We start from the raw sequence: 129,629 nt of genomic DNA, 5'->3' as shown, positions 1-129,629 counted from the left end.
TTGACTTTACGCCATTTTTTAAATTTCAAATCAAACTAGATGTACTTTGATTCTTCAAAGGGAATCACATTAAAAAAAGGTCTAATGTACAAATTTAAAACTTAAATAACATTATATAGATCAATGGCCTTTCAAAAACTGAAAACATTTCTAAGGCTGACTGTGTCACCATCACCAATAACACTGTTCAACGTTACGGATAAACCTTGGGACAACACATATTTAAAATAGTGCTGTCGTTCAGAGTTGTAACGATGATAAGACAGTAAAAATATGGCTTATTGTGACCTGAGTGTTACACAAACAACACAATGGTGTGTCAGTCCCAGATAAAAAAAAAACAATGAGTTACAAACTGTGACCAACGGGTAGTAGAGTAAGGACAACTTCCTCTTTCTGATCCTTACAGAAGCAAGACAGCTAAAGTCCAATAGTGGGTTTTATTTGGAAAAGCTTGTTTTCACATTGCCCACTCCAAGTCGATTGCCAACTGGTACAGAGCCGAGCCTTAAATAAAGGACCATAGTCCATGTATGGAACAGGTGAAGCAGTTATAGTGCCAGAACAGGCAGATTTGGCTGTGGTGTCGGGGAGCCCGTTCCTGCAAATATTAACCTCACCTGGTATTCAGAAAAAGTGGATAGAAGTAGATGTTAAAGTATAATGGGCCAGTCAGTTTTGAATATCAGCAAGAACAGGGTGAGAACTAATGTCAAACGATTCCAGGGCCACTAGAGAACTAAGCGAGTCAATATAAATAGTGTAATTTGAGTACTGCCTAGCTTCTATGTGATACAGTGCAAAAAAAATGGCATACAGTTCAGCAGTGGGCATAGAAACTGTAGAGGGGATTCTGCATGCAACCAATAAACTACAACAAACCATGGCAGAGCCCACAGAATCACCTGATTTCGAACCATCCGTATAAATAGGAATGGAAGGATGATTCAAAAGATGTTCAGCATAAAACAGACAGTATTTCCAATTGAGAGTATCTGCTTTTCTCAGATGACTTAGTCACATTTGGGGACTGTAATAAGCCATGGTGGGATGGCTGACCAGTGGATATGGCAATGTTATCCAAGGACAGACCCAATTCATCCAATTATGCCTGGATATGAAAGCCAAAAGAAGCAATAGCAAAAAGCATGGCCCACCAAGAAAGAAAAACACAACCCCAGGTGGGATGCTGCAGTAAGGATCAAAGTTTCAAAGCATACAGTAAAGACAGTTGCAAACAGCAGAGGTCTATGAGACTGTGTATAAGCTCTGAACTGGGGAAGTATGGAAAGCTCCAGTGAAGTCCCTGATGATGAATGGGGTCCAGCATCTTCAAGGCCAAGTTCCTGGCAGAGCCATGGACCAGTGATCCATAGTTTTCAGTTTCAATTGAATAATAGCAGAATAATCTTTAGCATCTAACATCAATCTGCTTCCCAAAAGGTGGAAGAGAAGGCATGAAGGATGTTCAGTGCTCTTGTACATTTGACCCATAGCTACTTGATGTGTGGGATAAAGGTCAGCTTATGGTCAAAGATAAGCCCCAAGAACTTGGTCTCAGGGACCACAGGTAGCACAACTTCACTGATACAGAGTTCAAGGTCATGGTGAATACCCCGTTGGCAGCAAAAGTGCATGCAAATATTTTAGAGAGAGAAGTTAAAAACTGTTTGCTGTGGTCCACCTTTAGTAAATGACTGAGGGCAGTCTGTAGTTGCTGCTCAATATATCTCATGTTTAAAGACTGACATGAGACGTGATGGTCGTCAACATAGAGACTGTTTGCAACAGTAAAAGCGAGAGTTTCTCAGTGATGGCATTAATCTTTATACTGAAAAGGGTGACACACAAAACATAGCCCTGAAGGACTCCAAGTTCCTGAAGAAAAGAACAGGAGTGTCGAACCCACACAAACTTGGAATTGCCTTTCAATTAAAAAATTTTTAATAGAAATGAGCAAATACCCATGTAACCCATATAAATGGAAATCTCGCAAAAATGTTGTATCATAAGCCTTCTCAATCTCAAAAAAATTCTGATACAAGATGTCATTTGAGAAAGGCTTCTCTGATTGATGATTCAAGTCAAATCAGGTGGTCCATGGAAGAGCGCTGTCATTGGAACCCACACTGGGTGGGCGATAGCAGGTTGTTTGATTCGAGAAACCAAACAAAATGAACATTAACCATACTCTATGAGGTCTTACAGAGACAGCTTGTCAAAGCAATTGGGTGGTAGATTGAAGGAATCTTGGGATCCTTCCCAGGCTTAGAGAAAAGTAGGACAATAGCCCAGCACTAGGCATCAGTAAAAATATTCTCCTGCCAGATCTGGTCAAAAACAATCAGAAGAATAGCAAGAAAAGCAGGAGATTGATTATGCAGCATTTTGTAGTGTATATTATCAGACCCGACCGATGTAGTGCCAGAATGATGAATGGCCAGTTTGAGTTCCAACAGTGTAAAGGGACGATCATAGTCAGCTTAAAAGGAAAGAGGTGATCACTCTACCTGAGTCTTGAAGGTTAAGAAGGTAGAGGATGAAGCAGAAGTGCTGGTTGTGAACTTAATCCAAGAGTCCTTCTGGCTTTGATGTCTTACCCACCAAGCCTGTGCACAGGCCTGCTGGAAAGCGATGCAGTTCAAGAGTGTAGGATACCTGTGAAAAGCTTCCCATGCCTGTTTTTGAGCCTTCTGTGCCATGTGACAGGCAGGATTCCACCACATACAAGGATATCATGTCGAGGGTTTAGGAATACACTGAGCAGCTACCTGTATAATACAGTCATCTACTGATAGTTTACACACAATGGTAAGATCAAGTTCTGTGAGAGCAGTGAAAGAGGACCAATCTGCTTGACCCAGCTTCCATTAGGGCACGCAGGTCAGGTGGCACTAACCATGGCCAGTCTCTCACAAAATTATAGGAAAATTATAACTGTCTTATGGGTTACTGTCAATCCTCCATGAAAACTTGGAGAATAGTGAAGGGGAGCAAATTGAATGATCAATAGCAGTAAAGGACTGACTAAATGCATGGAAATAAGTAGAAGAACCAGTGTTGAAAAAAGAAAGGTTATGATCAGAGAGCATACACTCTACAGAGCAACCCCTCCTATCAATATCAGCACTTCCCCAGAGGGGATGATGTCCATTAAAATCCCCAGGATTAAAAAGGGAGATGACAACTGTTCAACGAGAGCATCAAGGTCTGATTAATCATATGTCTCTCCAGGCAACAGGTAGAGAGAACAAACAGTGATGGTATGACCCAAGGAAACACGTATGGCTATGGCATCCAAGGGTGTTTCGAGTGGCAAAGACAGGGTGGGCACATGCTGATCAACCAACAGTGTCACCCCTCCATGTACTCATCCATCACAAAGCCCGTCATTCTTGTATGAAGAAAACTGCTGAAAGGTGACTGTATCAGCAGGTTTCAGAAATGTTTCCTGAGAGGAAAGACATACAGGATGGTAGGAAGCAATTAGATTAGAACATAAACCTTGACAGTTCCACTGTATCAAGGTGGCCATTTTTATTGATGTTTAGGCGAATTGGATGGAAAGGCCTTCTGTTTATAACCACATCTTTTTCCTTTATTGTCTTTATTCGAGGAAGGTCTGTCAACCTCCATGGATCCTGCCCTGGGTTGATTAGGCAGATCTTTGTTGTTAGAAGAGGATTCCAGCAACTGAGGATGTGAACAAATGATCATTTTGCATCTTAAAAGGGGAGGAGGAGGAGAAGATGCACTTGAGGAAATGCATAGGTGTATAGGCATCGTGCCACAGCAATGGGCACACGTCAAGGAACCATGATATGATGTCTTCGAGAGACCGAACCACTGACACTGGAAACATCTGAGAGGGTTTGGAATGTATAGCTGTACCTTGCAATTAAGATAACCTTCCTTTATGGTGGCTAGTGGACACGGTGATGTAAATTGTAAAATGAGGACATTGATCAGCATCATAATTCCCTCTTTGTGAGTGGAAATACGCCTCACCACAGAAACTCTTTGGATGGAGAAACCAGCTAGAATTTCTGACTTGGGGATGTTCTTCAAATCCTTCTCAACAGTAACTCCTCATGACAAACTTAAAGTAGCATTAGGTGTAACCTCAACAGGTATATCCCAAATCGCCTTTGAATGTTAGAGTTCACTGTGTTGAGATCTGGATGTTTCTACCAATATGACACTAGAGTGAAGCTTTCTGACCGACTTTGGAGAGCCAGCAAGACCCTCTAGTTCCTTCTGAATGAAAAAGGGAGACATTTGCCCTAAAGGTTTGTATGAAAGAGAATATAGTACAAGAAAATCAGGTACAGGTTTTACAAGTGGTAAAGACTGCTGCTCAGAATCTTCAAGATATGGTCGTTTACCTATGAACTGTTTTTTCATTATATAAGTTTTTATTTGGAGAATCCATAATAAAAAAAGAATGTTTTGGTGCCCACTGACCCCACCCACCGTGGAGCTCTATGACGGGACACACTACAATGCCAAACAAGGACACTGCAACAACACAAGGGTTTCGTGAATACTATACCCAAACACTAGCATCAGATACAATGTCCACAACACCTGTTGAGAACATCCAACACTGGTACTTGGTTAACCATAGCCCGAGTGGGTCAGCTGACTAATCCTAGGTTGGCCACCTGAAGGCCACTTTGCTAGAGCAATTTGAGGCCAAGGTGGTGTGTTAGGGTTGGACCTCTCAACCACGAGGATCCTATCTTCCCTTTCACAGGCCACCACACATGACAAACACGTGAGTGGATGTTTATATCCCAGAGGAGGTAAACTGAAAGAACAGAACCTTTCCTGGGAGGTCGCCTCACCACGTACAGGAATCCATACTGAGCAGTGTTCACTATGCGTTTACAGTTTTGAACTAATGTTAAATTACAATTTTTTACATCATTTATAATTATCTATACCTATAAAACAAATATCAAATATTTGAGCCAAACATTTTATTCAAAGTATCATGTTTTATCAAGCTCTGAAAACAATCATAAAATTCACCATCAATAAGAATAAATAAAATAAACACATTGGGTACAATGTTGCTTCTTTATAATACTTATTATTACTCACGAGGCAAATATAACGTGAATAGATCATGTTATACCTTACTGAACATGATAGCATGAGCAAACCATTTGCATAGTGATTCACAATTTAAAATCTGTAATATATATGGTGGGATTATTAGTTAGGTAAGTTCCAAACTACAATAACAAATTGGATAGAAACTTAAGCTGCAATCATTTCTGAAATAGAAAAAAAGAGGAATTTAAATTTGTTTCACACTTTTTATGACGGTTACAAGATTGGTCAAATCCATATTGAGAGAATAAAATGGATGAAATGCAAAGATTCAGCAGAGAAAATGACTGAATTCCTTGAAAGTATTTTATAGGTTAAACAAATGAAATCTAAAAATTTTCTAATGAATAAAAGTATCTTTTAATCACCTTCAACTTGGACTATTCAACACTAGAAGTACATATATTCACTGTCAAATGTTTTAGAGAAAATATTACAAACTGCTATTTCCTGTGCACAAAAACCTTGTAATGTTTAATTAAAGCCTAACAAATTTTGTACAAATACACATACCATATTAAAAGTCACAGGATGGAATTAATGAATCTGTTGTATAAGAGTACAGGAAATATAGTTTTAAAAAGTTAAATTAAAATTTAATTATCAATATACATCAAGAAACACAGCATCAAAACATAGTTCATCAATAGAATTCTAATACTATACAAGTATTAATTCCCTAATTTCAGTCCTCAGTGGGTCAGCAATACATTTATGAAGTTCAAGTACTAAACTCCAGGGTTTGATTCTGCATGGACAAAGTGCAAATAGCCTATAGTGTAATTTTGCACTAAGTAAACAAATGAAAATTCTTAATTTCAAAAAGGAATATTAAAATAAATTATAAATCTTCAGACGACTATTACGTGACACTTTGTTTGCTACAAATTACACACTTCCTACTTTCTAACTACCCTGTATGATGTCCTAAGTTGAAATTAAACTAAACTTTTACAGTATTACTATAGTACAGCTTAAGTACTAGAGACCATGTATTATTTATATTTATTGTTACATATGTACGTAAATGTTAAAAATTTGAAACTTAGCTTAACGAAGTAAATATTAAATGAAAAACTATAACAAAAAATTAAAATACTTCTCCACGAGGCTTGCATGAAAATTGCTCGTGAATTTATTTCATTGATTTTATATCTTCCTGAAACGTATATCCTTTCAACCAAGTCAACATTAAACAGACTGTCATCTTATCTAAGCTGGTTTAATATTGTCAGTCCAAGTACATGCTTACCTCACACAGATGTTATTGATAACAAACTGATGGATGGGATCTCTTAGCTTAGACCCGTATTAGAAATCGTAAATTTACGATAATAACGTATCTTTCCCTGTGTTGATTTAATGAAGGATGACACGATCTTGTACAGCTTCAAATATAAGTAAATAATGATTAAAAAAAAAAACATTGCTAAGATTTTAGGGGAAGGAGGAACCCAGGCTCTCCTAGATAGGCTCCTGTCTGGATCCAGACCAATGTCTCACCAGACAAAGTCTCACTTCCATTATCACTGACTCTCACCTTAAACTAACTTTTGATGTTGCATTTCTATTCATAAATACAAAGTTTTGCAAAAATTTGGCATTACTTTGATAAAGCATAAAATGCCTACTTTGTGAAACATTACAAGTCTTGAATGAGGTAATCAAATTAAGTCAACCACCAAAATTTCTCTTAATTTATTTATAACTATTCAATTTTTTTTAATGATGTTTAAATTGTGGAAAATTGCTCTACGTTTCTCTTTAAATGAATTGAATCATCATATTTATTTTGTTCAGTGGTCAGACAAAATTGTTTTTTTTTTGCATGTCTTTTGTGTTTTCCAATCATTTTTTGAAAATTTTAAGTTTTTATATTTGACTGAAAAGTGTGCTTGACAATTTATTTCATTGAGATAGAACCATTTATTTCTAATGAGATACCAATTTTGCATAACAAAGCACCAAATCTTTTGCAACAATGTGTAATTTCTCATCTTGAAAAATACAAGCTATAATTCCAAATTTTCTACCTTAATTAAATTCTCACTTTGAAACAAACAAACTTAAGATATCTTCCAAAATGTTGTAGTAAAGCAATAAATAAATGGTAGTCTATATAAAAATATTACAGGTGAAACATTGTCCTTTTTTTACAACAGCTGGCGAGACATGGTCTGTATCTGCTACTGCACATGATACATCTAATAAATAGAATATTAATAATAAAAATGATATTATCAACATGAATAACCATACTTGTAAGTAATGCTATCATATAACACAAACATAAATAACATATGTAATGTCATCAACATAATTAATCGCACTTCTAGCTAACGTTATCACATAAAATAAATTTACAAATACCAAAGACTTCTGTAATATCACTATTGACAAGAACAAACACACTTCTATAATGCTATCATACATTACCAGTTCAAAACAAAGTTATAAATATCAGAGTGCTGTACAATCATCACATATTTATAAAGAATATATGAAATTAACTCCAGTGTGCAACAATTAGAAAAAATTATGTAGGTTCTCTAGTTATAAAAGACATTGTAACTTTTTGAGAAAATGTCACAATTATAAACCTAAATGAACATGCTTCAGAAAAATAAGACACCCACACATTCATTTCTGCAGAAAATTTATTTTTATCTAGTCTCTGTCATAAATTCTTTACATTATTTTGTATACATAACCTTTTCATTTTACTTCATTATACAACATTTATTTTCCCTTGTTATGCAATGAATAATCATTGTATAAAAATATATTTTGGTTAAATTAATGAGTCAAAAGTAATTCATTTATGGCAAGTCGTATTGGCAAAATCAACGTTTTCACTGTCCATTACAAATGCTTCCACACTCAACACTTTCTTCCTCCACTACAGACACTTACTTCTATGCCCAACGTATCTCGGATTGCTTTTACCCACTTAGCATTCCTTCCTTTGTCATAAAAAGGAACAATAAACATAACACAACTGAAGATGAAAGAAGCAGGAATCCAAACAGGAAGGATCCCACTAGAAAAGCTTCTGACCACAATGTTGCTACCTTTATCTAATTCGCAGGTTATTTTCATTTCGACAACATCCACCCATCGCATTCGAGTAAAGCACAGAATCCTTACAAATGCAGAATTGTTATCAACTTTCACTCTGTTAATTTGGTAGTACTTTCCTTTATTATCTTGTTGGTTTATGTTGGATACTGCCTCAACCACTGCTTGAGAACATACGGTTGGGTTAGCAGCTACATGCCAAGTCTCTTGGTACTGATGAGGGAACCTCACTCCTGGAAGCCACACGCCAGGCCGTAGAACAGCTTGTATATTTGCTTGACCTTCACAGAGACAAGAAGGTCCAGGGATAGCATTCTCAGGCATTGCTAGAGAAAATTAATGATTCAGGGAAGTTAACCACATGAAAAATTGTACAATTTTTATGAACCAAAAATTACTTTATGAATAAAAATTACAATTAATGTTTTAGAATTAAACATTTCTCCAAAGTAAGCTTCATACAAAATAGAAATGATTTTTGCTGCAGCATTTCAAATTGGTTTCTTTAACACTAAAATGCACTACTGCTACTTCCTACTATTAAGCAGCATAGGAAACTTCTACAACTAAAGCTCTGATTCACTCACTACAGCAGAAACCTAAAATTCCTAATTGTACATAGAATAAAGTATCATCTATAGCAATTGGTCTCTCTCAATTTTTTTTTTTTTCATTCTTAGCCAATCACGAGGGAATCTCTGAACAAAGTTGCCACTTCATTTTCATGAACCATCCTGACTGCTGACCCATGGCTGTCAGTAACTTCACAAACATAAATAACAGACTTCTGGAAGAATGTTTAAATCTAACTTTGAAGATATTTCAAAATTACTGTACATTAACATTGCTACCTCTTCAGTATTAAAAAACTCTATACACTAAAAGGAGAGCATTTTTACTGAAGCAAAAAACATTATTTTCACTTTCGTAACATTGTTTCTGAAATAACTTCCATTGTCTTAAAAATATTTTCTATCTTGTGTCTTGATACTAAAATTAACCATATAGAAGTGTGCACATAAAAATTTGTACAATGTATGCACAGGAAATTTAAGCACAGGATAAAAATAGGTGCAATGATACTCATTTACACTACTGGACTTATTAATAGCCTGACTATTCACCATGTGACCTACAGTAACACACATCCAACAGTACTAACAAAATATCAAGATTTAAAGACATTATAAGAATAAAAACATTAAACTGTCACTCTATACATTGTTCAAATAGAAGTCTACATCAGTGAAAAGTTTTATCAAGGTGAATATAAACATCATTTTCTGGTATTTTGACTTTTCGTCACTGCATGTGTACAAAAGGTTTACATGTGCAGGCATATTGTTACGTGTGCTTCAGGATACATTCACTGACAACTACCACGAAAAATCATGCTCTCCATGATACACCTATACGTGTGCCCACACAACTATTTCTCATCAGTGGACAATAAAGATAATAATAATTCCTATAACATCCACAACGCCCTATGAATTGTCACCGACCTTAACAGCTTCAAACTGCCTAACTTCTTTATTCACCAATACCATCACTTACCATTCCTGGAATGATGAGACACTTATACTTAAAATTCATCCTTTTGGTCTCATTCATACATGCTGCAGATCAGACAGTTATTGTGCTGAAACTTGTCTCTCACTCTTAGCTGTAGTGACTTACAGGTATCTGTTGTCCTTCCAGTTGAGTAAATAACCAGGGAAGGTTCAGCATCTTTCTTTCCTTCTTCTAATACCAACACATTGTCATCTTTCTTTCCTTCCTTTAATGCCAACACATTGTCATCTTTCTTTCCTTCTTCTAATGCCAACACATTGTCATCTTTCTTTCCTTCCTCTAATGCCAACACATTGTCATCTTTCTTTCCTTCCTCTAATGCCAACACATTGTCATCTTTCTTTCCTTCTTCTAATGCCAACACATTGTCATCTTTCTTTCCTTCTTCTAATGCCAACACATTGTCATTTGTAGCCTCGAATACTTTGCTCTTTGTTTTCTTGTCAAAATAGTTGTTAGAGGCCCTTCACTTACACATAGTGTCAGTTTATCAAGCAGACTCTACACCATATGGTTCCACCTGGTCATTAAACCTTCTAGATGCACTGAACCACTCATGTAGAAGTTCCAGTGAAACCAGGTCTAAGGGATTTACACAATGCTAATATGAACCAGAAACAAATCTAAACTCCTTGCTCAGGTTAACCTTATGTTATAATGACTATCTTCTACTTCTTGGTCCCCTGGATTGTAGAGATTTAACTTTAATTTAACCTGCTTGTTTCTAGAGTGGAACAACATTTTATCTTCAGAACTGAGGTCTTTTCAGGTCAAAGGGATTGAAAACTTTTGATAATGGTAATACTAAAACAGCATCCAGGATCAGGATACAGACAATGTCTCACCCATATAATTTGTATACAGTCTGCCTTTATTTTTTATTCCTTTTTAAAGACATCTTGAATACTTGCTTGTTTAAAATTTTAGGTTTGTTTGTTTCAAAGTAAGAACTTAATTATGTCAGGAAAATTACATCAAGTGTGTTTGTTTCCAAGTGAGAATCTAATTAGATAGGTAATTTGGTAATTATAGCTTGTATTTTTCAAGATCAGAAACTACATATTGTTGCAAAAAATCTGGCACTTTGTTGCATAAAATTGGCATTTCATTAGAAAGAAATAGTTTTATTTTAATAAAATAATTGTCAAACACATTTTTAAGTTGAGTACAAGAGAATAAAAATTTTCAAAAATGATTGGAAAACACAAGACAGAAAAAACACAATTTTGTATAAACACAAAAAAAAATATGATGATTCGATTCATGTAAAGAAAAATTTAGAACAAATTCCAACTTTTTGAATATTTATAAAAATTAGAAAAATTTTGGTGGTTGACTTCCTTTGATTACTGTATTAAAGTCTCATGGTTATAATTTTTCACAAAGTATGCATTTTATGCTTTATAAAAGTAATGCCAAATTTTTTGCAACAAAGTACACATTTTACACAAAACTGTATTTATGAATAGGAATGCAACATCAAACGTTAGTTTTAAAGCAAGAGTCAGTGGTCATGGAGGTGAAACACTGTCCTGGATCTCCCCCCAGGATCAACACTGTAAATGTTAAAAGAGTTCTTCTTTAACATAAATAAATCTACCCCAAAATAAAAAATCTGCTCTCACAATCTACTTTCTTTCTGCTCCGTATGATAGTCAAAATATTCCATAAACCAGTTCAAATAGTTCTTTCGACAAGGTCTGCTACAAGCTGGATTATGAAAACTTCATAATTTTTGTAAGTGTGAAGGAAATAGTACAGAAAAGATGACACATGGTTATCACATGGTTACCACAGCTCTAGTTAGAAAGGATCTGTTCAGCAGTAAAAATATGGAGAAGTAAAACCTGTCATGCTTGAGCCCAACATTGAGGAAGGAAGTAATGCAATTTGGGCAGATTGATTGTCCAATCCTGATTGGTAGAATACTTGAGGGAGAGCTTTTCATCCCTCTCAGCTTGTGATTGGATGAAAAAAAAAAAGACAACTGTTCCTCCTTAAGGTGATTAAAATTAATGACAAATGAATGATGTAATCATCCATATTAACAGAAAAAGAACCAAAAGTAATGTCATAAAATTGAAACATGAAAAAAAAGGAACTGATGAAACTAAAGATGAAAAATAAGCATTAACCACATCCCTCAATCTTTACTCAAAATAGAAAGAAAACATTAAAATCACATATAATTAGAACATCCAAAACCAGACTCCAATCCCATGTATATTTTAAACAAGTAAAGAAAACTGGGAAAAATTCTGCACCTACATCCACAACTTTAACTTCTGACACCTGTGAGAAGAAAAGAAAGGAATACATCCATTGAAAGAAAAATCAAGAATAGAAGTAAGAAGTGGAAGAATCTCTCAACGAGACAAACATCTTTAAGGATTGGTTTCAGTCACTGGGACACAGTTTTGCAATTTTCTCTCTACCAAACCTATGACTGGAGAAGCCATAATCTATGTAGAGTTTAAACTCAAATTCTCACAGTTGGAAGATTGTAAAGTCATATTCCTGGATGAATATCTGCTAAGCCTACAATGATAAAATAACTCACCAAATGACACACACATGAAATACAGAAACAAGATAACTTCATTTTTTTCACTTTGCTCTTAATTTGTCTATTGTGTAAAACATTTATGATGAATGCATAAAAAAAAACCAAAAAACAGCAGCAGTTAATTTATTTTAATACTATTTTAGTTTACCAATATTTCTGACTATTGGCATTTATACCATAAGTACATAAAATGATAGAATCAATCAAATGCCTTCAAAAAATATTTAACTGCAGTACAATATGCAGAGAATAAAAATAAAAAGTAAGGTAGACTACACATACGCACTGCTGACCTAACAGATTCTTGAAGGCATAAACTGTCTCCAATAACACTCTCCCACAGACTAAAAAAGGAAAAAAGAAATCCTCTAAAAATCTGAGAAGTTCAGATAATAGCTCATTATCTGTACCTCAGTAAATGTAGTGATAAAAATACCACCCACCTTCATAACTAGCCACTTCTAAAAAGCAGAAGAGATAGCCTTGAGAAGACTCAGAACACTTAACACAGAGAAGAAACAATCACCAAGTGAACAAGATAAAAGATTCTAAGAAAATACTTAATATGTGAAACTAACATTCCAGTAACTTGAGAATTATTAAATTTACAAATTGAGTAGAATTAATAGTTAATGGATTTAATAAAGAAACTTTAACTAAAATTACTAAACTATTCTGTAACAAATATAAGAATTTATCAAATAAATATAAAGAAATAAAAATTAGAGAAATTTTATTAAAACAAAAAGTTCAATAACACTAGTTTACAAAGAAATTGAGGCAAGCACAAAAATAGCTGTTTTAACCTAATTTGAGGGTGCTGAATTCAGATTTTAAATCTGTTTTTACTCATCACCTCTAGTTTTTTAGATATGCATACTGTACATTTTGTACACATACTGTACATAAAGGCATATATGCATTCAGGGTTAATTTCTAATATTGTGTGACTTATGTCTTCTTTTTTAGTTATTATGGAATAAATGTAAGTGATAGCATTACATTATATATATATATATATATATATATAGCTATATATCAAGACGGATTTTGGCAGTTAAGCGTAGCCAACACGTCTCAATCAACAGCCAGTAGTGCACTGGCAGTCAGCGCAGGAGGTTGGTGTCCCTCGACAATTGTGTTACACAATCTTTTGGGTATATATTTGTATTACAATTTCCAACGGCGCATTATAATTATTATTGCCTTACATATGATTTAATTTTACAAAGTACTGTTGCTTTCTCTGTCTCTGGGATAGTCGAGCTGTATCCCAGCATTACAAGCAGAAAGACTGGGGGTCTAGAAGCACTTTCGTTCTTGGCAAACACAGCGTCAAAGAGAATCCTCTGGTTGACATGAAGAAGGTGCTTCTTCCTCCTCTTCACATCAAGCTTGGTTTGATGAAGAATTTCGTGAAGGCCATGGACAAAAATGGTGCTGCCTTCCAACACTTGTCTACTATGTTCCCAGGTCTCAGTGCTGCTAAGCTCAAAGAGGGCATCTTTGTCGGACCTCAAATCCGAGAAGTGATGAAGGATACTGATTTTGAGGAGCTTCTTACCTTAAAGGAACTGAGAGCATGGAAAGCATTTAAGTCAGTCTGTAGTGGCTTCCTTGGTAACACACGCGTACCAAATTACCAAGCCTGTATTGAGAAGTTGCTAAAGACTTATGAGGATATGGGATGCTGAATGTCACTCAAAATTCATTTTCTCTATTCCCACCTCAACTTCTTCCCTCCAAACCTTGGAGCAGTGAGTGATGAGCACGGAGAAAGATTCCACCAAGACATTACGAAGATGGAGAGCAACTACCAAGGCAAGTGGAACCCCAGCATGATGGGAGACTTCTGCTGGATGCTCTTGCGTGACATCCCGGAGGCAAAATACACCAGATCATCTAAGAAAACACACTTCTAACTGTCTGCGGTACTATGAATTGTGTACATTGTGTCATCCAAGTATATTTATTCCGTCAATGTTCTTTATCTATCCTGTTTTATCTGTAATAAGCTGCTGCAACTGTTGAAATAAGCATGTACATACTCTGTATATACTAAAATGAGACTATTTAAAAGCCAGAAAACTAGAGGTGATAGAGCAAAACTGTTTATAAATTTGAATTCAGCACACCCAAATTAGTAAAAAACACCTATTCACATTCTTGCCTCAGATAAAAAATATTTTTTTATAAACCAGTGTAATTAAACCACACACACAAAGTAATAAATATTAAAATGAATAAATTACTTTAACTAATTTTTGTACTTTCTAGAAATATTCCTTTCTCACACACAAATATTACACTGTTCCTAACAAAATTTCCTATAGTTTTCAATGCTCTACTGACTGACCCACCACAATGAAACTTTTGTTTAACCAACTCAATCTTAACTCTAATTTTGTCTAAAGATGAGGTAACGTGTGTAACTTAGGTTCACACTTGAGATTGTTTACTCCTTTCCTATAACTGGAATGATTTACCAGAATATATGGCATTCCTTTTATATGGCTAAATGACTTACTAAAGTAGGTAGCATTACATCATACCAATTATTAAATGGCTTACTAGAGTAGGTAGCATTACTTCATTCCTATTATTAAATGGCTTACTAGAGTAGGTAGCATTACATCATACCAATTATTAAATGACTTACTAGAGTAGGTAGCATTACTTCATTCCTATTATTAAATGGCTTACTAGAGTAGGTAGCATTACATCATACCAATTATTAAATGACTTACTAGAGTAGGTAGCATTACATCATACCAATTATTAAATGACTTACTAGAGTAGGTAGCATTACTTCCTATTATTAAATGGCTTACTAAAGTATGTAGCATTACTTCATTCGTATTATTAAATGACTTACTAGAGTAGGTAGCATTACTTTCTATTATTAAATGGCTTACTAAAGTATGTAGCATTACTTCATTCCTATTATTAAATGACTTACTAGAGTAGGTAGCATTACTTCATTCCTATTAATACATGACTTACTAAAGTAGGTAACATTACTTCATTCCTATTATTAAATGACTTACTAGAGTATGTAGCATTACATCATACCAATTATTAAATGACTTACTAGAGTAGGTAGCATTACATCCTATTATTAAATGGCTTACTAGAGTAGGTAGCATTACTTCCTTATTATTAAATGACTTACTAAAGTATGTAGCATTACTTCATTCGTATTATTAAATGACTTACTAGAGTAGGTAGCATTACTTCATTCGTATTATTAAATGACTTACTAGAGTAGGTAGCATTACTTCATTCCCATTATTAAATGACTTACTAAAGTAGGTAGCATTACTTCCTATTATTAAATGGCTTACTAAAGTATGTAGCATTACTTCATTCGTATTATTAAATGACTTACTAAAATACGTAGCATTACTTCATTCGTATTATTAAATGACTTACTAAAGTAGGTAGCATTACTTCATTCGTATTATTAAATGACTTACTAGAGTAGGTAGCATTACTTCATTCCTATTATTACATGATTTACTAGAGTAGGTAGCATTACTTCATTCCTATTATTACATGACTTACTAGAGTAGGTAGCATTACTTCATTCCTATTAATACATGACTTACTAAAGTAGGTAACATTACTTCATTCCTATTATTACATGACTTACTAAAGTAGGTAGCATTACTTCATTCCTATTATTAAATTATTTACTAGAGTAGGTAGCATTACTTCATTCCTATTATTAAATGACTTACTAAAGTAGGTAGGATTTCTTCTTTCCTACAATTGATCGAGTTACCACAGTAAGTGGCATTACTTCTTTCAAACTACTGACCTGTTTAATGATTCACCAGGGAAGTTGGAAAGTGTTTTTAAGATAAATTTATTCAAAGCTTTCAAAACTAAGTTTATAAATGGAGAACAGCTTGAGTACTCTGAGCCACAGAGCCATTTTTACATATATATAAGAAATAAGCTGAAAATTATTATCTATTGCACATTTTCCCTTATTTATAGAAGCTCTACTTTTCAACCTTTCACTTCTAAAAACTAAAATGGTTTTGGTGTTCTACAGCTATTACAAGTTTTGTATACCTCTTTTAACTGGAAGTTATAACTGAAGTTATTAATAGCACAGTGTCTAAACATTGTAACTAATAACAATGTAACAAATCCTCTCTCTTGTGATTTATCTCATGTAAATATTTACATACCACTTGTCCACTTTATAGAATTAAACACAAATTATTTCTTAAATTATTTTTTTATCTATGACCTTGGTTTGCTTTGTAAATCACAACATTTTTAACTCAATCATATCTGTCTCTACTATACAGGGTGGCCCGTAAGTCCCTACCCATCCACATGTTACTATGTTACGTTCAATTACGCATGTATTATAATTTTTTTTCTTTTTTGTCAGAGAAATATGGCTGTTTTAAGCCCATTTACACTTGAAAATGTCTCACAGAACATGGCGTTGCATAATATTATGCAGTAAGAATGAGGGACAGCACACAGATACACTGGATACATATGATATATGGATGGGTAGGGACTTATGGGCCGCCCTGTATATCTATTTTGAAGATTATAATTTACAGGAATTATGAACATGTCTTCAACCAGCATTTAGTTACAATTAGTGTAACAATTACTCCAGCCCACTGAGAAAGAGAGAAATAATCTAAAGAGTAAATAAAAGTTTGGAGACAATCCTGACGTGCCTGAAGATAACAGCAAAATGTTAAACAAGTTTTCTTCATTACCCAAGGAAACTGACTTTAAACCTTTTTCTAAAAAAGAAGTTTCTTGTTCATCATACCTTACAGTAAACATAATTCCTATAATTATATTTCTATTTTCATAATGTAGTCTAATAAGAAATAAGTTAAAAAAATTATCTTTAAGCTTCAGATAATTTAAAAAAAAATTTATTCCATCCCTCCCATTTCATTGATTGTCTGTCTATCACAAAAAGTGAGAGCAAGTTATTAAATGATTGTCTGTCTATCACAAAAACTGAGAGCAAGTTATTAAACGATTGTCTGTCTATCACAAAAACTGAGAGCAAGTTATTAAACAATTGTCTGTCTATCACAAAAACTGAGAGCAAGTTATTAAACGATTTCTGTATCACAAAAACTGAGAGCAAGTTATTAAACGATTTCTGTATCACAAAAACTGAGAGCAAGTTATTAAACGATTTCTGTATCACAAAAACTGAGAGCAAGTTATTAAATGATTTCTGTATCACAAAAACTGAGAGCAAGTTATTAAACGATTTCTGTATCACAAAAACTGAGAGCAAGTTATTAAATGATTGTCTGTCCATCACAAAAACTGAGAGCAAGTTATTAAGTGATTGTCTGTCTATCACAAAAACTGAGAGCAAGTTATTAAACGATTACTGTCTATCACAAAAACTGAGAGCAAGTTATTAAGTGATTGTCTGTCTATCACAAAAACTGAGCAAGTTATTAAATGACTGTCTGTCTATCACAAAAACTGAGAGCAAGTTATTGATGTTTTTATTCAGTTTCTTAATGTGCTTTTAACAATGTTTAGAACACTATTTGTAGATGGAAGAAACATTAACTGATTTTAGGCAAACTAGATTAATGTTACAAGAGGGGTGCTTCAGAGCTCAGTTATTCTTTATTATTACTTAAGGCTGTAGAGGAAGGAATACTTTATGGATTATCCAAATCTGCTTATGACATTAAAGTTTTAGGTGCTGCTGGCTGTGAGAAGAGGGTGCTACTGCCCTGTAAAAGGATTTGAATTATTTACTGGGTTAATAAATGGCATATGGCTTTTAGAAGTAATAAATACAAGTTAATGGATGTGGTATATCAACTTCATTGATTTGTCTCTTAAGTCACCCGACCAACATGCTGTTAGAAGTAGTCGTAGCATGACAAACAGAATTTTAAGAAATATTGAATATAAGTCTAAAAAGGTTATAATATCATTTCACAAGTCATTCACTTGGCCATACTTGAAGTACTCTGTTCAGTCTTGGGCTTCTTAGCTCAGAAAGGACATTGAATTATTGGAAGGGTTTAGAGGATGGTTACTAAGTTGATTCCTTTGATGTAAGTATTATCATATGAAGACAAGTTAGTATCTCTGAATTTTTTGTTTTTCTTTAAAAAAGATTTACAGAGAATGTGATTGAGGTGTTTAAGATTGTAAAGGGAAATGACAGTGTTAGTGTATCATTTTTTTAAAGTATTTAATGATGTTAATGTTAAGACTAGGAGGGAAACAAATTTTGGATGAGAAGAAGTAATCTTTAGCTAAGGGCAGATTTATTTTTCTGAAACAGGGTGGTTGGCTTATGGATTAGACTATCTTTGAAACAGGTGGATACAGTTAATAAGGAAAAGTTTGATGAATACTTGAATAATAAGGGCTTGTATTACGTTTTTGTTGTTGTTTTTAAGGGTTTTGTTTAACTTAGTAGATAGCATACCTTAAATAGATGGATCAAACATATGTTACATTTGTTAGGATGTTATTTTTATACTACATACCTACAATCCTATCTCAGGTCTGTAGGAGTACATCTTACATTAGAAGGCACCAATCCAGTTCTTTACATTAAATTTTTTTTGGTCTTTTATGTCAAAGCATCATTGATTATACTAATAATACCATATTTAAATACAACCTACAAGATAACACACATGGATTATACTTCACCTACTGGCAAAAAATAACACATTTAAGCAATTATTATTTTACATAAGTAATAATAATAGATACACACTCGCATATAATTATATATTACACAGCATGATTCTATCTAAAATTTATTGCGGTGACCCTCCCCCAGTTTCTACGCTCAGGTTTTATTATTATACTAACAATTTAAATATATCACTTATGTCAAACATACATCCAAACACTACCTGATATACTGCAACCAAAATCAGAACGTATCGTACATAATTGAATACTTATTGTCTTTGCATCGTTCAAGTAAATCACCTAGTTAAAATTATATACTACGCGTATTTACTATCAGTAATCTTACACTAACTTCCGAAAACTGAAAAACAACGGTTGTGAAAGTGCATATATAGTTTTTTTAAGAAGTGGACCATCCCGAAAATTTGTCTTTATTATGAACGTTTAATCTTCCAAAACTAAAACACTAGATATATGAGCGACAGACAAACTATAATTTATTAAACCATATTAAGTCAAGAAATGTTATAAAAGAATAGCGAACAAAGAAAAACAAAAAAAAATGTTATTTCGTTATATAGATTTCTAGATATACCATTTTTTAGATTTTTTTAATTTATAAATAGAAAGATTACAAATTTTTGTGGCTAAATGTTTTTATCTTTACTTTTTGTCTATCCGATGAAACGGCGGTAAGTCTACGGATTTCCATCGCTAAAATTCAAGACATGATACCCCGCGATGATTTAGTTTGTTTTGAATTTCGCGCAAAGCTACCCGAGGGCTATCTGCACTAGCCTTTCCTAATTTTGTAGTGTAAGACTAGAGGGAAAGCAGCTAGTCGTTACCACCCATCGCCAACTCTTGGGATACTCTTTTATCAACGAATAGTGGGATTGACCGTTAAATTTAAAAGGCCCCACGGTTTAAAGGGTGAGCATGTTTAGAGTTCATTTTCATACAGATACTAAAGACAGCCATGTGTCTCAGACCAGCGTTGTACTTGTCCTGAGTCATTCATCTTCTCCTGAAAATTAATACAATGTACATTTTGGTTTTTCTTCATTGATAGAGAAAAGCTTTGCTCAGCTGTATAAAAAAGATCAGACACTTGGCAAACTTGGTCGAATCGTCTTTACATAGATGTTGTTTGATCTAACAGTTTTATAAAAAGGCCCACTTTAAAATATTTCCGATTGCTATTTTTCTCGTTGTAGATGCGTTCATAAAGTTTCTTAAGTACAGTAATGTATTTTGCTAAAAGTTTAAAGTTACCATTAGAACGCGAACCAAGGACATCTTCAGAACCTCGAAAAATTATATTTGTTTCAGACCTGTGCATTTGTGTCCAATATAGTGAAACTCGCCCAGTTTGTACGGAAAGAAAGTTGTGCGGTTTATTTTTTTTTTCTTGATAATGAGAAACCCATTTAAAATAAAAACGTATCTCAGAACGGCTGGTCACCTGAAGATGACCTAGGAAGGTCGAAAGTTGTTCTCTGCTTATCAGTAAAAGTTTTAATACCCATACCAGCCGTTCTGAGATAAATTTTTATTTATTTTTTCTACAAAATGTTTCTCTTTACTTTTCTAGTTTTCTTTAGATATTATAAACAAATGTTTCATTATTTATATTTGGTCCAACGAAAATTAAAGAACAGCTACTGCGTTAGATATCTACCAGAAACTGCTCAGAGGTCACTCAGATGAGTTGTGAAGAATAACGGAATATTTATTATTAAAGCATTTTTCCATTTTAATGTTAGCTAAAATTCCATATTGAAATATTTAAGATGGAGCAAAGTCAGTTTAGAAGAACACACATTTCAATGTAGAAACTTAAACCCGTAAATAATATTTACCAGAAATGACACAAGTGAATATTCTACTACGTGATAATGAACCTGTTTGCAATACCAACATAAAACTAAACTTCTAGTCAAACTTTTATGCATACGTTATTCAGATATAGTTAAGGCTTTGCATATTCAATATATAACAAGATTTTCCTAGAAAAACTCTGGATGAGTGAATCGTCTTGTTATACTTAGTTGTGTTTAATTAACTTTAAATGTGCAGAACATACAGTTCTGTCAATGTTAAAGTAGTTCATGTTATGTTTCGTTAAGGTAGGTTTATTTTCTTGCTTATAGTTTCTTCCTCTTCGATACATGAATCAAATATAACATATGAAAAACTATTCTGTTTTATAAACACCTCACTAAAGTAAGCCAATACAGCATATACCTGTGATCGGAATCCCATGAGAAAACGTTTTTGAGTTATATTTATTTTTTTCTCTCTGTGTGATTCAGTGGGGCTCTTTGTTGGTGCTTCCCCATGGTTTTGAGAGGCCCTAACGAAAGCTTTGCAAGCGAAAATATATTTACAAAATACGTTACATAAAATTTCATGCCACATGCATGAATAAATAGTAAAAAGCACAAGACACCACAATGAAATTTTTAGTTCCTATGACGACCTGATACACGGGATTTGTCGATGCCTGTTCTAATTGTATTGTGATTATTGAAGTGTTAAAGAATGATTCGAATCAACTGGTAAATTGGACATATATTTATAAAATAACCTTTAACTATAGTAAATTTAAAGAGATCCATCTGAGTTACCATAATTTATATCACAAGGTTAATGTAATCTAAGCAAACTGTATAGAGTGACTGAAGAAAAGGATCCAGGCTTAATGGTGGATAACTCCGATCCAATACAATGTCTCACCTCCATGACTCTCGCTTTAAAACAATCTAATGTTTGATGTTGCATTCCTATTCATAAATATATAATTCTGTAAAAAAATGGTGTTACTTTGATAAAGCAAAAAATTCATACTTTGTGAAAAATTGGTTTGTTTTGAATTTCGTGCAAAGCTACACAAGGACTATCTGCCCTAATTTAGCAGTGTAAAACTTAGAGAGAAGACAGCTAGTCATCACCACCCACTGTCAACTCTTGAGCTACTCTTTTACCAACAAATAGTGGAATTGACCATAATTTTATAACACCTCCACGGCTGAAAGGGTGAGCATATTTGGTGTGGCGGGTGAAAAATTGTAAGACTTGAATGTGGTAATCAATCACAAATATTACTCTAATTATAAATATTTAAGAAGTTTTTGAGAAATGTGTCAATTGTAGGAATTTGTTCTAAATTTTTCTTTACATGAATCGAATCATCATATTTTTTTTGTGTTTATACAAAATTGTGTTTTTTCTATGTCTTTTGTTCTCCAACCATTATTGAAAATTTTTATTCTCTTGTACTCAACTTAAAAATGTGTTTGAGAGTTGTTTTATTAAAACAAAACTATTTCTTTCTAATGAAACGCCAATTTTATGCAACAAAGTGCCAGATTTTTGCAATAATTAGGAATTTCCGATATTGAAAAATACAAGCTATAATTACCAAACGACCTAGCTAATTTGATTCTCATTTGGAAACAAACACTCTTTTGAAGTAATTTTGCTGACATAATTAAGTTCTCACTTTGAAACAATCAAACTTTCAAGATGTCTTCAAAAAGTAATAAAAAAATAAATAAAAAGGTAGACTGTATAAAATATATTTGGGTGAGACATTGTCCGTATCTTGGATAAGTCACCCAAGTAATCAGATAATGCTCTGTTAATAATGTGGTATATTGCAATCACACTGATTTTGCTTGATAATGATTGGATAGATCTTCAGAATAATAGGAGATCCAATCAGGTTATTTATTATAGAATAACACCCTACTTCCAAATATGAATTCAACAATATTTATTTAGACTTGTTTTTGATACTCAATTTCACTTTTATGAGTTTTTTAAAAGATTACTTCTTTTTTAAAGTTGCGTATCAGACTGTATAAAGTTCTGTACATTGTAAGAGACAATATACTTATCCAGATTGATTCCACTGTCACCTTATTTGTTCAATCCCATTCAACTACAGAAAAGGCTGTACCTTTGAAACATCACTTGTTCTAACCTTGAAGGAAATTACTGTTGACATTTTTGTATGACTAGCACAATTACAGTAAGATCATATACAGGAAAAACAAGTATTAATCCTTAAAGACCAACAAGATAAACAGTGGTGGTTAGATTGAGATGAACTTAACAGCTATCTCTACCCTATGTTATTCAAACCCTGTACAAAACAAAGAACAAAGGATAAGTTCAAAATAAAAACTACTGTAATACAAGAAGACAGCAATGAGTAACATATTTATATATTAGACTAGTAGTAAAGTTAACAGAATTTCGGGTGTATTTGTGGAACGTACTGATTACAAGTCAAAAGAGGTAATTATTTTTTTATACAATTCACTAATTATGCTTCAATTACAATCCTATATACAGTTTTGTCTCCCCATCTAAGAAAGGATAGTGACTGATTGGAAAAGGTTAAGAGGATGGTTATTACATGATGATAAGGTTGTCTTGTAAGAGTGGGTTACAGTTTCATAACTTACCTTCTTCTGAGGTTTGTTCTGAATTTTCCACAAAGCTACACAAGGGCTGTCTTCACTAACCATCCCTAATTTAGTAATTAAAGTCCAGAGGGTAGGCAGCTAGTCATCAACACCCACCACCAACTCTTGGGTTATTCTTATACCAACACATAGTGGGATTGACCATCACATTATAATGACAGAGTGAGCATGTTTGGCAGGATAGGAATTCATATCTGCAATCCTCAGATTGCAAATCAAGCACCCTTTATACAATATTCTGAAAATAGTTGGATTACAGGACACAAGATGAAAATTTAGAAAAGACAGAGAATGTTCAAATTTGGAGAATTTTATTTTTGTAACAAATCAATGGCTTATGGAATAAAATGCCATTATAAGTAGTGGAAGCCAGTACTTTACAGAAGTTTAAGGGTGGGTTATTATTTTTTACTTTTCCAAGAGTGGGTGTGGAAGGATGTTCTTTAAGGATCAAATACTGAGATATGTTATAGTTGGCAAAAAGACAAAGCAAAATATTTTCTACACTGATGTTTGTAAAACTTGAATACAGGGTTTGATATTTTACTGAACTTTGTTTAAACATGTTTTTTATACTAATGACACAGATTACAGACATTTCCATTGTGTTCTCAATCAGAAACTTTTAATTAAATAGATATATTCTATATAAAATATCAACAATTATGTTTTAAGGTTCATATATTGTGAACTTAAGCTTCATTAAATGGTCAAAGTTTATCACAATAACAGAAATTCTTGTCCTTGTTTTCTAAAATAAATATTATTTTTGAAACTGTGTATGTCCTGTCAATACATTTACAAGTTTTTACAATAATGCAATCTATTATCACATTTAACCTGTATAAATGTTATGTTTTTAATTTTTTTTTACTAATTAATAAAATGGTTAATTACAGGTCATGTTCCTTTTACAATTTTACATCAGTTTCACTGCAGCTGTTGGTTTACAATATTCTTTTTCAGAAAGTTAGGGGTTGCATTAATTTATACTAAAAACATGTTGTTTGCAATACTTTCATCACTTTATTAAAAATATTATTTTGCAAGTGAATCTGAGTTTATTATAATTTCTTGTAATAGTGTCCACTAGTTTAATACAACTGGTGGTGTAAAAATAAAAAGTTTTTTAAACTGGAAATGAGTTTGTTTGATTGTTTTGGAATTTCGCACAAAGCTACTCGAGGGCTATCTGTGCTAGCTGTCCCTAATTTAGCAGTGTAAGACTAGAGGAAGGGCAGCTAGTCATCACCACCCACTGCCAACTCTTGAGCTACTCTTTTACCAACAAATAGTGGGATTGACCATCACATTATAACACCCCCACGGCTGGGAGGGCGAGCATGTTTGGCGCGACCGGGATGTGAACCCGCGACCCTCAGATTACGAGTCGCATGCCTTAACACGCTTGGCCACGCCGGGCCTTGGAAATGAGTTAGTGTTTTTAATATTTGGTATTTTTAACTTGTTGTGTCACATACGAGTAAAATTATTAAAAACAATACTTTTATATTTTCTAACTAATAATTTATTTACTGACAAAACACAGTACTTTGAAAACCCTTCTCTTTACATAGTTTCATGGACCTCTTCCAACGTTTAGCAATTATGCCAAGGTAAATACGCATAAGAAGCAATTTAAATATATGTTGGTTCATCATTTGAACCATACATTTAATTTATACATAACTAACATTTCTTCAATCTTAATATATAATAGATCAAAGAAGAAGACAAAAACTGTCTTAAAGTAACATGAATACAGAAATTTCACAAGTTCTACTTTGTAGTTTTCTTTTATTTTCTTTACAACATCAAATAGTTTATTTTTTCCCATAATTAAACTTCACTCTTTATCTTTAGAGAATTCTAAGCTACTTTTGATATTTAGAATGAAGTACAAAAATTTGGTAAGTAAGCAAAATTCACAACACTTGAAATAAGGTGGTCAAGTGTTGGTTCAAGTACAAAATGTAATAAACCAAAAATGGCAAAATAAACCAGCCACAAAAACAAGGTCTATTAATTACATCTTTAAATATATATATATTAAATAAAATTTGATATGAAATTTCAGGCATATAAAAACATACATGTCCACCATAGGGAACTAAACCACAGATTTTGGCATTCTGAGACTGTAAACTTACTTTTGACCCACTGGGGGCCTACATACACTCAAATATGCATAAAACATTAAACAAGTATCTTAGCAAAATATATGGAAATGAACCATTTACATCAATTGGGTAAAAACTTACAAATGTATATAATTAAAATTCTGTCAAAGAAACAACTTAAACCCAGTAGAAGCATGTCCACAGTTTTAGTTAATGCAAAGTCATATACATTAATTCTACAAATTGAACATTAGTGATAATTTAAATCTATGTACAAAATGTTCACAATATCTGAAAGAAGTATTTGTAAGCACATTTTATATGCAACACTATATTCACTTTATCTAAGAAATAAATATTAGAGATAAAGATACAGCTGAGAGTAAATCACAATGATAAATTTAACTTAAGCATGATGACTGTAGAGTGAGGTTTCCACTTCATCAGCCATGGGCTACTTGCCAAACAATTAGGTGACTTCTGTCCTCCTTTGATTGGCTATGATGTGTTTTCTTTTCCCCTGAAGATTTGAGCACTCCACTACTTTTGTCATCATCAGCTCCATCACCTATAATAAATGAAATTCCTTACATCACATTTCTTTTAACCTTTACTCAAGAAACAGTTACTTTTAACCATTCAGATGCTACAGTCAGATTTATCTAACTTGACACTTATAGCCCTTTGGATGCTACAGTCAGATTTATCTAACTTGACACTTATAGCCCTTTGGATGCTACAGTTGGATTTATCTAACTTGACACTTATAGCCCTTTGGATGCTACAGTTGGATTTATCTAACTTGACACTTATAGCCCTTTGGATGCTACAGTCAGATTTATCTAACTTGACACTTATAGCCCTTTGGATGCTACAGTCAGATTTATCTAACTTGACACTTATAGCCCTTTGGATGCTACAGTCAGATTTATCTAACTTGACACTTATAGCCCTTTGGATGCTACAGTTGGATTTATCTAACTTGACACTTATAGCCCTTTGGATGCTACAGTTGGATTTATCTAACTTGACACTTATAGCCCTTTGGATGCTACAGTCAGATTTATCTAACTTGACACTTATAGCCCTTTGGATGCTACAGTCAGATTTATCTAACTTGACACTTATAGCCCTTTGGATGCTACAGTCAGATTTATCTAACTTGACACTTATAGCCCTTTGGATGCTACAGTCAGATTTATCTAACTTGACACTTATAGCCCTTTGGATGCTACAGTTGGATTTATCTAACTTGACACTTATAGCCCTTTGGATGCTACAGTTGGATTTATCTAACTTGACACTTATAGCCCTTTGGATGCTACAGTCAGATTTATCTAACTTGACACTTATAGCCCTTTGGATGCTACAGTCAGATTTATCTAACTTGACACTTATAGCCCTTTGGATGCTACAGTCAGATTTATCTAACTTGACACTTATAGCCCTTTGGATGCTACAGTTGGATTTACTGCACATTTCCTCGTAGTGTGACAGTTGGAATACTCACACATCCTCAAAGTTTCTGCCTTGGTATCGTGCGTGAAAAAACAACTAGTAGATCATGATACTGTACTAAGAAAGGTCAAATTCTACATTTCATTTTTTAGTGGATAATTTACACTTCAAGATCCCACCTAAAATATAATTACACACTAAAAAGGTTAAGTTAACTGCTAATAAAGCATCTGAGATTTGTTAAACTTCTTTGAGTTATCTTATATACTGGTTTAATATGTGCTTGTCATGAGTTTTGTATTTACAGTAAAGCTAAGAAGGCTAGAATTACTGATAAAAGATAAGATAGCCAGTCACCAGAACCCTACTATCCATACTATTATGCATTAAAACTGTATCCAAATCATAAACTTAGAATCCAGCACCCTATTACAGAAATATATTCATACAAATCTAGAATATCCTGTATGTTCAAGTATAATATCATGTGCAGGTTTTAAACAATCATTCAATACTGAAACTGATTTTCTTCATAATACATGTCTGATATTGTATGTTAGCTTTCAACTGTGCTTTCCAGTTATGATTATTTTTCTGACTGCTGGATTACACTTGTTTTAAGTTTTTCTACTTTATATACATTACAAAAGATATGATGTTAATTGGCTGCAAGTACAGAAGTAAACCAGCATGCAGTATTGCCTTCTTCCATAACAGATGTTACTACTATATGACACAGATAAGTTGAAGTAAGTAGCACTCCAAACTTATTCAATACTTTACAATATTTGTTTATTTTTTCCCACTGTTATTATTAATAAAACTAGTTTATCAACCAGATTTGTATAGCAAAGGTCTGACAATTTACAAGGATTACGTTTTCATTGATGATTTATATACAATAAAAAGATTAAATGTAAATGATAATTTTTCTCTTTATTTTTAAAATTTTGGAGACTTCAATCTATTTAAATGTAAGTAGTTATTAAAACTGTTAAGCCTAAACAAATCAACTACACATTCCTTATCATATTTAAGAGAAACTGTAGATTAAAGAGTTCAAACAAGAAGTGTAAATACACTGTATCAGTGATACAGGGATGAAATACACACAAGGATTGACAAGCTTATCAGTAAAATACAGCAGGTGGTTCTTACGATTATACAAATACAGTAAAACATAAAATAGCAGTACCAAGTAGCATATCTATTATATAGAGACTTGAATATATATCAATAAAATTTTGTAATATACTTTAACATTACAAGAGGTGTAACAATATCATAAGCTTATTCCATTTTATCCACAAATAAACTATGCAGAATCACTTTTTGTAGTGGAATTCTTGAAATAGGAGAATATGTCCAAAAACACCTTAATTTATTTACTATCATATTAACTCTTAGAAATGACCACCATGTTTTGTTAATGCTCAACAACAACTTCACAGATGAAACATTTAGCCGAGAATAGGATATTTCACATACAGCTATTACTGTAATGCACATTTATGATTTATACAGTTAAAGTAATGGTTTCAAAGTTCTGTGTCCACACATTAAAACAATAAGGTTGTAGAAGTATGCATAGTTGTTAGCTCATTACTGTATTATAAGATGTAAACACATACACATGAACCTTCAAAGTAATTTCATGCCAGATCATTAAGAAATAATTAATATATATATTTAAAAGGCATAATCACTCACTGTATATTTAGATTTTATTTTTATCCAGAATGTATGTGAGAATACCATTTTATAATCAGGAAATTATATATCTCCTAAAAGGAGAAAATTAATAAACTTACCAATGCGAAAGTCAATATAACCTTCTCCTCCTGAGATGACTAACATATATCTAGATTTTAAACTGTCAGAATTTCCTTCAGAGTTTGTGGTACTGTCACCAGCATTACTAAGTGTTGTAGTTGTATTCATTACACCTTGACCTTTAAAATAAGATCAGCACTTCATATCATGGACACTTTTTTCATACAAGTAAGATTAAAATAATAGAAATTTTTGAAAAGTTAAGTTAAAACATGTTCATCAAAGGATCAATCCACTTCTAAAGTTAGGTGATAATCATTATTGTTCACCATAAACATTTAATTTATAACTATTTTCAAACTTGAATTTTCATGAAAAGCATTCCACTGGCAGATTGGTGACACAGTTTTGCTAATCAACATAGTTAGGTAGGGACATTACCAAAAAACAAAATCTAAGTGAACATTCTATATTCACTTACTGTACACTCCAACAATACTGAAAACAAAGTGACTGTTCTCTGGACAACTTACTGTACACTCCAACAATACTGAAAACAAAATGACTGTTTCTGGACAACTTACTGTACACTCCAACAATACTAAAAACAAAATGACTGTTCTCTAGATAACTTACTGTACACTCCAACAATACTGAAAACAAAATGACTGTTCCCTAGATAACTTACTGTACACTCCAACAATACTGAAAACAAAATGACTGTTCTCTAGATAACTTACTGTACACTCCAACAATACTGAAAACAAAATGACTGTTCTCTAGATAACTTACTGTACATTCCAACAATACTGAAAACAAAATGACTGTTCTCTAGATAACTTACTGTACACTCCAACAATACTGAAAACAAAGTGACTGTTTTCTAGATAACTTACTGTACACTCCAACAATACTGAAAACAAAATGACTGTTCTCTGGACAACTTACTGTACACTCCAACAATACTGAAAATAAAATGACTGTTCTCTAGATAACTTACTGTACACTCCAACAATACTGAAAACAAAGTGACTGTTCTCTAGATAACTTACTGTAGATTCCAACAATACTGAAAACAAAATAACTGTTCTCTAGATAACTTACTGTACACTCCAACAATATTGAAAACAAAGCTACTGTTCTCTAGAACTTGTTTGATCATTTTATAGACTAATTGAAATAAGAAGATCTAAGAAACTACAGCAGGTGTACAACACCTTTTACGAGAACATGTAACTAAAATCATGAAAAATCCAGGTATTTATGAAAGCCAGTGTTACAATTAGAATATTAGATTATATATGAACAGATCTCATCAGATGCACTCTAAAAACATATAGTTTTATGTATTATTCTGTTATCTAATAAAAGTTATAATAAATTAACATTTTCTTAAAAGGCCCACTTTTCTTTTTGTCCACCTCCTGTATGTACATATTACAAGATTCGCTCAAGCTTCCCATAGTGGTGACATATTATTGTTGTGAAAAGTTATGTATATTTATGGTAATAGCTAGACACATGAGATGTAACATGATTGTTTAACTACCGAATACATAAAGTCTTCCTTCTTTCTCAGAATTGAGTTACTTTTTGAGATGCAGTTAGAAATATTTCTAATTATATCTGAATATTTATCTTGATATTAAAAAGTGGTTTAATTTTGAAACATTGTGTTATTACCTGGCTAATTAGGTTTTTAATTCTTCTGGTTCTTTTCCTAATTCTTTTGATATTTATATAAATTAATTATTCATGTTTTATTGTTTATTAATGTTTATACCTAGTCCTGGCTAGGCATGTGTTTACTAAGTATTTGTTTTTCTGTAAGTGTTAAAATTCGAATTGTAGTTGTTTTAAAGATTTTTGTTTGGATTTCTGTTGTTATATTTAATAAACTGTTTCGTTTGGCTCTGGTTGTAGCTGTCTCTTCATCAGTCAGTTACAAATATTTTCTGTATCACTAACTGCACACCACAACAACTGATAAGAGTGTATTTCCTAGATAACTTACCATGCACCCTCAGTTATAAAGAAAATGATGACTGTTTTTTGGATCACTCATTGAACACACCAATAATATCAATATTGAAAATAAAGTGAATGTTTTCTACTCTAAGATAACTTTATGTACTCCCCAACAATACTGTTATTCATGTTGTAAACGTGACTTGATAAAGTGGTTCTAGTAAAAAAATGTGTTTCTCCAACACTAAGAAAACTACATCAAGATGTCAAAATATGGTGAGTATTGTTTATGAAGTGCCATGTTGTAAAGGTAATATTCTTAATATAGTAGTTTTAGTAAAAAAAATATTTCTCCAAGAACAATAAAAACTAGCTGAATATGCTAAAACATGGCAAGTATTGTAAAGGTAATATTCTTAATAAAATAGTTCTGTTAAATAAAAAGGTTTTATTGTGTAGTGTAAGAAGCATGGGAAACATTCAGCTGACAATAGATATTGTTTGTACAACCTCTAAATAAAAATAAATATTTTATATTGATATATGTGTTCAGTTTCTCCAAAACTGTATAAAATAACACCAACTGTACCACTTACACATTTTTAAAGGTCATATACAACTAAACTGTTGTTCAAAATTGAAATAATTAAGTACCTGGTACCGCTACAAAAAATTTAACAGAATCTCGATGACCATGGAAAGACAGCTGAGCTTGAGTCATAGAACAGTATGGGATAAAGCTATCCGGAGTAACATTTTCATTGCTATCACCAAAAACTCTCATCATCCCACCTGGTGTTTTCACTTCAGTCTCAGCTGCTGGTTGCTTGTATGCTACATGGTCAAACAGAACAAATAACACAAGTATACTATCGTTAATCTGTTATAAAATCTTATTTAAGCATTTTTATATTTTAAATTTTTAAAATAAGATAAATTTAAACAGCTATATCCATTATCGAATTAGTACTTCAGTTGAATGACTGGCATTATATTTCAAGAGTCTTCCTTACCCATCATCCCATTAAACATGAATAATAAACCACAAAAACCAAGATCAAATTATTGTATGAATACTTGTAATAAATATAATATTTTGCAAGTGGATCTTTAGAAATTAAAAATATTTAACAACCTGAGCACATGAATTAGCTTTTTTGTGAAATACTATACCTGATAAAACAACAACTTTCAAACACTTTAATGTTACCACATTTTAGATATGATATAACCTACATGAAAAACTAAATAGATTTTCTATATTTAATAAACATGAATAACTACAATTCATTTTGCTATACCCACTGCAGTATATCCTTTAAAGCACACATACTGTATTATTTTCACTCCCACTCAACTATCCACATTGTATCATTTTTCAATCCTACTTATGTATAATTCTGAAGTATCTATATTACATTATTTTTTCTGTGTGTGTGTGTGTGTGTTTAAAATACAATTGAGGTTTTATTTCACTGTGTGTGCACTTAAAATACATCTCAGACTTTATTTCACCATGTGTGTGTTTTAAAATACATCTCACGTTTTATTTCACCATGTGCATGTTTAAAATACATCTCACGTTTTATTTCACCATGTGAGTATTTAAAATACATCTCACGTATTATTTCACCATGTGAGTATTTAAAATACATCTCAGACTTTATTTCACCATGTGTGTGTGTTTAAAATACATCTCACGTTTTATTTCACCATGTGCATATTTAAAATACATCTCACGTATTATTTCACCATGTGAGTATTTAAAATACATCTCACGTTTTATTTCACCATGTGCATATTTAAAATACATCTCACGTTTTATTTCACCATGTGCGTATTTAAAATACATCTCACGTTTTATTTCACCATGTGAGTATTTAAAATACATCTCGCGTGTTATTTCACCATGTGAGTATTTAAAATACATCTCCGCGTTTTATTACACCATGTGAGTATTTAAAATACATCTCACGTTTTATTTCACCATGTGCGTATTTAAAATACATCTCACGTTTTATTTCACCATGTGTGTATTTAAAATACATCTCACGTATTATTTCACCATGTGAGTATTTAAAATACATCTCACGTTTTATTACACCATGTGAGTATTTAAAATACATCTCACGTTTTATTTCACCATGTGCGTATTTAAAATACATCTCACGTATTATTTCACCATGTGAGTATTTAAAATACATCTCACGTTTTATTACACCATGTGAGTATTTAAAATACATCTCACGTATTATTTCACCATGTGCGTATTTAAAATACATCTCACGTTTTATTACACTGTGTGTGTGTTTAAAATACATCTCATGTATTGTTGCCTGGCCAGGCAACAACCCAGATCTCAATCATACTGAAAACTACTGGTAGGTAATAGATTATAGAGTATAAGAGCAAAAACTGAGAAGCACCTTGGAACTATAGGAAGCCATAATCAGCATATACATCATGAAATGAGCCTTCCTTACATTCAGTCCCTTGTGTACTCTATGCCCTGGCAATGTTGAGCAGTTATCAAGGCCAGAGAAGGCACAATCAAAGAAACAGAATCTGTTACCACTTCCTGTCAGTTATATTAGAGGTGTTACCTTTAAACTTAGGTTTTCTTACTGAGAGAACATTTTAGTATTTGTTGATCATCTGCTGTAAGTCACAGCTGATTTATTAATGGAGATGCATATATGTAATTGGAAAACTTAAACAAGAGTCAGCTTACACCACAAAACGTCCATAAACATTTTACACTGGTTCTGACACTCCCACAATGGACAATCTTATAAAAAAATTACGAGCCAAAAAAGTGTGATGCAATACTTTTTTCTAGCACTGTAAAATATTTTTCTGAAGTTTTACACCTAGTATTTTGTACGATTAAAAACAAAATTTAATTTGAGTGAGAAGAACTGCTTATCCATTTTTGTTCCATCTTTCAGTCATGATACTTTAACCTCAAAAAGGTTAAACTTAAATAGAGTATTACTTAATAAGAAGTAAAAAATTATACATCTTTTTAAAAACCATTTTTTCATTTATTTTAAAAAACAATTAAATAAATGTCATTACATGAGAACACAGATAAATTATTACATTTATATCTTAAACACATTTTTACCTTCGGAAAGAGGTACAGATATTGTAACCCCATTGCCTGTTCCCATCCAGAGGCGATTACATGAAACTAAAAGGGCTGTAATACGAATAAAAGAAAATCCTAGCTTGCCAGTACCTATAAAACAACAATTAGCATTACAAAATACATTTTGTGACCTGTAAAACAATAATTAGCATTACAAAATACATTTTGTGACCTGTAAAACAACAATTAGCATTACAAAATACATTTTGTGACCTGTAAAACAACAATTAGCATTACAAAATACATTTTGTGACCTGTAAAACAACAATTAGCATTACAAAATACATTTTGTGACCTGTAAAACAACAATTAGCATTACAAAATACATTTTGTGACCTGTAAAACAACAATTAGCATTACAAAATACATTTTGTGACCTGTAAAACAACAATTAGCATTACAAAATACATTTTGTGACCTGTAAAACAACAATTAGCATTACAAAATACATTTTGTGACCTGTAAAACAATAATTAGCATTACAAAATACATTTTGTGACCTGTAAAACAATAATTAGCATTACAAAATACATTTTGTAACCTGTAAAACAACAATTAGCATTACAAAATACATTTTGTGACCTGTAAAACAACAATTAGCATTACAAAATACATTTTGTGACCTGTAAAACAACAATTAGCATTACAAAATACATTTTGTGACTTATGAAACAACACTGAGCATTACAAAATACATTTTGTGAGAAAACATGTGAAGCAAAAGAAAAAAAAAACAACACTTAGTAAAATAGAACTAACAATTTCTAAATATGTTGGCTTTTAAAGTTACTACTAATCCCACAGGTATAAATAAATTAAGAGAATACAGATGATTTAACATATGTAAGAAAATTTACAAATATATCTTCATGAAGTTTTTCACATGAGAAATATTCTTTACAAAACATTCTAAGCTCTTGAGTCACAAAAACACTACTCAGCTGTAAGTGAAGCATTTTAAATCTTATTGTACTTGTCTTGGAAACAATAGATATTCTTAATAAAGCATCTTGAATCTCACAGAAACTACACAGTCTAAGTGAAGCATTTTAAATATAATAATATATCCTGACAACAAGAAATACTCTGAATAAAACATCTTGACAGAAAGAAAAGACTACTCAGTCTTAAATAAAGCATATTAAATCTTACTAAAACAGTCCTGGCAACAAGATGTATTATTAATAAAAACTCACAAAAACACTATTCAGTTGGCAGATAATAAAATGTTTAATTTCAGAGTGATGGATTCTTGCCCTATGCAAGGAACTTGGTGAACAGAGTGAGTTCTATACATTAGAGTATATAAATCCTAAACCTTTTTCTGTAATAATCTCAATTATTAAAAATCTTGTCTCACTAAATCTCAAATAATAGAATACTAAAATTATGTTGTAAACAGGATGATATTAACAATGAGTTATTATTAAAGTACATAACTGCATAAAGATTTTAATTCTGATGTTGTTGACAGAACTGTCAAAAATCTAAAAAATAGAGGTAAAAATACTAAGTAAAAACCATTTGCCGAAAAGTGGTGTATATCAGACTTACCTTGTCAAAAAAAATACACATTTTTAAAATCAAATATTTTTCCAATGTATAAACTGATAAACAAAGTTAGCTAGATTTTTAATACAGTTAAAGATAAGATTAATTTAATGGGAAAATTTGATGTATATATAAAGTATCATGTGAATGTCAAATAGCTTACATAGAACAAAATAGAAGAAATATAAAATGTTACAAACAATACTACTCACACCTTCAGCAGAATACATCAGTGAAACTAAACACACAGTTTAATGGGAAAAAAACTTATTTTAGCACAACTTGGATGTTTAACTAATACGAACATACATGAATTTATTGAAATAAATAAATATAAAAAGTAAATTTACATTATTAAATAAGGATGATGGATCAGATGGAAATGTTGTCAGCAGGTGGCAGGAAATTTTTTACTATGCAGATTGGTCAACTGATAATTGTATAAATAAAGGTTATGTTTGTGAAATATTATACTTCTGAGGATAACATACTGATATACAAGGAAACATGTAGGCTGTATGAGATGACCTTCCAGTCTCATTGCAGTTTATAATTAATTTTAATCTTGTATAGTAAGATATTAATCAGTGATGATGAGAAAACCCACTTGTAGAAAAAAATATATATGTAAAAACAGCTGGTATGGGTAGAGAAAATTCTATGTAGAGGAGCAGACAATGTTTCGACCTTCTTCAGTCATCGTCAGGTTCACAAAAGTAAGATATTGTTATTTTATTGTACTTTTGAGATTGGAAACTGCCTCATTTTTAGAACTGTGTATAACATAATTGTTGTTTTTAAAATTACTGAAATTTTTAATATCAGCTCCTGTTATAACACAGATTTTATTTTTAAAATACTTTACTGTTTATTAAGACACACATAACATACGTAATATTTCATGCAATATTTAAGATATAATATATAATATTAATGTGAAATATTTTAATAAATAACACAACATGTGAATTAAAAAGACAAGAAATGGAAAATTTTCCTCAGATCATTGAATTACGAATGGTAGAACCTTTAGAAAATTGTTGGAGAGACTGAAGCCTGTGCTTTAACTAATTCAGTTATCATATTGTAGTTTTGGAACATAGTTTGTCTTTATCTTGTACACTACATACATGTGTTTAGTTATAGGCATAGTACAGTGCTAAATCATAATGTTAGTTACTATTAATTTAATTCTAAGTTCAAGTACAAAAGTATCACTAATTTTATGATCAGCTTAGTTTAGACTTAGCTGTAAAATTAAATATTCTACACACGTGAACATCTGCACATGACAGAAGCCAATAGTTGCAGGATTTAATGTGTTATGTGTGCAACTACATCACAGTATTTTGGGTTACTAAGTTTTAAATACATTTCTATGCTAACAAACATCAACTGGAAAAACATTTGTTAACTATTAAAACTGGTATTTCTTTCAGTGAACATTACATTTGATTTTCTTACACTAGCATCTCAAGGAGTGTTTCATGCTTTATCTAAAAATCTCTTCCTTTCATTACACAGACTTGTAGTGTTTACTTTTTATATAAATTTTCTTTTGTTTTATAGTGAAGCACAAAGGTACACAATGAGCTATCTCTGCTGTGTCCACCTTGAGTATCAAAACTGATTTATTTTACATCATCTACAATGTTTTGTTTTTCTGACAATATGATTGTTAAATGAAAGTCCTGATGTTATAAAACCTATTACAGATATCTTATATTTTGTTTATCTCAACCAGTGCAAAATATAAATCATATTTCTGATGTTATGTTGTCAAATTACTTCAATTACTATATACACTGTGTGTATGTGTACAGTTTATCTATACCTTTCTTTATATATTTATATTTGTACTTTTAAAAAAGAATTATGATGATTTTCAGGTAATCCTAAAAATTTTGTGGTTCCACAAACAAATCTAATTATATACATTTAGGTACTTGTATAAAAGAGATATGTATGTAATATAATTCATTAGGATCACCTAACTCACAAAATCTTCATTGTTAGGTTTTACAAAATTATTTAAAAATCCTATAACTACTAAAAACAAAATAAACAAACTATTTTTTCATTTTTCTGTTGCTTTGACAAGTATTAATAACCATTCTTGTTATAAAAATGGATACTGTCAAAACATTTTAAGAACATATATTCTGTGGCTGATACCAGTTTCAACAACATAACTGTTCTGTGGATGATCCCAGTTTCTACAACTTAAATGTTCTGTGGATGACCTCAATTTATAAATTTAAATGTTCTGTGGGTGATCTGTTTCTACAACTTAAATGTTCTGTACTGATCTTAGCTTCTATAACTTAAATGTTCTGTGGCTGATCTCAGCTTCTACAACTTAAATGTTCTGTAGATGATTGCAGTTTCTACAAATTAAATGTTCTGTGGATGATCTCAGTTTATACAACTTAAATGTTCTTTGGTTGATCCTACTTTCTACAACTTAAGGGCAGACCAACTATGAAAGCTAAAGAACAGTAACCAGGAACAATAAAAATACAAATTGTTAAGAATCAGTTTTCTACTAGTGTGTCATCTATCCTTACTGCTCAGTGTTTCTCAAGTTTTCTCTTTTTCATCCTTTCCTGAAATAATTAGTCAAGGTTTATGAAAAATTGAAACCAAATGTACCTTTGATACTTTTATAGAGAGAAAGTTTTGCATCTCAGTTTAATGAACAAGTGTAGAAGACAAAGATATTAGCTCCTGTACATGATTCAACTTACCTTGAACCATTAATAAAACATTGCTCAATTCTACTGCAAACAAAATACGAATTTTGGAAAAATGTTTCTTAGAATCTAGAAAAGGAATTGTTTGAATTTTGATTTTACTACCCTATACCTCTAATAACACGTCTTACCCAACATTTTGCTAACATAAGGCTCTACGTCAACATCTTGCAGATGCTGGTAGGTGTGGGCATGGTACAGCCGTAAAGTGCTGTCGAGTCTGATTGACACCCACACCCCTTCACCAACATGCGCCATCTGTCGCACTTGGCTTTCCTTCCTTGGATGTGCATCAAATGATTTCTGAAAGAATAAAACACAGATCTTATTTTATGGTAATTGGTCTCTAATTTTCTAAGAAACAAACAAAAAAGAAAATCATATTCTTGAGATTCCACTATATAGATATTGCCAAAATAGACAAAATAGCTATTTTGTTACCTATCATTTCAAGGTAATATCAATAACTGCATAACACAAAGTTCAACTCACCACAATTTTCAAAGATTTTGGATTTACAATGTGTATCCTGTTACGATAGCCACACCACACTTTACTGAACACTACTGCCATACATCGAACTGAATGATGAGGCTGACCTAGGTCTAATAAGTGATAGTTGGACAAGTCCCACTGCCCATCTGAAAACAAGAATTATATGTATACTATCTTCAAGTCTCAGATCTCACAACATGCTTAAATTAGTCTAAGATTTTCCATAATAACAACAACAATAAAAACCAAAAACCTTCATAGTTTTTAATATCAAAAGTTTCTGTTTAACAACAAAGAAAAATCACTGAACATTTAAACTGTTTATTAAGGACTTGAATACCCTTAAAACCTGTTTTTCTTCTTGATATATGTTCTATTAGCTCAACAGTACTGTAGTAATGTCTTATTTATATGAAAATGATTTTATTAAAGGTGCTTCTATATTTTAAAATATTGATTATGTATTTAATAATAAATTCTTTCTCATGCACACAAACTAATCTTACTAACTAGCAGTTGGTGTAATAAAACAAAACAATACCTTTAACTCTATGAAAAACAGCAACTGTTCCATCTGCTAAAGCAGCAAAAACTCTACCTCTGATGTGACTGTTAAAAAAGAAGAAATATTTACATAAATACATGTCAAAGATTAACAATGTGATATCCAAGTATAAAAATGTGTATTTTTCGTACCAGTTTTCACACTATCAATTTTTTGTGCAGAAGTAAGGCAGTAAATGTTTCCTTGAAATTTAATGACAAGGAAAACCAGGCACAAGACTAAGCAAGGAAAACAAAAGGTAGAAAATTCTAGGTGTGTGGGAGGGTATGGCCCCAGCCATGTCCAGACAGGAGACTACAGGTAGAAAATTCTAGGTGTGTGGGGAGGGTAGGGCCCCAGCCATGTCCAGACAGGAGACTAAAGGTAGAAAATTCTAGGTGTGTGGGGAGGGTAGGGCCCCAGCCATGTCCAGACAGGAGGATAGTTGGGTTGAGTAAAGGCTGAAATACCTTTTTTTATAGTTAAGTCTATTTCTTGTTTACACCTTTGTCAATTTCTTATGCTCCAGCTTCATCATTTCTTTGAAAATAATGCAAATATCCACTACATTTCTAAAAATATTATTGACTAGATATCACCACATGGTACACCAAATCAAATTTTACATTATTAACACTCAACTACCTTATCCTTAGCTCATTTGGTATTGACTGAATATTCTGACATCCTATTTCCTGGTCAGTAGGTCAAAGATCTTCATTAATATGCTTCACCCCTTCTTATTTTTCCATAAATATCACATGAATGATGACACCTTCTTGGTGGGTGGGTGTATTTGTAGTCTCATGTATGTGTTTGCTGTGCAACAAAATGTTGCACATGTTCAGGAAAGCAAACCTAATGCTTCAATTAGTATCATGTGTTCTGTAGTTTTAAATTTTGCAAAGATAAAAAAAAAGTAGTTTAAACTGAGGCATGACTGATAACAACTGGAAATTTTATAATCTTATTATACGAGCATTGTTTCTGCAAATGTGACCGAAATGCATTTTTTGTTGCTTTACGTGGAATCGACATTAACAGCAACAACATTCTACATCTTAAACTATAAATATTATTGTTTAAAATTGTTTAATAGTTCTTGTTTATACAATGCATACTTTCATGACGTACATAAAAATTTAGTAAAATAAAATACTTATAAATCTATTGGGATTCTGTCTGTATTGAAGCTACTATTATATATCATAGAGTTGTTTTCTCTGTCTATCCACAGCAATACATAGATCATTATCTTATTCTATATTGCAAAAAATGAATTTAAGTAATGGTACTTACACAATACTCAACACGGAATCTTTCAGATGTACTGAATGAATACACGTTTTCCACTGAGCCATAGTAGAATGAACAAAAATACTGAAGAAATAAACATGGTAAACATTTATAATGTTCTCCCTAACAAGTAATTACAGTAATCTCTATGCTGTATAATCTTCTTCAAAAATACAAGATATAAAATTTTAAACTATCAAATCTCAGTTAAATAATGTGCATCTCTTAGCAAGTTGGAGATAAAAATTTGTTCTAGAAATACAGCAAGTCTTATTAATAAAGTAGATAGAATAAAACCAATTTTTGAGAGGAAACATAACTACTTTTCATTCAGCCAATTGGTGAAAAAAACCGAAACTTCCAGCCCTTTGCAGCAAGTTTAACTGGTCGTCACGTGAAACATTATGTTTATTTTATTGTTACTTTCTATAGTCCTTTCAATTAATTGTGCTATTGCATTATCTCCTGTATTTAATTAGTTTATTTTGCTTTTTCTTGTCAAATACACAGATTTTGTTTTTATTATTATTATTATTCTAATAATTAAATATTGTAATTTTAAAATTTATCTCACTTTTTAATTCAACACTAGTGTTGATTCTCTTCAAATTAAACTTGAAAATTTCCTAACACTGAATGTTATAATGTTTGCTGTGGTCATTTAATTCTGTTAACAATACCTGCCATTCTGTGATCCTAACCACATTGTTGGCAATACACTTGACATTCTCCCACTTTGATCATAATCTATCCAGTTTTGTTGGGGTAATGTTGGCACACAATCTTTGGCAAGGTTTGGCTGTGAACTCTGTTTTGGCTGGCCAAGTTCTTTTTTACCATCTGCTTGCAGAGTGGCATCTAAGAAGTGTTCTTCTCTGGTAACACCTATCTGAGAAGGTACAGCTACGGAATTTTCTTTGTCCTCCTCTCTATGTGCTGTGTAAGAACTAAATATCAAAGCTGCTATATCTCTCACATCTAGCTACATAATGGAAAACTTCCTAGTTGTTAAATACATTAGTTAAGATCAATGTATGATATTAAATTTTCCATGTTATGTCCGACTCAACACAGCTATGTCTCGCATGCAGTTAGGTCATGGATTACTTTCCAGTTATTAGAAAGGTATAATCAATATATAATAAAGTTTCAAGTAGGTTCCTACTCAAAATTACTACATTTCTTATACTTACTTAAATTTTTCCAGAGAAGACCCTTAGTGATAAAGTATTATATTAATCATTCATTCTTTCTATGTTCACCATTTCACCCCTCCCAACAAATGAACACAAGCACAGAAATATAGGTACGGGTATACATTTTCAACATCTCTGATACCTACATAGCTACCTCAAAATAGTGTTCATATCTCATTCTATTATAAATTTCATATAATTTACATTAAGTTATTTCTATTTTGCTTTCAAAGAAAAGGAACTTCTCATAAATCTTATTATTCTAAAAAAAGATTAAACAGAGAAATTCTGTAAGCATGTTATACAGGTTATAAAAATATAACAGATAACACTAACAGTATAAGTTAGTAGGAGAATAAAAGGTTAATCATCTTTTTGTTACTATTAGTGAGCACATCCTGGAGTGCATTAGATTTATGGCATATGTAGTCAACTGTACTGACAATTAAACTACAGTTGAAAAAACACACAAAGTGGCTTTCAATTCCTAAATGTTTACACTTTTTTCCCAATAAATAACTTTTAATCCCAGGTAAAACAATAGCTTATTTTATTTATTTCCCAGGACATATACTTCCCATCTTTAATTAAAGCTGAGGTGAATTTATAGTTACAAGCCATTAACTGTAGCTTACACTAAGATGTAACCAAGTTGTTAGAAAAGAAAACTAAAAAACTAAAAGAAACCTTTTTCATGCATCTAAGGCTTGAAGTAATTTCTTTGCAAAGTGTTGAAAATAAAATAAGAAAGTACCTCAATCTGAACTATGTTACTATACAGAGAACATAGTAAACTGAACAGTACCAGCTGATGTTGAATTTGTCAGGTTTTCAAATAATCATTCATGACTTTATTACTGGTTATATAAAGAATTTTAAGGCATTAAGCTAAGAAAGAGAATTTTATTAAATACAGCCTGCATTAGCAGCCACTTTGATAATACTGTAATATTTTCAACAAAGTTGCAAAAAAGCTTACAATTAACTCGACTTAGAATGTGTAAGCAACAAGATAGCATAACACAGATGTCAACATTACTTAATGACTATTCAGTTTGTTTTGAGCTTTATGTAGACACAATTTAGGTAAGAACTTTAAAATGTAACAGTATATAACGTATTGTATATGTATACTTTCACTGAACATAAATATATTTATAAAAGCTGTAGAGTCATTCCCACCAACTACAGTTTCTCATTACTACTAACCAAAAAAAGTTGTACAACCACTCTTACCAACTGATAAAAGCTGTCCAACCACTCTTACCAACTGACAAAAGCTGTACAACCACTCTTACCAGCTGACAAAAACTGTACAATCACTCTTACCAGCTGACAAAAGCTGTCCAATCACTCTTACCAACTGACAAAAGCTGTCCAATCACTCTTACCAACTGATAAAAGCTGTCCAACCACTCTTACCAGCTGACAAAAGCTGTCCAATCACTCTTACCAGCTGATAAAGCTGTCCAACCACTCTTACCAGTGACAAAGTTGTACAACCACTCTTACCAGCTGACAAAAGTTGTACAACCACTCTTACCAGCTGACAAAACTGTCCAATCACTCTTACCAGCTGACAAAGCTGTCCAACCACTCTTACCAGCTGACAAAGCTGTCCAACCACTCTTACCAGCTGACAAAGCTGTCCAACCACTCTTACCAGCTGACAAAGCTGTACAACCACTCTTACCAGCTGACAAAAGTTATACAACCACTCTTACCAGCTGACAAAAGCTGTCCAATCACTCTTACCAGCTGACAAAAGCTGTCCAATCACTCTTACCAGCTGACAAAAGCTGTACAACCACTCTTACCAGCTGACAAAGCTGTCCAATCACTCTTACCAGCTGACAAAGCTGTCACTCTCTACCAGCTGACAAAAGCTGTCCAATCACTCTTACCAGCTGACAAAGCTGTACAACCACTCTTACCAGCTGACAAAGCTGTCCAATCACTCTTACCAGCTGACAAAGCTGTCCAATCACTCTTACCAGCTGACAAAAGCTGTACAATCACTCTTACCAGCTGATAAAAACTGTCAACCACTCTTACCAGCTGATAAAACTGTCCAACCACTCTTACCAGCTGACAAAAGCTGTCCAATCACTCTTACCAGCTGATAAAAGCTGTCCAACCACTCTTACCAGCTGACAAAAGCTGTCCAACCACTCTTACCAGCTGACAAAAGCTGTACAACCACTCTTACCAGCTGACAAAAACTGTACAACCACTCTTACCAGCTGACAAAAACTGTACAACCACTCTTACCAGCTGACAAAAACTGTACAATCACTCTTACCAGCTGACAAAAACTGTCCAATCACTCTTACCAGCTGACAAAAGCTGTCCAATCACTCTTACCAGCTGACAAAAGCTGTCCAATCACTCTTACCAGCTGACAAAAGCTGTCCAATCACTCTTACCAGCTGACAAAAGCTGTACAACCACTCTTACCAGCTGACAAAAGCTGTCCAATCACTCTTACCAGCTGACAAAAACTGTACAACCACTCTTACCAGCTGACAAAAGCTGTCCAATCACTCTTACCAGCTGACAAAAGCTGTACAACCACTCTTACCAGCTGACAAAAGCTGTACAACCACTCTTACCAGCTGACAAAAGCTGTCCAATCACTCTTACCAGCTGACAAAAACTGTACAACCACTCTTACCAGCTGACAAAAGCTGTCCAATCACTCTTACCAGCTGACAAAAGCTGTACAACCACTCTTACCAGCTGACAAAAGCTGTACAACCACTCTTACCAGCTGACAAAAGCTGTACAACCACTCTTACCAGCTCTGACAGAAGTTGTACAACCACAACCTTAATTGAGAAAGGCTGCATGGTCACTTTCAGTGACCTGAAACTACAAGCTACTCAAACCATTATAAACAATGTGACACACATTGACTATAAGCCATCTAAACTGTTATAAACAATATGGAAAATATTAATTAATGTCACACATTTACTCCCTCAGTCTGACAGAAGCTACACCACCCATGATATAGCTGCAAATCCTCCTAAGGAACCCACATGATATTAAAGGTGGAATGAAACAGCACATCCAATCCTTCTGACAGAATAACTGAAGCTAAGGTGAAGACATACCCAACAATCTGAAGTCTGTCATGTTTCTGTTAAACAGGAGGAAATTACTACTGAAAACAAATCAAGACTTACTCTACTATCACAGAAAGATATATCACAACAGTACCTCGTGGAGATGACTCTGTGGGTTGACTTCCGTTGGGGGTTATTCCTGTTACACAACTAATAAATGTGACATTGCCAATTTTATTAGGGCTAATATTGATTTCTCCTTTCTTCTCATTCCGAGCTATACAAGAAACTTTTCCCTTTACTTTCACAACATTTTTGTTCTGAGGTAGATTGTTCAATGTTTCATCTACCTGATAGTCAGTTTCCTTGGCCCCTGTATAATAATAATAAAAGACAAAGTGTCATATATCTCTTCACTCTTGTAAATGTGCAGATATTCAACACAACATTTTTTCCTCCTTTCTTACTCAAAAATACTTAACATGTTAAATAATGCCTACATTTCTGTATAAACTACATTTTAAAAACAACATATTTACTTATAAAAATACCTTTATATTTATTTGCAACTTAATGAAATTGGTTGGTTGGTTGATTTAGTGTTTCATGGCACAAAGCAGCTAGGCTATCTGTGCCAAATGTCCAGTAAAAAGGTAAAAATAAATTAAATGTAGTAAAATACATAAAAGGAAATGAAGGTAAAACAAAACAGCATTGAAAAACAGAAAAAGCATAAAACCAATGTTAGCACCTAGTCTACAATGTTAAGAGAGAAAGCAGAGTAAGAGAAGTTGCAAAGGACTTTCTCTAGCATAATGGTAATGATCATAACCTGCCAAGAAGACTAACAGGTAAGTACAAGAACCACCATCAGTCACCTGAAGTTGACCTTTCCAGTCCTGGTTCCTGGTTATGTGTCATAACAGCCATTATGAAAAGGTAAAGTAATAAAAGTTTTATAATGAAACTGAGTCTAAAAAAATGAATGTTAATACTTTATCTAAACCATAAATACAATTTTTTTTTGTAATCACACACTGGCATAATTTTATATCAAAGCCAAACAAACATTTTCAGTTTCTACAATCACAGCTTATGGTATAAATATAGTTTACATTTTCAAGAAACAGAGAAGAATTAAAGACAAAAGTAAATATGCTAAGCTAACATTTAATGGTTTATTTCTTAAATTGAAAAAAACAGCTTAGTTTATCAAGTAATTCCTTTTGTATGTTGCAGATGTTTATTATAAATGTTCAGTCATTTTCCAAAATATTGGTTCTTGGTTTTTTTCCTCTCTTGTTCTATCAAAGAATAATAAAAGCTATATTGTTTTCTACAACATTTATATTTGATGATATAATAATGTTGATTTTACACCAACGTCCATGTCTCATGATACAATCACATTTATTTCACACCAACCACTGTATTTATATTCATATAATTTAGAACATTAATTTGTTAAAAAGTGAAAGGATGTCTTTTTCTCACTTCAAAAAGTAACTTATATATTCAGTTGTATTTAACACAAGTTATTTAAAACAGCATATTACATGTAATAATATTTTCTTACATTAATTACTAACTAATTCAATAAAGGCTTAAACTCAGTGCAATATTTTTTTTTATAAAATATAATAATATAACATGTAAAACAATTATAAGTTTGTTCACATGTTAATATTATAAATAAGCACTGGGATAAAAATGTTTTTTGAAATACCATTTGCTACCTTTCATATCATATTGTACACAACCTGACCATATTTACAAGTTTCAGAAAATCTAAAACATTTTACAGAATTCCTTATGGTAATGTTTATATTCAAGTAATTAGTCTTCACTAAACATACCTTGAAACGAACCTAAATTTCCTCTCTTTCTCCTCCTTTATCACTACATGTTCTTAGGACATTTCAAAGTTATAATTTTCCTAAATGAAAATCTATTTCTGATAGGTGCTTCTCTCTGTTCACAAGATTAGCTTTTCTTGTTTTGTGCTGCCCCCTATTTGTGAACTTTTTGAATGCATACAACAAGTCTTCAACCCTCCCTCTGTTAGGTTCTAAAGTTCCAACATGTCTCATGAAAATTATTATGCAACACCTCTATGTACCACCAGCAAACTGGGTAGTGTGAGTGGAGGGAATTACCTATCAGAAATACATTTTCATTCAGGAAATTTATAACTTCTGATATGGTACTCTCCTTACACTCACAAGATTAGCTTGAATTAAACATTAAATTAGAGGAGGGACTGGTGCTAGGGAAGCACAAACATCTCCTCCTAAAGCATTAAAAGGATATCCTTTAATTGAAAGGAACAGATCAGTATCTCTTTGCCATGAAAATTGATAAGGGCAAGGGGACCAGATATGACAGAACAATAAGAGAGCACATCCACATGGGAGAGGATGGTGCAACAAAGAGACATAAAAGAAGTAGATTCACTTAATCAGTGATGTACCCAAGGTGTGGAGTGGCTAGAATGCGACAAAACACACTCGACAAGTCAACTACATCCATAAAGTTCAATCTTTGGGTACCCACTTCGATGAGATAGTAGTATGAGAGCCCATGCCATCTTCATCTCAAGTCCTAGATTCAAGAAGAAATCTATCAGAACACTTCAGGAACACACAGAGTGGCCTAATGTCAAAGACTTGGGAATGTGTTATCTGAAATTCAGAGGAAGTCCATCACATGCACTCAATCCCCACAATCATGAACAAGCTAGAAATGACCCAGGCTGTCAACAACCACATACCAAGGGAAAACCCAGTTCAGAAGCAGAAACATGCCATGAATAGCTTCTGCAACCCACTACACAGGTGGGCAATCATCAAGATGGGAAGATGGAAAACACAAACCCTGTGTGAGGACTAAAGTGACTGACTCACTTGATCTTCAAAACCTCACTTACTGGGTACTGACATCTATGTGAAAGTAGAAGGAGGGCACCTAATTGAGGAGTGAATTGCATTTGGGTGTCTCAACTACAGGAAAATCAGCCATCTGGAGGATCTAGTAATTCCCTCTACACAAGCAGAACACCAACACCCTAATCTGAATTGAATAGTTTCAGCCATCTTTCTAGAACCCATTCAGCAGGTTACCTCCATAGTATACAACTCCAGCAGCTTGTAACTTGTAAGTGGTAAAGACTTCTGTACACCTATGGAAAAAAAAATGAGTGGGGGAATAGTGTGTTGGAGAGTCTGGAGGGACTGTAACACAAGAGACAGTGCAATGGATGATTACAAAACCCTCTTTGTGAAAGCAGACCACACTGATTTATTTAATAGAAGCATGGCAGGGATGGGCAGCAATCCCCTTCTGCTTTACTGATGCTATCTATGGAGAGATCAAAATATAGTCAACATTTGCCTGTAAAAGGTTAAAAAAGTACAGGAAGAATAAGTGCACAAACAAGGTACAGCATATAGTGTTTCATCTCCCTGTAAACAAAGATCAGAAAATCCCTTAATGGGTTGTGAGCACCTGTGACTGAAAGTGTGGGAACAGAGGAGTGTTATGCACCTGAAGTGGTAATAGTGACTTTGAAAGTCATGCATGATATGAACTCAGTAAAAAATGGGTAAATAAAATGCTGTCAAAGAAAACTGAAATGAAATGAAGTTAGTCTGAACCAGGTTAATGTGAGTGAAATTAAGAAAAGTTAAACTATTTTTAGGGTACTAACTGTTCTAAAGAAAGACATCTGAACTTAAGCACTGCCAAAATTCAATATAACAGTTCAGTGGTGACACAATGAGGGATTCACATGCATCACATGACACTGGTGTCTTCCTGTTGGTGGAGAAATGACACATAGTGATGTACATGAGAGATGAGTTGGAACTTTGGATTCCAACAGAGGGAGGGTTGACGGCTTGTGGCATGCATTCAAAAAAAATGTTGCAAATATAGGACACCACAAAATGAGAAAAACTAATCTTGTGAGCAAAGAGAGAGTATTTTATTTGAAACAACAATAATTGGAGGTAAATTATTAGATGAATTCAAACTCACATTATGAAAATGATATTTTTCAATGAACTTATACTTTAGTGGCTGTCAAATCATTTTAGAAAGTGTTTAATGATGAGTGATAAAAATTCACGATCTGCTAAATCATTAACCACAGAAAATATCTGCCAATTAGTAGAGATGAAAACAATTTAATTGTACTATTTAAATGTATCGTATCACATATAATATATTCACATAACACACAAGATAAAGAAAAATGTATGTGTATGTAGAAAAACTATGAACTCTAAGCTTTAAAAACTTTTAATTCACAAAATTTATTATACACAAGAAGATATTTCAATATTAATTTATTTTGTAGCATACAAAAATATCTTAAATTTAAATAACCATGACAAAAACTTCAAAGTTACCTTTAAAATAATGTTAGCTGGGTCATTAATCACCTACAGAATAACTGTTATGATAATCATACACAACTTACCAGGAACACTTGTTATACACAGGAGGTGAGAGGAACATACATGGAAAGACTCTAGGATATCAGCTGGGTTATTAGCATCAATCACTGTCACTTTACTACTGGAGTGGGTTGATGTACAGATCCATACCAGAGATGAAAGATTATCTTCACTTTTATGATACTCTTTTTCATATTCCTGAGAAAATTCAGATTTGAAATCTTTAAATAAAAACAAAGGTTTACATTTTCTTACACTGAAAATGTATTTCTGATAGCTACTCATCTACTCTCACACAGCTGTGTCTGTCTTCCTTCTGCCCTCTAAGCATTGCTAAAAATATTTTTACACTCAGTGCACCAGTCTATTCACCCCACCTATTTTACACCACTGCTGGACGTTTGTATCATGTGACTACTCTCCACCAATAGTATTGCATCACTAGTATCTAAAAGACTAACACTGGCAGTGGGGAAAAAGGGTGGTAACGATATGAAGAGAGATAAATACAGTTTTAGTGTAAGCAAATGTTAACTTCCAAAATAGTCCTACCTCCCCTTACACAAAGCTAGAATCCCACATTACAAACTTCGAGGGAATGGTGTAGGCATACAACATTGAAACCAAATGAAAAGTAAACACCCAAAATGAAAGGACGTGCTTCAAGAGAAATCAAAGCATATGAGGAGTACCACATTACTTCTGGAAAGGGTATGCCTTTTGCCCTGCAAGAAGAAAATAAATCTGATACAACCATAAAAAAAGTATGTTTACACACACAGCTTGTTCTGAGATGTGCAATCCATTGTAAAAAACAACCCATCTTAGCTGGTTGGTTGGTTGATTTGGTGTTTTATGACACAAAGCAGCTAGGCTATCTGCACTAAACATCCAGTAAAAAGTTAAAATTAAAGTAAATTTAGTAAAATTCATAAAAGGAAATTATGGTAAAACAAAACAATATTTAAAAAAAAAAAAATCATAAATAGCATAAAACCAATGTTTACATCTAGTCTACAGCGTGAAGAGAAAAACTACAGTAATCCAAGTTGTAGAAAACTTTCTGTAGCAAAACTGTAATTATCATAACTTGTCAGGAAGACTAACAGGTAAGCACGAAAACCATTGTCAGTCACCTGAAGTTGGTCTTTCCAGTCCTGGTTCCAAGTTATTTGACATTATGGCCATTTTCTAATTTCAAATTGAACTAGATGTACTTTGATTCTTAAAAGGGAATCATATTTAAAAAGGTCTAATGTACAAATTCAAAAACTTAAATAGCATTAAAACAATTAATGGCCTTTAAAAAACTAAGAACATTTTTAAGGTGGACAGAGTCACCATCACCAATATCACTGTCTGACCTTACGAATAACCACTGGGACAGAATATGATTAAAATGTTGCCATCATTGAGAGTCATAACAACGGCATGAAAGTAAAATGTGGCTTATTATGACATGAGTTTTACACAGACAACACACTGGTGCATCAGTTCCAGATAAAAGAAGATGATGAGTTAAAAAACTGTGACCAATGTGTAGTCTAGTTAGAACAACTTCCTCCTTCCAACCTTACGGAAGCAAAATGGCCAAAGTCCAATATAGGGTTTTATTTGGAAAAGCTTGTTTTCATGTTGCTCTCTCCAGATCAACTACCAGTTGGAACAGAGTCTAGCCTGGAACACATGACCATAGTCCATGTATGGAACAAGCACAGCAGTGATAATGCCAGAACAGATATATTTAGCTGTGGTGTCGGCAAGCTTGTTCTCACAAATACCAACGTGGCCCGGTATCCATAAAAACTGGATAGAAGTAGACGTTAAAGAGAAATGGACCAGTGAGTTCTGAATATTGGCAAGAACAGGGTGAGAACTAACATTAAGCAATTCCAGGGACAGAAGAGAACTAAGTGAGTCTGTATAAATAGTGCAGTTTGAGTACTGCTTAGCTTCTATGTGATCTAGAGCAAGAGAAATAGTGTACAGTTTAGCAGTGAACACAGAAGTTGTAGAGGGGATTCTGCACACAACCACCGAACCACAACAAACTATGGCAGAGCCCACACAGTCATCTAATTTTGAACCATCTGTATAAATATGAATGGAAGGATGGTCCGAAAGATGTTCAGCAAATAACAGACAGTATTTCCAATCCCAAGTGTCTGCTTTTCTCAGATGACTTAAAGATAGGTCTCATTTGGGAACTGTAAAAAGCCATGGTGAGATGAGCTGACTAGTGAATACAGCAATGTTAGAGTATCGGCAATGCTCCGAGCATCAGCTACTTCTGGGTCATCAGAGAACAAGATTGAGAGGGGGATAGAATTATATTGGCCACTGACCTTTTGAATCTTGTCCCATATGACTTTGAAACTGGTGGTAGAAGATATGCTGGCTGTGAACTTGATTCAAAATTCCTTCTGGCTTTGACATCTTACCCACCGAGCATGTGCATGGGCCTACTGAAAAGCAATGTTGTATGAGAGTGTGGGATACTTACGAAAAGTATCCCAGGCCTGTTTTTGAGCCTTCCGTGTGATATAGCAGGCAGGATTCCTCCACGGATGAGGATACAGTGGAAAACGTGTTGAAGTTTTAGGAATACATTGAGTGGAGAACCCTTCTGTTTATGACCACATCTTTTTTCTTTACTGTCTTTATTTGAGGGGAATCTATTGACCTCCATGGATCCTGCCCTGGGTTGATTGGGCAGGTCTTTGCTGTTGGAAGAGAATTCCAGAGACTGAGGACGTGAACAAATGATTGTTTTGCATCTTGATGTGAGAGAAGATGTATCTGAGGAAATGCTCATACCCAGAACCAAAGGTTGTGGATCTTGGGGTTTGGTGAAATGTATATAAGGGACAGAGATAGGTGTTGAAGTTGATTCATCAACTTTCATAACAATGGAGGTCAAAAGACTTTTCATTTGTTTGGAGAATGATTCTTTAGGAGGCACAGAGAAATCTTTCTGCACTCCCACTGTAGTAGTGGAACGAAGTGCAGCAGCATACATCTGAGATGAAGTGGTGGAGAGCAACTTTTGAGCCTCAGGATAAGTAATGTTATGAATCATTTTCAAATGCTGCACCTCTTTTTCTTCCAACCATTTAGAGCAAGAACGAGAGTAGGATAGGTGAGAGCCATTGCAATTGATGCAATGAAGGTCCATTTCACATTTATAGGCATCGTGGTCCTTGCCACCACAACAAGCACATGCCAAGGAACCATGATGTGGCATCTTCGAGTGACCGAACCATTGACACTGGAAACATTTGAGAGGGTTTGGAATGTTTGGCCATATCCTGCAATTGAGATAACCTGCCTTTATGGTGGCAGATGGACACTGTGATGTAAAAGTATGAATGAGGACATTGGTTGGCATCGTAATTCCATCTTTGCGAGCGAAAATACACCAAACTGCAAAAACTTCTTGGCTGGAAAAATCAGCAAGAATCTCTGACTCTGGAACATTCTTCAAATCCCTCTAACAATAACTCTTTGTGATGAATTCAAAGTAGCATGAGGTGCAACCTCAATAGGCATATCCCCAATTGCCTTTGAATGCAAGAGTTCACTGTGTTTAGGAGAGGATGTTTCCATCAATATGTCATCAGATTGAAGCTTCTTTAATGACTTTGGAGAGCTAGCAAGCCCCTCTAGTCCATTCTGAATGAAAAATAGGTGACATTTGCCCTAAAGTTTTATCTGAAAGAGAATGTAGTATAAGAGAATGAGGTACAGGTGTTACAGATGTTGAAGATTGCTGCTCAGAATCTTCAAGATGTGGTCATTTACCTGTGAAATATGTTTCCCAAATTACTTACATATATGTCCAACTTTCAACAGACAAACAAGGTTTCACAGTTTAGTTTTTGGCCTTAGCAGGTTGAGGATCAAGTGGACAAAAACGAATATATGGTAACACAACCACTGTGACTAGAGCTTGTGAACTGTTTTACAAAAACACAAGAACCCCAACCATTAATAGGGTGTTGTACAGGGTGTTCAGAAAGTCACTGTGCAGTTTTGTCCGTTAATAAATATATAAGTGCACAGTGACTTTCCGAACACCCTGTACATCAAGCAACTAGAAGTATGAAGAGGACGCATGGATGTGGAAAAAAACAGACAAACTCCAAAAACCCTTGCAGAAGTAAAGTGTACAAAAAACTAAACTTAGCATTACGGGTTATGGCGTTGCCTCAACTCAACCATAATAACAGGGCAATATCTTAACTCATCCCACTGTAAATGCAGGGAAGAGACATCATGCATCAAGAATTATGAGGATGATATAGAACATTTGCTCAACTGTAGGAACAATGTACATACATCCTTTTGCTAGTATTACAAAGAAGATTAGGTCCTCCAAACTCAACTGTAGGAACAAGGAAGGAACTTCTGCAATCAGAGTTAATAAGAAGGGAAGAGTTCTACTGCACACGACCATAGTAATGAGGAAGTTCATCTAGAACCTGGTATTACAAGGAGGATCCTGTGTAGGTTGGTCCTGATCCAACCAACAACTATCCACATGAAAATAAGTGTCACTGAGTAACTATATTGTAAGTTAAAGGTCTACCTTGCAATCAGGAGGAAGCCTCTATAGTTCATCTCTAAAGCAATTGAAAACTGGGAAGTGGTAAGGACTCCCTTGCTCCACTCATAGGAAAAACAACAACCAAAAGCAGTGAGGAGTATGGAGGAATGTTACCCTGGAGAAAGTGCAATAGGTGTCTACAACTCCATATTTTGAAAAGCAGACCATTTCCAATCCAATCAATTAAAAGGTCAGCAAGGAGACAGAAATATCCTTCTGCTTTATTTGCAAAAATCCATGAATGATGGTACAGGATGGAGTGAAACACATACACCACTGTGGTCTTGCAGAACACCCCATCTCTACAGTTAGCATTATCACAAATAGAAAATAGTGGTTTGAAACAAAACATATCTCACTAGACAACACCTACCAAAAAGTAGGATCCCATTAGCAGTGGTAATAAAAAAAATCTTTGAAAAGAAAACATAATGAAATGATGTGATAACACATACCACAGTCCAAGGCAAACACATCTGTATAGAATTACTATGGGTGGGAGATGATATTCTTCTAAAGAAGATACAGCTAGATAATGTAGATAAAGAATGACAGAGGTATTGAGAGTAGTCCACATTCTGGCTTGAATGATCTCTTCAAACGAATCGCAAAAACAAGCAGTCAAGGACATGATGATATGAAGAATTTATTGAGAAGAAATGTTGTTGATATGGCAACCTTACGTGGATAATTCAGAATTGACGAACTCAACCAGTTAGTGTGGTTGGAGATAAATCACTGAAAACAGTTGGATTTCAGGGAAGAAAAAGTTGGGAATCTGAAGTACTAAAGAAGGCAGCATGTGTCACATAACACCATAAGGAGTGAACCACACAAGAAAGCCAATCTAGATCAGAATGCGATGTACAGGTGGCAGATGGAAGGTAAGAAAATGGGTGTCAAAATCAAACAGCCTTCATGGGCAGCACAGGTCTTAGGAAAGAAGGGCTGGTCTGGATATAGAATGACATAAGGGGAATGGCAGAGGATTCTGGTAACATTAATAGTATAAACACCTGATTAACAACACCTGCAAGTGAGGAGAAGGAGAAGGAAACAGGTCTTGAGGGAGAGAGTGTATATGGAACATGTTGACAAAGGTTCAAATGGAGGATGGGAAGGGGCATAAAAAGATCCTAATCAAGAAACTCAAAGAAATGTGGAGGACGTATGACCTGAATGAAGTGGAAAAGGAAGAAAATTACATAAGAAGACAAAATTTTACACAAATTTGAAAAATGAAAAGTGTTTGACATAACTACTAGATACAGTTAAAATGGTTAAACCTTTGTTACTAGATACAGTTAAAATGGTTAAACCTTTGTTACTAGATACAGTTAAAATGGTTAAACCTTTGTCAAACAATGAGATGAACAAGTGGAAAAGATAAGGAATAAAAGGGTAAAAGAACCCACATCAAAGAGACTAAAGACAAATGACAGACCATCATCTCTGGGAAATGGATATGTAAGATATTATGGATCTGAATTATTTAGGTGCAACACATGGAGTCACTCACTGGGCTGAAGCAATGGACTTAACAAAAGCCATGTGTGAAAACTGAGTATGAAGATATATGGATGAACAATACCCAACTGAAGTTGATGGAGTAGAGACTGAGACAGAGATGAGGGTAGGGAAGTTTGTATAAGTAAAGGTCAGAGAAGTGACAACCATGGTTGAACCAGCAAATATGAAGCTACCTGGAAGACTAGACATGGAGTAGTTTGGATTAGAGACAGAAAGAACTCTGGGGAGGAACTAAATAGCAGAGAACCATAGATGTGATGAACCATTCAATCTTAGCTAAATGTGTCTGCTCCCCAAGCTAGCAAGTGTCAAACAGGTGATGAAAAAGAAGGAAGTACAGTGATCCAATGAGTGGCAACAGCATTGTTATGTGGTGTTTCCAGCTGAGAACACGCCCTTCAAAAGACCTGTGATTGATGGACCACATTGTGAGTGGAATCTTGTTGGTTGAGATAATCTTCAACAAGATTCAGGGCACCAAGAACATAGCAAGCTAAGACCACCATGTGGTGACTTTGGGCCCAGAAAAGGAAACCCATGATCTGAAAGTACAAATACCTGGATTTTGTACTCCCTTACTTGTTAATACAAGTTATCACTCTGGAGTTATTAAAGTGCACCATAGCCACCCTCCCTCAAAGGAGAGGAAGGAAGTGAGACAAACTACTCTATGTTCAAGAATACTGATATTGTGAAAAGACTCCTTAACTGACTATAGACTGGAAATTTCCCAAGAGTCAAGGTTAGCACCCAAACTCTCTAAAGGTGCATCTGTGAAAAGAGACCAGGTGGAGAAAGTAGAACCCCTCCTTTGGTCTGGTCCCTACCAAGTCAATGAAGCCAGGATGGCCCTGACTGGGTAAGGGTAGGTAGAAGGGTGGGCCAAGGATTCAAGCAGAAATTACATTGAAGGGAAAACATAAGAACTCAATCCATGGGAATTGGAGAAGCCCACATTTCAAAAGAGATAGAACCTCTAAAGCTGTGAGAAAATGTGAGGTGAAGACCTCCTTGACCGTTGGCTCCATATTCCAAATACAAAGAAGAAAAGGCTGTGCCTAGCTGAGATTGGCATTGAGGAAAGTCCCTCAAATGAATAAGGTATTGAGAGGAGATAAAAGCAGATGTTTCCATCTTTATCAGGAATCCCATCCATGCTACTTTTTGTAGGAGCAGATGAATGTGGTCTCTAACTGTGAACTGGCAGAAGTGAGCAGGAGCCAGTCATACAAGTAAAGATGAGTGAGAAGTCCTATTTAGTGAAATGTCAGTAAAAGCTCTTACCACCCAACAAAACCCATAAAGAGCTAATGTTAGTCCAAAAGGTATGGCCCAAAACTGGAATACTTGACTTCTACCTATAAATAACTATTTACAATGTGAGTATTGTGGGAATGACACCTGAATTGTGGAGGATAAGGAGAAAAATTGGTTTCTAATATAAAGAACACAGAAAATGGAGCCCATGCAATACTCAGCCCTATGAACAAGAAAAAAACAAAGATGTGAGTGATGTAGAAATGCAAAGAATTAAGTCCTACACTGAAGAAAATTAGGATTACAAGACATATATTTAACAATTATGAAAACATTATTCACATAGAACAAGAATTAGATTATACATCATTCCTACCAATAACAAGTCTAAACTATCTAAACATACCTAATTAAAAAAAAGTAATATTAATATGGAACTGAGAAACCATGAAAATTCACCTAGTATAAAAAGCAAGTAACAATATTAGCAAACGTGTAAATTCACTAAAATTACAAAGAAGACAAAGTAATAATCAATATTTAACTTACAATAAATATAAATTAGCTAACCTGACAAAGAACATATAAATATCTAACTAACCAAAGTCTGAACTCTGATGACATGAAATATTTAATGTGCTCATTTATAAAAAAGGACAAAGTCATAAAGAGGGCACCTGAGCCATGCCTACACAATGGGTATCACTAGCAGGTTTGAGATGTACATGTTGAAAAACTTACAACTGATCCACTAGATCTGGAAGCAATAGAAAGAAAGGAGAAGAACAAACATCCACCAAAGTGAACACACAGGCATGGCAACAGGTACAGTAAAAACTACTGAAATTCCCTGGAGAAGTGTATAGCGTGACAGACCAAAACAAGAAAATGTCACAGAAAGAAAGTTCAAACTGTTTTCTTGTCAAGTTGAAAAGAAGAAAAATTTGCCAGTCAAACATATGAATCTAGCTTCTTGCAAATCAAGCCTGTACCCTCTCCTGTTGATAAAGCCAAACCCAATTCCTAAGAAGCCACACCAGTAGAACTGTCAAATGTAATACCAATTACTGTAGTTGATAACTGGGACTGTGATTTCATATGAAGTTCTTATATTATTTAGTAACATGAATCACAAGCAAGAAGTAAAATATCACTGAAACAACTGATTGTAAACACAGTAAAAGATAACTATTGAAAAAAACATTTGCAATGGTAAAGAAGCACTATCATACATAGTAGTCACATCCAAAAAACACCTAAATGAAGCTGTGCCAATCGAGCAAGTGATGACTGAGCTGGAATAGCAGTGGAAGCTGGTTGTGACAATACAGGTAGCACGATACTACTGGTGGAGAGTAACCACATGATATGTATATGCTCAATAGTGGTACAAAATTGGTGGGATAGAAAGACTGTTGTATTGAGTGTGAAAAGTTTTAGCGATGGTTAGAGGGCAGAAAAAAGGCTTGAGATAGCTTTGTGTGATAACAGGTAAGAATGCATCAGACTTTCATAGATGACCACCAATTTAAGAAATATTTAAAGAATTCTGATACCTGAAATTTGTAAAAAAACTAAAATTTCACATAATACTCCTCTTAATAGAAATTTATTATACAACTGATACCACTGAAAGTAATTTTACTTTAAACAACACTTTTTACTTGTGTTTATTCTCTTACAGTACTGTGTACAAATATTAATGAATAGCCTATCTTAGTGGCAAACAAGCATAATCAGAAATTAATGCCCCAAAAACTACTTTTTATATGGTATTGTGTTAATATCATAAATGCCTGTGTAATGTATAGCTGATCTTAGTAGCTACCATAATCGGAAGTTAACAAGATAACAAGCAGTTTTTACATTGTATTGTGTTAATAACAGAAACACCAATGCAATGTAAAGCTCATCCCAGTGGCTACCATAACACTATGTAACACAAATTTTGTTCTTGGATAGTATGTGTTACTTTTTAATTGCTTATGTTGTAAAAGTACAGAAAATGGCAATTATTCCCTTCACTCTTTACTTTTGTGACCTGGATAATGAAATTTAGAAACTAACCTATCTGCTGTGTAAAAACAGGCAAATTTGCACATTTTCATTTACATAAGGTCTGAATAAAACAACATATGAATCAAGATTTACATGTATTTGTACTAAACTTATACAAAAATTAACAAAAATGTTTAGAAGTGAGTAGTTTTACGAGATTTGTGACTGTAATGTAAATCACTTTCACGTATCAGCCCCAAATATAGTCTTACATCATGTTTTCGTTTTACGCTTCCAGGTCACAAAAGCAAAGTTTGAAGAGAAAAATAGGTCTTTTCCATTTACTTTAGGCATAGGTAATTTGGAAATAACACTTTCTGTCTAGGAACAAGAAAAAGTAAAACTTGTGTTACATAGTGTAATCAGAAGTTTCCTTCTAAACACTACTTTTTATAAGACCCTGTGTTAACAATATAATTTATGACTATAAAGCTTATTTTTGTGGCTAATAGTCTCCTCAACAAATTAACAACACTAATCCAGAATCTTGTATTTAACTGTTTAAAAGCATAATGACCAGATAAATTTACTGCTAAACCTCAAGTTTAGGTCAAATGGGCAGAAATATTCACCAGAAAAATCTGAAATCCTTTAAAAATTAAATAGGTGCACTTCTGCCAATATATAGAATATGCCATTTATAGACATGGTGTACAAGGTGTTAGATTTCAACAGGATATGCATAGTCAAATAAAAGGGTGTAGCTCTACCAAAATATTACATGACAAAAGGTTTGTCACGTTTTTTCACAGCTACTTGAGTGTTTTCTGCACGAGAGGTAATGCAGCTACTATTCACCATTTGCTGTTAACTCTTGATTTACTACTAACCAATGAGTAGTGGGATTAACCATAATGTTATAATGTCCCCATGAATGAGAAAGTGAGTATAGTTGGTAAAGGGTTTTGATCCCATAACCCACAAATTACAAATCAAGTGCCCTAATCACCATATCATGCTAGGTCCAAGGAGAAGTAGCAGATATTCTCAAGTTGAACAGGATAACACTGTATAGATAGTAAATTAAAAGTGTCTAGTTTTACCAAAACAGAATATGTCATTACTGGACCAGACATATGTGCTCTCTGCTGAATAGAATAATATTGTATACAATAAATTAAAAGTGTCTAGTTTTGCCAAAACAAATATGCCATTACTGGACCAAAAATTTGTGTTCTCAATTTAGAAGTATTAGAGACACTACAGGTATCCAAACATTGTGAAACCTAAAATTCTAAGGTTGATTATTATATCATATTCAAACATTATTTCATGATTATGTGAAATATTACTAAAGTTAAAACACCTTAATGAATTTAATGAAGATTCACTGACAAAACTTGAGGAAAAAAACAACAGGAAAACACACAATATTTTAAGACACATAAAACTCATTATGGTGTTACATTATACAGCATGTAATATTTATAAAAATCTTAGAATATTAACTCAAGTTCCAATCTCCTTATTGCTTTACCTTTAACTCAGCAGTAAGTTTGTCTCTTACAGAAGTAGCCTCTCTACTTGAAAGAGTTGACTTTTCACTTTGAGAAGAATAAAATATGTTGGCTCCATTGACAGTACCTCCTCCTGGTGTGTTGGCTCCATTGACAGGACCTCCTCCCGGTGTTTCGCTACCTGCGATATTAACCCCTGAGGCACACCAAATCTGATGGGGGGAAAAAAGGAAATTTCTAAGTTGCTTATAATTTATGTAAGATTATTTTAAAAATAATGTGAAATGAAACTTTTAAGCACCAAAAATTTATGTTTTTTATCATTATGATACTTTTTCATCTATTTGTCAAAGTAACTCAATTTGGAGTTCTGTAACACTCACTGTTACACATGAGCCCAGTACAATCATCATTGTTCATGTATGTAAATTAACCTTATAATTTATTTCATATAAAAACTTGTTTTGTGTTATAAAGCATTAAATCAAGATTAAAACATTTCGTGTCAAGTATTTACTACTTTAAAAATCATACCAATCAGTTTGTAAGGCTACTTTTTTGCAACATCTAAAGTTCAAGTCTTCTTTACCCAAACATTTATTTCAGATAGCTACTTCTATGCAGTACAATGAACTATTAGCTCATTCACAGCTGCAGTGTAATTTCATGTACCTGCACAAACACTGACCAAACTCCCATCCCTGAATGAGACTACATGTATTGCACCAACCTATAATTCAATCATCATAATGCTGTAACAACACAACCTCCAGATACAGTAAGATCAGTGTGCACTAGCACATGAACTTGGACTCATTCTTGATAAAGCAAATATAATACACTGAAAGTGAGGAGGAAAGATATGGGGTGGTGTGGAAAGATAAGTGCCTATCTGAAATACATTCTAAGGTGAGAGTAATTTCAGAAACCTTACTTACCTCTCAGCACCACTATGTGCTATAACCCCACATAGTAAAGATGGAGGAAAGGCCAGTGCAAACCAATTATATAAAAGAGCTTGTTTCTGAAATAGGAGCACAAAGGGAAAGGGTGTAACATCTTTGAGAACAGAGGCCACCTGGTGGAGCAGCACTTTCAAGCAGAGAATACTCCTTATCTGACTATTTGTTATTATTCATTCATACAGTACATTTACATCATAAAGAGATTTACAGTAAAGGATATTGAGTAAATCCAGTGCTAGTGGAAATGTGTTGCAAAGACATATGGAACAAGAGAAAATATAGTGTGGACGGTTGTTAATGCCATTCAATCTTGGTGAAATACTTACATGAGATAGATATTGTAATGACAGGGGAAGGAACTTACACCTGTGCAACTCCAGGTCCCATGTGGTTGTAGTATTATGTACTGGGAGCTGTATAGGAAATATTGTAATGGTGTGTTTTATACTAAACTTTCAGGAAACTACCTAACCCTACATCTCAAATAAGTGGCAGATCCAAATGGTTTCTTTCCAAGGAGAGGAAAAGCACCAATTAGAGAGGAAACTTTCCATACTAACATCCCTAAAGTATTTGGATAGAGAAAGTAAGGGTTGTTGCTTGCTTCACAGATTATGCTTGGGCTATTATCATCACACACATTCATCTGGAATTAGGTCTACATCAAGAGACAGTGCAATGGGTTACTGTGATTAAAGACAGCAAGTCTGAGCCAAGAGTAATGGGAGGAATACACTTGGTGCTGTTTATTTTTTGTAAAAAATGTAGAAATGACAATTTTAAATAAGAAGATATAATGCCAAAGCAGGTTTACACAAACATCAATTTCAACAGTAGGCACTGAGAAGAGGTAAATGGGTTTATTACTCTTTGTTTTCCCTCTGTCAATGTGAGGCCTGTTCAGAATGTACTTCTTATCAAATTCAAATGTTAAGCTCTGTTATTCTGACATTGAATGAAAATATTATGGGAAGACAAAATATAGATCATGAATAGTATTTTTTTTACACCTCTCCAATTTTCAGCTGTAATAGACAAGTTAAAAGAAATATTAAAAAAATAACCATCTGCAGTTAACTTGTTTTTATAACAAAAGTTAACTTTGTTTTGATGGTAAGCCCAGCAAATTCTTTACAAGCACTTTAGAGGTTTCTGGAAACTGTACCTATAACGTCTCTGAACATAAGAAGCCTCTTTTACTGAAAAGATGTATTATCAATGTCTCTTTCAACAAAAAATACAAGAAGCCTATAAGATATGTTTCTCAAATCACATAAGTACAAGTACATGCTTTAAGTCATTGATTCAAGCAACTATTAGGAAATATTTTCCAGGATGGCACTGAAGGAGTAACAGGTTGAGAAATATTAAAAACCTCAAAACTGAAATCATTTTTTTTTTCTTTTAAATGTCACATGGGTTTGTATCATCAGAAAATATCTATGTATCCAGTATTTTCAACACATATTTAGGTTTAAGAATTTTAACAGAATGTATATTTTACTACAAAAACAAGGGGTAGCATGTAAAATACTGATGGGCATACACAATACTTATTGTTTTTTTTACCATCTTCTGTCGATGTCATCCAGTTAGTCTTTACCTTGACTACTGTTTTACAACTTCAACATCATCATCACTGAAGCAACAAAATATCTTTTCTTTATGTTCTTCCTTCAAAATAATGTATATTCTGTATTCACAAGTACAGTAATTCTTGAAAATTTTAATGTACTTCAGACATATCATAAATAAGCCCTCATTCTATTTCAATATGAATTTGTCCAATCAGTCTGAAAACATCAATAATTCTTACTTGTGGAACATATTTCTCAACTTTTTTTCCAGCAATCCTGAAAATTATACATCAATAATGGTTATTCCTGTAACAGATTTCTTGACTTGTTTTCCAACCAGTCTGAAAATATCAATAATTCTGACTTGTGATTTTCCATGACAAACTTTGGAATGATATTCTTATCTATCAGAATTAAGAATCCTGAGTATGACCATTGCTACTAATACTTTTCCATTCGTTTTTCTAAATACCTTTAAATCATACAGTTACTATAGCATCTTTTGTGGTAGTTTTCAATCTTCTGTAGAAAACTACTTTGAGAAGCTACCCATATTTTCCAATTCATAATGATTAGACCTCTTTGTAACTCTTTCTTGTCTTTCTCTGAATGTTTATGTTTTCACCGTTTCTTCTCTGGAAAATCATATACCATCAAAAGCCATATATATTTCTAGAGAAACTTTCTTATAAAAACTATGAAGTCCATCATGTTTTAAAAGTAAAAGAAAAGAATCACTGTTACATACGAGAATGAGGGGGAGTATGCTTCAAGGCAGTTGTAAACATCTAAGATAAAAAGGGAACACTTTAAAGATGCTTAGAGTATATTTGTATAGGTACAATGTTGTGGATTATGTGACTTTACACCTCACACTACACTTCAACAAGGGTGTGGGGTGTCATGAAAATAAAACTGTAATAAAGTTTGACTCTTCCCCCATCCATGATTCCTTAGAAAAATCTATTTTGTCACACATGCACAAAAAGTACAACATTGTACTGCATTTCTTATACAGGGTTTTGGAAAGTCACTGTGCAGTTTTGAAAGCAGTGATAACATTCAGTGTATTTCAAGCCAGCAACTGATAGCAGTGTTTAGAAACAAAATAAGAAGGATCTAGGCCTGTATTGATGCCAAAGGGAGTCACTTTCAACATTGTTTATAATTGTCATTCATATTTACCTCCTGTATTCTATATTGAAACATGTCTGTTAATAAGTATATAAGTGCACAGTGACTTTCCGAACACCCTGTACAAGTCAAGTCAAATCCATCCTATGCCTGACAGATATAGGCTACTGCTGATTTCCAGCTTCATTTCAAAGGCAGTCAGATGAGGATAGTAACACAATCCCCCTGGAAAAGATGCCAGTTCATTTCAGGTTAACTCCCAACTTCCTGCTGGTGCCCATTACACAGCAGAGTAGACTGAAACAGCTGGAATAATGTGTTTTGTTAAAGGAAAAATAACACGCTATAAGCAAGTTCTAAACTTACAATATAGCAGCTAAATTAAAAATAATGAACACTATAATATGTAACAAAAAATTCAATTGTTCTTTCTTGAAATAAAGTATTTTGATATAACCAAGGTTTACTTTACTTATGTTAAGTTGTGCTTGTCTTTTTTACAACTTTATTAGTGTCTTGTCATGTTACAAACCTTCATTCCAGGATCTTTCTCCAGGAGAGGACGACAATATATTGGCACAGGAACTGGGACATGAGAAGAATTGGACTTGGAAGTATCACTACTGCTACTGCCTATTTGATTTTTAGACCCAGGAACAATAGTTTTGGTAGGTAAGCTCCATCCATATGCTTGCATTCTTCCATCATCTTTCTGTACATGTGCTCTTACTTGCTTGTACTGTTCTCTCCTTTCTTTTGCTCGCTGCTGTTGTAGCTTCTCACATCTTCTAATATTGGTTGAATTTAATAGAAAACATACAAAAATAATATAACCATAATAGTACTAAACATAAGTATTTAGTTTAATTTTACAGTTACAGAACAGTTGTGTCTGACGTAAGCTTAATACTGAAATATAATTCATTAAACAAACAAAGATAATATGGGCATCAAATGCCTAACTGAAAGTAACTCTTGGAGAGAAAAAGTATTGAAGAGCTTATCTACAGATGCAGCTCACATAGTAAGACCATGTTTCGAGCACCTACTGTCTTTTATCATCAGGTCAAACCTATTTCAATTCATCATGAATATTTTGTCTAAGTCATCCATAAAAGTACACACATTAAAAATGTGTTTTTAAGAATGAAAGAAAGTATTTGTCTCTTCTAAAAGATTTTTCTTAACAAAATAAAAACATTACAATGAATGAGTTAAGATACAAGAAGTTTAAAATATCATTTAAATTTTCATAAAAATTTACAAACATCAATGTAATCATATTAGCTAAACAAATAGCAATTGTTTTAATTTACTAAATACAGTATGATGCTAAAACACACACACTAACTAAACTACTATATATATTATAATATTGAAGTTACAAGCTAATTAACTTGACAACACACCACATATTCTACTGAATATACTATGACACTAAAACCACATACTATTTAAACCTACTGTAACTCACCTAATCTACTGGATACATGCAAGAATTGAGGAGTTACACACACACAAGTATGAAATTTGATATACCTGTAGACCATTGCCAGAGAATATTTTCTGAAATAGAGCCCTCAGTGAAAATGACTTATGTTACCCTTGTTGGCAATTTTAAGAAATGGCTGCCAAAATTCCTTATATTGAAATATTTGCATTATTTACAGCTAAATTCAGTTACATGTTACCATACACAGATATATCAGTTACATGTTACCATACACAGATATATCAGTTACATGTTACCATACACAGATATATCAGTTACATGTTACCATACACAAATATATCAGTTACATGTTACCATACACAGATATATCAGTTACATGTTACCATACACAGATATATCAGTTACATGTTACCATACACAGATATATCAGTTACATGTTACCATACACAGATATATCATTTTAAAATATGATATTCTTTCACTTAAAATAAACACAATATATATATATATATATATCCAAAATGTTGATAAAATGTGCTGAGTCAGCAAAACATGAAATTGTAAGTTAACATAAACACAGCCATTAACTATGATGTTGTGCAATTTACAGTCACAATCTTGTCTGCCACAAAGATGACACAATGCAGTGCATTTTAAATGCTACTTTCTTGTAGTTGCAGTGACCTCTGCAACCTTTCTTGCAACTGTAGCGATTAACTCTCTTAATGCAGTGTTGATTTCAGGCAAAATGATCCACTTACAGGAGGTGGACTAATATGCATGAGACATGAGATGAATAACACTAGTACTACACTATTAGTACAAAAAACAATACATTGTGTAAATAGATTTACACAACTCAAGTACAAGCAAATCATCAGAAGGTTGACAGAAAACAATACATTTTTTAATTTGTGCTGATAAGACCAACATTATTCAAGTTTTAGGTTTACAGACACATCATGTCCAATTTCTATACAAAGTACATTAAATATAAAGTTTTATTTTATTTTCCCACTGCACATGGGAATTATTTGTGAAATTCATTTGTTGGTCAGAAAAAAAATTACATATTTTCGACCTGTACTTCAGTATGTAGGTTGACTGATTTCAGTGTTCAAACATGACATATTGTGCACAACATACTGTTATTATATTGGTGTAACATAAATATTTCGAACAGTACTAGTTACAACTATTCACCGTACTGTCGTGGATACATCACATGAGATACACAAAAACTTCATTTCATCATTCGATAATCACTATTTTTAAAATTCCTTATACATTTTATTAATATTTATAGCTGTTACTTTTTCCCTCTTCTAATACAACTTTTAAATATTTTCCCTAAAAATAACAATATGTTAGCCTAACCAAACATAAATCAATGGAAGTTAAAGTGAATTGTATAGTATAATGTATATTTTGGTGACTCACCGTTTGTTTTATCAAAGTTTTAAATATATTTTGTTTCATGTTTCTATGCTAATTACAAGAATACCATGTTTTTGAATAACATGTTTATGTATAACAACATTTAACTGAAACATTTTCATTGTCATCATGACTTTTTGTTAGCCATTTTTTTAAAATGGCCACCAAAAGTAACATAGGCATTTTTCATTGATAGTTCCATCTCTAAAAATATTCCCTAGGCCATGGTCTACATTTATGCCAAATTTCATGCTTGTACATATAAACCAACAATTTTTAACTGTGTTCTACATATCTGCCCAAGTGATGCTAAACTCAGAGTCTAACTAACCCAACAGCAACTCACTTACACTAATAGTTAAAACACAATATTAAAAACATGTACAAACTATACCAATATCAACTCACCTACACTAATAATTACAAGATGATGCTAAACTATACTGACAACAACTTACCTACACCAACAGTTACAACACATTACCTAAACCACATACTAACTGTACCAACAGCAACCCACTCACATTAATAGTTATAGTATGATACTAAAATCACATACTAACTATACTGACAGTAATCCACCTACACTAATAGTTACAGTACAATACTAAAATCAGATAATTACTACACCAACAATAACCCACCTATACTACTAGAGACAGTATATTAGAATCACACATAACAATTTGCTTTTAGCAAGAGTTTTGTTTTTTGTTTTTTTCAATAAATTTACAAATGTAAATGTTTCCAAAATGAACACTAAATTAGCAGTTTAAAATATTCTATTTGTGTTAACATTTTATTTTCTGAGCTGTTAGATATTCCCTGAATATACTTGTCTTTACAGTTTTGCTGATAATATGACCAACACAACAGGTTATTTAAGACTTCCAGCTGAAGTTTCATCTTTTTTTAACACATTTATGTCAATAGTAAATATATAAGAATACAATTTCACAAATGAACTCTTTAGTTCAGACTCCCAACCCTACCCTAGAGTTAAATGTCTAAACTAAATGTTAAGATTATGACATCTTAATATGAGTGAAAAGGAAACCCATTTCAGCCTTCTCCATCAAAACAGTATTGATGAAGAAGGTTAACAAATTTTTATTGTGCACAATGTCTCTCTGACATAGATGGTTTACTTTGTGTTCCATTCAATAATTTGATTTATAGTCATGTTGATGTACTGATTAAGAAAGTCCTACTAATATGTTTTTTTGGGAAATTATACTGTAGAAGACATATATATATATAAATCTACAAGTAAGTGACAAGTAATTTCTCTGTTAACAGTTGTTCAAAACTGTGTGGATTATAGACAGATAATAAATGACAAATCCATTGACAAAGTTATTCATAAAATTTATGATAACAAATGAAATCATAAAAGAAACATTTGTGTGAAAATTTACATCACTGACTTGCAAGAAACCAAACTTATTCAAAATACATACAAATCACTCTCCAGGAAATCCAGACCCTTGTGACGGTCACCCAATCTTTTTTTCCTCATAGCATCAAGTGCTGGAGTCGCATGAGAAGTGGGGGCATTATAACGAACATTTACGTAAGGGTTATGTTTTCTTTGAGGCTTCTCTGATGCATTGAACAAATTACCAAATCTGTAAAATTCCATATTAACAGCTATCAAACAATATCGAGCAAAAATGGTAATCTTAAAAATTTTGTAAATGGAGTAAGATGAGAGGAATGTTTGCTTATAAACAGCTACATAATAATAAACTGAATAAAGTTTTAAATATGTCCTACAAATTTAACCAACAAATTACACATAACATATGGAAATATATTATTTAACAATGATGTACTACATTTTTGTTACAAGTATGAAATATCAGCTGTTCAGGCAAAAGATAACTGTGAAAAGTTAATACAATTAGAGAGGTCAAAAACGAGGTAGGTCAAACACAAAAGAAACCCATGTAAATATAAAACTATCAATTCTTACATGACAGAAATGTCTTGACAAGAAGAAGGAGGAAATAAGTTGTAGTAAGAATACTTCTGAGTTTCCCGACTCTTGCTGGAGAGTAAGGGTGTAGCAACATTTGGGGAAAAAAAAGAAAACATTAAAACATGGAATTAATGGATAGATGGTTCTCTACCCAGATCATGAGGTGAGTTTGCTGTGGTCATTAGTAACAGCTATACTAAAACTAGAACCAGTCAGTTAAGGTTAGAGAAAGGGAAAACTGCATTGAGTAACATGACAAAAAGCAGTGCAAAAGAGGATAAAAGAGATAATTGACACAATTATATAAAACTCCTTGAATTCTATCAATTAATAATGTCAAAAGCAACAAACCTTTAAAAATCAATCTACCACCAGATGCAGAATTAGTATGGTTAAAATATCACCACTAAAAACTAACACTTTCTCTATTTTCACAATTAAAACTTATTTTAGTAAAAATGCTTGATTGTAATTCTCACAACTTCCAAATAGAAGACTTGTTTTTTCTGTTGCTCTCAGCTGGTTCACTCCGTGATGCCCTGATCATTTCTGTCCACCTAACAGCCTCTTGTAGTTCCATCAGTCTCTCCTTGTATTGGTTGCGTTCCATGAGTACTCTAGCCATCTCGACTCGGGTGAAACGCTTCCTTTGTGCCAAAGGCACATCGTCCTAAAATTAAATGTAAAAACTTAATATCAATACTGTTTCTGTTTAGTAATTTAAAATGCAAACATTATTTGATGCTATTTTAAAATTAAAACTTTCGAGATATAAAAATACCAATTTGTTTCTCCCTCATGTCAATCTGATGGTTTTTGCCAAAGATTCCATAAAACTCAAGAAACATTACAAGATAAAACCTTGTGAACAATAAGTTTCACTTATGTTGAAATAAAAGGCAACTTTTCTGTGTGCATTTATAACTTCAATAATAACTATTAACTGATTAACTTCACAATTAAAGCAATAAAAATAATACCTTTTCTCCATGTGTATATGTTATAACAATAAAACTCAACTTATAACAAAAGTTAATCACAAGTTCAAGGCTGTACATGTACAATATGAGGTTTCTGATTAGCTTACATAAACCATTAACCAAATACTGCAATTATTTCTACACACAATGATACTATATGAAGAATAACGCTACACTTTTTACTACATCTCTTCCAAGCATAAGTATATCAAAATGTTCAATACAACTGAAACTAACAAATTGAAAGTGTATATTTTATAGTTCAGAAGCATATGAATTACACACTTTTGTTTAAAAGATGAATAATGTTGAATTTCATAACATTTATGATTTTCAGAATTTTATTGAAAAACAACAAAATTATGGAACTTTTTCTTTAAACTGTATAACCACCTACAATAAACCAAAACAAGGCAGATGAACATGACTCGCTATAAAGTTAACATTTTCCTTTTATCTTCTCTGCTCATCCACCAAAGAATGTGATCAAAATGAAGAGAATGAGAGGAACCTTGAACAAGAAATAAACACCAAAGAAATGAAGAATAACCACAAGAGTAGCCTAAAACTTTCCAAGGAGGAAACTGCAAATCATATAAATAAAGAGATATAAAAGTATAGGCATGGTCCACATACCAGCTTGTACAATCTCCTTCAACAGGCAATGCAACCAGAGCTGTCAAGGACATTGAAAAATGGCAAAACTAATGAGATGAGACACAAAGAAGTCTCCATTCTTCCAGTGAAAACTCAGAGTATGCAACACACACCAACTGATGAACCTAAATGGTCAAAATGGCCAGGGATAAGTCATATGACACCTTAAGGTTTCAATAAATAAATAAACAGCAGTGTGAACCCATAAAACCCTTCAGTGTGCACAACATAACATTTAAGAGCCAAAGTCTGGCACTAAAGACAGTGCAGATCCAAGAATTCATAAGAATAAGAGAGAAAGCCTTATCCCCTTCAGAAGCTCCTGATCTTTTGGGAAAAAAGGACCTATCAGAATACAATAGAACATAAGTAGAATGGCAAAGGATCTTGTGAGCATGAATCACAAATACATACAAACATTGATGTTTGCTAGCAACAACAGAAGAAAATAAGTCTTAATCAAAAGGTGATATAAAAAACATGACCCACAGGTGCTAAGGGTGCACTAGACAAGGACAGAGAACTACTGAGATACTTCAATTAGGAATCTGGAGAGAACAATGAGGACAGATAACCCAGAAAAGAATTTAGAAGCAATGGCAAAACTGGAGACTCAAAAACCCTGTCTTCCAAAAAAACAAAAAGCAGCAGCTAAAGCCACATTATACAACAAAATGGATGAAGATGCCAAACCTCTATTGAACAATTGTATCAGCAATCAAGACACAGGCAACACAATAGGACAAGAAGGATTCAAACCATCTTTGAGAGATAATTTACGATAAGTAAACCATTGCCATTGATAAACATTCAATGAAGAATACGAAATGGACCATGTTAATGAAGATGCCACCTGAGAGGGTCAATCTGTGATGTTGTGCATTAGATCACATAAAAGCCAGGTGTAAAGCCAGAGAATGGTGATTTCAGGATAAATAATGCCCGACCAAAACTGAGTTAAGAGAGGTAATCAGAGAGGAAGCAGAAGACATTGAAGAAATGGACATCAAATCCTACCTGACCAATATGCCCCCACCAGAAGAACTCAACAGGAGGAGGAACAAATCAGTGTAAGAACACTGGACAAGAGACGAATCAGGCAAAATACATGAAGATCTGCCCAATTCTGGCTGAGAATATCTATACTCAGACCCAGAGGATGAAAAACATAAAACAAGATGAATGAGAGTTGGGTATTCCAGCTACATGATGAATATGGTTCAGTCCAAATTATAGTAAACCTGATGTGAGCTCTCTACCTGATGAACGTGGTTTAGTCTCAACTACAGTTAACTAAAATAAGCTCTCTACATGATAATAATAGCTAGGCAAACAATGATTCATGATCAAAATAAGGAAAAGTTTTATTGATAGTTGAACACACCATGTTTTGACAGAACACTGGTCTGTCTTCTTCAGGTATGATGAGAACCACGCCATTCAAAGTTTATATATCATTATAAAGACAGTAGAGATTAAATGTGATGGAAGTGGTGACAGAATATAGATAGAGGTCAGTTCTCATGAAGTGTATGAAAGGTAAACAGACCTTGCCTGATAGAGCTGATGTTGTTGGAGCCATTATCACAATTTAGTGTTTCATTTTTTCTTCTTAGTTTTAGGTTAGTGTAGAAGAAAGCATTTTGTGACCTGTTTCATATTAATGATATGTTAAGGTAGATAACTAGAAATCACCTCTACATACGTGACCTTAGTGTTCTTTACATCTTATTGCTAAGGGATTTGATGTTTCTCCTAAACAAGTCTTTCCATATTCACATGAGATACTGTATATGCCTGTTTTTGTTTTTTTAACATGGATTTTCTTGGGTTAAGTAGTAAGATGTTAAATTTTATGTGAGCCTTCAATGCTCAATTTAATAAAAAGACTAGTAATTTCATCAGCAATTTCTGGCACAAAAGGGAATGAAACAAACTTGTTGCATTTTATTTTGTTGACAGGTGAAAGGTTAGAATTACCATAATATTTTTCACTGGTTTAAAGTTTAATACAAGCTCTATCTATGATATTGGGGTTGAAACTTCCAGGTAGTGTTATGTTCTTTAGGTAGTTCACTTCAATATACAAGTCTTCTTTGCAGGTAAAGTAAGAGGATAATTTTTGTAATAGATGGTGGTTAGATCTTATATATGGTGGTATGGTGATGGAATGTGATTTTTTGTACACACTGGTGATAACTTTATTTATTTCTTTTCACATTTAGATCTAAAAAAGAAAGGCAACTATTACTTTATACCTCAGGTGTGAAAATTATGACATTGAGTCTTAATGTACTTAACAAGTCAATAAAATTGAGCAGTGTATATTTCCCATGTGGTCATATGCCAAAGATATTATTTATGTATATTAAACAGATTTCTTGGTGTGTATGAATTTGTTTCCAAACAATTCTTCTTCTAGTATGGACATGTAGAGGTCACTACATATAAGGGAAGATATAGATCCCATCCTTAACCCATTATTTTGTTTGTAAAACTAGTCTCTGTATGTGAAAATAGTTTTATCTTAGCAATATTTTTTCTGGGTGATAAAGTGTTATGTTACAGGACTGTCTTCTAGTTTTTCCTTTAGACAGTGTAAAAGACTGTTCAGCAAGTATTGAAGTAAATAAAGATTTTATTTTTTAAATGATACTAATATAACTTGGTTTAGTTTGATCCTATAGACAAAGTATAAATACTTTTATTTTTGTAAGAGTAATGGTTGGTTTCAAGTCATTATTTTGTAGCAGAGCCTGTGTACAGACAAAACTGTCACAGGGGGGTATAAAGTTGTGAGTCTCTCATTACCATGTCCTTTGTTCAAAAGTATTATCCCACAAAGTGTAACTGGGATTGGCTCAGTGACCTAGTAGTTAGATAATGAGCAAACAGACAGACACACATATTTTTGTGTTTTATATATAAATATAGATTAGCACAATAAATCTTACCACAAAACTGAAAGCAAATCACAGTATATTCATTAGTAGCATACTTCTTCAGATACCAACTAAAACCTTTGTCAGAATGTGAATATAAATATTCCAATATTCAAAACTATCAGACTCAATGAACATCCTTCACACATTTGGGAAAACTAAAACAAACCCTACAATAACTATTGGTTAGTATAATTCCAGAGTACTGTGCCCAATGCAAGAAGTATATCTTATAAATTTCTCTAGTGTCAGTATAAGGTTTTGATCAAATCTTCCAATTTAGTTGAATTACTGAAGATACTATTAACTTCATTTAAATATAACATTTTATCTATAATAACTAAACTATGTCCTTTATCAGTAACAACTATACTGTTATTTTACTGAGCTATTTCAGTGCTAACAAATCTTCCTTAATAACATTAAAAATTGGTAATTTAGCAAGACAAATACCAAGAGGAATTAAAGCTGTTCCACTAACATTAACTGCAATATTACTAAAAGTGTATTCCACTAACATTAACCCTAATATTACAAAAAAGTGTATTCCACTAACATTAACCCTAATATTACTAAAAGTTTATTCCACTAACATTAGCCCTAATATTACTAAAATATTCTCCAGATTTATATCAAACTGGCTGTTTAGACAGTAAGTTGTAAACACTAATCCAAGTGTACCAAATAATCTTCAAATATTAATTTATTTGGCATAATGAATATCAATACAAGGGCAATTTTTTTTTCAACTTTACTCAAGACAATCAAAGTAACTAAAAACTATGGTTTTGAATATTGTTAAACTTAAGGATATACATCACCAGCTTTTACCTTGTACTTAGACAACACATATTTTTACCTCATACTTCAACAACACAATAACTCACTTTAAAGTAATGCAAATTTTTAACTCATGATTAGGCAACATAAATGTATTACCTCATAACTAAAATAATGCAAGTTTTTATCTCACATTCAGATAATAATTGGTGTAACCTCATATTAAGACAATACAAGTTTTTACCTCATCATCAGATTTGTTCTTCTCAACTTCTTCCTTAGCTTTCTTTAATTCCTCTTCTAATTCAGTGATCCTCTGCATGAGTCTTTCTTTTACGGAATCAAGGGATTTCACCTCCTCTTTCAGAATTTCTTGTTCTCTATTATTTGATAGCATTTGCTGATTAAGTTTTATGCTGTATTCCCAGCAAGTGCCATAAACAGCCACTGTATGTCAAATCAGTAAACCTTAAAATTTCAATGCTTGTTTAAACAAACCTTTTCACAAATAGGTAGATGTAAGTTGAGTGTTTTCTGAAGAAGCACATTACTACTTCCTTCAGCTTGAAGATGGTGAGAAAATTCTTGTGATTTAACACATCACTGTTATTTTGTAAATACTACTACTGTGCCATTTTAATACATATGTATGTACACTTTTGATTATCTTTGTTTCAAAATTAGCCCACAAATGATTGGTATATAGTTACACAAGCATGGATTAAGTCAAGGGTTTTCAGTTACAAACCAGGTTGATCTAAACAATAGTGTTAGACTACATAAGCAAGTTTATTTCAGAATTCATGTCAGATTTAAATACAAGAAGTGCTTAGCAGACATTAAATATTTGTGAAAATTTACCATTTCTTTCAATTATGAATAATATCATGTATTCATTTCCTTTTAAATTACACTGAGACAAAAACCAAGCCTCATTTGGATTTGAATTTTTTAATTTGCTAAAAGTGTGCTGAGCTATTAAGTTATTTATATTCTTTTAATCAGTCAGTAATTCTCAGAGATGTCTGATATTCCAAGAGTTTGAAATTACAAACACTAAAATTAATAGAGAAAATACTCTTTCACGCCATTTACAAGACTTTAAATATATTAACATATAAAACAATAACCCTAATATAATTTACTTAATAAAATATTATAATGTCACTAAATGATGAATTAAAATTATTAAAATATTTAGACTGTAGCTTTACTTACCCGGTCAATTCATCGACTTTTGCAATGAGGTCATCCTTCACAATGTTCAAAGCATTTCTATGAGGCAAAAATAAAAAAAGTTTATTTTCCACAGAATATAAGAAAACATCATTATCCCAAGTATAATTTTAAGAAATTAGATATTTCAATCTTTATCAGGAATGTTCACTACTTACTCTCACATTTCTACCAGTTAAATATTTTTGAAGTAAATTTAGTTATAGCACCAGAAGGTGAACTTCCATGTCATTTTGTACTTGTAAAACAAGATCATTCCTGTCAAGTGAAGTAACTTTCAGTGTGTTTTGTAATGCACAGATGATTCTGACTGCAACCAACACAATGCAGGCCCAATGAAAAATTTTTTCTTCAAAAAATTCAAAACAAACAGTGTTAGGGAAAAAAAATTAATATATAATAAAAGGACATATCAGTTTCCAAATAAGGTATCATTAAAAATGTCCTGTGTATAATGTCAAATGTGAAAGTACAGCTGCAGTAAATTTAAGCCAGGAATAATTACCTTAATGGAATTCAATGTGTTTTGTTATAGCAAAGCCGCAAGTTATTTTTTGTGTCCACAGAGGAAAATCACACCCCTGATTTTAGCATTGTAGATCCAAAGACCTATTGCTGTCCCACCGGTGTCTAATGGAGTTCAGATAACTAAATAAATTACCACACGTGTCTACAACAACTTATTTTTTGTGATGTTTCATACAGATGCACTTTACCAGAAAGTATAGACCATGATGGAGAAAAGTTAGTGCACGAAAGAGCCACTGAGGAGTTATAATGTCATGTAAGTTTTAATTACATGTATTTTTATACTGCAAAAGCAATTTTAAGTTAGCATTTTGAAAAGAATATGACTTTTCATCAATGAAATATTTAGAATTATAAAGTTTTTAAGCAACTGGAATCTGATTACCCCAAATAGTTCAATATACACTTAATGAAATTCAACAACACATCCACAAGAGTTTGACCCTGGTTTCACAGTTTTATGTTATCATTATTCAAAGCAAGTTACTAATTGATTACAATCTTGTCTCCGGTAACGTTCATCAGGTAATTTCTGATTTCATGCTCTGTATTTCATTTTTTCTTCAGTTTAAGAATGGAGTCCACTTTTTAACTCTTTTCATTGTTGTTTCAAACTGCATGATTGGCATTCGTTGTTTGCAATATATGAAAAATGTTTCATTAGAAACATTTCTTGTCTCTAAATGTTTGATATGTTACAGTGCTTTAATTATTCAACTTTATCTTCAGTTACATAACATTATGTTCTTATACATATACCAAAAGTATTAAGGCCCATAATAATGAAAGATTAAAAAAAATGATGCTGATGTATAAGATAGAAAATTTATGTTTTTAAACTTTTATGTACATTGAAATAATCCATTAAAAACAACTTTCTGTGATGTATGTTCCACATTATTCATTGTTAAAGAACAAGTTGTAAAAATCTGTATGTAATGTTCATATCATGTTGGCTCAGCTAAATTTAATATTACAACTGATAATTTTTAATACAAAAATTAAAGCCATAAAACTAAACTGAATGTTTAAAGAGTCTTCTTACTTTGTAGCTAATAATTCATTGTTTTCCATGATCAGGTTTTCCACTTCTTTTCCCATACCTGAAGATGATTTCAAGAACATTTTAATAAAACTCGATGAAAAAACCCCATACACAAAACAGCACAAAAATACAGAAGCAAAAATATGTGAATTAAAAGACATATGACACTTCACAAGGAAAAATACTAAGCTCTGTAGAAAAATGTTTCATGGTTGTTTTATATATGGTAAGTAACAATTAATATAATGTTTACTAAAACAGCTGCTTTATCAGATAGAAAGTAAATCAGTATAGTTAATTAAATATACTTTTCTTAGTATGTACTTAGAGATAAGAATAGATTATTTCATGAGCTTGGTACTCTCTCTCGGTGTTAATGATATCTTCATGTTAAGTTTATTCTCTATTGGTCAATCCTGGAGCTTGAGATACTGGATACTTTTGTGTTGGAAATCACTAAATCTAACAGTTTGAGTCAGTGAATACCACAGTTTGAATCAGTGAATACCATACTTTGAGTTATTTTACATTCTGATGATGTGAACAAAGATTTTTGGATGTGCTCAATCTGTAAAGTTGATAAGCTCTGACCATCAAGTAAGGACATTTTCCAAGACCACAATGGGAAAGAGAGGATGAGGTGAAACATGATCAGAGAATGCACCAAGGACTAGGAGGAACCTTCTCTTGGACAAAAGAGCTTTCACTAGCCAACGATGACTAAAAGATGGCTTGAAAAAACACTATCTGTTGAAGTTACACTTCTAATGGTGTTGTTTCTTGCTGCACACAGGAGACAGATGATGATGGCTTTCTTGATGGAATGCATTAACCACATGTTAGTTAGCAAGGGCAACAAACAGTGGTGAGATAAATTGATGGATAAATTGGCTATAAAAAGTCACAATGCTAATGGAAGGAGCAGTCAGAGTCTCACTGTCATTCTAGAGATATTTATGGCAATTAAAAGTCTTCTCCATTGGTAAGGCAGACAGATGACATACTGAAACAGCATTCACTGGCTGAGGTTACTACAGAAGAGAAGACATTTCCTTATACATTGTAGCATTCTCCTCCTGACTTGTATAGGACATAAGCTTCCCGTAAACACTCAGAACACCTGAGGTTGAGAAGGTGGTAGTATTACTTGTCTGCAAGTTAAGGTAGTGAAGGGAAATAATCAAATCTGAAGAGGATTAAGAAGACAAGATTCCTAATCATAGAGATGCTTTCCCATGACTGTATTGCTTAGGAATGTCACACCACCTCATATCAAACACTCAAAAGTTCTACCCTCACCAAATATCATTTTGGAGGAGTTAGAAAGCAAGATAGTGAGAATAACACAGTCAAAACAAGGCTGCAGAGTAGCCTAAGTTGTGGTTCATTGGTAATTCCTAGATCAATGATGCAGAAAAAGATCTGGTGGCCAATAACAATGTGGAACAGGAGCATGATGAGGCTAGAGATATCTCAAAAAATTCTACACAGAAGAATTTCAATAGTTTTCTGCCACCTCTCTAAATAAACAATGCAGATAGTGATGCCTTTTACATGCACTTCTGTACCTTTTGTTATTAAGTACTCAAACTTTCTTTTATGTAGCGTAATTCTGTTCTACATTGAGAATTTATTAACTTAAGGTTTCTTTATACACTTTCATCTGGATTTATGAATAAGTGTTATTCTGCAAGATGTGAAAAGGAAAACTTGAATAAATGATAATAAATAATAAATTGACACGTTTAAATTAATGATTATTTATAGCTTAATTATACTTTAACATGGTCTTTTCTGCTTGATAAAGGGTGTTTATTAAAACACCATACAAAAGAAATTAGTAAAAGTTTTCATTTAGATGTGTCAACTGGTTTTATATTTAGTTTCATTTACTTTGAGATTTCAAGTTTTGTGGTGTATTAAGTTTATATTTAATTCTAATTCTCTATACAATTTCCTTTAAAAATCATGATTTTATTCCATTTATGTTGTAATTCTTCAGTTACTGTATAATAAATCTATATTTTCAGATTTCAAGTGAATAATGTTTTAAATTTTTGTATGTGGTTTTATCAGTCTTTAAGTTTTTATTATTTATCCATTTTTATTTCTATACTGTTTTTTTCCTTTCAACATTTTATTTATTGTTGTATGAAAACATGTACTTCTGTGTTTTATTGTTGTATGAAAACACGTACTTCTGTGTTTTATTGTTGTATGAAAACACGTACCTGTGTTTTATTGTTGTATGAAAACACGTACCTCTGTGTTTTATTGTTGTATGAAAACACGTACTCGTGTTTAATTGTTGTACGAAAAAACGTACCTCTGTGTTTTATTGTTGTACGAAAAAACGTACCCATGTTTTATTGTTGTATAAAAACACGTACCCGTGTTTAATTGTTGTATGAAAACATGTACCCGTGTTTAATTGTTGTACGAAAACACGTACATCTGTGTTTAATTGTTGTACGAAAACATGTACATCTGTTTTATTGTTGTACGAAAACACGTACCTCTGTGCTTTATTGTTGTATGAAAACACGTACACGTGTTTAATTGTTGTATGAAAACACATACCTGTGTTTAATTGTTGTAAGAAAACATGTACCCGTGTTTAATTGTTGTATGAAAACACGTACTCTGTGTTTAATTGTTGTATGAAAACACGTACCTCTGCATTTTATTGTTATATGAAAACACGTACCTCTGTGTTTTATTTTACTTGAATCATTTTGAACTGTAATTTTATTCAAGTTGATAGTCCAGATGTTTCTGAGCTTCATGTATTTCATTTGATTCTGGAAACTATTTAATGTCTTCGTGTTGAATTTGTACACTTTCTTAATTATTGCTTATAATATTTAATACAATTTGGTTTGGTTCACTTAAATCAGATATTTTGAACTAGCTGTTGAAGGATTTATACCTCAATAAAGTATTATGTCCTTTTACAGCAAGGTCACACTTATTTCAAGGGGTGGTACAAAATCTTGTATACATTACAATTAGGTTTCATATCCTTCTAAAAGGAATGTTAGAATGAGGTGGGGTTTATATCCCTTTAAAATATATAATGAAATGAGTATTTATCAGAGACTGTATGACTCGACATTAGAAGCTTTAAATTAATGTATCTGCATTACTCTTCTTGATGTTCATCTTCTATACACGTTATTCCAACATGAAATCGACAGTGGACACTAAAGTGTGTGTAATGCTACAAGAGTACTTTGTCTCTGCATTGATAAACATTTAGTTATATTTTTATATATATTTTTCCTTTCTGATTGATATTTCCTGACCTTGCAAAGTATTACTGTATACTTATGTTCCAAAATTTGCCTTTCTTTATACAGTTTAAAATTTCTGATGCTTATATAATACATATAAAAAGTTGTCTCACATATCAAGGATGTTTTTATGTTGCTTACACAAGAAGAATGGAAAACATGTTGGAAAATCTGTATTTTCTGCACAATTTCTCTAAGGTTTGCAATTTTCAGATAAATTCAAGCAAGTGAAATTACTTTATACTATAAATACTAATAAACTTGTTTTAATGTCCATTTGACATGAATTCAGTCCATATCATCTTCTCATCACGTAGTAGCCATATGAAGTGCTTACAAGTATAAACATGCAATATTCAAACTAGTAGAATAATTCCATTACACATGACACTTATAAAAAATTAGATATTTAGGATAACAATAACCTAAAACAGAACCTCTAGAGCTGAAAGAAAACAAGAACTACCTGAAAAACAAAACTACATTATTGGGAAACATAACATAGCATTGAACCTATTTTAAAGCAAGTTTAAAAACTACATTATCAGGAACAGAGCATAACATTGAACTTATTTTAAACAAGTAATTCCATTACACATGACACTTATAAAAAATTAGATATTTAGGATAACAACAACCTAAAACAGAACCTCTAGAGCTGAAAGAAAACAAGAACGACCTGAAAAACAAAACCACATTATTGGGAAACATAACATAGCATTGAACCTATTTTAAAGCAGGTTTAAAAACTACATTATCAGGAACATAACATAACATTGAACTTATTTTAAAGCAGGTTTATAAACTACTTTATTAGGAGCATAACAAAATATCAACCCTATTCTGAAGTAGGTTTAAAAACTACTTTATCAGAAACATAATATAACATTGAACCTATTTTAAAGCAGGTTCAAAGTTTATCATTTTTTTAAATATTTTGTGTTCAACAAAACTTCTATGAATGAAAAGTGTACAGCATCTTTCCTATTTTAAGGATTTTTTTTTCAACATTCATGAATAAGAAAAATATAAACAATAAAAATAATTTACTACAATCATATAAAAATAATTTCATAAATCTAACTAACTGTATCACTAGGATTAAAACATTTTTGTTTTTTTTTTAAATAGGCTTAACAATTAACATTGTAATTTTGTTTTAACTGTAATTGTCAAACTTGTTATCAACAGAACATGACTTTTAGTAGCTGAGAGATATTTTGGAGTTAATAGTGTTTACTATTTAAAAGCTAAAGAAGCATGCTTACCAAAGAAGTTGTCAGTAACTACTGCAGGTGAAGAAGAAAAGGGAAAAATGTGTTAACTTGTATTCTACAAGCAACATAAAATACAAGCAAACTGAGCAGAAATATACATTGAAAATATTAAACCAAGATACAATGAATCATAATTAAAACAAATCCAACAACAACTTTCAGCCTGAATGTTAACAGAACTCTAAAGAGTAAGAGAAAGAACAATGTTAAATATAATTTAAAAGTTTTTTTTATTTTTGGACAAACACAGTATAATATTCATGGTTACATCATTGTTGCATCTGATGATGCCATGTAAACCTGTTGAAATGTTGTAACCATAAATATTATAATCTTTTTATCCAACAATAAACAAATTCTAAGTTTAACAGTACTCTCTCTATAACAATATCACCCATATTGTAAAATGTACCTCACTTAAATAGAAGTTTTAAAAATACACAATTACTGTGTGTTTACCAACAAAAAATGGTATAACAGAAATGAGATAACAAGCTTCTGACATCACCACTGTTGTTAGTATTTACAGAAACACAAAGTTACATTACCAAATTAAAGCTACCTGTATTATCTTCTAGTGATTAAACTGGAAAATTGGTTGAAATCAAACATTGTAACCTTTACTTAATTTGAACTTGTAATAATTAGTTGTTTTAAATAGTAAAAATTACATTTTGTTTTATTTGAACATGTCACTACCTAGGCAATGTGATGTACAGTGTTGTTTAAAAAGAGATGAAAGCAAATATCTTAAAACAGTATTAATAGCTTATAATACAATAAGTAAAATATTTAGATTCAAATTTTTCTCCAAAATATTTACACAAGTTTTGTTAGTATTATTAAAACAACAGAATTGAATCAGATTGAAATACTTTATACAAAGGAAGATATAAAACAAGCAGTATTAGAGAGCAGAACCAACAGTTCTAAAGTGGAATGTTATATAAATACTGTTGAAAATAACTGTAAACATATAAAAAAAATGCTGAAAAAATTTTTGTAGTTATACATTACATAACATAAGGAATTAAGTCTTGGTCAAAGTTGGAAAGCATATATCAATGTCAGTCCATTAAAGTTCCAACAATCATTAGCTTACTTTAGCACAATCTTACACTAAGTTCTTCAATTCAGTGCTCACAGGACATTACGTACTAAATAAAGGCCTAACCAACTATTTCTGAAAGATACCCTTTAACTCTTATTCTTTATAAAATTCTACACTATCCCAATATAAAAATATGTTAGCATTTTGAGCAATTTTCTACATTCTAATACAACTGTATATTCTAAGAGAAAGGTTACATGAATATCTACTTTTTTAAAAAATTTCCTTTAACTTAAAAGCTGGTATTTACTTCTTAAGCCTATTGAAAGATTAGACAAATAAAAATACACTAAATATTTGTTTCTTTGAGATAAATGTATGCTTCTCACCCTTCTTTGATTGTTCATTCTCTGTTTCACTGTCACTGTCTACAAACAATGTGGAAGTGCCGGGAAAAAAACAACATGCACATCAGAAAGTTACACCATCAATCAGAAAAAGAAAAATATATCAGCATCATAAAAACCAAACAAAATTCCATGCTAGGTGGTCGACTAGCTTTGTGATTTACTAAGAAAACATTTTCAAAGAAATTATCAGCTCTAAGAAGTTCCACTCTACTACATAAAAACTACACTTTATAAATAATTAAAACAGTCAAACAATTAATGTTTTAGTTACACAGTTTAAAACTTCATTCTGAGACCATCAATGATGTCAAAATAAATACTATACATGTTTCCACCTACAATCACATCATATTCAGGAGAGTAAAATCAAAATTAGTGAAAACAATACATATTAAAACCATTATTCATGCCATTTCTGTACTTTCTGACTTACCAACCCTTCAACCTTAAGATAATTATTTTTGTGTATTTCATTATTCTTACAGATTCTCTGATATTTCTATCCATCCTACAATTCAACTGGACCAAATGATATGATTCAATTAATTGCAATGTTCAATTAATGCATTTTTGTTATTTTTGTAATTTCTCTTATGCTAATTTATTTTAATTCTTTTAATATGACTAAAGTATATACATTCACATTCAATTTGATAAACACTTGTTTTATCCATTAGATTAATTACATCTTTAGTTTTCTTTAATATTTGACTAATTTTATTCAAAAGTTCATTAATCAGAAAAATGTTTTCATTTTGCATTTCATATTTCTAGCCACAAATCTTGCTTGTGAAGATTCTTGGAACTAGTACAACATTACAATTCATACTGCACACACTGTTCCTCAATTTGGCAAAAGATACAAATCTTTATGATGACTCTTGATAGTGGTGAGAGCTTTCTTTTTATTGAGTAATGATAAATCACTTGTAGAATTACATCTGTCAAAGCACAAACTACCAATAAATAACTATAGAATTCTGTGCTTGTCCTGGAGAGCAGATTAAAGGTTTCCTAAACTGAAAATGTATTTCCAGTAACACTTACCTCCATTGACAACATAGAAATTTCTTGATCTCCAGGGTTTCTATTCTTTGCCCATTTAAGCATTGAAAATGCTTGCTTCAGTTTTCTATGCCCCACTCAGAAAGCCTCAAGCAAATTCTAATTTGCAAACTTCTTCCCAACTTCAATGTGCTCTCTATCTAAGTTTGTTTGTTTAGAATTAAGCACAAAGCTACACAATGGGCTATCTGTGCTCTGCCCACCATGGGTATCGAAACCCAGTTTTTAGGGTGTAAGTCCACAGACATACAACTGTGCCACTGGGAGGCCTCTATCTAATAAGCACCTTATTCAGATAATGCAATTACTTTTTCTTGACAAAGCATTTGGCACAGGTTTCTGTCAACAGGAGTGCTGTGTTTATTCATTACTTACAAAATGATTTTCAATATGGTTGATGTTTCCATGGTTACTTTTTCATTTTTATTTACAAATAACTAAATAAAAACAAACAAGCTTACAGATGGATTATGAATTCCTGAGTTAATGTTTTTACTATAGAAGTCAGCCAGATCTATTCTCTTACATCTCTGCTATCTGGTGTTTGACAACAGCCAGGGAAGGGGTCATTTTCAGTAGAAGCAGTCCATGACATGATCCTTTGTGAGATAGAGAATTATATGCAGATTAAGGGTTTCCCTCAGGGAAGGGGGTGTCTGAGGCAGCTTTTGCATACAACTCAGGAACAACCGGTAAGAAGTTACCCATTTTTTTCTAGCTCCTTTTACAAAACTGGCCTCAGAGAATCATTTTGATTAGCCACCTCAAGCCCCTTTTCTTAAGTTGGTTATTTGGGTTTGTAAGGTTTTGGGGTCTCTTCTATTGTATTTTACTCTACTCCTTCCTTATTAGCAGAAAGGATGGCAACTGACTACTTCATTTTCCTCCTTTTCCTGATACTGCTGTCAATGCTGAGTTTGCTGCTCAGTTACATGATGAGGTAGCTATGCCTTGTCATTCACACTTTTTGGATCAGTATACTTTGGCTTATCCTTGTTAGAAGAAGGCCTATTTAGATTCTTAATGGATGGACCCTCCTTTTGGACCTGTGGGGGTCTAGATTTGAACCTGTGATAACTTTAAACAGATTAGTTTTTTTTTTTTCTCTAACTCTCACAACTGTTCTAAGGTATTTTTCTTCAGACAAAAGTTTAATTAATTCTCAAATTGATGAATTGGAGATTTTACTGACATCTATTTAAGTCACATTGTCTTCTGTGGAGCTTCATATTTTTGCCATAAGAAAGTTGGTAGTGATAAAGGCAATAGAGAGGGTTGATCCTATTCTTACAACATTTTATTCATATTTATTCATTGTATCCAAGAAAACAGGAGACTGGCATCCAATCATCACTTTGTATCAATTCAACCAATTTTTAGATCCTCCGTGATTTACAACAGAATCTTTTCTCAACCTGTGACAGCACCTTGCAACAGGGATCTGGATGATCAAGTTCAATGTTACCAACTCTTATCTCCATATTCCCCCATAGCTGAATCTTCCTGAAAGTTTGTGCACAAGGGGCAGATGATGTAGTTCCAGGATCTTCCTTTTTGGTCTTGCATCAACACCTTATGTTTTCTGCAGAGTTGTTCAAGCTTTTCCTCATCACCTGAATTCCTTGGGCCTGTGCACACACTGTTGTATAGTTGACTGGCTCCTTATGGCTCCATCCCATTAATTAGAAGAACAATACTTTGAGATTCTCCTTTCAGAAGCCACAGACATGGGCTTCCTTATCAGGCTGAAAAAAATCTATTTTGTCACCAACATAATATCTGTTCTCTTTGGGTGTGTTTTACAATTCTCACTTAAGTTGTGCTCAACCAGCCCCTATCAGGCTTCAAACCATGGAAATAGCCATAAGGCTTTTACTTCTGACTCCATCTCCTATTGCAATGATGGTTTTCTTTCTCTTTTGTGAATGTAAGCATCCCTTGAACCTCTCATTCTTTTGGGACAAGCACATTAGGTTCATTCAATGGTCACTGTGTGACCAAAAGATCATACATTCCAATCTTTTGAATCATCCTGTTTCAATGCTCATGAGCAACATCATCAGTTGCAAACAGTGGTTGGATTGGAACAACACAATTATTGAGGTACCTATTCCAAAACCTCATCCACAAACATATCTCTTCAGGGATGGGGATTTTATCTCCAAGGTTGGGAATTTCAGGATACGTGGATGGAAGATGAGTCTACCCTCCATATCAAAATTTTCAAACTCCTTGCAGTAGATCAGGCAATGGTTCAAGGTCTGTCTCCCTTAAAGGAAAACTACTTCTTGCTACACTCCAACAATTTCATGCTTGTATTTCAGATTTCTCATAAAGGAGACACATGTTCTCGAGACCTCTGTTTTCATACATTGAATTTTGTCTACTGGGCTCATTCCCATTGTATCAGTCATTTAGCATGTTGTTTTCTAGGAGTGATTAATTTAATTACAGATCACTTGTCTCAACCCAACCAGATTCATGGGTGCTACATCATGAGGTTTTTCAGTGGATTTGCTCCCAGTTTGGGTTTCTAATGATTGATGTCTTTGCAACTCATTATAATTCTTGATTACAGTTGTTTTGGTCTCTGATACCTCATCATCAAGCATTTGCAGTAGATGTGTTCAGTAAGAACTGGAGAAGTTCACATCTGTGTTCCTTTCCCCTAGTTCAGCTGTTACACTGAGTTCTGAGTATGGTTTGTTGTACTCCTTGTTGAGTTCTCTTGGTTGTGCCATGTTAGACAGCCAAAGCATGGTTTATGCTTATTCAGTATCTGCAAGAATGTCCACATCTACCTCATCTGAAATAGCAGTCACTATTGAGATTACCTTCATCAGACATTCTCCACCCAGACATTTGAAAACTCAATCTTCATGATAGGAAGTTTTACACTTCTTTGCCTGACTTGAGGGTTTACCTACTAAGGTTTCTCTGTATTTAACAAAATCTCTTTGTAGGACAACCATGATTGTTTATCAATGAAACTGGAATATCTATTGTTGGTAGTATATTAACCCTTTTGCAATGAGCACAGTATAATATGCATAATTTTATCTGCCCTTTTTGTACACTTAACATATATACATTATAGCTTTCGATACAGCATGTGTATCTTAACAAAATTCAACACTTTCATTAAAGGTCACGAGCTTTTTGTATACAAAATATCAGATTTTTTAATTAAATGTTTTTATTAAAGATTCGTTTAGGAAAATACAGTCTGTTTCATAACTAGTCTGAGTGCAAAGTGATTCATGCTATGATTAAAAATAAGACTATTCTTTTGGTTTGGGTTCAGAAAATTTTTTTCTGTAAAGGAGTGAACAACATTTTGACCTGACGATGACTAAAGAAGGTAGAAAAAAAGTGTTCGCTTCTCTACATAAAAAATTTTCTCAACCCAAACCAGCCATTTTTACATATATATTTTTCTATACAAGTGGGTTTTCTCGCTATCACTGAAAACTATTCTTCGTTCCAAAAATCTCAAACATTTTTTGTGTAATCTATAAAACCTCCTAAATACATTTCAAAAGTTTGTTTTCAGTAAGACTTTATATTTTATGTTATTTTCTATACTCTAACTGTGTAGAGTTTATCATTTAACAAAACTTGTAACCATCATAAAAAATTAGGAAATAAATATAAAATACACTTTTTCATGTTAGAATGACTACATGTTATAATATGAAAATACAAATGTACAGTCTAAGTAGCTAAGTACGAACATACATATTTATTATTTTTTATTATATTGACCTTCCAATCATGCCTACCTAACATTACATAACTTGCATTAATGTGGTGCATGTGCATTCATGTTACATATCCAATAATACAACACTGACCTTTGGTTTTTCCTGTCTTGGTTGCATTTAAGTGGACTAGTATTTTGTAATATACAATCATATTTCAATTATTATACAGATTATTACTATTTTGAAATAAATTATTAAACTTAATTTTCTTAAATAAAATATCAAACAATAAATCAAGAAAAAAGTCAACAATAATCTCTTCTCACTATAACCTTTGTACTTGGTTGCTACTGAACTTAAGTCGCTAAGCATTTTAAAATTTTAGACATAAAGGATATCAAAAATTTTTAAGGTTTTATATATTCAGCTGAATAGTCAAAAATCATAAATAACTACACTGATACTATTGAATTTTACTATAGTTTATTAAGTTTAATAACTAAGATGTATTTAGATTAAAAAATATGAAACTTTAACCAAATTCAAGACACAACCTACCTCCTTCAAATTTTGGATTGAAAGATAGTAGCCTTTTCACAGATTAAGATGGCTGAGAAAACCATTCTAGGGGCATTCTAAGCTGCTGACTGGTCACATTATGTAACAAACTTTATACTTTTTCTTGTTCCTGGGCAGAAAGTGTTATTGCCCAATTGCTTATGCCTAAAGTAAATGGAAAAGACCTATTTTTCTCTTCAAACTTTGCTTTTGTGACCTGGGTAATTAAATTTTTAAATTTACCCATTTTCCAGAACATTCCAAGTAGATTCAGTGCTGAGGCAATTGAAATTGTCTGTAACCTGAACAAGTGGTGCCTCTTCATTGATAGCTGATCCAGAAGCCTCAAAGCTGTGCTGCTCCATTACAGGAATAAGTATCCATCTCTTCCCCTGGCTCATTCGGTGCACCTCAAAGAGAAATACAGCATCAAGACCTTGCTAGAAGCCTTGAAGTACGAAGAATATGGCTGGGAGGTTATTGGAGACTTCAAAATGGTGGCATTTCTGATGGGTCTCCAAGGAGGCTTTACCAAGTTTCCCTATTATCTTTGCCAGGACAACAGGAACAATGCAGCACACTACAACAGGAAGCATTGGTCACAGTGGACCAAGTTCTCTATGGAGAGGCATAATGTCAAGTCTTAGCCACTAGTGGACCTCCAGAAGGTGTTGTTCCAACCATTACACATAAAACTGGGTCTTATGAAACAATTTGTCACAGCTCTTGATAAGGAGTCTACAACTTTCAAGTACCTTCAAGACTTCTTCCCTAAGCTGTCTGAGGCAAAAGTCAAAGCTGGTGTCTTTGTTGGACCACAAATAAAGAAGATCCTGGAGTGCACAGAATTCCCCAAGAAGCTCAGTAGAAAGGAAAAAACAGCTTGGGGCACCTTTGTCACAGTGGTTTGGAGCTTCTTGGGCAATGACAAGGCCGAAAATTGTGTGGAACCGGTTGAGGCTCTGGTGAACAACTACGACAAAATGGGCTGCAGGATGTCCCTGAAAATCCATATCCTTGACGCTCATCTTGATAAATTCAAGAACATGGGAGCCTACTTAGAGGAGCAAGATAAGCACTTCCACCAAGACGTACTGGTCTTTGAACACCACTACCAAGGAGCGTATAACAAAAACATGATGAGAGACTATATTTCGGGGGCTGATACGTGAAAGTGATTTACATTACAGTCGCAAATTTAGAAAAACTACTCACTTCTAAACAATTTTGTTCCTTTTTGTATATCTTTAATGTAAATACATGTAAATCTTGATTCATATATTGTTTTATTCAGACCTTATGTAAACAAAAATGTGCAAATTTGCCCATTTTTACATAAAATATAGGTTAATTTCTAAATTTCATTATCTAGGTCACAAAAGCAAAGATTGAAGGGAATAATGGCCATTTTCTGTACTTTTACAACATAAGCAATTAAGAAATAACACATACTATCCAGGAACAAAATTTGCATTACATAATGTTATTCATGTCATATATTGCAGTAAGCGTACATAAGGCACTGTTTTCACAAATGGAAAGAGTTGGATGGGGCCACTGTGTTTGATTTAGTACACAAGCCATATCTCAGCAAAATAAAAATATATGAAATTCCTATTTTATATTATAGCTTGATAATATCAGTAATTTGAGTTTTTAATTTGTAAGAAACTATAAACGTAGTATTTTCACATCACACACATCTAATTTTAAACAGTGTTGCATTCAACATACTACATGACTCACTAAATCTATATGCAGATATGTTCTTTTAATATTTACTTTTAAATCTAAAACTTAACTCACATATAATATTAAAGTTTGAATTATAATCTGCAATTTGATTTCATAAAATAATAGTTCAATAAACTTTTTGAATGCATGTCAATAGATGTGATGTTGTGGCCTTTGACCCGACCTATTGCTAAAGGGTTAAAAGGTATTTAAACCCTCTTCATACAACAGTATCTACTATATCCCATTTTATAACTTGGGTGTTTGAGAAGAGTTTTGCTTCATCTACAGTAACTTTATATAAGTCATCTTTATCTACAATTTTTAGATATTCCAAATAATGGATAGTTTTTGTATGTCCAGTTCTATCAGATCTACAAAAATCCTTTTGTATTCTTCAGCCCAAACAACCTTTTCAATTACTGAATTGAAGTTTTACATGTGTTGTCTCATCATTTAATTTTTGTTGTTGGCTTGTGATCATTATTTGCAATCTATGTGCATAGGACTAGCTATCATTCCACATTTGTCCTGTTTGTTAGGTATTACAATTTAAAATAGCCTCAAACTGATTTAAATTTTAATATAAATTTAGACATTAATTAAATGTTAAATATATTAAATTTATGACATTAGCCAGCATGATTGATACATACAGTTTAATTTCTGAATACTATAACAGATTTAATATTATATATTTATTTTGGTCGCAAATTTTGCAAAATTTAATTTGCATAAGACTGGAGCAAATGTTTTCAATACTTAATTGGGTAAAGAATGAAAACCCTGAAGTTCAACAAATAGCTATATTATCAGCAGATGATACGTTTTGGAACATGCCTTCTTTTGTCCAAGATCTGGTATGAAAGGATAATTTATCACTAGCATTATAGTAATTATAACATAACATTGCCATGTTAGTATCAGGAGAACAGATAACTATAACACAATCACTGGCTTTGAAGAACATCCAGTGTAAGTTAATGCTTTTATCAGTCTTCTTGTGATAGAGAAAATAAAACATAAAATATAATATTTTAATAAAGGAAAACAATATCCTTATCTCAAAATGTATTTCTGATGTTCACCTCTTCACACAGAATAACTTGATTCCTTTGTGTATCTGCCTGTGAGAATTGCCTGCTGCTAAACCAGACAAAAATTGTGTTTACCATAAACTCCACAGTAAATAATGTTATCATTATGTAACAATAGTTCTATGCCAATAAGAATATGATATTCTTTCCTTTCACAGTAGTTCTGTCCTAAGTACTTGAGTTCAAGTTCTTCATTCTTAGGTGAAACAAAAAGAATGTGTACTTGAAATGAAGATGATGGATGAGATGTGCTGGGTTGTCTATCAGAATTACATTTTCAATTAAGTAAAATGTTAACTTCTCGGATGGTACCTCATCTCCTCAACCAAAGTAGCTATGATTTCACACTGAACTAACAGAGTGGCTGAAGCAAAGAATAAGCTTAGAGGACCTGCTTTGAGAAAGTGCTTAAAGTGAGACCTCATGGAATGTGACACCTAATGTCAGAATATCTATAGGGACACATCCATGAGAGGCTGCATTTTGTCTGAACCAGAGTATACTCTCTGCATGGAAGGAAAGGCAAAAGGACACAAGTGTTGCAGGGATGAGCCAAATCTTAGCATAACCAGCCATGTACACAAAGAGTCAATGAGCCAAGAAATGTAGTGTGATTAGGGTGCAATCAGACAGTACAGTGTGTATCTGACTGGAGTAAAGAAAACTGCTATGTCACAGGAGGAGGGTACACTGACTGTTTAAAGAGTGACCCATATACACAGACAGTGCCAACACGACTACCATTCTTCCCAACAAATTTTGCTAAGTCAACCACCAACAACTGGGAAAAGTAAGTTCCAAGGACCTCCTATGCTCCATGTGAAAAAGGAAGGATGAATTTGCATTGTAAAGGCACAGAAAAGTGCCCAGATCTTCACCAGACACCTGCTGAAAAGATTAATTACTTGATGAAATGCAACTGTTGACTGCATAGCCCTATTTTTAAAAGCTGGCAAGCCTGAGTCAAAGAAGTGGGCAGATACCTGGTGGGATTCTATAAAAGGGAAGACATTGTATTCATCTTTCTCGAATATGGTGCATGGATTAAAGAACAGGGACTCAAGAGAGTCTAAATCCACCAAGATACAAAACAACCAGATGATGGAAAAAATAGGAGACAAAAGTGTGTGGAGTCATTCACATGTCTTGTTCAATGGTGGACTAGAGTGAGGAACCAGAAAGTGAAATAACAAAATCTGTAACAGCCTGCAAGCACTGATATCTGAAGAAGAATACATTAAGTGGAGGACCTGGCAAACCTAACCTCTAATGGTAGAAGATAGATAACAGGCACTTCAACAAAAATGAGTCTCAGTAATGAAACATAAATGCCAGGTAACACTTAACACAAATGACAATCCAGTTCTGAATGAGCATAGAGGTGAGAAACTGAAAGTAAAGAGGAAAACAGTCTTCTTCCTAAGCAGTCAACACCTTAGAGGAAAAAAAGCCCTGATAAGAATAGAGAAGTAGTTATAAAGAAAGAGACTGCAAAAAGCATCAGACATATACATCAAAATGATGATGACCACAAGTGAGAAGAAAGAAATATGCTTTCATGAAAAGATTATGCAAGAAGATGAAGTCAATATCTTGGACACTGATAAAACTAAATTAAGGTCCCAATCAAGCATGTAGTAGGATAAAGGTTTTGGTGAGAAAGGAAAAAATATGAACAAAGTGAAGAGGACAGTGGAAGAAAATACATGGTAGTAACTGGAAAGGTAAAATGTTGTTGATAAAACTGTTTCATAATCAGCAATGGAGGAAGTTAGCGGTCTATGGTTGAACAACCACATGAAAAAGGATAAAAAACAACATAGTTCATAGTCAGATGGACTGAAGAATGGGAGTGACAGATGGGTCATAATGAAAAAAACCTGTCACTTATGTTCATAAATAGGCAAAGTTGAAGGACAACAGAAATGGGAGAACTATGCAATCAAAGAGATCAATTTTATAGGCAGTGAGCAAGACATGTCACATATTTAAAGATGAAGGGACAACACTAAGTGAGAGAGAGGCATGTGTGATTGGAGCAAGAAAGAGTGGGAATTGGAACAAAGTAAAAGAGAGACAAGATATTAATTGATGAACTGTTGGAAATGAGTTTTGCCAACCAAAGATAAACCACCAACAGAATATGAGAAAGCAATGACATGAGAAGGAACATGAAGGAGTACACAGGTGTAGAGAAAAAAGTGAGAATAATTTTGGTTAAGGGATGAAGAACTGAGCCAAAAAAGAGGAATTTTGGTGTTGATAGGAGTGCCCAACCATGAGCAAACCCAATGAAAATTTGAAAGTGAAGAAACTATTCTGTTGGTAGAATCTTGTCTGGCTGAGAGAGGTGATTAGAAGTGCAAAAAAGGAGACTGAAATGTTGACTCTGGGGCATTCAGAGATCAAGTGAAAAGAACCACTGGAGAGAAAAGAGTGCACCATATGGAACTGAAGGATGACAAGAAATCAGTGGTAACCACACACTAGTTCTTGATCTTCTTAGGGACCACAAAGAAACAAAAGTAATAACTTGGAGTAGGGGTAAATACTCAATAGATGACAATCTTGACGAAAAGATTTGAAATTGCATTCTTGATACTAAAGATAAATGAGATGAGAGGAAGGAGAAAAGGAAACTGAAAAAGGGTGAAAAGAGAAGAAGTCAGCCATGAGTGAGAATCTGAAGAAGGACTAAGTGGTGGCAGAAAATGGATACCAAAGGCTAGCAAAGAGAGAGAGAGAGTATAGCTTCCATAAGGCCAAACTCAACAGGATACTCACCAATAAGATGAGTGATGACCCCGATAATCAAACTGGGAAGAAGGAACATCAGCTGAATAGATAAAAGGAGGAGCCTCAGTATGCATGAAGAAACCTACATGTCAGAGTAGCAGGTAATAACCAAATTTCTTTTTCTTAAGTGAAATAAAAGAAACCATGCTGGTTGTGTGAAACACAAACACTAAATAAGATAATTGTGAAACAAAAATTAAAACACTCATACACTATCATAAATCTCAAATAAATAAGTAACAATTTTGGAATATGTCTGTTCAAGAAAATGCAGAGGAAAAGAATGAAATTAATCTGAGCACAAGTGCTTTGGAAGAGTTGCTGTGCAAGAATGTTGTATCATTCCTTCACTGGTGGAGAGCTATTAGTGCAAAAGGATGACATTATGTACTTAGAGCATTTCATGTTAAACGTGTTTCATAGGCGAGATTTAGCTCAAGGTTCTTCACATGTTAATCTCATCAGTAGATGCACAAAGAATTAAGCTATTTTGTACATTAAGATGAGGTATCATCTCAAATAAATTTTTGATATTTATTTTAGGAGGTTCTGGGGGTTATGCAAATGAAATATTAAAATTATAAGATGAAAGTATATTTTTAATCTTAACATGAAAATTAATTACACTCAGCCAAGTCAAATTCAAAGTCAGACTCTGACTACATAAATTTGCAAACAAATCTCTGGTACAAATATATTAAAAGTTATAATTTTCCTATAATAAAATGTGCCTCTTATAGGTACTTACCTCCTTTCACATAAATAGTTATTCTCATTCAGTGCTGACCTCTCTATATGCACAATTTTTTTGTGCATACCACAAGCCTTGATGCTCCCATCCTTCTGGAATTGACTGATTCCAACGTGTCTTACACAAAAATCATGATGCAACAACCTTCCATTTGTAGGAGTGTGATGTGCTCTCTGGACGCATATGACTTTGCTATTCAATTCTATCACACTATCACTTTGAGTTTTGGCAGGAAAAAGAAGTACCAGTTTTCAATGGGGAGGAAGGGTGGCAAATGTGAGAGAAGTTAAGTACCCATTGGAAATAAATTTTCAATACACAAAAATTACATTTTGTGAGAGAGTACATTACCTTTTATCACATAAATAGTTAGAATCTCACATTGAACAGGTGAAGTGATTAACAAAATCGAAAAAAGAAGCATCATTCAGAAGTATCTGAATGACACTCCCAAAGAGATCTTTAGAGTTGCAAGTCATATGTGGGAGACCACAACACTTCTGTACCAAATATACTCTTCACCTAGTAGGAAAAAGTGTCATAGATATAAGTCAAAACAGAGAGTAGCAAATTCAATAGGAAGTATACTTTGGTCAGGTAGTAGTCTGAAACACACTGCAGATGAGTCTCAATTCCATAATATAAAAATGTGTGCAAGAGTAAAAGAATGTGCCTCAAGGTGCAGAATGATTGGAGCATGACAGACCATGCATGGTAAGTCAATTACATCCAAAATCCAGACCACAGGGAACTGCTTGGACAGCATGAGGATCATATCACTGGTAAGTCAACTACAATCCAAAGTCTGGCTACTGGTAACTGACATCCATGTGAGGGTAGAAAAGAGGATCATACTGCTGACAAGTCAACTAAAATCCAAAACCCTGGCCACCAGGAACTAACATTCATCATACCATCTTCACCTTAAGTTCATGAGACCATAGAGAATCTCATACCCTCCCTGACCTATGATAGAACACATAATAACAGTGTTAGAAATCAATTAACCAATCCAGGAATCTGACATCAAAAAGACATCTGTGTTATATAAACCAATCTACTCAAAAACAAAATGGCACAAACCACTCTAAGTGCAGTAACATCCTCAGAATAATAAGAACACTGAGGGATAACAAAAAGAGAAAAACTACAGTAACCAATGAGTATCTCCATTATCAAAACAAGGATAGTGTAACAAGTGTATAAATAAGTGAAAGAATAGAAACAGCCATAATAAATGTGTGTGAGAACTTATGTTGGTTGATTCAGCTCTAAATTCAAAACCCAGCCACTGGGAATTGACATTCACATGGAAGTAGGATGAACAATCCCAGTCAGAGGGGTGATCTGCAGTTATCATGGTTCACTCCAATGTTATGCAGTGGAGGACATCTTGTCATCTACTCTAGCAGAACACCACCATCCTGCTATTAACTGAATGGTTTTATCATCATTTATGTAAATTGGGTGTGTTTGTATATATTTAAATTTATTTTTCTTTAACACATTCAGAAGGATGACTCTATACTCTATCACAGCAGCAGCTTGGACTTGGAAAATGTAAGAACTTTCAAACTCACTAGATGAAAAAGGGGAAAAAGTATAGTGGTGAGTCCAAAGGAAACAACAACACGTGAGACAGTGCAATGGGTAATCATGAAATCAAAATTTGAAAAGCAGACCCAATTTACTCAATAGAAGGCATGACAGGGATTGGCATATACCCTCCTTCTGCTTTACCCATGAATTCCATGGGTATGTTACAGGACGGACATATTAATGAAGTAAATATATTATGAGAATAAACCTACAAGGAATCTTGTGGAATACACCATCTCAACATATATGTTTCGTGTCAATGGAATTATGATCGTCAAGTCATTGTGGCCTTACAGTGCAGCTTTTACTGGACAGGCACCACTCATTGCAGAGTGGGACCCATAAAGAGAAAAAGAGGGACATGCCCATGAAAAATAAGAAACACATATACTAAAAGGAAACTTGCACAGTCAGTGTCACAAAAGAGTGACAGGATGGCAAAGGGTGGATGATGATACCTCAATAAGGATGAAACAGTTATGCAAAGTAGAGAATGGGAGATGAATATATAGGAGGTGTGGTTCCAGGGCTCAACAGATGACAGGTTTGACATACAGTGAAAAAAAAAGATATGTAATTAGGATGAAGACACCAGGAACTGATGACAGGAAGAAGGGTTTAAGGAATAAAAAGACTATCAAATTGGAGCTGTAATCGTATGGGTCAGGGTGGAAGGGGAAAAAATATCACAGACAAAGCAATGGAATAAGGGAGGGAAAAATAGTGGGAAACGGATTTGAAGGATAAAAACCCTTGAAAACAATAAAGCAATGTCAAAGAAGAAAAGTAAATTGTGAAACATGTCTAAAACAAAAACTGAGATAGGCCTAGCAGATTCTGCAGTAGAGGACTAGAATGTAATCCACGATATAATAGAGGAAAAACTGACAAAATCTGGGCAATCTGAAACGTGTTCAGTTGTTATAGAAGGAAGGCAAGTGACAGTGGGAGCAAGTAGGATGGACCCCAGCTCCCAGGGGCCCACATGAACAAAATTTATTGTAAGAGGAATATATTATAAATTAAACAAAATTAACAGTAAGAAAGTTGGTAATGAAAGAAACATACTTAATATGTTATGTATTGAAGAACAACAAAATAGTTAACTGAACTAATGATTAATCCAGAAGTAAAACCACAAGTAAACCAAAATTAAAAGACACTTGTTAAGCCTAAGCTAAAAAGATATTTAACTTAATTAGCAATTAAGTTGCAAGTAGAACTACAGCTAAACTGAAAATAACACTCATGTTAAGCCTAATAGAACAGTGCAGGACAAAAAATATCACTAAGCTCTAAAATAAAATTCTTAATCCAACAATAATTATAATAATAACAAAATGAAATAAACATTTACTTATAAAATGAAACATGTATTAACAATAATGTATGTATTAGATGTGGCATATGTGAACCTGACGATGACCGAAGAAGGTTGAAATGTTGTTCACTCCTCTACATAAAAAATTTTCTCAACCCAAACAAGCCGTTTTTACATATACATTTCTCTACAAGTGGGTTTTCTCGACATCACTGAAATAAAGTTTTTGTATGAAGTAATAAGTTCCATAACTGAGTAGATATAGAAAATAATTCTACTTTGGAGTAACTCAACAAGTTATAAATATCACTATTGTATAGAAAAAAAAAAAGAGTAAACTTTTTGAGAGAAATTAATAAAAAGATGAATAAAAAATTAAAAGAGCAATAATTACACATTACAACATAAATACAGCTAAATGAGAAGTAATAGTCCAATATAAACAACATGAGTACAGCTAAATGAGAAGTAATAGTCCAATATAAACAACATGAGTACAGCTAAATGAGAAGTAATAGTCCAATATAAACAACATGAGTCCAGCTAAATGAGAAGTAATAGTCCAATATAAACAACATGTGTACAGCCAAATGAGAAGTAATAGTCCAATATAAACACGTGTACAGCTAAATGATAAGTAATAGTCCAATATAAACAACATGTGTACAGCCAAATGAGAAGTAATAGTCCAATATAAACAACATGTGTACAGCCAAATGAGAAGTAATAGTCCAATATAAACAACATGAGTCCAGCTAGATGAGAAGTAATAGTCCAATATAAACAACATGTGTACAGCTAAATGAGAAGTAATAGTCCAATATAAACAACATGAGTCCAGCTAAATGAGAAGTAATAGTCCAATATAAACAACATGAGTACAGCCAAATGAGAAGTAATAGTCCAATATAAACAACATGTGTACAGCTAAATGAGAAGTAATAGTCCAATATAAACAACATGAGTCCAGCTAAATGAGAAGTAATAGTCCAATATAAACAACATGTGTACAGCCAAATGAGAAGTAATAGTCCAATATAAACACGTGTACAGCTAAATGAGAAGTAATAGTCCAATATAAACAACATGAGTCCAGCTAAATGAGAAGTAATAGTCCAATATAAACAACATGTGTACAGCCAAATGAGAAGTAATAGTCCAATATAAACACGCGTACAGCTAAATGAGAAGTAATAGTCCAATATAAACAACATGAGTCCAGCTAAATGAGAAGTAATAGTCCAATATAAACAACATGTGTACAGCCAAATGAGAAGTAATAGTCCAATATAAACAACATGTGTACAGCCAAATGAGAAGTAATAGTCCAATATAAACAACATGTGTACAGCTAAATGAGAAGTAATAGTCCAATATAAACAACATGTGTACAGCCAAATGAGAAGTAATAGTCCAACATAAACAACATGAGTACAGCTAAATGAGAAGTAATAGTACAATATAAACAACATGTGTACAGCCAAATGAGAAGTAATAGTCCAATATAAACAACATGTGTACAGCCAAATTAGAAGTAATAGTCCAATATAAACAACATGTGTACAGCCAAATTAGAAGTAATAGTCCAATATAAGCAACATGTTTACAGCCAAATGAGAAGTAATAGTACAATATAAACAACATGTGTACAGCCAAATGATAAGTAATAGTCCACTATAAACAACATGTGTACAGCCAAATGAGAAGTAATAGTCCAATATAAACAACATGAGTACAGCCAAATGAGAAGTAATAGTCCAATATAAACAACATGAGTACAGCCAAATGAGAAGTAATAGTCCAATATAAACAACATGAGTCCAGCTAAATAAGTAATAGTCCACTATAAACAACATGTGTACAGCCAAATGAGAAGTAATAGTCCAATATAAGCAACATGTGTACAGCCAAATGAGAAGTAATAGTCCAATATAAACAACATGAGTACAGCCAAATGAGAAGTAATAGTCCAATATAAACAACATGAGTCCAGCTAAATGAGAAGTAATAGTCCAATATAAACAACATGTGTACAGCCAAATGAGAAGTAATAGTCCAATATAAACAACATGAGTACAGCCAAATGAGAAGTAATAGTCCACTATAAACAACATGTGTACAGCCAAATGAGAAGTAATAGTCCAATATAAACAACATGAGTACAGCCAAATGAGAAGTAATAGTCCAATATAAACAACATGTGTACAGCCAAATGATAAGTAATAGTCCAATATAAACAACATGTGTACAGCCAAATGAGAAGTAATAGTCCAATATAAACAACATGAGTACAGCTAAATGAGAAGTAATAGTCCAATATAAACAACATGTGTACAGCCAAATGATAAGTAATAGTCCAATATAAACAACATGTGTACAGCCAAATGAGAAGTAATAGTCCAATATAAACAACATGAGTACAGCCAAATGAGAAGTAATAGTACAATATAAACAACATGAGTCCAGCTAAATGAGAAGTAATAGTACAATATAAACAACATGAGTACAGCCAAATGAGAAGTAATAGTCCAATATAAACAACATGTGTACAGCCAAATGAGAAGTAATAGTCCAATATAAACACGTGTACAGCTAAATGATAAGTAATAGTACAATATAAACAACATGAGTACAGCCAAATGAGAAGTAATAGTCCACTATAAACAACATGTGTACAGCCAAATGAGAAGTAATAGTCCAATATAAACAACATGTGTACAGCCAAATGATAAGTAATAGTCCAATATAAACAACATGTGTACAGCCAAATGAGAAGTAATAGTCCAATATAAACAACATGAGTACAGCCAAATGAGAAGTAATAGTACAATATAAACAACATGAGTCCAGCTAAATGAGAAGTAATAGTACAATATAAACAACATGAGTACAGCCAAATGAGAAGTAATAGTCCAATATAAACAACATGTGTACAGCCAAATGAGAAGTAATAGTCCAATATAAACACGTGTACAGCTAAATGATAAGTAATAGTACAATATAAACAACATGAGTACAGCCAAATGAGAAGTAATAGTCCACTATAAACAACATGTGTACAGCCAAATGAGAAGTAATAGTCCAATATAAACAACATGAGTACAGCCAAATGAGAAGTAATAGTCCAATATAAACAACATGAGTACAGCCAAATGAGAAGTAATAGTACAATATAAACAACATGAGTCCAGCTAAATGAGAAGTAATAGTACAATATAAACAACATGAGTACAGCCAAATGAGAAGTAATAGTCCAATATAAACAACATGTGTACAGCCAAATGAGAAGTAATAGTCCACTATAAACAACATGTGTACAGCCAAATGAGAAGTAATAGTCCAATATAATTGAACAGATGGAATCAGAAGCATTAAGAGAGTATGTTGCACTCTTATTGGTGGAGGCTTGCTGCATGATGATTTGCATGCAAGATGCATTGGAATCAGTCAATTGTGGGTGAGTGGGAGTGTTAAGCCTTGCGACATGCACAAATATTTTTTTCTGCATAAAGAAATCAACATTAAATTAGTATAGCTATTTATGTGAGTGCAGGTAATATATCATATCAGAAAATCTGATTCTCTACGAACAAATAACTTTTAATGTTTATGGAAAAGCTCACCAAATTTTGTGAAGACAAAACATAGAATATTCAGTTATAGTTTATACAGTTTCATGGTAACATGATGATTACAAGGTTAGTCATTTTGATTGAACTTTTATACACACACACAAAGGTAAAAAGACCTATTATTTTTTGTGATATTCAAGGTCATTGTTTTCAAGAATAGCTGACTCTTTTTATAGACTGGTTTTGAATTCAGTGCAAAACTACACAAAGGCTATACATGCTAACCATCCCTAATTTAGCAGTGTAAGACCAGTGGGAAAAAAGCTAGTCATCACCACCCCATTGCCAACTCCTGGGCTACTCTTTTACCAATGAATAGTGGGATTGACCATCACATTGTAATGCCCCCACAGCTGAAAGGGCAAGCATGTTTGGTGTAAAGGGGATTCAAACCCGAAACCCTTGGATTACGAGTCAAGTGCCTTAACAACCTGGCCATGCTGGGTCCATTTTTATAAAAAATAAAAATCAGTAAACATTTAACAAACAGCTGATAACTTAAGGTCAAATTTCACAAATAATTTCTGCTGACATTGTTATCACATACTTGTAGAAGTCACATGAAACCAATGCCTTATAAATATCCATTTTTTACCTTTCTATAAAAAAAACTGATTAAAACCTTTCAATTTAAATTTCTTCCTTTAATCTACATTTAGAGAACAGATACATTTAAAAGTCACAAAAGCCATAGGGAGGACCTTTATAAGCATGTCTTTATATTTCATTCCTTATAAAACCAACTCAATTATACAAATTTCACGCTACCCAAAGGTGTAACTCTGTAGATTTTATGGAATTTCATCATTAGAACTAAACACAAAATGATTTTCATGGCATGGTTCCCTGACTATACCATGTGTAATTGAATCTGGAAAGAAGTTTAGTTCACCAAATATGCCTACAATATTTTTAATAATTTCAAGTATTTAAATACTAATTTTCACTGAAGTTAGCTTTACATTAAGCTAGTAGACCTTCATGCATCAATATAAAATAAACAAACATGTTAAGTGACAACAGAAAAAGAAGCATAAAACAATTTAATCAAGATTTTCAGTTTATAGCAAGAAACATATCAAACATGCTTTAACAGTTTCCATGCACACTTTGTCATTATGGTCGCTAAAACACAGTATTTAAATCATTAGACTATTTCAACTTAAACTACAAATCAAGTGAAAAAAATTAAAGTAGAAACATTGATAGTGAGATAAACGTTTTAAACAACCATTTTAATACAGATACTGAATGAATAATAACTGGTGACTATGTTAGCAACTTGATTAAATTGATGTTAAAAACAATTTAAAACAACAATCCCAGTTGATAAAAAAGCAATATGAATTATAATTATCACTAATAATAATTTTAGAGTAAAATAAACGATTAATTTTAAATTCCAAATGAAATAATGAAACACACTAATTAATGTTGTTAGCCCAGAAAAGCCAAGAGCTGTTGGGTTGATTATAAATAAATTATCACTATTGTTACTCCTAATTGTAAAAGGTTAATGTTTTACTACATTTATTTCAGTTTTATTAGCTAAATAAAAATAAACAAACTGAGCAAATAGCAATAACCAATTTGGGCACACATTCAATATACTACATTACTCCAACTAAAACACACTTAAGTAGTGAAAATTAAGAAGTGTTCCCTTTCTCAGAAAGCTAAAGTCGCCTTAACTTAAAATCTATTGAATCTGAAGGAAAAGTTTGAACACTTGTCTCAGTCTCTTCACTGGTTTCAGAAAAAATAAAAAGGACATCTTATGTAGGACATGGTACTGATTTGACTAAAGAGGCAACACTTCATGTATTAGCTTATCACATGAATAAGCATTTGCAAGTTATACAAATGTAGACTATTAAATGTCAGGAATAGGTGGATATAACAAAAACAATCAGTGTCTATATTTTGTTAATTAGTCAAGAAAATAACAACTATCATATTTCAAACTCAACTAACCAGCAGATGCAAACTCCCCTGGATGAACATATCCACCTCAGATTGCGTGAAAATCAAAGTAAAAAATATATAAATATCTCAAATTAAACAATTATTTTTACTTTTAACACACGTCATCTAAATCCTAATGTTCCTTTATATGTTCATATATATTTGTGTTCTTAAACAAACTTGTTTTTATTACATGCGGGGATATTACTAAAATGCTAGATAAATTATTATCCTAAAAAAGAAATTAAAGATACATACTTGATGGACATGCATATTTTGTATCCATCTTACTTAAATTTAACTTACAGAACTTTAATTTGTCAGCTTTACTAAAGTCTTATCTAAAAGGACAATATACATCTAAGAATTTAGTGTTGTCATTTAGTTAAAGATTAGTAAATGCTATACTTTATGAAAATATGTTTAAGAAATATTTCAAAAAACTGATTTTTCATATAAAATACATAATTGAAAACTGTAAGATTAATATCTGTATTAATAAAACAATTAAAATAATTTTAATAACGTATATTGATTTCTTCACGTAATATTTCTCTGCTTAAGTTTGAATTTTTCATTGTACGTTTTAACACCTCTAATGATCAAGGAATTACATAATATTTTCTCACTTCAAGTTTAGTTAGCATATCTGCATGACTGAAACTTCACACAATCAGCATGTGACTCGATAATTATGATTGAATAGGAATAACAAATAGGTGAAATAAAAACAAAATACAATTTTGTACATACCTGAAATATCACTTCCATCATCTACTTCTTCCAGAGCATCTGTGTCATGAAACCGGAGTTCCTGATACAACGTGTTAGGTCTTCTTTGTTCCCTATGACAATAACCATACTTTTATTTCTTGTTTCTGTTTTTAGAAACTTTTCATGTTGTTGTCTTTCTAATAAAGAACCAGGAATACTTTATGTCATTTCCATTAAGAGGTTGCACTGTTCCACATTATTAACAGATGTCAAAATACTCACCTTTTTATCAGTATTTGTTCTTTTCCTATATTCACATCTTCAGTCATATCTTTAATGTCCTCCAATTCTGGAGTGGTATAGATGGCATATGATAAATCATTATCAAACCCATCAATCCAACCACCTTCTATATATTGCAAAGAAGGAGAAGAAACAAAAAGCAGATATCAAAACTGTTACCAGAAAACTAGAACTCTTTCTGGCATCATAGTTTAATGGCATACCCTTCATTAGTACTTAAAAACGTACTTTTTTTTAAAATAATAATCAAACTACTTATTTCATAAGTCAACATTTATGTGTAAACTAATTAAGTTGTTAGTTTTCTAGTGAAAAATGTAAGATTGATTACATAAAGTATAGTAAAAAGAGAGAGAGAGAAAAAAGTACATTATATGTATGGTGGGATTGCTCTATACTTAATGTCTTTAAAATATGGGTAACACAAATATTATTTCTCCACAGAAAACTTGCTATTTTTACAATAAGAAGCTTCTGATACTTAAAAATGCAGTAAAGTGTTTTGTCCTCTGATCAATAATTGTCAGTGTGTATCATTTAGCTTTCTGATCACATTGTCTAAACTATTTATGCAACAAATTGCACAAACATACAAGCCCCCCCCTACTAGTACAGCGGTAAGTCTACGAATTTACAATGCTAAAATAAGGGGTTCGATTCCCCTCGGTGGAATCAGCAGAAAGACTGATGTGGGTTTTGCAATAAGAAAACACAAACACACACAATGAACATACAAATTAAAGATTTGGGCTAATTAACCTAGGCAGAGTTTCCACTGGCTTTACATTTTTATTACCAAATGAGGTTTGTTTGTTTTTTGGTACATTCAATTCCTAAGTGAATTCTACACATTCACATATTATCCTGATTCAGTATGTAATGGAGTGAATATGTATACATCACTGTAATTAAATAAAACTCAATTAACTTTCATTTATTAGTTCCGTAGCAAACACGTTATGATACTCTTAAAACTTATCCATTTTTATATCAGAAACCTACGATAACCAAGAATAACAAGGAAACGAAATAGATGGGAAAACAAAACTGACAAGAACAGTAGTTACGTAAGAAAACAAATTACAGTATTAAAAACTCCAAAAGAGAACATTATAAACAAAGTATACATATATATATATTGTTATATTTTCCTACTTGTAGCTGTGCCTCTATCACTTTGCTGGATTTTCTCAGTCAGTTGACTTTTGTCCAACATTTCTTTATTTGTGGAAAGTGAACTATTTTCTTCAGTTCCTCTTGCACAGTACGTTGTTAAGGTAGACTGAATATTGCAAGAGAATCATATTTTAATGACAAAAATATGGAATTTTTTCATAGAATTCATTTTAAAGGTGAAACTTTTAACTCGCGGATATATCTAGAAATACTAACTGAGAAAAGTTAATGCTAAGTTATTAGAAACAAAATTTTTTTTCTTTATTATAATATATCTAAGCCTTTATGTTTGGTTATTTATAAAAACTTTAACACAATGACACCATGCCTTAAGATATTTAAAGTAAAATAAGAACCAAAACTATTAAATAACTTATTAGCTAACTTGTTAGAATACAAAATATTAAGATACCTCAATTTAAAACATTAGTTCAATATCTTGAGAAGAAATATTGCTTCTTTTGATGAGCAGTTAACAAGACAGTTAAATATATTTAGCATAAAACAATTATAAAAGATCAAGAGTTGTATCAACAAACTATGTAAATGGAACTATTTTATGAACATTAAACAAATAATTTGTTGTTACTTCACCTTAAGAAAGAATTAATGACATTCTTTTCAAGGTTAATCAGAATTTTGTTTAGAAATATTTTTAGTTAAAACCTAAGATTACTGTAATATACCCCACAATCATTACTCGAGTATGGTTATCCAAAGGAAGGTTTTATCCCATGTTCAAGGTGACTTACAGTTTTCAATTTCTTAATTTATATATTAATCACTTGCAATTAATCTTTTTAAAATTAATTTATACTGGAGCAAAAAGTGAAAAGATAAATATATAAAGACACATCCACTTAAATAAATGAATAAAGATTTACTCAAGAATGTTTTACACATTAATAGCCTTTTCCAATGTAAATTAGGTTAAGTGCTGTATATTTAAAATTTGAAAAACTGTGTAACACATTTAAACCTTTTTAACAAAAGGAAATGAGTTCTATTCTTCAGTGTTCATAAATACTTGATATATATACTAATTCTGGATCACTTATCATGAAATTTAAATACTAATTGGACTAAAATATTTTGTTTATGTTTATTTTCAAGAATTTTGGAGAGAAAAGAAACAGAGAGTTAATAACACAAGGAATTTTTATAATATTTAGTTCTTACAATAAGGCCTCTATTAAAACTTGGAAACATTGAAAATCAGGAAAAATTCAAAGATTCAAAATGAGAATGTTTGCTCAGAAAAGGAAACTAACCTGCAGTTCACTTGTAAGATTATTATGTGAATTTAAACTTCTGTTGGGAGAAATCACATTTGAAAAATCTAAAGGGTTGTGAATTGTTTTTATAGAGTCACTTTCCAAGTTCATATTGAAAAAAGCTTGTCCACACTTGACATGAGACAGATGAAAACCAAGTCTGGAAAAGGAAACTCATTAAAATAATGATAAACTTTAAGAAATATTTATATCATGAAACATTTTAAGCAGTTTAGCTCTATTACATAAAGTTTTTGAATAAACTAAAATGAGATAAAAATATTGACCATCTATTAATTTCTGAGAAGTCAGAAATTATACCACTTAATTTCATGGATTACTTCACATGGCTCATTAATCTAATTAATGTAACAAAATACACTATAAAGCCAATAGAATACTATTTAAATTTCATTGTAAATAACAAATGAGTACATTAAAACAAATGCACATGTTCTACAATACATATATATATGCACACCTTTTTTTCTCAAAATGCACCATGTGCAATTGCAACCTACATTTGACAAAAATATTTAAGTACAGGTTTACGGGTTCTTTTGTAGTGAAACTGAAAACATCAAATATATAGTTATTACCCTTGTTTGTTTGACACATTTTCCAATCTATCACCTCCAAAAAGAATTTTGGTCCTTTCCAAGTAGTCCATGTGAGTTTTAAAAAGCTGAAAAATCAAAATAGTTGTTCTTGCTACACAGAATATTTTATTTTTTGAAATTAATATATATAACACTTGTCTCAACCTTTAATTAATGCAGAGTTTTAATCAGTCAATCTTGACAGTTCGATAAATGTCTATGAAAGATTTAAGTTGTGATATCTATTTTTACCAAAAACATTAAAAAAAGTATTAAGATTTTTTCATATCTAAATATATAGTTTGATATATGTAAATTAAAAATTATCTTATGTTTCAGATTCAATAACTTCAACCTATATTTTAAAAGTATTTATGGGTAACATTACAAAATATATCTTTTATAACTTACACGTTTTAAAATAAGGTTTTACTCATAAAGCCATGTATGCGATATATTCGGTAAACAGCATTGTAAAAAATAAAACCTGCTATATCTATACAAATATCTTATGTAATTTTGAGTGTTCTTTCTTAATTTACATTTATTTTCTAAGCTGACATAACTTTTCCTTACCTCTGTATTATTTCTCATGTAATCTTATTTTTTTTTTCACTGATATTTATCTTCTAACCTAAATTTTCCTTACCTCTGTATATCTCTCATGTAATCTTAGATATTTTTTTCACTGATATTTATCTTTTAACCTAACTTTTCTTACCTCTGTATATCTCTCATGTAATCTTAGATATTTTTTCCACTGATATTTATCTTCTAACCAACTTTTCCTTACCTCTGTATATCTCTCATGTAATCTTATATATTTTTTCATTGATATTTATCTTCTAACCTAAATTTTCCTTACCTCTGTATATCTTTCAATTAATCTTATATATGTTTTTCATTGATATTTATCTTCTAACCTAACTTTTCCTTACCTCTGTATATCTTTCATGTAATCTTATATATGTTTCTCATTGATATTTATCTTCTAACCTAAATTTTCCTTACCTCTGTAGATCTTTCATGTAATCTTATATATGTTTCTCATTGATATTTATCTTCTAACCTAAATTTTCCTTACCTCTGTATATCTTTCATGTAATCTTGTATATGTTTTTCATTGATATTTATCTTCTAATCTAACTTTTCCTTACCTCTGTATATCTCTCATGTAATCTTATATATTTTTCATTGATATTTATCTTCTAACCAAATTTTCCTTACCTCTGTATATCTCTCATGTAATCTTATATATTTTTTCATTGATATTTATCTTCTAACCAAATTTTCCTTACCTCTGTATATCTCTCATGTAATCTTATATATTTTTTCATTGATATTTATCTTCTAACCAAATTTTCCTTACCTCTGTATATCTCTCATGTAATCTTATATATTTTTCACTGATATTTATCTTCTAACCAAATTTTCCTTACCTCTGTATATCTCTCATGCAACTTTGAGTATTCTTTTTTCATTTCCTTTACTTTATCTTCTAACCTAACAGCTAAAAAAATAATTTTTAGTACAAATATTCTCTCATTTTTAATCAAAAGATTCTACACTCAACCACATTTAGAAGTTATTTCTTTATAATAGTTCTATACAAGGCACACACAAACAACTTCCTATAATTTATGGAACAGAAACATATATTTAATGTCACTTTTGACTGCTCCTGTGCATAATCTCACACAAAATGCTTCAATTTCACATGTACGAACAAAGTGTGTAATCATTTTGATGTTAATTATGCTAAAACTTTTAATATAAAAAAAGCCAATAAGTGAAAAGATACTCTGGGAGTTGAGTTTTAGCTCAGGACATCTGACAAACAGTGTCACTGCTCCAACACTTAGCTATCCAAGAGTTCAAGCTATCTGAATCTCTTTTCACCCATCTAAAACCTTGAGTGTAGTGCAGCAATTATTCAACAAATGCATATATCTGGACATATATCTGGACATATATCTGGACACATATCAGGACACTTTATTCAGCTTGTAACAGACAATACTGACTTCGAGTGCACTTCAGTAGTCACTCAATGAACAAATGTACCTGTATACATAAAGATGCTATTTAGCATGTATTAGATAACATTAATTACAATGCAAAAAGTTTAGATGGAATGAGCACTTCATTATTTGGGTATAATTGCAAATGAAATATAGATTTATTAACCTGTACCAAAGATACTGGTGATAGCAGAAAACTATTCTGTAGTGGGTTGTATTACATTTATTTTTACAAATCACAACTTGAGATCATGAATACCTTCACTTACATAAAGAATCTCTTACAACAAAAAAGGCCAGGTGTGCAGTATTGACCTTTCTTTTTAGAAAACGTCATGACTATTGCACCACAAGATGCCTTCATAGAATGAAATGATGCAAATAGTTTACTAAGGGTCTTACGTATATTAGTCATCATTATATTTTCTTCTAATGATTATTAGGAGTTCTAGAAATGATAGCTTTATTTACTACAGATTTGTATTTGTCTTTACTGGTCAAACATTATGATATGAAGTTTGTTATTATAAATGTTCTGACGATACAGCTAAGGCAAGCAGCAGCCAGTGATGAGATATGCTTTATTGAGTACATTGGACATTACACAGCAGAGCCTGGATTCTTAGAACGTCTTCAGATCATCTTTAATAACAAAGCAATGATAAACACGTTCGGTAATAATGAAAATGTTACTTGATGACGGGGTGATACACATTCTAAGCAGTAAAGTAAAAGTAACCTATCTTAACAATGATAATAAACATGCTAAGTAGTAAAGCAAAGGTTATCTATGTTTATTATGCAGTAATACACATGCAAAGTAATTAAATAAAGGTTAGCTGTGTTGATGATGCTGTAATACACATAACTAATGATAAAGTGAAGGTTACCTATGTTAACAGTGCAATAATAAATACAGTGAATGGTAAAACAAAAGTCACCTATGCTGATAATGCAGTGATAAGTGACACATGTTTACTAATACAGTAATTGTGAGAGCTGTACTAGGTGCATGTTTTGTGAATTTAGTAGTAAACATAATGAAAATTTCAAAAGTATTTGATATCCTTCATCCACAAAAACAGAGTGACATATAATAAAGAAAAGATTATAGTGGCTAGTTGGAATTAGAAAGATGTCATTACACATGTTCTTTGGATACTGCAGAAAGTAAAAAAATTAATAGGCCAGTGTATATGCAAGAGATGAAGTGTTCTATTGAGGATCAAATAAGAGTAGGTGATGGAAGAGGTTGTAACTGATACTGAGGAAGAGACAGCAATCAAAACTGCAGAATATTAAGAAAATGATAGAGGGCCAATTATACACAGCAAAATGGACAGACTGTGCCAATGCATCAGTTTTTCTCTTTGATCAACTGATGGCCAGTGCAACAAACATAAATAACGTATGTGATGCAGTGGTTTAAATCAGGGAATAGAAAACACTCAAACAAGCAAAGTAATCTATGAGTTAACTATAGACAACAAAACCCTGAATGCAACATATATATAGACAGGAAACATTTTTCAGAACTATATTAAAACAGAGTGAACAGGAAACTGGATGTTCAGTCTGTATTCAATACATTGTCCTACTTTGCTGCATCAGGCCACAATATGTATACTAAATCCATTCATTTTTACTTACTTTAATTAAAGAACGTCTGGACTTGAAAAGCATGTGTGTTTTCTTATAGCAAAGCCACATCAGGCCATCTACTGAGTCCACCAAGGGGAATCGAACCCCTGACATGAGCACAAAGTTTCATGATGAATATCATGTTATGATGATAAGTAACAGATATTGTGTTATACAGTAATTACACCTTGCTACTAGAAGTAATAAATCTTGAACAGAACCATCAGAACTATTTAAAAGAAACTACAGATCTTGAGTCAGACTGTTAGCAAACCTAAAGGAAAAAGTGACACACTTCTATGTTCCATAGTTAAGTCTACACACTTTCAGTGAAAACAATCAGTTACTGGCAATAAAAATACTATGATTCCCTGCCATTCTATGTGTATTTATAGGATTTCAGATGGCTTACACAATGGTCATTCCTCCTAATTGTTTTGTAGTATATATTGGGTTTCAGAAGGTTTAAACAGTAGTCACTGCATAATTTTCATTAACAGGTAAATATGGGTTTGATATATTCTTAAAAGTTAGTTATCCAGCGGAGATGAAAGCTGATGATCAGTCTGGTGTTGATAAAATCCACCTTTTCTGAGATTTGTGTGCTAATGTGTGAATGAAGATAACTGGCTGTTAGCTTCTTCTATTTTATTGACAAAGCACGATATTATGAAGGTAGTGATGCTGAATGTAGTGGTTTTGGATTAGTTTATTGTCATTTTAAAAAATTTAGAGCTAGACAAATTTTTACAGTAAAATATCTATCAAGAAAAGTGTAGTTTATGAAATACATTTTTGTAAAGAAGACAAAATGCCACAGGTGATATTTTTACTTTTAGACTAAGTAGCATATTCAAAACAGATATTTTACGAGCAGTAACTACAAACAATAAATAAATAATTTCATAAATAAACAGTACATTACCTGTTATAATTAGTTCCAAATCCAAATAATAACATTATATGATTACATTCCCATACATAGTTAAGTCTACACACTTTCAGTGAAAACAATCAGTTACTGGCAATAAAAATACTATGATGCTCTGCCATTCCTATGTGGAGTTAGCTGGTAACAAAAAGTAGTCATTAAAATGAAATTGTAACAAAACTGTAGTACTCATTATGGTGCAAAACTGTAATACTCATTACGGTACAAAACTGTATTCATGTGGATTGAATTAGTTCTATGTGGTAAATATGGAAACAATGGACGGTACATTAATAAAACAACTCCTTTAATTAATATATAAATGTTTATATGTTCTTAAAGTAGACAGATATTTTATTTTGTGTGATATCAAGTAAAATAGTTAATAGCCATAGGTTGTCAATGGCAGTAATTTTTTCCTAGCAGAAAGGCAACATGACACATAATTCTTTGTAGTGTATATGGTTTAAACACTCACACACACAATCATATGTTCTAAAAACCCTATTACTGTATCCAAAACAACTGTTTACACCTACTAATGATAATAATATAAAAATAACCATTGTGTACAATAGATGTATTTACAGATATACATTTTAGTTAACAAGTCACTACTTAAAACAAAAACAGCCAATGCATAACTTAGAAAGATACATTAATATTTTAATACATGAAAATGCTCAACACGAAAAGACTAATGTAACAGAGTTAAATAAAAAAAAAAAAGAGTTGTTGATAATTTATTGAATAAATAGATTACAATGTATTTGCACCTTTCTGACAACAAAGTCATTACAAAAGCTGCAGGTTATGGTAAAAAAATCTATACGAATACCATTTTGACAAAATCAACATTAATATATGAAGGAATTTGAACTAATGGATAAAGCATCTAATACTGAAGCTACTTAAACTGATTGTCATAAAAACTAAACTCACCATGATCCGATATGTTTTTTGACTTCAATTCTAACATTCTAACAATAGATTCTAAGCTTTCTATCTTCCCCATTTGTTCTCGACGGTCATCATCTATTGAACATTCACATTCTAGAAGTTTCTAGAGAAAAACAAAGCAAGTCTATCAGCTCTATTAGAGAACAGTGTGAAGAAATCATGTTATTAGGCCACAAACATATTACAAATAGTACATATACAGTTTTAAATTTTTACTTAGAACTTATTTCATATTAAATCAGAGTCCAATGTTCACAAATATTTGATATCCTTCTGCTACCTGAAGGTATTATTTTGCTACTAGTTACTTTATGTTTTAGCATTTTACAGACACCTTCAACACAAGATGTAAAAACAATTTTTTTCTTAATGATGAACATTTTAAAATTTTTCAATTGGAAAGAAATTATTCTTAACAGGTCTTTTTAATTACAAAACAACAGTTTGTAGTTTAGTAACTCCTCAAAGAAAAAACATTTAGAGGGCTCACCTTCAAGCTGTGTTAATAAAATAGATATATTTCAAGGTACAAAGTTTATTTTACAGATCAAAAGTAAAGTTAAATTACTCTGTTAACATTTTGTAATATAACCTGGTTTTCACTCACAGCCATACTAAAAATAAATATGTATTAATTAAATAGCTAGACATTACCTTATCAGAACTCTTGCTCTGGATATAAAATACAATGGACCAAGATGCATCAACATCCAAGTAATAAATTAAATCATGAGAAATGCACCTTTTTTTTATATAATACACCTGCATACTTTAACTTTGTTCTATATTCTTTTAATTTATTAAGAGAAATGTACTTTAAGAAAAACTGCTACAGATATTATAATTAGGACTGCCAACTTTTAGTAGGACAGTACTAATAGAGATAAAATGTGTTTATGTTTTGCTACCAACTGTTGTTGAAGTGTTCATAAGTATAATATAACCAAAAATAACAAATAGAAGACAGGAGTGCAGATACAAGGTAAAGAGATAATACATGAATGTTAGAGCATTTTTTACTTAATTAAACCAATTTCAAACAGTGCAGCTACTGATCAAATTGAAAGCCTCTATAAATTGTACAGTAGTGCAACATGAAGTTGCACAAGTCCTATAATGTAATAGCACCGTGCAAGAATGAATTTACTTTTTCAAACAGCTCAACTATGTTTGTAAAGTAACCAGAATTTAAAGAAAATGAAGTAGTGGGTTGCATTTAAATTACTCTTAAGTTTGAAATATAGTATGATATAGTAGTTGATAACACAGTGACTTTTACCTGCAATAGTTAGTACAGATTTTGCTCTTTTAATCATACCTTTAAAAAAAAGATGTAAATACTATATGTCTAATCAATATCTGTAGTTCATGTATTGAACGACACTAATAAAAATCAAAGTAAAATACAGTTTCAGGAATATATACTTCAGTTTGTGGTAATGTATGTTATCCAATCTATATGAAATGGAAACTCAACTTTTGTTTTATATACTTGTCAACTCTAACAGATTTTGAACACAGATCATGTAGATGTTCATATTCCTTTTTTATTAAAAGTATGGTAAAAACAGCAAAATCAATACTAAATATAAAAGCCAGTGTTTTATTAACTATGGCAATATAAAGTAGTGAAATTTGATCTAAGTATAGTACAAGTCAGAACAAAAAGATCACTAGTTAAAGTGGTTGGTATAACGTCTACAGCACACAATAGTAAAATATAATCTAAATGTACTACAACAAGTTAGGAAAGGTAAATCACCTGTTAAAGAGGTTGGTAAACAGTCTATAAAATAAAGTGGTAATATATGATTTAAATACACTGCCACTAAAATAAAATTTTTCAACAGCACAGGACAATACTGAGTCAGATTAATCCCTGCAATTAGGCCTGATCACCAGTAGATATATTAAACAGGTTAGTCTAGCTAGGCTAGTATCAAAAGCCATGTTCCTCAAGGATCTGTACGGAAACTGTCATGAACAAATCAATATGCTGCTACAGCTAAAGTCAAACAAAACAATTTATTAAATATAACAACAGAAATCTAAACAAAAACTTTAAAACAACTATGATAAAAATTTTAACAATTACAAGAAAAACAAAAATGAATTAATAAACACATGCCTGGCCAGTACTAGATACAAACATTAATAAACAATACAACATAAATAATTAATTTATGTAAATATCAAAAGAATTAAGAAAAGAACCAGAAGAATTAATAACCTAATTAACCAGGTAATAACACAATGTTTCAAAATTAAACCACTTTTTAATATCAAGAAAAATATTCAGATATAATTAGAAATATTTCTAACTGCATCTCAAAAACTAACTCAATTCTGAGAAACAAGGAAGACTTTTTGTATTTGGTGGTCAAACAATGATGTTACATCTCATGTGACAAGATATTACTGTAAATCTACATAGTCTTTCATAACAATAGTATCTGTACATCACTGTCAAGGGAAACCTGAAGGTGATTTGGTGCTTTAATATAACTAATAATTAACACGTGAACTAAACAAGAGAAGAAATAATAAATAAATGGTAAACAGAAAATAAAGAGTAGAATTTACTACCTCACAAAACTGTTGCTATTCCTTATTTACATGTATGACATTGTTACAGGTGCAGTTGAAAAATATGTTACATTTACTAATGATATAAGTATCTTAAGTCTGGCTGGCAATAATGAGGACACCAGGATTTCTGGAGATTGGCTGGTTTGACAAATCACATATCAGGATTACCATAATATAGTTGCATATATAATTTAGATCAATTACTTGGCTGAAGCAAAAAATACTGGTTGACACAACTCACAAGTTTTCAAGTGAATGATATACTGAATGGGGTAAAGCTGAAAAAAAATTCACTACAAGTCGAGAGTAACCATGGTTCTGTTGTGTAAGTCACTTGTTAGGTACACTTGTAGTACTATGGATCACATTGGTTACCTTATCATAAGAAAGATATGAAGTTGTTGGAAAGGGTTTGGAGAAAGGATACTAGTAGAATTTAATGAGTTGTTGTAGTGTTGAAACAACTTATTGTAGTCTCAAAATAAAAGTGTAAAATGTGACTTAACTAAAGTATTAAAAATTAATTAAACAATTCATAAAGTTTATGTATCACATTTTTTTGCTTTTAATTTTTAAGGCGCTAGACAAGAGGTCATGAATTTAACATTTGGAAAGGTAAGATGAAACTCCAGTTGGGTTATTTTTATTTTTTCTAATTGAGTGGTAAATATGTTGCATAAGTTGCCATCTAGATTCTGTAATTTTATAGGAGTTCAAGGAAGGAATCAGGGGGTGGATTAATTTTGTTTCTTAAGAGAGATTATTTGATTGGTTGGTTGGTTTGGTATTTTATGGAGTAAAGCAACAAGGCTATCTTTGTCAAACATCTGGTAAAAAGTTAAAATTAAAGTAAAAATTATTAAAATTTGTAAAAGGAAATTAAGGTAAAACAAAACAAAGTTTAATTTTTAAATTGCAAACATAAATAGCATTAAATACAATTTTTATATCTTGTCTACAGCAGTAAGAGAAAAACTACAGTAATACAAGTTGTAAAGGACTTTCTGTAGTGTAACTGTAATTATCATAACTTGTCAGGGTGACTAATAAGTTCAAAAATCAGCATTAGTCACTTGAAGTTGGCCTTTCCAGTCCTGGTTTCAAGTTATTTGATGTTATGGCCATTTGCAGAATGTTAAGTAATACAAGTTTTAAACAACTTGTAGCAAAACTTTAATTATTATAACTCTCCAGGATGACTAATGGGTAGTTTAAATATCAGCGTTAGACACCATGAAATTGGCCTTTCCAGTCCTGGTTTTGAGTTATTTATGTTACAGCCATTTTCTAATTTCAAATCAAACTAGATGTACTATGATTCTTAAAAGGGAATCACATTTAAAAAAAATCCAATGTATGAATTAACAAAACTTAAATAGTATTAAAAAGATTAATGGCCTTTAAAAAACTAAAAACATTTCTAATGTGGACAGTGTCACCACTGTCAATAATACTATCTAACATTAGAGACAAACCTTGGGACAAAACGTTTAAAATGGTGCCATCATTGAGAATCATAACAATGGCAAGACAGTAAAATGTGACTTATTGTGACCTGAGTGTTACACAGACAACACATTGGTGCAACTGTCCCAGATAAGACAAAACAATGAGTTAAAAAACTGTGACCAATGAGTAGTCAACTTCCTCTTTCTGATCCTTATGGACCAAAGTCCAATAGAGGGTTTTATTTGGAAAAGCTTGTTTTGACATTGCTCACTCCAAGTCGACTACCAACTGGCACAGAGATGAGCTTTGAATACAGGACCATAGTCCTTGTATGGAACAGGCACAGCAGTGACAGTGCCAGAGCAAACAGATTTAGCTGCAGTGTCAGCGAGCCCATTCCCACGAATACCAATGTGGCCTGGTATCCATAAAAAATGGATATAATTAAATGTTAAAGAGAAAATGACCAACTGGTTTTGAATAACAGTGAGAATGCAGTGAGAATGAATGTGAAGAGATTCCAGGGCCAGTAGAAAACTAAGCGAGTCAATATAAGTAGTGCAATTTGAGTACTGCTTAGCTTCTATGTGCTCCAGGGCAAGAGAAATGGCATACAGTTCAGCAGTGAACACAGAAAATGTAAAGGAGATTCTGATGCAAACACCAAACCACAAGAAACCATGGCAGAGCCCACAGGGTCACCTGACTTTGAACCATCCATATCAATAGGAATGGAATGATGGTTCGAAGGATGTTCAGCAAATAACAGACAGTATTTCCACTTGGGAGTGTCTGCTTTTCTCAGATGACTTAAAGATAGGTCACATTTAGGGACTGTAAGAAGCCATGGTGGGATGGGCTGACCAGTGTATACAGCAATGTTATCCAAGAACAGACCCAATTTATCCAACTGAACCTGGATATGAAAGCCAAAAGGAGCAATGGCAGATTGTCTGTTCTGAAAAAAAGGAACCAAACAAAATGAATATTAGCCATCCTCTCTGAGGTCTTACAGAAACAGCTTGTCAAAGCAATTTACCCTTAGTGTGAAGGAATCTTGGGATCCTTCCCAGGCTTAGAGAAAGGTAGGACAATAGCCTGGCACCAGGCATCAGGAAAAACATTCTCCTGCCAGATCTGGTTAAAAACAATCAAAAGAATAGCAAGAGAAGCAGGGGATAGATGGCACAGCATTTTGTAGTGTACATCATCAGGTCCAACCGATGTACTGCCAGACCGATGAAGGGCCAGTTTGAGTTCCACCAATGTAAAGGGATGATTATAGTCATACAGACAATTAGCTCAAAAGGAAAGAGGTGATCACTCTGCCAGAGTCTTGATGACCAAGAAGGTGGAGTAAGAGGCAGAAGTGTTAGATACCTGGCAAAAGCTTTCACCTAGAGTATTGGTGATGTTCCAGATATCAGCTACATCTTGGCCATCAGAGAGCAAGATCATGAGGAGGACAGAATTATATTGCCCACTGACCTTTTGAATCTTATCCCATATAACTTTGGAACTGGTGATAGAAGATATGCAGATTGCAAACTTAATCCAAGAATCCTTCTGGCTTTGACATCTTATCCACCCGAAGATATGCGCGAGTCTGCTGGAAAGTGATGTGGTTGGAGATGAAGTGGTGGATAGCAACTTTTGAGCCTCAGGGTAAGTAATGTTTTGAATCATCTTCAAACACTGCACCTCTTTTTCTTCCAACCATTTAGAACAAGAGCAAAAGTAGGATGGGTGAGAGCCATTGCAATTGATGCAACAAGGGTCTGTTTCACACTCATAGGCATCATGGTCCTTGCCACCGCAAGGAGCACACGTCAAGAAACCACAACATAATGTCTTCGAGTGATTGATCTGCTGACACTGGAAACATATGAGAGGGTTTGGAATTCATGGCCATAACTTGCAATTAAAGTGACCTGCCTCGATGGTGGCAGGTAGACATGGTGATGTAAATGTTAAAATGAGGATATTGGTCAGCATCAAAATTCAATCTTTATGAGTGGAGATATGCCTCACTGGAGAACTCCTTTGGTGGAGAAATGAGTGAGAATCTGTAACTCGAGGAAGTTCTTCAAATTCCTCTCAACAATGACTCTTCATGATGAATTCAAAGTAGCATGAGACATAACCTTAGTAACTATATCCCCAATTGCCAATGAATGCAAAAGGAGTTCACTGTGTTGAGATGTGGATGTTTCCACCAATACGTCACCAGAGTGAAGCTTTTTTGACTGACTTTGGAGAACTAGCAAGTCCTTTCTGAATGAAAAAGGGAGACATCTGCCTTGGTGCTCAGAATTTTTAAGACATAGTCATATACCTATGGACTGTTTTTTCACTATTTTTTAACTTTTGATTTGGAGGATCCATAATAAAAAAAAGAATTTTAAGTGCCAACTGATCCCACCCACCATGGAGCCTATGAGGAGGCACACTACAATGCGAAACAAGAACACTGCAGTTATGCCAGCATTTCATGAGCACTATACCCAAACACCAGCTTCAGATACAATGTCCACAATATCTGTTGAAAAAATTCACACAATGGTACTTGTTTGACCCTAGCCCAATTGGACCAGCAGACTGTCCTTAAGGGCCACCCCAAGACTGCCCATCTACAGGACTTTAAGGCCAAAGTGGTGTGTTAGGGATGGACCCCTCAACCACGAGTATCCTCTCCTCCCCTTCACAAGTCACCACACATGGCAAACACGTGGGTAGATGTTTAGATCCCAGAGGAGGTAAACTGAAAGAACAGAACCTTCCCTGGGAGGTCCCCTCACAACGTACAGGAATCCACACCGAGGAGTAAGAGAGGTTGTGAGTCAGAAAACCTTTAATGGGACATAAAGCCTCTTGATGTCTCACAGTTTCCTTGATGTTTATTGCACGTGCTTCTTGTACAAATTATTTTCAACTTTGTGGTATGGAGACATACCATGCATTCTCTACCTTTGCATTATAACACAGTATTAATCAAAACTTATCAGTTATTCTCAAATGTGCAGTTTTTGCATAATATTTGGTTAACAAAAGTTAAAATTCCTCTCCTTCTGGTTGTCTTTGTTTTTTACACTCTTCTGAAATAACACCTAGTCTGCCCATGGTAGGGCATGGCTATAACGCCAAAACTTTTGCAAGGATGTTGAAGCAATCCAGTGGTAGGTCATGTGATGTCTTGAGGTTATAATTTACCTTAAAGTTTGAATGAGACTGATTTGTAACATGGGTAGCACTATACCTTATGAGTAAGCCTGACATAACCTATGTAAAAGGTAATATAAGGTTTAAATAGTCTAGTTTATGATATCAGCAACAAAGTGAATCTGTCAGAAGTACTCTCTGATCCAGTAAAGGCTACTGTTCATTATAAAAGGAGGAGGTTCACATATTCTGTTTTTATTAGGGTAAAAAAAAAATTGTGTTTTAAAGAGTTTCTAGTATCTTTATTTCCTTCTCATATTCACATAAATTGAAAACTACTCTGAAATAAGCAAATTAATGAGTCTCCTATTATCCACTGGACCTATCCCATCATTCTTGGGAAAATCAGTTGCATCTAAATATTTATTGGACAGTTACATGGATGTGAAGTTCTGGTGGTTAGGGTACTCAACTCAAAATATGTAGGTCACAAGTTCAAATCCCTGTTACCAAACATGCTTCTCCTGTCAGTTGTGAGAGCATTATAAAGTTACAGTCAATCCCACCACTCATTAGTAAAATACCAGCCCAAGTGTTTATGGTGGGTGCTAATATACCTAGCTGCCTTCCCTCCAGTTTTTCACTGCTAAATTAGATATGTTTACCTGAAGAGGATATAGGCATCACCAAATAAATCTGCCCGAAAATCATAGATGATTCACAAGTATCAAAGATTCCTCCCAATGATCATAAGAGATCTCAGAATTAAAAAAAAGGAAAAAAAACAACAACATGGATGTGAAGAGATTGGACGAATGATAATCACAAGTTGGTTATGATAAATAACGCTTAATGATAATCACAAGTTGGTTATGATAAATAACGCTTAATGATAATCACAAGTTGGTTATGATAAATAACGCAATGATAATCACAAGTTGGTTATGATAAATAACGCTTAATGATAATCACAAGTTGGTTATGATAAATAACGCTTAATGATAATCACAAGTTGGTTATGATAAATAACGCTTAATGATAATCACAAGTTGGTTATGATAAATAACGCCTAATGATAATCACAAGTTGGTTATGATAAATAACGCTTAATGATAATCACAAGTTGGTTATGATAAATAACGCTAATGATAATCACAAGTTGGTTATGATAAATAACGCTTAATGATAATCACAAGTTGGTTATGATAAATAACGCTTAATGATAATCACAAGTTGGTTATGATAAATAACGCTTAATGCTATATGTTTATTTTCACAAAATTTTGTAGACTTTTAGTAATGATTGCAAATTCCTTTGTATACAAAAAAATCAAATTTTTTAATGAAGTATTTCTACTAAAGATTTATTTGAGGAAAAGTCATGTCTGTTTTGCTACTAGTTTGAGTGTAAAGTGATTTTTTGTCATGAATTAAAAATTATTCTTTGTCTCAAAAATCAAAAATATTATTTGTGTGATTTCCTAAACTTCCTAAATACATTTCAAATGTTTGTTTTCAGTAAAACTTTGTATTTTGTCTGTCATTTTCTCTAACATAACTATAAGAGGTCTGTCAATTTAACCAACCTTGTACCCACCATAAAAAATTTGGAAATATAAATTATGCTTTTTTCATTCCAGAATTATTACAAATTATAGCATGTAAACATAAATGTTTGTCTAAATAGCTCAATTCTCATAAGATTATACATTTATATATATATTTATTATATTAACCTTCAATTTATGCCTGGCTAACAACACAGAAATTGCATACGTGTTACCATATCCAATAATATAAAAGTGGCCTGTAGTCTTTATAAAGAAGACTGTCTTGGCTGTGCTTTAGCTGACTATTATTTAGGAAAAAACAATCACATTTCAATTATTATACATGTAACATGTATAACGATTTTTACAATTCAAAATTAAGTTTCCAAAACTTTTCTTAAAACATAGAATAGTAAATAAATAAGCACAGTAAACAATTATATCTTCCAGTTATGACAACCCTTGTTCTCCTTTGCCACTTGCCATAGGTTGCTAAGCCTTTTCAAATTTTGCATGTGGAGGATACAAAGTAAAATGTTTTTTTAAGTTTTATATATACATTTGAAATAACCAAGAAATTATAAATAACTTTAACAATACCATAGAATAACACTGTAATTTATCAAGTTTATTAACTGAGCTGTGTTTCATCTACAACAAATATGTAAGTTCAAGCAGACTAAAGGCTCAACCTACTCCTTGAAGTCTTGTTTCAAAAGATGCAATGGCATCCTAACAATTAAAAATTGCTGAGAAAGCCACCAAGGTGACCTTTTGAGCTTTTCATTGGTTATTCAAATGTCACATACATAATTACATGTACATAAGGGATGTTTCCAAAAACTGAAAGAGATGAGCAAGGTCACTGTATTTGATTTAATACAAAAGCCGTATCTCAAGAAATAGAGAAGGTAGGAGGTTCTTATTTTATATTCTAGCTTGTAAATGTCAGTAGTGTGAATTCCTAATTCATACAAAGCTATAAACTTGGTACTCTGACATCATAAACATCTAATCTGATCCAGTATTGCATTCAACATCCCATGTGACTCACAAAAATTGATGTTTTGGTATGTTCTTTTAATATGTACTTTTAAATTAAGGAATTATCTAGCATATAATTAATGCAATTCAACAAACATGATGATGATATGACCTCTGACCCATTGTGATAGGGTTAACGTCTTCCACAAACTTACTAATTCACTAATTATATCTCTGTTAATACTATTATTCTGGTAAATTAGCAGGCTTATTCAAGAAAACAGCATTAATAAATAGTATTAAAGAGATAATAGTGTTATATAATTCCTATTGTAATATGGATGATTTTTAACATTAATAACAAGACTGATGACAAACTATGCTTCACCATTTTAATCCATTATACACCATAACAACTGTTCTCAAGTGATTTGCTAATATTAGTAGTTTCAACCACTGCCATGCCTATCATATTCCAGCTGGCTTGTACAGTTCTGATATTGGGTGAGAAGTTTTATTAACTCTGGATACAGCAAATAGGGCTGAACATGTATTATTATATACATGTATTTTTTTTTTACTCTCACCCAAAAGTTTTATTTATAATTAAGGTAAATAAAATAAACACTAACTAGCTAGTAAAATGTGTCCAATTTGACAGAGTTCAATTAATAACAACATTTTGCTTTTTCTCATCCAACTATTTTACAATCTAATTAACCAGTCTTTTCCATATCTCTATCAATGTGGTCTTCTTAACAAACATTTTGTGTGGCATCTTATCAAAAACCTTTCATAAATATATGTACACCAAGTCCATGCCAATTATAGTGTCCAGATAACAAATAACACCCTCTAAAAAAGATAACATTTTGATAAGGGAAGATTTGCAATATCATTGAAAAAGTTTACAATACTAGTAGGGGAAGAATTCTAACACCTTCATGAAAAGTTAGTATATTAGTAAGGGAAGATTCCCCTTTAAATTTTCCAAAGTGATTGTATTTTTGGTATCATATTCACTTAAAAACTATATAACACTTCTTTTATCAGGTTTGCTAGAATTTTTCCACTAAAGAGGTAAGAGTAACTATTCTATTCCTTCCAAGAATGATTTTCCAAATGATTTAGTATATGCTGGTAGTTTCAGATTTCTTATGGATGTGAAGGGTTATGTTTAGGTTGGACTGATCTTTCAGTAAGTGAAGTTAATGGATCAAATGGTCCAACTTCAATCACCTAGACTACTTCTTACTCATTGAAGTGGCACAAGATGGTATAACATTATTACCTCAACAGGTAAAACTTTATAACTTTTTTAATAATTTAACATAAAAGCAACATGGGTCTATTTGGCTCTTAAGGGACATATATGGATTTGATATGAATTTTATGGGAAGGCTTCATAAATATTTCAAAGATAAAGGCCAGCTTTAATTGTTTTATTTTAATTTTAGAGTTTAGTACAATAGATGGAATAGCTTAGATGGACAAACAGCTCCTTTGTTGTTATTAAATTATATGTATACATGCATGTACGTATTGTGGATCTGTTATATGTGATCTTACGTTCCTTGACTGCCAGCTTGACAAATCTCAGGTTTGCATCTATTTATTTTGATATCATGTTATTGCATATACTGTAGAAATCCTCAGAGATTAATCATTGATGTCTCCTATATAACAGCTTTAATACACTTGTTACATCACATGATCACGTTACTATAAATGAAACATGACAAAATGTTAAAAAATTTTAACGGCAGTATAAGGATATGACTGGAAGTAAATTTCCAATGCATACATTAAATGTTTTGTAATAAATAATTATTTTCACTCTCCAAAATTCTATCACACCAAACCTTTGAAACAGAAGTATTTATTACAAAAATTGATTTATGTAACATATGCCATTTTAAGACAAACATCTGAACTAATCTACTGTTACTGATTTCACAGATTAATCATAAATGTCACTGATTTGAAATCATGAAACAACTATATAATTCCTGGTTCAGGTTAAAATGTAGATAATGCATGGTAATTGTGTTTTCCTTATTTCATTACTATTCTTTTTGCCACTTACCTTTTCTGAACTTTTTCTAAGCTGCTTCTCTCTTTCATATTGTGTAATTAACTGTTCATTATCTTCACGCAAAAGTTCTAATTCAACTTCATGTTCTTGAATTTCCATATATGCTAAATCTAAACTTTCCAATACATTTACTGTAAGTGGCATTAATTCTTTCACTACATCTTCACCATACTTTTCAATCATTTTCTGAAATTCTTGATATATACTTCCAGCTAGGTTTTGCACCTTTTCAGATACAACATGATTATCATCGTTATTTGTCCCATAAACAGTTTCTTGCATTGGTGAAAGCCTAGAGGAATTTGTTGAGGCTGGACTTGAATCCATTACTTAGTTTTGTAATGATTTCAAATCATATGAATAGTTCAATGTGTTCCTCCTTTAATAAACGCAACGAGTTTTTTTCAGGTGTTGATAACAATTTCACACTATTAATTAGCTGAAAATTGGTTTCATGTTGATAGGGGAAAAATTACTATCAATTTATCACTGATACAATATTGTCATCACGACCAACCTCTTCTCCGATGCATTACAAGCTACAACTTATAAGTTAAATCTATAGTATAATGTATAATTATATACAACAATTGTCTAATCTAATAAACCTAAATCAATTTTACCTAACATTATAATTTGTAACTTTTCACTTAAACAACCTATTCTGTATTCTATATGTAACATCGTATACGACCTCGTACAACGTAAGAAACAATGCACGCAATTCAGCTTTGAAATTGAACTGGTAGCAACACTACTTCTGGGGCCAAAAATGGATTGAAGTTTTGCAATGGTTATAAATTCGCAGGATACATTTTGAAAGATTAAATAATTTAAAACAGTCCACAGCTAATCATAAATGCATCTTGGAAATATCATCAATATAAATAATGAGTAAAATTTCAAAATATCACAAAAATTAAATCCGTATGTCGACAATCAAACTATGATATATTACACAAATTTCGTGAACATATGACGAATGAACACATGCGCATTGTAATGTTGAAATGATTTGTGGGTAATTAAAAGAAACCTGTCATTAAATTGGACTAGTTTTTCATATATTTAAACATAAAGTGGTTGTGACTACTGAATGCTAACACGTGTAATTAACTTAAAAAATTACTTTAAAACACTCTTCTAAAAATTACCCAGAAACTTTCATTAAAAATCTGAATGAATGCGATTAATTAATATGATGTTGGAAACACTGCTGTCATGTAATATAGATTTAGAGGAGGCGTAACTTATGCAATTACACGGGATCTTCTAGCATGACATTATTGTATGAGGACCTTAAAGGGCTTAAATCCCGGCTCAGTCTTAAAGCAGTTGTGGCACTTGGAATATTTCATATATTCTTTCTCTCTTAGCTTAGGTCCCAAGTGGCTCAGCAGTGAGTCAGAGGGCTTATAACGTTAAAAATATTTTTTTGATATTTGTGGAGAGCACAGTACAAACAACATATTTTGAAGCTTTGTGATTAACATCAAACAAACTAACTCTTAGCTTAGAAAGATAAAATGTTTGGTTTAGCAAAATATACAAAATGTGTCAAATGTATATATGTGTGGTTCTTTTAGAGCATTAATAGACTTTCACTTTATGTGCTAAGTTACACACAATCAGCCCTTGAGTAGCTTTGCGCGAAATTCAAAAGAAACAATAGCCACAATCAAAGGGGATGTCTACTTATGATTGTGATATATTGGCATATCACGGGTTTTCTATCTTCTGTAGCCATATATATATATTCAAAAGTTTTGATTATCCAATTTCTGCACTGTCATGGTTGTAATAAATAGTTCTGAGATATACTAACATTACTCTTTGTTCTCTCTAGAAGTGACGTCTCCTAGTTCTGTATGCGCGGGTGTTTCTCTGTGGTTTACAGGACCTGGGTTGCACGAATATAAACTGAAATATTCTTTTCTGGTAGAATGTGATGTCAAGTGAAATTGACAGTTAATTAATGTTGTCAAGGGCACATAGGTCACGAGGTGACATCGTACACCAAACAGAGAAAGTAAGTTAACATTCTGAATTTATAAACAATTTCTGAGCTTAATTCACAATAAGTTTATCAAGAGAAAGGGCCACTCTTTTTCTGGAAAGTCTTCATGTTTAGTATTGTATCACTTGATCTTGAAAAACCAAAAAGAGAGACAGAACTAAACACCAATTAAAGGAAAGGGGATTGTCAACTAGTCCATAGTGTGTACGTGCACTGTTTACACACATATATATATACTTATGTATATTGTTTTTTAAGTTAAGATTCTGTTTGTTCAAAAGCATACCCGTCTTCGCCACTTATACATTAAGGAGTACAGTTGGGGTCATTGTTTCAATAATAAAAACCCTCACAATGAAATGAGAGAAACTAGAGCCAGATAATCTAAACGATTTTCTGGACCACTATCACCACCATTACAACATGCAAACTAAATAAGCAGAAATTTCTAATGATATATCTATATCAATAAAGCAGATAATAACATATCATGTACATGCGTATCATATACGTAGTGCTATATTTTATTACCGTAGAACAGAATTTTTTTGTATAATTTACAGATTATTTTAAGAATACACCTTCATAATTTATGCAGTTCTTTAGAAACATTGTCCGACATTCTGTGCACTTGTCTTTTGGCTTATTAATTTATTAAATAAATAAAGACTATTTTACTTTGTTTAACGTTGTCTTCAGTGTAGTTTGGGGAAGTATTATATATTCCACTTTCAGTTCAAGGTAAGGACTTTAGAATAATATTAATTCCATCGCTCTTCTTTGTGAACATGGTGACACATTCATTTGAGATACAACTTTAGCTTTGTCTAAGTGGCTTGCTTGTTTTGAATTTAGAGCAAAGCTACACAAGGGCTATCTGCGCTAGTCGTTCCTAATTTAGCAGTGTAAGAATAGAAGGAAGGCAGGTAGTCGTCACCACCTGCTGCCAACTCTTGGGCTACTCTTTTACCAACGAATAGTAAGATTGATCGTACCATTATAACGCCCTCATGGCTGAAAAGGCGAGCATGTTTGGTGTGACGTGAATTCGAACTCGCGACCCTCGGATTATGAGTCAAGTGCCTTAACCACCTGGCCATGCAGGGCCTATCTAAGTGGCATTTGAAGTTTTATGTGAAGACAAAATATTATATTAGTGCTTGCACAATCCTTGGTCTTCCAAGGAATACTCATAATAGTTGGTTTCTTTGACATCCATCACTAATTTTTACGAAACCGTATGTTGTATTTATCAGGTCACCCCATAAGTAATGTCGGAAAATTTAATACAGACAGTGCATCATCATTTCTGCTTTTGTAGAAGGCTTTAATTACTAAAATATGTAATAGGATATGTATAAAAATGTTCAGATAAATAAAAGAAACTAACCCAACTCCACTTTTCAGATTAATCAAATAAACCCTTATGAAGATAAATGTGTCTGAGAGGCACATTAGGCCTATAATGCTTTATGATTTTACAAAAGGCAATAGGGCAGCGGAAACTATACGAAACATTCAAGGTGTTTCCGGTGTGAAGTCTCTAAATAAAAGAAAATGTCGAAGACAGTTCCAGAAGTTGAGATAAGGTGACTACAGCTTAAGTGATGGGCCACATTCAGGTCGTCCTGTTGAGCTTAATGATGACTTGCTGCACTTGATGAATATTGTGCTGTAACAGTTAAAGAACTAGGACCGAAGCTTAATTCAACCCATTCAACAGCTCACTGTCATCTGCATCAGCTTGGAAAGGTGTCAAAACTTGGAAAATGAGCTCTTGATTTGGCATATGTCAACCTCAGAGCAAGTGTGGACATTTACACTTCTCTGCACTCTCATGAACGTAACTCACCTTTTTTGGACAGGTTAGTGACTGGAGATGAAAAATTGATATTTTATAAAAATGTTAAGCGCTGCAGATAATGGCTTAGTGGAGGTGAACTGGCTAAAGCACAGCCCAAAAGAGATCTCCACCCTAGGAAAGTCTTGTTAAGCGTTTGGTGGGATATTGTTGATGTAATCCACTTTGAGTCGCTGCCACTCATCAGACTTCTATTGTCAACAGTTGCACTGAAAGAAAAAAGGCCTGCTTTGATCAGTCGTAAAGGTGTCGTGTTACATTAGAGTAATGCACGGCCCCATACAGCAAGGATCACATCTGCAAAGACTAAAGAGCTGACTGGTGTTTCTTTTCCTTTTATTTGTACAGGTAAACACTTTTTGTTTTATAAAGTTTAGCGAGTCTATATTTTACCAACTATTTTTTTATCTCTGGGCAGCTGTTTTTCTATTCGTAGTATTCATACTCCAATAAAAAATTGAGAAAAAGTGAACATTTTGTATTTTTTCTCTGTGATTAGCACTGGAAAAAGTTCTTGGATTGTGTTCTTTAGTCATATGCAAGCCATTGCATCAAAATAATTCAATGCACAGAGTTAAAACTTTTCGTACATTTTACTGATGTAAACTGTAATATTTGTTATGTATTAAAAGCGATGTCGTTTACTGAAAAAAATATAGTTTTTAAGAACTCCACTTTCTCAATACTACATTTAAAAAATTGTTTGAATAAAGATAAAATCAAAGCCTCACGTACAGTCCAAGTGAAAGTTATGTTCTTGTCGTGAGGAGGGTACTTTTATTTAAAATTATGTTTTGTTAGAAAGAAAGGTTGTTACATTCTACAATTATTTTTTTCTAATTGTTTGATTCTTTAACACCCACTTTATTGAACTTTTTATGGAATTTTGTTTGTGGTGTCATTCATTAGAAAGGTTTGGTACTGACATAGACACAACTTCCATTTTCGTCAGAAAATGGAGCGATCAGACGTGGCATGAGCGACACCTGAACTGTGAAAGTGTTTATCCTATTCGTTCAATTATAAATTGCTTGTTTGTTTGTTTTGAATTTTGCTCAAATTGATACGAGGGCTATCTGTGCTAAC

At 32.7% G+C, this 129,629-nt stretch overlaps 2 protein-coding genes across 17 annotated transcripts; both read right to left on the bottom strand.

Annotated features, from left to right (window-relative positions):
* Positions 1–7,761: 7,761 nt before the first annotated feature.
* Positions 7,762–12,651, bottom strand: LOC143230050 (uncharacterized). The gene is made up of 2 exons (XM_076463036.1): positions 12,631–12,651; positions 7,762–8,522 (listed from the first exon to the last, which is right to left on the bottom strand). The coding sequence occupies exon 2, from the start codon at positions 8,518–8,520 to the stop codon at positions 7,999–8,001; it is 522 nt and encodes a 173-aa protein (XP_076319151.1). The 5' UTR covers positions 8,521–8,522; positions 12,631–12,651; the 3' UTR covers positions 7,762–7,998.
* Positions 12,652–25,019: 12,368 nt separating this feature from the next.
* LOC143230047 (C-Jun-amino-terminal kinase-interacting protein 4-like) lies at positions 25,020–125,659 on the bottom strand. Of its 16 annotated transcripts, none has more exons than XM_076463011.1 (30): positions 124,657–125,647; positions 112,822–112,942; positions 108,726–108,796; positions 107,287–107,372; positions 106,685–106,847; positions 105,393–105,519; positions 104,217–104,343; positions 103,974–104,065; positions 103,230–103,265; positions 82,978–83,016; positions 81,529–81,549; positions 76,968–77,025; positions 75,377–75,433; positions 74,403–74,538; positions 69,279–69,469; positions 68,794–68,868; positions 68,279–68,446; positions 64,461–64,716; positions 60,273–60,464; positions 49,368–49,542; positions 45,042–45,260; positions 41,304–41,559; positions 40,627–40,707; positions 39,325–39,392; positions 38,781–38,929; positions 38,420–38,591; positions 33,961–34,074; positions 31,488–31,667; positions 28,904–29,044; positions 25,020–26,202 (listed from the first exon to the last, which is right to left on the bottom strand). In XM_076463011.1, exons 1-30 carry the CDS (start codon positions 124,990–124,992, stop codon positions 26,078–26,080), a joined length of 4,032 nt encoding a protein of 1,343 aa, XP_076319126.1. In that variant the 5' UTR covers positions 124,993–125,647; the 3' UTR covers positions 25,020–26,077. The 16 variants fall into 16 exon arrangements, with proteins under 16 accessions (XP_076319126.1, XP_076319127.1, XP_076319141.1 ...); XM_076463012.1 differs by having other exon boundaries at positions 64,461–64,713; XM_076463026.1 differs by lacking the exon at positions 124,657–125,647 and adding an exon at positions 114,602–114,739.
* Positions 125,660–129,629: the final 3,970 nt, after the last annotated feature.

The sequence above is a fragment of the Tachypleus tridentatus genome, chromosome 10 (assembly GCF_004210375.1).
Source record: "Tachypleus tridentatus isolate NWPU-2018 chromosome 10, ASM421037v1, whole genome shotgun sequence".
Lineage (NCBI taxonomy): Eukaryota > Metazoa > Arthropoda > Merostomata > Xiphosura > Limulidae > Tachypleus > Tachypleus tridentatus.
The sequence above is the reverse complement of the archived record's forward strand: the minus strand, read 5'-3'. Positions and strand labels throughout refer to the sequence as shown.

Coding starts and splice junctions, on each gene's coding strand:
- LOC143230050 (XM_076463036.1), bottom strand. CDS start 8,520: ATGCCTGAGAATGCTATCCCTGGACCTTCTTGTCTCTGTGAAGGTCAA.
- LOC143230047 (XM_076463011.1), bottom strand. CDS start 124,992: ATGGATTCAAGTCCAGCCTCAACAAATTCCTCTAGGCTTTCACCAATG. Junction 107,373..108,725: donor TGCATGAGAGATATACAGAG/GTAAGGAAAATT, acceptor TTGATTTTTCAG/CTTTTTAAAACTCACATGGA. Junction 74,539..75,376: donor AAAGTCGATGAATTGACCGG/GTAAGTAAAGCT, acceptor ATCAAATAATAG/AGAACAAGAAATTCTGAAAG.